The sequence below is a fragment of the Schistocerca serialis genome, chromosome 6, assembly GCF_023864345.2.
Source record: "Schistocerca serialis cubense isolate TAMUIC-IGC-003099 chromosome 6, iqSchSeri2.2, whole genome shotgun sequence".
NCBI lineage: Eukaryota > Metazoa > Arthropoda > Insecta > Orthoptera > Acrididae > Schistocerca > Schistocerca serialis.
The window spans coordinates 717,011,166-717,155,344 of record NC_064643.1 but is presented as its reverse complement, the minus strand read 5'-3'; the positions used below and the strand labels follow the sequence as shown (position 1 = coordinate 717,155,344).

General features: G+C 40.3%; 1 protein-coding gene across 1 annotated transcript; it reads right to left on the bottom strand.

Moving 5' to 3' along the window:
• Nucleotides 1-38,100: 38,100 nt before the first annotated feature.
• Nucleotides 38,101-133,658, bottom strand: LOC126484279 (RNA polymerase II subunit A C-terminal domain phosphatase). The gene is made up of 8 exons (XM_050107705.1): nt 133,420-133,658; nt 111,897-112,053; nt 95,093-95,218; nt 91,280-91,524; nt 86,066-86,256; nt 85,167-85,969; nt 57,943-58,495; nt 38,101-39,551 (listed from the first exon to the last, which is right to left on the bottom strand). Exons 1-8 carry the CDS (start codon nt 133,635-133,637, stop codon nt 39,271-39,273), a joined length of 2,574 nt encoding a protein of 857 aa, XP_049963662.1. The 5' UTR covers nt 133,638-133,658; the 3' UTR covers nt 38,101-39,270.
• Nucleotides 133,659-144,179: the final 10,521 nt, after the last annotated feature.

Sequence of the window (144,179 nt, the reverse complement as noted above, 5' to 3'; positions counted from 1 at the left end):
GTATACTGAAGGTCTCGAAAAGACCTTCACAGACAGACAGTAATCCTCAAATATAGTTCGCAAGTAGATTTCCCATTCCATATACTCACACCCCCCCCAATCCTCCCACCACTCCCAAGAACCAGGTACAAAGGAGCACCTCCCTCGTCACCCAGTATCGGTCTGAACTGGAACAGCTGATCCCTATCCTTTGTCAGCGCTTTGATTGTCTCTCATACTGCCCTGAAGTGAAGGACATCCTACCCAACGTCCTTCCCTCCTCTCCTAAAGTGGTGTTTCATCAACCATCCAATGTACACAAGATCCAAGTCCATTCCTACGCCACTCTGACTCCCAAACCCTTGACACAGTGATCATATCACTGTGGCAGACCAAGGTGCAAGACCTGCCCAATCCACTGACCCAGCACCTCCTATTCCAGTCTTGTTGAAGGCTTATCCTATCTCAAGAGAGCCCGGACCACGTGTGAAAGTACCCATATCATATACCAACTCCACTGCAAACACTGCACAGCCTTTATGTTGGTGTGACTACCAACCAGCTGTGCACCGGGATGAATGGCCAATGCCAAACTATTGTCAGGAACAAAACTGACTAACCAATGGCACAACATGCAACTGAGCACAGCATGGTCTATTTCAGTGGTTGCTTCAAAACCCAAACCTTCTGGAACTTTCCCTCCAACCACCAGTTTCATTGAATTATGCAGATAAGAGCTATCCTTACAACACATCCTCCACTCCTATAATCATCCTGGTCTCAATCTCAGGTAACCCACTGTCCTACACACTCCAACAAAGATTTTCCCCTTCCTCTGTCCTGTCACCCCCTCCCAATTAATGTTCCCACATCACCTTCAGCATGTGCAGCTTCCCACCGGCTGCTACAGCAGTAGCTGTCATCCCCCTCCTGCATTCCTACCTGACAAACCGGCCTCCCTCCAAGACACTAGCCACCCACCCCAGTCCCTCTTCCTGCCAATCCCCTTCCTCTCCCTCTACCCATCCCACCTGACTCAATACTATCTCCACCATAACCAGCCCACCTGCTGCAGAATAGCATTGGCTCAAGTCAGTAAGCCAGTCTAGCTGGTACCATGTAGTGTGTGTGCGAGCGCACGCTTGTGTTCAGCATCTAGCTCGTCAAAGGATAAGTCTAAAAGCTAGCAAGTTTTCCTTCTTCTGTGAGTGCATATTGACAACTCAACATTTCTGCATTTTGGTGGGTGGTCTCCTTCAATCCTAAAGTATTTACATTCCATAGGAACTTTCCTACTTCACTATTTTAATTATTCTTTATGACATAAAATCTTTCTGTAAGTAGCCCCCAGCCCTTCCCCCAGAGAGGGATGTCACATGCTGTTGTAGAGTGGGAAAGCCGATGATACACAGTTTTTACAGTTTTAGAATGACTGCCCAAGGATTCTGAACGTGTAACAGAGACTATCCAGGTTTTCTGACAGTTTCTCTTTGTTGTGGTTTCAGTGGAATGAAGTGTCAATCCACACTCCCAAAAATCTTGTCTCTGTCACTTGTTCAATTTATTACCATCAACTTGTAACAGTTCCATATAGGCAGGGTGGTTTCTAGGTGGATAAGAAAGAATATGAGCTGTCTTATTTAGTAACAATTTTTGTTATGGAGCCAGGAGAGGGGTCTCTCAGTTATGTCATAAATCTTTTGTTTCAATAGCAGTGCTGAGTCAGTTCAGAAGGACAAATTTTTGTCATCTGCAAATGACACAGGATAAGTATCTGTGAGCTTTAATGGAAGTTCTATCATTTGATTTTGCTGATCAAGGTAAGATTTAAACCACTAATTTGCTGATCCTCCAACGACATATGATTCTAGCTTCTGAAGCAACTGTGAATGTGTCAGTGATTAACAATACCAAAAACCTTAATTAGATCAATGAAAAGTCTAGATGAAAATTCCATTTTATTGAAGGATTTAACAATTTGGTCGATGAAGCTGAGCCTAAAAAATGCGTCATTAGCACCCCACCACCCTTCTTTAAATCAAATCTGCTGTTTGGTCTACGATTACATTTTATCAAAAAATGCCAGCAACACGTAAGTACCCATCATTTCCACATTACCATTACTTGTAGATGTAACCATCCTGCTCCTACGTCTACATCTGCACCTTACATACACCTACGATCTACAACTTGCAGTTTCACAAAAATCTAAGATGAATGCTGTAATTAACTTTCTCTTCAATAGAAGTTTGTTCCCCAGAACCTTAATACTGAGGCTGCTATATTTTTGGTTTCATGTTCACTAGAACTGCCCCCTGAATTTATTGTGAAATCTATGAAAAATGCTGCATGTTGCCTGTAGATGCTTTCTCTTTAGGCTGTTTATAGCCCATACAACTGGGTACCAGTCATTAAACTACTAGTCTCAACAAACAATCGTAGTGGTTGACAAGTCATACTGGGTGACACCACTCACTCCTGAAAATTCATGAAATTTGAAAACCCTACCATCTATTACTAACAATGTTACTTACCTACCAAGCTCCTGCTTTTGCAGTTAATTCCACTCAATCTTTGATTATTTCCACTTCTTTTCCCCCTTATAGTATTTTCTCATCTATATGCTCGAATTGCGATATGTTTTGTTGGTAATGTTTTGGTTTTGGACTGACACTTCGTTCCTAAATTGAGTAGTGTGTTCCTGCATTATTCTTCTGGCCTCTCCTTTCTTTGTCCTGCAATATGCTCTGATATTAATCTCACTCCTGCTTGGTCTCCTGTGACTGTTACCCTCGATTGTTCTTGCTGTTCTGTCATCTCTATGTAATTCATGAAAAGGACATATTGCTACTCACCACATAAGCAAGGTGTTGAGTCACAGACAGGCACAGTGAAAGAGAATGCGAGATATATTCAGTTACTGAACTAAGTACTTCATCAGATGTAGAAAATAGACACACATTCACTTCAGCACAACTCACATGCATATGGCCACTATCACCTCCCCTATCATCAGATCCAGGCACTGCAGACAAAGGCATCCAGGTCAATCCTGTGTTCCTTGACTTCTGGAAAGGCATTAGATGTAGTTCCACTATGCTGTTTAGTGAACAGTTAGTGATTGGATGTGGGGTGTCCTAGCAGACAGAACTTGGAGGTGCAAGCCCTTGACTGGGCTATCAATCTGACTGTTGCTAGAGTGCAGCCTTCTATCCGCTTGTCATGAACCCGCTCTACTGTGCAGGAAAAGTTATCTCCATAAGGACACCGTTACGGTGTGGCTAATGGCTGTATAGTACTTTAGTAGAGCTGGCCATGATGTCTCCTTTGTTAATGCTGCTGAGTCTGCGTTGTCCATGTGGCTTCTCATTGTCTAGGTGATGATTCCTTTGCTGCTCTGGGTCCAAGAAAAGGTGCGGGTTTTTAATTATTACTGGACTATCGAAAAATGACGCAGTATCCCACGGTTTCTTTGTATCAAAAACACATTTATTGCCAAAACTATATACACAACTACACTCAACCGCGGCCAACACTCAAGTAGCCGAAAACCTGTTGTAGACCAAAGATCACGGTCATAAGCTACAAAGAACATACAATTCCAATATCGATTATTAATCGCAACACCTAACTTAGTATTATCTTAAGCAAAAGCTTTTTTACCACGACTTTAGAGTATAATAAAATAAAATGATGTCTATTTGTCAGTTCCATTACAATAGCCCCCCCAAGAATTTTGTAAGTATGAAAATGCGAACAAAATCCTGACACCAGAATAATGGAACTGCCAAGAATATGTTTTTAAATAAATTAAAATTTTTAATAGGACTGTTTCCTTTGAATTATGCTAACACTGAAATTATTATACTCAGTAAAGGAAAACATACAATTTTTAACCTTACAATAAATGAAATACAAAAGAAGATTCACAATTTTCATTTAGAAGAGTCCATAATGTTGTAGCACTTCACATGAAACCATTGAAAGACTAACTTTTAACTGCAGGCTTGTTTTATTTTCTTTTGTTGCCCACTTTTCACACTACTCACAGTCTGTCCCACATTGTCCATCTGCACATAGGTGACTTCCGTTAAGAGGTCTGATTTCTGCTTGTCCTGCAGTGTGTCTGTTTCCAAAGCTTAGCTGTTTGTATCGCTTCATTGACTATAATGCCATGTTATCTAAAAATCACATACAGAGATCACCTTTTGGTTACATAATGTTTATATGTAAGTACATGGTTAGGATACATAGTTAACCTTCTGGTAATGTTTATCTAGTGGGAGAAGTTTACAGTATCTGTCTGAGTAATACTACACAGATATGAACTGGTCAAAAAAAAAAAAAATCTTTAAATACTAATAAATTCAATAAACATGTAATACAAATGCATTAACATATTGGGTGTAAAATATCTTATCACAGAGACATTACTCCAAGGATAAAAAATTCAATTGTTTTCAAAAGTAAAGTTACAGGCAGTTTGTTACGAGGGCTCATATTCACAGTAAAAGTGCAAAGGTGAAAGTTTTGGAATGGTATGTATTTATCAAAATTAAAAAATATTACTGCCTTTGCATTTGCAGTGGTTGAGAGAGAAATATACAGTAATTCACGTGGTTTACTGAAAATGATTGTCTCCTTGTAGAGTTGGACATTTCATTTCAAGCTCTTAAGTGTGTAGTAATTAGGACTCTGCCTTTAAGAGTAAAAAATTTAAAAAACTTAATTGTTGCAAGACAGATTTAGTGCTGATTAGTGGCTTGCATTTTAAATGATGTCTCAACAAGTGTGGTGTGAGAGTTACACAAACTAAAATTACACAAATTATCAAACATCAATCAAATTGCATAAACATACAGAAATATAAAAAACTAACATGGTTAGCATATTACACAGAAAATTCATTGCAAACGCTTCATACAGTGAATACATATTAAACAAATAATAAACATTTTCAAGGGCACAAAACTGTATCAAAATCAGACAATTTTTTTATATACAAAATTTCTAGTGAAAAACTTTTGTTTGAGTCACCTTTATTATCTACAGTCATTACATTAACACACACATCATTAGCACTGTCGCTTGCATTGATAATTTCATTGATCCAAATATTTTCACCCATATAACATTGTTTACCACTAAGGTATTTATCCTTCAGATGTTCAACAATAATATGTTTAGTGTTTTGCCACCAATCAGGATATAATATTTAAGACATATTAAGAATCATTTTTCTAAAATTGCTATCATTTTTAATTGCAACACTATTTAGCCACATATTACAAAGAAATAATTCACCTTTGTTCATTGCAAATGGTAGCCTACTTGCACAGTCAGTTTTACTGTTCAGGGAATCTTTATCAACTGCCCAGGTTCCTTCATACAATGTTGGATTACAGAGCCTATTGGTTGTGACACTGGCATTAACACCACTTAAACTGTTAATAACATCCTTGGGTACATCTACAACATGCATATCAGTTTCTCCCACAACACCTAATGCCTCCATTTCCTCTTTCAAGCAAACAAAATATTTTTCACCATCATCATGTATCATTAAATCTTCATTTTCCCAAATACTACAATCATCAACCCTTCTTTCCCAAAAACTTAAAACGTTGCTTTCACACCCAAGTGTACTTAATTCTTTGCTCGTTAAATCAGTGTCAACAATTTGCTCACCTGGTTCCTTCATCAGTGCATCAATTCCTAAATCATTTAAATCGTGACCCTGCTGGTCCTCTGACAAACTACAAGCTTCTGCCCATTCATAAAATTCAACTAAGTCAATTATTTTCTCTGGCTCTTTATTCAACCAATGTGTTCATTCTTAACAGGTACTGTGTTTAGAGGGTAGTACACATTCATAAGATAACTACTCATTACTTGAGACGTATCTCTTGGAGCAACGTAGTCACTGTTATTGGTCCATCTATTATCTATGCTTTTCGCCCCTACCTTGTGGACCGACAATGGAGCGCATGCTAGTTTTTTACTTCATGACTTCCCATAGCATTTTGACTCCTGGTACCACTATGTTCACGCCAATTCCTGTTTTCAGACTCCCTGTTATTACTTCTGTTCCAATTGTTCCCAGATTGTCCTCTTGAATGGAAATTATAGTTTTCCCTTGAATGGAAATTATTATTAATATTGTGACTATTTTGTTCCCTATGATGAAAACTATGGTTGTTGGGCCTACCATTTTCCCTCCTGTTAAAATTAGTGTTTCCCCAACTATGATCCCTACCTCTTTGTGCGTGATTGAAATAGTTTTTTGATTTCCCCACTTTGTCTATAATCCTGTCAAGTTTGTCCACATAGTTTAAAAATTGTTCAATGTTGTCATCTGGTCCACACACTAGGTCCCATTGCACATCTGTTGGCAACCTTCTCTTTAAAGCATATATCCGTGTGAGCTCATCAAAGGGTTTACTCAAATGTACAAGTTTCTTCAGTTGATTTTTACAAAACTGTTTCATAGTCCCCTGTGTTTCTCTATAATTTGGTCTATTCAGGAAATCGCCCTTTATCCTAGCTTGTTCAGTTTCTGACCAGAACCGTTTTAAGAACTCAATTTCAAATTCTGCGTAAGACATGTCCATAGAAAAATTTTGATTGGCCCATGACAAAGATTCCCCCTCAAAAATTTTTTAAAAAACTTAATTTTGAAATTTTCACTCATATTGGGCAAAAAAATTGTCTCTACAACTCTGCAGAAAGTCAACAGGATGCAAACTACACTCATTAGAAAAGTTTTTAACTGGAATATTGGATAATAAGGTACATGTGTTCATAGAAAAATTTTTGTTAGCTACATCATTGCTAAATATTTCAAACTTTTGGTTTAACTCTGATACTGTACTTTTCAATTCACTAACATCTGTCTTAGTTTCAATCTCGTGGAGTTTTACTGTGTTACTGACTGTTTCCACTTTATCATTTACAACATTTAGTTTCGAGTCTACTCTACTTTCAAGATCTACTGCCATAGCTTTTACATTTACACAAACTGTATCTATTTGACTATTAACATTAACAAAACACTTTGCATTTTTCTCTCTGTCTGTGACCAGTTCATTTTTTACATATTGAATTTTGTTACTCAGACTAGATTTTACTTCTCCCACTTTAGATTCTACTGCCAAAATCTTTGTTTCTGCCTTGCTAAGTTTCTTGTCTATCTTTGCTATATCGTTGCGAAGTTTATTACCCCAAAGTAAGACATTATCAAATTTTTTGTTCATAGCTCCCTCTAGACGCAACACTTTCTGATTTATAACACGAAAACTGTCTGCAACCGTCTGATTCATGCTTTGCAATTGTTCTTCATTAGCTTGTAAGCGGGCTGCAACAGTCTGTTTTAAAGCTAACGATTGTTCCATCATTTGTAACAGTGATTTAATGTTCGACATCTCACGTTCTGATGAATTAAGACTTTGATCTGCTTCTTTGACTGACTCATCTTCCGTTTTTATCGGCATGTTTACGTCCCCAAAGACTAACAAATTTTCACAATCCTACTCGGATTCAGCACCACTTTCCTCTTTCACAATGGTCATTTTCATGAAATTTCACACACAAAATAATAAAAGGAATAAACAGCACTACACAAATGTACTTATCTTTTCAGTCTGGGTCTTCACACGTGTGGTCAGTCCACTTTACTGCTTCGTTTCGTCTCCCTTGACTTCCATGTATAGCACTTCTTCGTACCACGTGGTCATTAGACTTCTGCACAACAGATTTCGTCAATCCAGTACATATAAATGTCTTAATCCCGGCAAAGAGCCCCCAGTTGTCGTCTATTTGTCAGTTCCATTACACGCTGAGCTACTAGGAGGGAGACGGGGTGGAACATCCTTCTACCCCCAGGAAGGATCTCCAGTACGCATTTTGACAGCAGGTTGAGTGGACCTGGAGCCATCCTGGAGGGACTGGAATGGCGAAGAATCCCCGCTCTAACCTGGGTTGCATCTTCATTCACATACGTACCCAACAAGCCACCACGTGGTAATGGCAGGGGGTACCTTGTACCACTCCTAGTCATTTTCTTTCCTGTCCCACTCACAAACTGAACATGGGAATAACAGTTGTCCACGTGCCTCTATATGAACACTAATTTCTCTTAAGCCCAGGTCCCCAGTGCCGGAGTCTACTGCTCTACCCACTATGCTATCAAGGTGCAAACACGTTGCTCTTAATAGTACAAAGTCAACAGACATAAAGGTAATTTTGGAAGTACCCCACCAAAAAGTCATGGAGCCATTACTGTTTACAATTTATATTAATGGTCTAGTGTGTAACTTCAGAAATTTTGAGAGGATATTTGCCAATGATGCTGTAGTCAATAGGAAGGTTACAACACCAGAAGACTGTAGCAAAATGCATAAGACCTGCACTGTAGCAGGGGTTGGTGCAGGGACTGGTAGGTGAGCCTGAACATAAATAAATAACACATGCTGTGCATAAACAGGTGAAAAGATCGACTACTGTTCAATTACACTACTGGAAAAAAATCACTGGAAACAGTAATGGCTGTAAAATATCAAAGTGTAACAATATGGAGCAACCTAATGTGGAATGACCACATAAAACAAACTGTAGGATAAGCAGATGTTGGGCTGAGATTCAATGGAAGAATCTTATGGAAATATAATCATCATCATCATCATCACCATCATCATCATTTAAGACTGATTGTGCCTTTCAGTGTTCAGTCTGGAGCATAGTCCCCCTTATAAAATTCCTCCATGATCCCCTATTCAGTGCTAACATTGGTGCCTCTTCTGATGTTAAGCCTATTACTTCAAAACCATTCTCAACCGAATCCAGGTACCTTCTCCTTGGTCTACCCTGACTCCTCCTATCCTCTACTGCTGAACCCATGAGTCTCTTGGGTAACCTTGCTTCTCCCATGCGTGTAACATGACCCCACCATCTAAGCCTGTTCGCCCTGACTGCTACATCTATAGAGTTCATTCCCAGTTTTTCTTTGATTTCCTCATTGTGGACACCCTCCTGCCATTGTTCCCATCTACTAGTACCTGCAATCGTCCTAGCTACTTTCATATCCATAACCTCCACCTTATTGATAAGGTAACCTGAATCCACCCAGCTTTTGCTCCCATACAAAAAAGTTGGTCGAAAGATTGAACGGTGCACAGATAAGTTAGTATTGGTACCGACTTCCTTCTTGCAGAAGAGAGTAGATCGTAGCTGAGCGCTCACTGCATCAGCTTTGCTACACCTCGCTTCCAGTTCTTTCACTATGTTGCCATCATGTGAGAATATGCATCCTAAGTACTTGAAACCGTCCACCTGTTCTAACTTTGTTCCTCCTATTCGGCACTCAATCCATTTATATCTCTTTCCCACTGACATTACTTTCGTTTTGGAGGTGCTTATCTTCATACTATAGTCCTTACATTTCTGATCTAGCTCTGAAATATTACTTTGCAAACTTTCAATCGAATCTGCCATCACAACTAAGTCATCTGCATATGCGAGACTGCTTATTTTGTGTTCACATATCTTAATCTCACCCAGCCAGTCTATTGTTTTCAACATATGATCCATAAATAATACGAACATCAGTGGAGACAGGTTGCAGCCTTGTCTTACCCCTGAAACTACTCTGAACCATGAACTCAATTTACCGTCAACTCTAACTGCTGCCTGGCTATCTATGTAAAGACCTTTAATTGCTTGCAAAAGTTTGCCTCCTATTCTATAATCTCGCAGAACAGACAATAACTTCCTCCTAGGAACCCGGTCATATGCCTTTTCTAGATCTATAAAGCATAGATACAATTCACTGTTCCACTCGTAACACTTCTCCATTATTTGCTGTAAGCTTAAGATCTGGCCCTGACAACCTCTAAGAGGCCTTAACCCACACTGATTTTCATCCAATTTGTCGTCAACTAATACTCGCACTTTCCTTTCAACAATACCTGAGAAGATTTTACCCACAACGCTGATCAAAGAGATACCTCTGTAGTTGTTACAATCTTTTCTGTTTCCATGTTTAAAGATTGGTGTGATTACTGCTTTCGTCCAGTCTGATGAAACCTGTCCCGTCTCCCACGCCATTTCAATTATCCTGTGTAGCCATTTAAGACCTGACATTCCACTGTATTTGATGAGTCACGACTTAATTTCATCCACCCCAGCCGCTTTATTGCACTGCAGTCTATTGACCATTTTCTCCACTTCCTCAAATGTGATCCTATTTTCATCATCATTCCTATCCCATTGTACATCGAAATCTGAAACATTACTGATCGTATTTTCGCCTACATTGAGCAGCTCTTCAAAATATTCCCTCCATCTGCCCAAGGCATCCACAGGATTCACCAGCAGTTTTCCTGACCTGTCCAAAATACTTGTCATTTCCTTCTTACCTCCCTTTCGAAGACGGCTAATTACACTCCAGAATGGTTTTCCAGCAACTTGACCCAAAGTCTCCAACCTGTTTCCAAATTCTTCCCAAGATTTCTTCTTGGATGCTGCAATTATCTGTTTGGCTTTGTTCCTTTCTTCAACATAACTTTCTCTGTCTACCTGAGTTCTAGTATGTAGCCATTTTTGATACGCCTTCTTTTTCCTTTTACAGGCTGCCTTGACTGTGTCATTCCACCAAGCTGTTTGCTTCATCCTACCTTTACACACTACTGTTTCAAGACATTCTTTAGCCACTTCTAGTACTGTGTCCCTATACCTTGTCCATTCCTTTTCCAATGACTGTAATTGACTACATTCAACTAACTGGTACCTTTCTGAGATCACTGTTATGTACTTGTACCTGATTTCCTTATCCTGAAGTTTCTCCACTCTTATCCTCCTAAATATGGACCTGACCTCCTGCACTTTCAGCCTCACAATACCAATTTCACTGCAGATTAAATAGTGATCAGTGTCATCAAAGAATCCCCTGAATACACGTGTGACAATCACAGCCTTCCTGAATTCCTGACCTGTTGTTATATAGTCAATGACAGATCTGGTTCCCCTGCTTTCCCAGGTATACCGGTGAATGTTCTTATGTTTAAAAAAGGAGTTTGTGATTACCAAGCCCATACTGGCACAGAAATCCGGGACACACTCCTAATTTTCTTGCTAGACTCTGTCAAATCTATCCACATCAGTCATTCATTTACATACCTTATTGCAACTACGCTGGGTTCCATTTCTTTCCTGATGTAAAGCCCTACACCCCATCGTGCTATTCCTGCTTTGACTCCAGACAGGTAGACCTTGTATTCTCCCACTTCCTCTTCTTTCTCACCACTTACCCGAATGTCACTAACAGCTAAAACGTCCAACCTCATCTTACTTGCAGCCTCTGCCAGCTCCACCTTCTTCCCAGAGTAGCCCCCATTGATATTAATAGCTCCCCACCTCATCACCATTCGTTTTCCGAGTCGTGTCTTAGGAGTCCCTGGTTTGTCAATTAGAGGTGTGGCTCCATCACCTCCAAAGGTCCAAGGCATTTTGCTCTTTGAAAATTAACACCCAAAAAACAAAAGATATGTGGGCAAATGATAACACCACTGATCTTAAGCCTGGGTGCCAGGTAATCGAAACGGTGGATAAGTTTTGCTATCTTGGAAGCATGATTACACCATCAGGTGGTGCAACAGAGGACATTAACAGTCGTATCAACAAAGCCAAAGGTGCTTTTACAACTCTCTGCTCTATCCGGAGATCAAAGGAAATAACATTGAGGACCAGACTGCAGATATTTGAAAGTAATGTAAAAGCTGTGCTTCTTTATAAATGTGAAACAAGGAGAATGAGAAAGCAGCTAATCCATAAGCAGCAGACATTCAACAGCAGATGCCTGAGGAACATCCTGGGGATACAGTGGCCAAATGTCATTTCTAATGAAACACTCTGAAAAAGAACCAGCTAGAAGCCAACTGAGCTGCAAATAAGAAGCAGGTAGTGGAGATGGTTAGGACATACACTTAGGAGACCAAATGAACACAATGCAAAGGAAGCAATTTATTAGATCCTGCAGGGACGATGGAGATGAGGCAGGCACAAAGTGACGTGGAGACCATAAGTTGAAGCAGAAGGTCAACAGCAAGGAATTAGATGGGAAGAAGTGAGAATACTATCAGAAGACAGAACAACATCGCAATCCTTTGTTGCAGCCCTATGCTCCACATAAGGAATTAATAAAACAATAATAAAATTGCTGCTGGACACTGTCCTATAGCAGTCAGTATTAATCTCATGTGAAGTTTTCTATGTGAAATATTCCTTTCTTTTCGTGTGGTCAATGATGAACACTAGCTTGTTTCATCAATTTCATTCAGATTACAAGTGATGTGTGGGAGTTTGCTACAAGAAGCAACTATGCTTAAAAAAAAGACACTTCTGAATGAATCTTCTTCATTACTGTATTTATCAAATTATTTTAGTGGTGGTCACCTACCTTATTTTAACATATAAGTGGGGATCAGTTGGGATCTCCTCCTGCACTATTGACTAGAAACCATGTTGTTATCTGTTTGTTCTTGGAAAACTCCTGATCCAACCACTAGAATGGAAGAGTTACATCATTTGTCATCTCCACTTAAACACCTTCTAGTCCCATTCAACATCCTTGAATCTCTGGAGAGTGAAGTTTTAGAAAATTAGTTATAAAGATGAGGGCATAAAGTCACCCAAAAGTAACCACACATGTATGGCTACATTATGGTGGCTGAATATCACAAATCTGTTATTTCAACCAAAATCTTCCACAAGGAGCAATTAGTTTTCAACCATGCAGCACTGTGTTTACAAAAAGATTTGGTTTTGCATCAGACACAAATATTCCTATTGGTGCTATACATCTTCCTATGACTGCGTTGCTCAATATTGTATTTTCTCCAAGCAGGAGAGGTTATTTGGACTATTTAGATCATAATGTCTGGAAAAGTTTTAACTGACATCAATGCAAAATGTTATCTCAGTAAAAAGGCTTCTGCAGTGACATCAAATGTGCAACAGACATTTTCATTAATGTGGAAAATGCAGTCTTAATGGGGTACCAGAAATAGAAGTCTGTGGAAACACACCAAATGAAATTCCATGTGCGAAATTTCTAGGCATTTGGAGGGTCACACCAGGCTGTGAGGTTAACCACAGTTTTACCTTGTTTGCATACAGATATATCTGTCATGCTGCTGCCATGTTTGTGGGGTTGCTAATGCGGTCCTATGGCACAGTCTCCTGGAACAAGAGAAATAAGTTAAAAAAAAGGATTTATTCTACAGAAGTATGCAGTAAGAATGTTATGTTTAAGTAGAGAAGTGGACATCTTGCAGAAGTTTCTTCACGGCGCTAGCAATTCTTACACTTGTTTGTCAATGCCATAGCTCCTTATTAATGTTTGTGGATAATAATAAGAGTGAATTTAGCAGCATACATGAAACAATACTAGAAATAAAAATACTAATTCGCTTACAGACTACGTATCATTGACTAGGACTCAGAAAGGAGCTTTATATCATTTAATAAACTGTTCGCAGGATATTACAGATCTATTAATACTGAAAACTAAAGCAACAAAAATGTAGGAAAAGACAGATTGCTACTTACTGTAAAGCAGCCACGTCAAGTTGCAGACAGGCACAATTAAAAGACACTTACATAAACTCTTCAGGCTTTCCCGGCGATCTAATGACATCTTGGGTTGTCGGGTGTTCTGCTGGATATCAGCGTCGTACTTGCACGATATTTCGGTAATGTAGCTCGTGGCCTTCATCAGGTGCGACCTGAGACTACTCCTCGAGTGGACCTGGCCCAGTACTTATGCCTATGGCCTTCCCCCTCCACCAACGGCTGCAGGCACTTCCTCTGTGGTCCACACCCATTCCCTGGGACCTGCTGGAGCGTTGCTGCTCCGTTTTCCATCCGCTGCGGTTCTAGGTGTCCCCTCTGTGGTCCGCACCCACCAAACCCGCTCCTGGGGGTCTCATTTATGGTCTGGGGTACCAAGCGTTCCCCCTGCGGTCTGCGCCCGCTCACCACGAGCTGTTGGAGCGTTGGCACTCTGTTTTTCGTCTGCTGCGGCTCTGGATGTTCCCTCTGCGGTCCGCGCCCACCAGTCCCACTTCTGGGTGTTCCATCTTCGGTGTGGTGTGCCTTTCATTCCGTCAGGGGCTCGTTTTCCATCTCCATGTCTCTGGTTCTTCTGTTTGTGTAGTGTTGCAGCTGGTCCTGTTGCTCCTTTAACAATTCCAGAGCCGGATCCCAGGTTCTGCTTAGCTGGTATCCTGTATCACGGTTCATAAGGTCGTCAGCCATTTTAATTTCTATCGATTCTCTTATAACACTGTCCCAAAATCTGGGTGTTTGTGCTAGAATCTTGGTATCCTCATACTTCATGGCTGACGATCTTATGAACCGTGACACAGGGTACCAGCTAAGCAGAGCCTGGGATCCGGTTATGGAATTGTTAAAGGAGCAACGGCGCCAGCTGCAACACTACACAAACAGAAGAACCAGAGACATGGAGATGGAAAACGAGCCCCTGACGGACTGCCAGGCACACCAGACCGAAGATGGAACACCCAGAAGTGGGACTGGTGGGCGCGGACCGCAGAGGGAACATCCAGAGCCGCAGCAGACGAAAAACGGAGCGGCAACGCTCCAACAGGTCGTGGTGAGCGGGCGCGGACCGCCGGGGGAACGCTTGGTACCCCAGACCATAAATGAAACCCCCAGGAGCGGGTTTGGTGGGTGCGGACCACAGAGGGAACACCTAGAACCGCAGCGGATGGAAAATGGAGCAGCAACGCTCCAGCAGGTCGCAGGGAATGGGCGCGGACCACAGAGGAAGTGCCTGCAGCCGTTGGTGGAGGGGGAAGGCCATAGGCATAAATACTGGGCCAGGTCCACTCGAGGAGTAGTCTCAGGTCGCACCTGATGAAGGCCATGAGCTATGTGACCGAAATATCGTGCAAGTACGACGCTGATATCCGGCAGAACACCCGACAACCCAAGATGTCATTAGATCGCCGGGAAAGCCTGAAGAGTTACATCAAAAGTCTCTACGGGGAGGAGATGTATCAGAATATCAAGAAGCTGGACAAGCTACGGCAGAAGAAAGGGAAGATGCTGAGTTCTCTCAGTTTTTTGCTGAGGTGTCGAGATGGAGAAGTGGTACCAGTATTTGCCAGAATTAAACATCACATCAGCTCCAGAGCGGCGAACAAGATAAAACGCAGAGCCAGCATGGCACTGGTGAGAGAGAGGATTCGAGATATGCGCCACAGGTTAGATGTTGTGGCCAGGGAGCTGTTACACATTCATCTGTACATGGCAGCCTCCTTAACAAGAGAAGATTGGGATTGGGTAGACCGTGCCTCCTGGTCTTTAGCTGAGTGTCCTAGAAGGGATGCCTCATCTTGCCAATCTGCAAAGTTTGACCGCATGAGTAAGAAAGCACAACAGATGGAAGAGACACGCACTGTGATGAATCTGAGTGGCATACAGTTTGATGATATAACCTTAAAGGTACTCAGGAAGGGTCTCAACTTTGCTACGACCCCTAGAAACGTACCCATTTCAGGTTTCGTCAGTGCAGTAGAGCAAGTTGCAGCCACACTTCCACCTAATGTGGCAGAGGAAGTCTGCCGAGAGACCTGCAGGGCCCTCACCAAGGCCAGGCCACCGAAACTGAACATCACAACCGAGGAGAGGCTTGCACTCAAGAAATTACGGGAAGACAACAGCATTGTGGTACCGCCAGCAGACAAAGGGAACTCCACTGTCATCTTGCAACGGGTGGATTATGATGAGAAAGTATGCCAACTTCTGGAGGACCCTGCATACAGAATTCTGGAGTGTGACCCCACGGACAAGGTGGCCAAGAAGACTAGTGCTCTCTTGAAGGAAACAGGGATGCCCCATAAGATCATCAGACAACTACGGGAAAAAGCGCCAGTGCCACCTAGACTGTATGGTCTACCTAAAATACACAAGGAGGGCGTGCCCCTACGTCCTATTGTCAGTAATATTGGGGCACCTACGTACACAACAGCCAAGTACCTGAAAGGTCTCCTGTCTCCATATGTGGGGAAATGTATTCACCACATCCGCAACTCAGAAGATTTCCTGCAACGCCTCAAGCAACTGCACATCACAGATTCGGACATCATGGTTAGTTTTGATGTGGTATCGCTGTTCACCAGGGTCCCACTGAAGGACTCACTAGAACTGATTGCAGAGAAATTTGACGGTGCTCTGTTGGACCTGTTCAGTCATACACTGACATCCACGTATTTCCTGTACAGAAACCAATATTACGAGCAAACTGAAGGTGTAGCTGTGGGCAGCCCACTGTCCCCTGTGGTTGCCAACATGTTTATGGAGAGTTTTGAGGAGAGGGCATTGGGGACAGCCACATTTAAACCCACATGCTTCTTTAGGTATGTGGATGACACCTTCGTGATCTGTCCACATGGGATGGACAGGCTCAATGAGTTTCTTGAGCATCTTAACTCATGCCACCCTAATATCAAGTTCACCATGGAACCGGAGAAGAATGGCCAGCTGCCATTTCTGGATGTACTAGTCCAGAGGAAAGCTGATGGATCAATTGGCCACAGTGTGTACCGAAAACCAACACACATTTATTTATATCTGCAGGCCAGCAGCTGTCACCATCCTGCACAGAAGAATGGGGTTCTGAAGACTTTGGTCCACAGAGCACGTGCCCCGTCAGGCCAACAGAATCCACCTATAGAGATAGAACGTCTCAAAACAGTTTTCTCCAAGAATGGATACACGGACAGACAAATTGAGAGGGCACTCCAACCAGCCACTATACCACAGGTTCCTGAAGAAGACCAAGATGAAGCAAAGAAGGTGGCATATCTGCCCTATTCTGGCTCTATTTCTGCCAGAATCAGTAGGATCCTCCGTAAACACAATATCAAGTGTGTTTTCTGTCCATCCAACAAGATCGGGGGACTGCTGGGAGTGTCAAAGACGACCTGGGGTTACGAAAACCAGGGATTTACAATATACCTTGTCAATGTGGCATGTCCTACATTGGCCAGACGACAAGAACTGTGGAGATCAGGTGCAAAGAACATCAGAGGCACACTAGATTAAGACAGGTGACTAAGTCAGCCATTGCTGAACACTGTTTAGAACTAGACCATGCCATGAAGTATGAGGATACCAAGATTCTAGCACAAACACTCAGATTTTGGGACAGTGTTATAAAAGAATCGATAGAAATTAAAATGGCTGACGATCTTATGAACCGTGACACAGGGTACCAGCTAAGCAGAGCCTGGGATCCGGCTCTGGAATTGTTAAAGGAGCAACGGGGCCAGCTGCAACACTACACAAACAGAAGAACCAGAGACATGGAGATGGAAAACGAACCCCTGACGGACTGCCAGGCACACCAGACCGAAGATGGAACACCCAGAAGTGGGACTGGTGGGCGCGGACCGCAGAGGGAACATCCAGAGCCGCAGCAGACGAAAAACGGAGCAGCAACGCTCCAACAGATCGTGGTGAGCAGGCGCGGACTGCAGGGGGAACACTTGGTACTCCAGACCGTAGATGAAACCCCCAGGAGTGGGATTGGTGGGCGCGGACCGCAGAGGGAACACCTAGAACCGCAGCGGACGGAAAACGGAACAGCAACGCTCCAGCAGGTCGCAGGGAATGGGCGCGGACCACAGAGGAAGCGCCTGCAGCCGTTGGTGGAGGGGGAAGGCCATAGGCATAAATACTGGACCAGGTGAACTTGAGGAGTAGTCTCAGGTCGCACCTGATGAAGGCCACAAGCTACGTGACCGAAATATCGTGCAAAAACGACACTGATATCCGGCAGAACACCCGACAACCCAAGATGTCCCTTACATAAAGTTTTCAGCCATATCCTTAATCAGTAAAAGAGAGACACACAGCATTCTCACACACAAGCAAGCACACCTCACGCACACATAAATGCCAACTCCATCATCTTGGGCAACCTGACATGTCTGCTTTATGATAGCACATCTGTCTTTTCCTACATTGTTGATATTCCTACCTGGAGTTTCCACTGTTTGAAAACTAAAGTAAAGAGGAGCTTATTGAAATTTTGTTAGTGCTTCACTTTTACAAATATATGAAGCTATTCTTAAAAGCATTACTTTTTCAGTAATTTTGGATAAAGCTGTCAGAAGTGAGACTCGGTGGTAGTTGTTAGCATCAGAGCTATAACCTTTATTATGTTGTGGTTTAACAATAGCATATTTCAGTCTGTCCAGAAAAATGCCCTGTTTCATTGAGTTACTGCATATGTGGCTGAGAATCTTGCATATATGTTGGTAATAAGCTTTTAGTACTCTGTTGGAAATGCCACCAATTCCATGTGAGCTTTTACTTTTGAGTGAATTTATTATTTTCCTAATTTCAGTAGGAGACATGGGTTGAATTTCAGTTTTATTAAATTGCATAGCAATTGCCTCTTCCATATTCAGGTTTGCATTTTCTAATGAACAACTGGTCCCATGCTCTCTACAACAATTAAAAATGATTCTTAAAAATATTTTCTATTTCTGACTTTTTGTTAAAAAACTTTTCATTGAGTTTAATATAATAGAGGGAAACATTCCACGTGGGAAAAATATATCTAAAAACACAGATGATGTGACTTACCAAACGAAAGCGCTGGCAGGTCGATAGACACACAAACAAACACAAACATACACACAAAATTCTAGCTTTCGCAACAAACTGTTGCCTCATCAGGAAAGAGGGAAGGAGAGGGAAAGACGAAAGGATGTGGGTTTTAAGGGAGAGGGTAAGGAGTCATTCCAATCCTGGGAGTGGAAAGACTTACCTTGCGGGAAAAAAGGACGGGTATACACTCGCGCACACACACACATATCCAACCACACATATACAGACACAAGCAGACATATTTAAAGACCATGTCTCTTGTGTCTGTATATGTGTGTGTGTGTGTGTGTGTGTGTGTGTGTGTGTGTGTGTGTGTGTGCGCGCGCGCGAGTGTATACCCGTCCTTTTTTCCCCCAAGGTAAGTCTTTCCGCTCCCGGGATTGGAATGACTCCTTACCCTCTCCCTTAAAACCCACATCCTTTCGTCTTTCCCTCTTTCCTGATGAGGCAACAGTTTGTTGCGAAAGCTAGAATTTTGTGTGTATGTTTGTGTGTCTATCGACCTGCCAGCGCTTTCGTTTGGTAAGTCACATCATCTGTGTTTTCAGATATATTTTCATTGAGTTTGATAGACATACAGTCTTCCTGTGCTCTTGATTACCTTGTTTCTCTTTTAACAATACCCAAAATTGTGTTACTTTTATTATCATCAGAAGTGCTAATCTCAGACATAATGCACATACTTTCAGAGTTTTTAATAACTTTCCTTAATACAGTGCAATAGTTTTTATAATGTTTGACTGTTTCTTGATCATTACTCCTCTTAGCTACAAAATACATTTCCCTTTTCTGTTTACAAAATATTTTTATCCCTTTACTAAGCCATGTTGTTAGATGGTTTCTTAAAATTATGTTTTACTTGTTTTCTTAGGGACACTATTTTCAAATATACTCACAAAAGTATAATAAAATATGTTCAGTTTTAAATTAGCATCAGGTTTCCTATTCACCTCATCCCAGTCTAACTGGCGCAAGCTTTCCCTAAAATTTGCAATTGTTAAGTCATTAACTGAATGCATTATTTTGGACTGTTTTGCATTACTGTAAGGAGCTCTGTCATATACTGTAGCTAGCTAAGTATCATGATCAGAAAGACCATCCTTAACAGGAAAAGTTTTTAATTTGGGCCGCGCGGTTAGAGGTGCCATGTCACGGATTGCGCGGCCCCTCCCGCCAAAGGTTCGAGTCCTCCCGCGGCCATTAGTGTGTGTGTTGTTCTTAGCATAAGTTAGTTTAAGTAGTGTGTAAGTCTAGGAATCGATGACCTCAGCAATTTGGTCCCAAAGGAATTCACACACACATTTTTTTTTATTTGAATAAATTTGTCTTGGTCTATAAAAACATATCTATCAGTGTACTGCCCTCCTGTACCATACAAGTAGGAAAATCAATAACTGATGTCAAATTGAAAGAACCAAGTAATACTTCAATGTCATACTTTCTATCAGACTCTTTCAGAAAATCTACATTGAAATCCCCACAAACAATAATTTGCTTTCCCGGTCTGACAGTTATCACTACAAAGAATACAAGTTTTTTTCAGAAGAAGCTGAAAATTTTCCAATGGGGGCCTATACACAGCCACAATTATAAAAGTACCATTACTTAGGTGAAGCTCACATGTGCATGCTTTTATGTGCAGGGTTGCCACAAGTTTCCCAAAGCAAAATTCCCTGTTTTCCAGACAAGTTTTAGCACTTTTACCTGACAAATTTTGAGATCTCAAGGGTGAGTAAAGACATTAGTTGGAAATATATATGTACAGAGTGGTCCACTGAAAGTGACCGGGCCAAATATCTCACGAAATAAGCATCAAATGAAAAACTACAAAGAACGAAACTCGTCTAGCTTGAAGGGTGAAACCAGATGGTGCTACGGTTGGCCCGCTAGATGGCACTGCCATAGGTCAAACGGATATCAACTGCTTTTTTTTAAAATTAGGAACCCCATTTTTTATTACATATTTGTGTAGTACGTAAAGAAATATGATTGTTTTAGTTGGACCACTTTTTTCGCTTTGTGATAGATAGCGCTGTAATAGTCACAAACATATAAGTACATGGTATCATGTAATGTCCCACCAGTGCGGATGGTATTTGCTTTGTGATACATTACCCATGTTAAAATGGACCATTTACCAATCGCGGAAAAGGTCGATATCGTATTGATGTATGGCTATTGTGATCAAAATGCCCAACGGGCGTGTGCTATGTATGCTGCTTGGTATCCTGGATGACATCATTCAAGTGTCTGGACCATTCGCCAGATAGTTACGTTATTTAAGGAAACAGGAAGTGTTCAGTCACATGTGAAACGTCAACCAAGACCTGCAACAAATGATGATGCCCAAGAAGGTGTTTTAGCTGCTGCCGCGGCTAATCCGCTCATCAGTAGCATACAAATTGAGCGAGAATCAGGAATCTTTGCATCAGGAATTGCATGGCGGTGACTTTGAACGTCGTGTACAGTTCTGCCACTGGGCACAGGAGAAATTACGGGACGATGACAGATTTTTTGAACGTGTTCTATTTAGCAACGAAGCGTCATTCACCAACAGCGGTAACGTAAACCGGCATAATATGCACTATTGGCCAACGGAAAATCCACGATGGCTGCGACAAGTGGAACATGAGTGACCTTGGCGGGTTAATGTATGGTGCGGCATTATGGGAGGAAGGATAATTGGCCCCCATTTTATCAATAACAGTGTATGCTGATTTCCTACGTAATGTTCTACCAATGTTACTACAAGATGTTTCACTGCATGACAGAATGGCGATGTACTTCCAACATGATGGATGTCCAGCACATAGCTCGCGTGCAGTTGAAGCGGTATTGAATAGGTGGATTTGTTGTCAAAGAACCATACCATGGCCCACACGTTCACTGGATCTGATGTCCCCGGATTTCTTTCTGTGGGGAAAGTTGAAGGATATTTAGGATATTTACTATCGTGATCCATCGACAACATGCGTCAGCGCAATGTCAATGCATGTGTGAACATTACGGAAGGTGAACTACTCGCTGTTGAGAGGAATGTCGTTACACGTATTGCCAAATGCATTGAAGCTGACGGACATCATTTTCAGCATTTATAGCATTAATGTGGTATTTACAGGTAATCACGCTGTAACAACATGCTTTCTCAGAAATGATAAGTTCACAAAAGTAGGCGACCGCCAGTAAAATGTTCGTTCTACTATGTTTGTTATTGTCAGTTATTACCCACTGTGTTATGTATATTATTTTAGTGGTACTGAGTGTCCGCCTGCTTAGCTGAGTGGTAATGTGTTTGCCTACCATGCAGCGGGCCCGGGTTCGATTACCAGCCAGGCTGAAGATTTTTCTCTGCTCATGGACTGGGTGGTGTTGTGTTCTCATCATTTCTAACATGCAGGTTGGCCAATGTGACATCATCTGAATGAAGAATTGCAACCCGGCAGCCAAACTTCCCTGGATGGGGCCTCCCGGCCATTGATGCCACACAATCATTTCATTTTACATGTATCATGTGATTTTTATTTCAAGAAATATATGAGTACATAGCGTTCAAATTTTTCCCGAGGACATGCAGCTTTACTGTATGATTAAATGATGATGGCGTCCTCTTGGGTAAAATATTCCGGATGTAAAATAGTCCCCCATTCGGATCTCCGGGCGGGGACTACTCAAGAGTACGTCATTATCAGAGGAAAGAAAACTGGCATTCTATGGATCGGAGCGTGGAATGTCAGATCCCTCAATCGGGCAGGTAGGTTAGAAAATTTAAAAAGGGAAATGGATAGGTTAAAGTTAGATATAGTGGGAATTAGTGAAGTTCGGTGGCAGGAGGAACAAGACTTTTGGTCAGACGAATACAGGGTAAAAAATACAAAATCAAATAGGGGTAATGCAGGAGTAGGTTTAATAATGAATAAAAAAATAGGAGTGCGGGTAAGCTACTACAAACAGAATAGTGAACGCATTATTGTGGCCAAGATAGACACAAAGCCCATGCCTACTACAGTAGTACAAGTTTATATGCCAACTAGCTCTGCAGATGATGAAGAAATAGATGAAATGTATGATGAGATAAAAGAAATTATTCAGGTAGTGAAGGGAGACGAAAATTTAATAGTCATGGGTGACTGGAATTCGTCAGTAGGAAAAGGGAGAGAAGGAAACATAGTAGGTGAATATGGATTGGGGGGAAGGAATGAGAGAGGAAGCCGCCTAGTAGAATTTTGCACAGAGCGTAACTTAATCATAGCTAACACTTGGTTCAAGAATCATAAAAGAAGATTGTACACCTGGAAGAATCCTGGAGATACTAAAAGGTATCAGATAGATTATATAATGGTAAGACAGAGATTTAGGAACCAGGTTTTAAATTGTAAGACATTTCCAGGGGCAGATGTGGATTCTGACCACAATCTATTGGTTATGAACTGCAGATTGAAACTGAAGAAACCGCAAAAAGGTGGGAATTTAAGGAGATGGGACCTGGATAAACTGAAAGAACCAGAGGTTGTACAGAGTTTCAGGGAGACCATAAGGGAACAATTGACAGGAATGGGGGAAAGAAATACAGTAGAAGAAGAATGGGTAGCTCTGAGGGATGAAGTAGTGAAGGCAGCAGAGGACCAAGTAGGTAAAAAGACGAGGGCTAGTAGAAATCCTTGGGTAACAGAAGAAATATTGAATTTAATTGATGAAAGGAGAAAATATAAAAATGCAGTAAATGAAGCAGGCAAAAAGGAATACAAACGTCTCAAAAATGAGATTGACAGGAAGTGCAAAATGGCCAAGCAGGGATGGCTAGAGGACAAATGTAAGGATGTAGAGGATTGTCTCACTAGGGGTAAGATAGATACTGCCTACAGGAAAATTAAAGAGACCTTTGGAGAGAAGAGAACGACTTGTATGAATATCAAGAGCTCAGATGTCAACCCAGTTCTAAGCAAAGAAGGGAAGGCAGAAAGGTGGAAGGAGTATCTAGAGGGTTTATACAAGGGCGATGTACTTGAGGACAATATTATGGAAATGGAAGAGGATGTAGATGAAGACGAAATGGGAGATAAGATACTGCGTGAAGAGTTTGACAGAGCACTGAAAGACCTGAGTCGAAACAAGGCCCCCAGAGTAGACAACATTCCATTAGAACTACTGATGGCATCGGGAGAGCCAGTCATGACAAAACTCTACCATCTGGTGAGCACGATATATGAGACAGGCGAAATACCCTCAGACTTCAAGAAGAATATAATAATTCCAATCCCAAAGAAAGCAGGTGTTGACAGATGTGAAAATTACCGAACTATTAGTTTAATAAGTCACAGCTGCAAAATACTAACGCGAATTCTTTACAGACGAATGGAAAAACTGGTAGAAGCCGACCTCGGGGAAGATCAGTTTGGATTCCGTAGAAATGTTGGAACACGTGAGGCAATACTGACCTTACGACTTATCTTAGAAGAAAGATTAAGAAAAGGCAAACCTACGTTTCTAGCATTTGTAGACTTAGAGAAAGCTTTTGACAATGTTAACTGGAATACTCTCTTTCAAATTCTGAAGGTGGCAGGGGTAAAATACAGGGAGCGAAAGGCTATTTACAATTTGTACAGAAACCAGATGGCAGTTATAAGAGTCGAGGGGCATGAAAGGCAAGCAGTGGTTGGGAAAGGAGTGAGACAGGGTTGTAGCCTTTCCCCGATGTTATTCAATCTGTATATTGAGCAAGCAGTAAAGGAAACAAAAGAAAAATTCGGAGTAGGTATTAAAATACATGGAGAAGAAATAAAAACTTTGAGGTTCGCCGATGACATTGCAATTCTGTCAGAGACAGCAAAGGACTTGGAAGAGCAGTTGAACGGAATGGACAGTGTCTTGAAAGGAGGATATAAGATGAACATCAACAAAAGCAAAACGAGGATAATGGAATGTAGTCAAATTAAGTCGGGTGATGCTGAGGGAATTAGATTAGGAAATGAGACACTTAAAGTAGTAAAGGAGTTTTGCTATTTAGGGAGTAAAATAACCGATGATGGTCGAAGTAGAGAGGATATAAAATGTAGACTGGCAATGGCAAGGAAAGCGTTTCTGAAGAAGAGAAATTTGTTAACATCGAGTATAGATTTAAGTGTCAGGTAGTCGTTTCTGAAAGTATTTGTATGGAGTGTAGCCATGTATGGAAGTGAAACATGGACGATAACTAGTTTGGACAAGAAGAGAATAGAAGCTTTCGAAATGTGGTGCTACAGAAGAATGCTGAAGATAAGGTGGGTAGATTATGTAACTAATGAGGAGGTATTGAATAGGATTGGTGAGAAGAGAAGTTTGTGGCACAACTTGACTAGAAGAAGGGATCGGTTGGTAGGACATGTTTTGAGGCATCGAGGGATCACAAATTTAGCATTGGAGGGCAGCGTGGAGGGTAAAAATCGTAGAGGGAGACCAAGAGATGAATACACTAAGCAGATTCAGAAGGATGTAGGTTGCAGTAGGTACTGGGAGATGAAGAAGCTTGCACAGGATAGAGTAGCATGGAGAGCTGCATCAAACCAGTCTCAGGACTGAAGACCACAACAACAGCGTTCAAACCGCCATCAACTACCACAATTTTCTTCTTCTTATCATCCATACTTTCTAATATATTAACTACTTTCAAAGTGCAAAAATGTACTAGAACAAATAAATGTCTATGAAACACAGCACTGTAAAATGTACTTGCAGTGAGACAATCACAATTCCTGAAATCCATTGCCTATGGCCTCTGGCCTGCCAAGATCCACTGCAGCCCTGGGTCCGCGACGAAAAGCTGCCTCATTACGCCACACACAAACAGACCCGGCCTGCTGGCGGATCGGTGAGACTAGATCCAACAAGCAAGGCCTGCACATTAGTGGGAAATGACGGGCTTCAGATTGGCAGATCCGATCCGTTTGAGATACCCAAAGAAATGGCCTGTGGTTTTGGCCCATCTCGGAAGTCCACTCGTGTGACCAGCTGTTCATTAGTCACAGACACCATGTTGATGAAATGAGACTTGTGGTGATCAATCCAAGAATCAGATAGCTTGCACGAATACTCTGAGAATCAATACTAATGAGGATAGGTACCAACTCACCGTGAAGATGATTGGTGCACTGCGGACAGGCATGTAGAAGAGACAATCACACTCTCACAACTAAATTTTCAGCTACAGCCTTTGTCAGAAAACGAGAGTGCGTGCGCACACACACACACACACACACACACACACACACACACACACACACACACACACATTCACACAATCACTCGGACATAACTCACGCACACATGACCACCATCTCTGGCCACTGCATCAATAGTCTCTGACAATCTGATCCAAACAAACCACACCTCACACCTCCCTGCCTCTCGTCAGCAGCTGCTAGGCTAGTGGCAAGAAGTGGTGACAGCACTGACTGCAAGCTAAGGGGAATGGTAGGAAGGGGAGACGCAGTAAGAATGAGGGAGTAGGGAAGCAGTGCATGTAGTCGGCTGCCCTCAGCCAGAAACGATGCACGACATCTCAGTAAACAATCCATTTCATCTACCGAGACAAAAACAAGATCTTTCCAGCATTTTTTTTTTTTTTTTTTTAATTTCTCTGATATTTCCATGACACATTTCAAATTCCCTTATTTCCAGAACTTGTGGCAACCCTGATATGTTGATCTCACAGAATTTTTTACTTTCTAAATTTTTCACACAATGATAAATTTTAACATATATGGAAACTCCTCCTCTCTCCATAGTGTCTCTGCTTACATGTACTGAAAGCTTATATCCACCTACATTTACCTTTTCCATGTCTGTCACTATATGATGTTCAGAAAGGCATAGTACACCTATTCCACTCGCAGTTTCTAAATCTTCTAAATAAACAAGAAGCTCATCTACTTTGTTTTTTAATCCCTGATATTCTGATGTAACATACTAACATTATTTTTCACTATACTTCTATAAGAATCTTGTGATATTTTAACATCTCTCGTACCTGCCTGTCTGAGCTTCTCATTAAGGTTAATTTCATGCAATATTGAATCACTGGACACCAATCTTAGCCTAAAAAAGAGGTACACCCATGAGTTTCAGTGCCCTCCCCCCTCCCCCCAGCCGTGCGATGCTTCCATAACATATTACCAAAACTATTTCAAACGAACATTGTCATCACAAACGTGCCAGTGTGACATGATTTGCCACTGTGGTCATGTGTAAACAAGGAGATTCGACACTACAATTCCGAGCTAAAGAAACTGTGTGATAAATTTAGCCATGTACATTTGATAGACTTAAGTAAGATGAGTCGTGATGAACATACAAAACATGGATTCCACTTAAATAGAGAAGGGAAGGCCAAGCTAGTTTCCCACATAAGCAAACTGTGCGAGAAAGACAGTGTGGAGAAAGCTCCAATTGCTCTGGGCTACAACCACGAGACTTTTTTAGAATAAAGGACCATAATAATAGTTTTCAGGGATATATTTCAGATCTTACTGATTCTCATTCGCGCAAAGAAAACCCAGGCTGTGAAATAAGTGACCAGTCATTGCAGGTCAGTTCTAAAAAACCAGTGTATGCAAAATGTTGTAATAAGTGTAACTCAAACAATTTTGATTCGTGCAAGATGGTAAATAAACAAGAAGGGATAACACCCTTAAAGTTAATGCACTTAAATGTGCAATATCTCAGAAACAAACTAGACATTCTACAAATATTCAGAGAGGAACACTTGCCACATGTACTAGTAATAACGGAACATGGGATAAAATGCAGTGAAATAATATATTATAGATTAGAAGGTTACACACTAGCAAATGGTTATTGTAGGCAAAACCATAAAGGTTGTGGCTTGGCAGTTTATGTTAATAAGGATATAGAAGCTAAAAAAAATTCCTTTCTTGAACACCACACTAAAGAAGGGTCAATTGAAATGACAGGTATTGTACTCCACAGTAATGATCTTAAGTTACCAAAGCATAAAGTGATTGGAGTATATAGGCCACCAAATGCTGATGTAATGCTGTTTATGGATAAACTTTGTAATGTTATTGGTCAGGTCGGTTCTAATGACCTTACTATATTAGGTGACTTTAATATAGATGCAAACTCAAATAGTATAGTAAACTTGAAACTCAGTGATGTACTGACCTCATACAATCTTGTAAATATAGTGAACTCTGACACCAGAGTGACGGACACATGTTCCACAAGAATAGATTATGCTATAATCAACAAAGATGTTATAGATAAGGTAAAATACAGTAACTTAGATTTTCTTTATTCTGACCACTTCTGTCAGGTAATAGAATACAACAATTCAGTTGTGCCTAAAATAACAAAAATTGTGCTACAGAAACGAATGCTGAATACCTCAAATATTAATGCTCTTAAAGACAAACTAGCGAATGAGAAATGGAATTCTGTGTACCAGGTAAAAGCGTCGGATGAGAAATGGAATGAATTCTTCTCAACCCTACTGCATCATTATGAATATAGTTGTCCAGTCAGAGAAATCCAGAAGGTAGTTAAACACAGTCAAAATGGAAGTAATCCTAGACTAAAACTCCCAACAAATCTAATTATGTTCAGGCAGCAAATACATGATCTAAACCAGCTTTATAAAGCTACTACTATGCAGGTTTTCAAGGAAAAATACAATAGGGCTAAGCAAACTTTTAAAACTGAAATTGTTAACCTAAGGAAGCAGATTAACAGCAAAGCAATAGAACAGTCTGACAACATAAGCAAAGCATCTTGGAAACTGATTGACAAATACCGAAAAGGTCCCAACAAGATGAACATGGAACCACTCAGCATAAGACATGATGGTAACATTATAAAATACCCAGATACTATATGTAATATTTTTAATAACTACTACATTTCTGGTGAATAATCAACCCATATTATAGATTCACAGGTAGAGACCCTATGCCATCTCAGCCAGTGTACCGAATTTGAATTTGTGGAAGTAAATGAGCAGGAGGTTCGCAGTGCAATATACATGCTAAAGAAAAAATTTTCATCTGGATGGGATGGTGTATCCAGTGCTATTACTAAAGCATGCTTAAAAGAAATCTCTAAACCTCTTACTCACCTAATTAATTGCAGCATTAGAGAAAACATGTATCTAATGGTTCTAAAAATGAGTGTAGTGAAACCAGTGTATAAAAAAGGAAGCAAAGAAGATTTCTCCAACTATAGACCGATATCATTAATTCCCATTTCTAGTAAGGTATTCGAAAGCATTATCCCTTCTCAGCTAAATGCTTTTTTCACAAAACATAAACTGCTTGTAGATTCGTAGCATGGCTTCAGGAAAGATCTAAGTACAACCACAGCAGTTACACAGTTCATTCATGAAGTTTACTGTCTGTTGGACCAGAAGATGCAGACTGCATGTATATTTTTGGACCTGACAAGAGCATTTGATACGGTAAACCATAGCGTACTTCTTAAAAAGCTAAAATCTTACAGTATTGGGGATCAAGCCATGAATCTTCTCACCACATACCTGCTGAATCGTAAGCAAAGCACTAAATTGTCATACAAACTAGATAATAAAATCATGAACTCCCAGTCCACCAGTGAGCCTGTATTACAAGGTGTACCACAGGGCTCAATCCTTTTTATTCCTTATTTATATTAATTACACTGCAGAACCCATTAACTCCCATATTGTAAGTTATGCAGATGACACATCAATCTTATTCTATGGGAGTGAATCTAATGAGCTAGAATCTCTTTCTACTAGTGGTGTAACAGAAGTAACAAAATACTTCAATGATCAGGGGCTCAAGGTGAATGTCACCAAATCTCAACTACTGACGTTTAAAACAGGCAGTTCTCACCACAACAATATGAATAGTGTGTGTAATATCTCTGCAACAGAAAATGGTAACTGTAAATTCCTGGGTGTGTATGTTGATGAAAATTTGCGATGGACATGCCACATTAATTTCGTATGCGGAAAAGTCAATAGTCCCATATATCTCCTCAGCCAGCTCGCAAAGATAGTTCCTAGCCAAGCACTGAAATTAGTATGTTATGGAACACTTTACCCCTTTCTCAATTACGGAATTGAACTGTGGGGTTGTGCAGCTGATGTACATTTTAAAAAAATACTACTACTACAGAAAAGAGCAATAAGACATATACATGGGATGGGACATAGAGATTCATGTCATGAAGTGTTTGTGCAGCAGAAATATCTGACAATATATTCTCTGTACATCTTCAAAATAGTTGTATTTTTTATAAGTCAACCAACAGAAGCTATCAAGGGCAGTGATGTACATGATCACAACACTAGAACAAAGTGTAACTATTTCCGTAACAGAACAACGTTAAACATGACTGATAGAAGTCCACATTTCAGTGCTTTGATTTGGTATAACAAGTTACCAAACTCTCTAAGAACGTACATGGGAAATGTTTTTAAAACAAAATTAAAATCTTTTCTAATAGAAAAATGTTTATATTCTTTCAACGAATTTTAAGATAGTGTTTGTAACATGAGGCATTAGCATATCAGATTTAATGTGACAAATAGACATAAGAAGCAACAGCTACAGAATATAGTGTATTTTATAAGTGTAAACATAACCATAGTATTAAGTCTGACATTTGCAAAGCCATCATTGCGATGGCTCCACGCAGTAGAAATTCAAGATATGACAGCAACTGGAAACTGACACTATTATTCCTTTCAAAAATACATTCAAGTCCAGAAATGCTGATAGGAACACAAAAATCAAAATATGTTAGACAAAACTGAGACCTATTGTAGTGTATATGGTGCGGAAGGCTGGACGATGGCTACAAAAGAAGGAAGTTGGTTATTGAGAGGGAAAAAGATTTTGTGAATGATATTTGGGGTAATGAGAGAGGAAGAAAGTTGGAGAATAAAGACAATGATAGCACTACATACACTTTTTGGACAGATGAATGCTGTAGTGAAAATCAAGTGCAAAAGAATAAGAAGGGCTAGTCATGTACAGAGAATGTCAGAAACTCTTGAGTATTAGCAAAGTGTTTACAGGAAAGCCAAAGGGAGAGAGAGAAGAGAAAGATCCAGGAAAAGGCGGCTTGAAGATATGGAAGAGAATCTCAAAGCAAAGGGAGTTAGGAATTGGAGGATGGCATTTTTGGATTTGAAGAAGTGGGGATAAAAGGGTCGATAAGATGATAATAGGGCACAGAAAAAAAATGTTCAGTATGCATGGTGTCCTATGCAATGTGAACATCCGACACCAAAACCAGATTTCTAATAAGCGCAAAACTTCAAAGGGGTAATTACTATGTTGTGTGGTTAATACACAGAGGTGACAGAAGTCATGTGACAATGATATGCATATACAAATGGGCAGCAGTATCATGTACACAAGGTATAAAAGGGGAGTAGGTTGTCAGAGCTGTCATCTGTACTCTGCTGATGTATGTGAAAAGGTTTCTGACATGAGTACAACCACACAATTAGAATTAACACACTTTTAATGTGGAATGGTAGTTGGAGCTACACGCATGGGACATTCCACTGCAGAAGTTGTTAAGGAATTCAATATTCTGAGACCCACAGTGCCAAGAACACCAAATTTCAGGCATTATCACTCACCATGGATAACACAGTAGCTGACTGCCTTGCACATCTATATCATGCACATCCACTCCTACATACATACTCTGCAAGCCACTGTATGGTGCGTGGCAGAGCGTACCCTGTATCATTACTAGTCACTTCCTTTTCTGTTTCAGTTGAAAATAAAGTGAGGAAGAAATGACAGTCTACACGCCTCTGCATGAGCCCTAAACTCTCTAATCTTATCTTCATGGTCCTTTCGCAAAATCAGCATGGCTACTCAAACTTTGAGAGAGAGAGAGAGAGAGAGAACACCACCGCCCTGAGAATTCCAGGTTTTCCACAAGAATTGCGATCTCTGAAATGTGCACTGGTGGCAGTAGTATTGCTTTGCAGTCAGCCTCAAATGCCAGTTCTCTAAATTTTCTCAACAGTGTTCCTCTAAAAGAACATCGCCTTCCCTCCAGTATCTCTGTAACACCTGAGTGCTACTCAAACCTACCTGTAACAAATCTAGCAGCCCGCCTCTGAATTGCTTCGATGTCTTCCTTGAAACCGACCTGGTGCGAATCCCTAACACTCAGAGTACTCAACAATGGGTTGCACTATTGCCCTATATGTGCTCCCCTTTACATATGAACCTGACTTCCCTAAAATTCTCCTAATAAACTAAAGGCGATTGTTAGCCTTCCCTACTCCATCCTTACACGTTTAGTCCATTTCATACTGCTTTGCAATGTTACGCCCAGATGTTTAATCAATGAGACTGCATCAAGTAGCACACTACTAACACTGTATTCAAATATTATGGGTTAGTTCTGTCTACTCAACTGTATTAACTTATTTTGTCATTTTCTATCCTCCTACAGTCACACAACAACACTTTCCCATATGCCACAGCAAACAGCTGCAGATTGCTGCTTACCCTGGCTACCAGATCACTTATGTATGCAGAAAACAACAGCACTTCCCTGGGGCACTCCTGATGACACCCTTGTCTCTGATGAACACTTGCTATCAAGGACAACAAAATGGAAATCTTTGGTCGAACCTTCAACAGGGGGGAGCCGCCCGGACTGTGAGACTGTGACAGGATGCCTCAGACAGCGTGGCTTCAAGGACAACATTGTGGGTTCTGTTACTTAGGAAGTCTTCAAGCCACTCGCATACCTGAGAACCTACTCTGTAAGCTTGTACCTTCATTAACTGTCAGCAGTGTGGCACCAAGTCAAATGCCTTACGGAAATCTAGATATACAGAATCTGCCTGTTGTCCTTCATCCTTGGTCCACAGGATCTCATGTGAGGAAAGGGCAAGCTGAGTTTCACATGAGCAGTGCTTTCTAAGCCCATGCTGATTTGTGGACATAAGTTTTTACGTTGCAAAGAAATTTATTATATTCGAACTGCACCAAACCGATGTTAAAAGTATTGGTCTGTAATTTTGCGGGTCCCTTCTTTTACCCTTTTTGTGTGAAGGAGTCACCTGCACTTTTTTCTAGTAATTTGGGACTTTGGATTGGGCAAGAGATTTGCAATAAATGCAAGCTAAGTAAGGGGCCAACGCTTTAGAGATCTCTTTGTCAAACTGAATTCGGATTCCCTCATAAGCTGGTAACTTATTTGCTTTCAATCCTTTCAGTTGTTTCTGTACATCAGTGGTGTTTATTGCTATATCTTAATGTCCTCCACATGGGAGTCTGTGAGATGATCAAATGATGGTATGTTTGTACGATTCTCCTGCGTGAATAATTTTTTAACTTCACTTAACAACTTACAGCAGTGGCGTTTGTGTAGAGTTGTAACTGCTAAAAGACAAGCAACACTGCACGAAATAACCACAGAAATCAATGTGGGATGTATGACGAACACATCCATTAGGACAGTGATGCAAAATTTGGCATTAACGGCCTGTGACAGCGGACGACCAATGCGGGTCTATTTGCTAACAGTATGTCATCGCCTGCAGCAACTCTCCTGGGACCTCTCCTGGACCCTATGATTGGAAAAATGGGACCTGGTCAGATGAGTCTCAGTTTCATTTGGAAAGAGCTGACAACAGGGTTCGAGTGTGGTGCAGACACCATGAAGCCATGGATCCAAGTTGTCAACAAAGCTCTGAGCAAGTTAGTGGTGGCTCCATAATGGTGTGGCGTGCATTGACATGGAATGGACCGAGTCCTCTGGTCCATCTGAACGAATCATTGACAGGAAATCATTATGTACGGCTACTTGGAGATCATTTGCAGCCATTTATGTACTTCATGTTCCCAAACAATGGATTTTTTTTTTTTTTTGGACAACAATGTGCCATGTCAGAACATTCCGGTTCATTTGAGCGAATGATATGGCCACTTAGATCGCCAATCATGAATCCTACAAACATTTATGGGGCATAATCAAGAGGTCAGTTCGTACACAAAATCCTTTCACAATTATGTACAGTTATAGAGGCTGCAGGTTGGGGATTTCAAATGACTTGTTGAGCCCAAGCCACATCGAGTTGCTGCACTATGCTGGAAAAAGAAGGTCTGACACAATATTAGGAGGTATCCCATGACTTTTGTCACCTCAGTGTACTTGTAATTCTTTTTTATCTGCAGGAAAATGAAAGAAACTATTTTTTCAAATAACAAAGTATTTCTTAGTGAAAATCAGAAACTGTTAAAAATAGGTGTAGAACTGTACATCGCTTGTTAATGTTTACAGAAATCTTTTTGGAAAAAATAGTTGAAACATAACAAATATGAAGGCTACTGCTTCCCATGCAGCACACTTTCATCTCCACCGCCACATATGCATAGCATAACATGGCCAGAAGCAATCCTGGAAAAAGTGCACTGTCTTCCTGATTTTTATCATGCAAATGGGATGAAATTCAATAACTGACATTCAATGCTTGGTCACAGTATTTAATGGAAAGAGTTTGCTGATACCTCATCACAAAGTAACAACATAACTTGTTATATGCAAAGTGGTTTGTGAGAAATGAGTGAATAATAATGCCATATGACTTAATGCATTATCTTACACATCTGTATTATTTTTACTTTGCAAATGTACTCGCTAATCAGATAAAATTACACAAAATAATTACGTGTGGCACACCCTTCAAAATCATTAAACTGTTTCTTTATCTAGGCTGGTTCACATCCTTTATGATGCTTCTGCCTTTACTAATATTTTTCTTTGCACTCACAGAACATAACGATACACTGATGAGCCAAACATTACGACCACTGCCCACTGCAAGGTTGGATGTCATTTGGTGTTTTGTGGGCACAAAGCTAGCAACATCTAAGTACAAAGGGCAACTAAAACACGTAAGACTTGTACAGTATATTCAGCAGAGTAGACAAAGAAGCAGTAGTGTCATGTTTCAATGAGGAAGAAGCATGTAGAGGAGCTACGGCTCAAGTTAAAAAGAATTGATCACCATGCACTGGAGAGAGATGTACCCAGTAGAACAGTTCATAATGGGAGGCACCCTCCATGGTATATAGTCATAGTAAGGAAATTTATACAGATAGGTAGATGCTGAATGAAACATGTTTAGCAGTCAAGAGAACAGTGTGTGAAGGCTTCAGTGACTTCTGTAGCAGAATACTGTCAAAAAGTCTTTAACAAAAAACAAGAAATTCTGGTTGTATGTAAAGGCTGTTAGTGGCACCAAAGTTAGTTTCGAGTCGCTCATGGGCAAGACAGGAACTGAAATTGAGGTTAGCAAAGCAAAAGCATAAAAGCTTAAAACTGTTTTCAAATGTTCCTTCACAAAGGAAAACCCAGGAGTTTTGCTCCAATTTAATCCTCGAACCACTGAATTGATGAGTGGAATATATATTAGTGTCGGTGGCATTCAGAAACAGCTGAAATCACTGAAATTGAACAAAAACACAGGGCCCGATGGAATCCCCACCATAACTAATTTGCGGTTAGTTAGCCCATGTGATAACTATAATCTATCATAAATCCCTTGAACAAAAAACTGTACCCGGTAGATGGGAGAAAGCACGTCACACCAGTCTACAAAAAGGATAGCGGAAGTAATCCTCAAAACTGCCATTCAATATCATTGACAGCCATTTGTTGTAGAATCTTAGAACATATTCTTGGCTCACACACAATGAGGTATCCTGAACAGAATGAAGTCCTACATGGCAACCAGCACAGATTTTGAAAACATAGATCATGTGAAAGCCAACTTGCACTTTTCTCACATGACATTCTGAAAGCCACAGATCAAGGCAATCAGATAGATGTGCATTTGACTCAGTATCGCACCTGCACTTATTATCAAAAGTATGACTGTGTGGTGTATCGGTCGAAATTTGTGGCTGGATTGAAGATTTCTTGGCAGGGGACGCAGCGTGTTCTCTTGGGTGCAGAGTCATTGACAGATGTCGAAGTAACTTCGGGTGTACCCCAGGGAAGTGTGTTGGAACTCTTGCTGTTCATGTTATATATTAATACATGGGACATGTTCCACATCCCCAAGAATCATCTCATATTTGGGTCTATGGATGAAAACTGAATCTAATCTAATCTAATGACTTTGTGATCAACAGAAATAGTAACTACAGTTTGAGTCTAGCTCCAGTTGCCAGAGACTGTGGTCATGTGCGTGTAAGTTGCATCTGTGTGTGTGTTTTTTGTCTAATTTTGACAAATGTTGGCTGAAAGCTAACTTTCCAACAGTCTTTTTTGTTGTGCCTTTCTGCGACTCAGCATCTCCGCTATACAGTGAGTATCCTTTTCATTATATTGTTGAACTACAGACTTTTTGGAGATGATGTAGTTATTTACAATGGAGTACAGTATGAACAAATATATACAAATGATCAGTCAGACTTGATAAGATTTCAAGGTGGTATAAAGATTGGCAACTTGCTTTAAAAGTTCAGAAATGTAAAACTGCGCACTTTACAAAACGAAAAAACATAGAAGCCTATGAATATGATATGAGTCAGTAACAGCTTGAATCAGTAAACTCATACAAATACCTAGGTGTAACACTTAGTAGGGACATGAAATGGAACAACAACATAGGCTCATTTGGGGTAAAGCAGGTAACAGTCTCTGGTTTACTGGTAGAATACTAGCAAACTGCAATCAGTCTACAAAGGAGATTGCTTACAAATTACCTATGCAACCCATCTTAGAATAGTGCTTAAGTGTGTGGGACTTATGCCAAATAGGACTAACAGGGGACATTGAACATATGAAGAGAAGGCAGCACAAATTGTTACAGGTTTGTCTGACCCATGGTAAAGTGTCATAGAGATGTTGAAAGAATTGCACTGGCGAACTGTAAAAACAGATGGAAACTATCTCAAGAAAGTCTACTAACAAAGTTTCAAGAACCAATTTTGACTCTCGGATTATATTACAAATCCCTACATATTTCTCCCATAGAGAGAGATTAATTACAGCATGCACAGAGGCATTTAAACAATCATTCTTCCTGCACTCTATATGCGAATGGAACAGGAAAAGCCTAATAACTGGAAGGATGGGACGTACACTCTGGCACGCGCTTCACAGAGTAGAGATGTAAATGTAGATTCACTTCCATACAATGCTGTGCTCTAGGCTTACACTTTCGGGAACTACTACTTCTGTTCCATACCAATATCTGATACCAGTATTGCCCCTTTATTAACAAAGAGTTTTCTTCATCTTTGCCAATCTACTTGTTTGAAAAACCTTGTATAATCTTTCACTTCTTCCACTACTTTGTCATTCCCAATGTTGATTTTAAGTATGTCATTATCCTCCTTTCAGCTACTCTTCATCACCTTCATTTTTCCTCTGATTATCCTTCTGCTATATTCTTCAGTAAGTACGTATGCTGTCTATTCCTTTCACCATGTCTTCAAAGCCTTCCCTAAATTATTTTTTCCTGATGGTTTCAGAATTCAATGTTAACATCTGCAATTGTTATGTTACTGTCTGCCACTTGTAAAGGGCTCTGGACTGTCACTGAATGTCCTCTCTCTTACAAAAAAGTCAAATTTTCTACAGATGTCATACATTTACGTACTCACCATGTTGTTGTTGTTGTGGTCTTCAGTCCTGAGACTGGTTTGATGCAGCTCTCCATGCTACTCTATCCTGTGCAAGCTTTTTCATCTCCCAGTACCTACTGCAACCTACATCCTTCTGAATCTGCTTAGTGTATTCATCTCTTGGTCTCCCTCTACGATTTTTACCCTCCACGCTGCCCTCCAATACTAAATTGGTGATCCCTTGATGCCTCAGAACATGTCCTACCAACCGATCCCTTCTTCTGATCAAGTTGTGCCACAAACTTCTCTTCTCCCCAATCCTATTCAATACTTCCTCATTAGTTATGTGATCTACCCATCTAATCTTCAGCATTCTTCTGTAGCACCACATTTCGAAAGCTTCTATTCTCTTCTTGTCCAAACTATTTATCGTCCATGTTTCACTTCCATAGTACTCACCATACTGTGAATTAATCACATGTTGAAAAGCTCATTTTGGTACCTGACTTATTAATGAAATATTTGAAGTGTCTATGTACTGTATAAACCCATAGAATTTCTTTATATATTAGGTTAAGTGTAGTTCATTAAAACATAAAAAAGCAAATAAATTTATTCACCAAATTAGTAACTATTTTACTGCAAATAATAATGTGTGGACAATAAAATTAAAACTTTCATTTACCATAAGAAACTTAGGTGAAAATTCTGAAGTTCCATTTTCAATTTAATTTTGAAGGTATAGCAACACACAGACAACTTTGTGAAATATTTATGGATGAAATTCCTTAACTGAAATCCCAAGTTTCTCCTTTACAGTGTAGAAATAGTGTAGCTGTGATGTTGAAAAACAATTATTGCTATGGTAATGATGGCATATTGAAACTAATATTGTTAGATGCTCAAATATTTAGAGACTCTATTTAATTTAATGCATTTTCGCACTCTTCTGAGGAAGTCAGCAACTGAACACAAGTAGGAAACAATCAGTTCAGCACGCAAAATATTTCACATTTTTACACTTGTCACTACACAAGTATGGTTAGTAACTTTTCTTACTTTATTGCTACTGAGAAGGAAGGAAAACAATATTGTTGTTTTGCAGCATTCATTTACTAATAAATGCAGTTCACATTAAAAAAACAAATTACTGATGAACACTTCAGCACGGAAAGACTCCTTGGGCAGTTTTGCATATATTTAAGTCAGACTGAAGTCTGTAAGGTTTTCCACAATATCAAAATGTGCTGTGAATCCAAATATTAATGTTATACAGCGTTTTAAAACGTTAAGATATTTTGCACCTCTCTCTTGTCCTCATACTGAGCCACACATTAAAAATGAGTGTTGTAATAATCCTAAAATTACCTTAGAAAAATATGTATGTTTAATGTACATGTACTTTCACAAACTTTCATGACTAGCACAATAAATTATTTGTACAATCTTTACAAATGATTACAGAAAAAGTGCTCATTGAAATGAATGTGTGTCCATGCAAGCAGCTCTGCAGTGCGGTCATATCCCTGTTGCTAATCATTAAGCAAATTCTAAAGACACCTGCCACAACAGGGAAACCTCATGGTTTCGTACCTTTAGAGAGTGACCCCCCTCTCTCCCACATGCACACACCCAGAAAAAGAGAAAAAGGAATGAGGAAGAGAGAGAGAGAGAGAGAGAGAGAGAGAGAGAGAGAGAGAGAGAGAATGCCCACACTGTTCTTGATACATGAGCACAAGCTAAAATTCATTGAAACTTGCTGTAATGTCTTTACAAATTATTAGTTCTTTTCCTAACATGAGAAATCTTTCACTGGGGTAACTTTCAAACTTCAGCCTTTAACTATTCATCAATGCATAGCAAAGATGAATTTTTGGGTCTATAGTCACAGTTCTAGAACAGGGTACTACTGTATGCTAGTTTGACACCCAAATAAAGAATGTAACTATATGTGGCAGTATGTACCAACAGCAGGAACTTCCACCAAGGCACACCGTAACATAAGTTAGTCACTGCCCGAGAGGAATTCCCTTTCAAGAGCAGCACCCATCATATTCCATTCCCCATCATCTACTTCATCGGGAGGCTCATCACTTCCATCATTACTTGCACTCTCTTCATCTTCTGGACTATCGACATCCAGATCACTTGGCACCTTTTCCCCACGTCTGAATTTGGCACATGGTGAATCCTCTAGGAGATCTTCATCATCTTCAAATGCCTCCTTCGCTCGTCTTTTCTCTCTCTTAAATTCTTCATGGTGTTTCCAGCCATGTGGACTTTCCGCTGCAAATAAAAAAATTACTACTGTTAAGAATCTGATGATATACTACTGCCACATTAGTAATATTATATAATTACCAGCAATAATTTTACAATCACAAGGTGAAAAGTTTTAGACTCTGCACAGCGATGCCACAAAGATTGCTTTCTTTTTGATGGATGGGTAACATAAGCTTTATTGTATTCTGTAATATTTTCTCAGGTGTCAAGTATGTTTTCAATTACATATATTTTTGTAGAATCATGATAACAACATTATAGTCAGTGAATAATTTACATATATCCTTTGACAAATTCCCGTTGTTGAACTGTATGAGGCAGACTCTGAATCTGAAACTTGCTGCTGCTTTGCTCTGAAAGTGCTGTGGTTTGCATGTATCAGTTAATGAGTGTGAATTTCGAACATAATATTTATCAATAAATTTTATACAAATATGTGCAGATGCTTCTTGGAAATAATGAGTCTTCAAGGTATCAAAAATTTAACTTGCCGAGAAGTAGGCAATAAAGAACTACTGACAGCTGAACTAAATGGCTTAGCAACCAATCAATATACAAACCACCTGACATATCTGTGCCATCACTTCTGACTTATTTCATCTAGCTAGGGGATTAATAGCCAGCATTCATCTTGTGGAGATAGAATGACAACATGGAGTGAATGATAAAATCTATGTCGCAATTTTGATACAGAAACCAAAACATTTCCGTCTGCCTAATGGCAAATTGTTATAAATTTTTAACTGGTTTTCTTTTCCACAAACATCCTTGTTGTCCCTCTGGACCATTCAAGAAAGGTTTTAATTTCCCAAACAGTCAGCATCATCCAACATGGCATCAACCGAAAATCATTCCAACATTAAGAAACATGCTATAATAAATCTACCCAAGTGATAAATGAAGAGTATCAAACATCTGGTGATCTACTAACAGCTAAAAGAACCCTAATAGAATTAAACATAGACAAAAATGAGAAACAGAAAGAACTAGTTTCTCACCTAAGGAAAAAGGCATGGATGGCATTACCAAAAATTGGTACTACATTAAACAGTTGTCAAAAAGAACAGAACTTCATGTGAGAACACAATCTGAGAAATTTCACATACATCCAGCCATCAAAACAAGAAGAAAGAAAGAGACAGATGCCCCCCCCCCACACACACACACACAAACTCTCACTCTGAAGTTAGTCAGAGGTGAAAGAACACAATGAAAACTTAAAACCCTTACTTGTGTGTTCCTCTGTTGACCCAATGACATTGTCAGTTATGATTGCGGTGGGCACAGTGTCACTGGGTTTCACTGTGAATCAATAGAAACGTGTCATCTGTCGAACGAAACGCATTTCTTGTTGCACCAGGTCGATGGTTGGACACTTACACAGCGTCACCCAGGCGAATGGCTGCTTGGATATAAACTGTGCCCCAGATGCAGGCCAGTGAGGGCAGAATTATGCTATGGGACTCAGTGAGTTGGGCTTCCATGAGATCTGTGGCAGTAATCGAATGAATCATGACAGCAGTCAACTATGTGAACATTACTGCAGATCATCTGCATTGCTTCATGCTTGAAATCTCCCCATATGGTGGCAACATCTTCCAGCAGGATAACTGTCCGTGCCGCAAGGTCAGTATCATGCTACTGTAGTTTGAGGGGCATTACAGTCAACTCCCATTGACGTCTTGGCCAACAAATGTGCCTGATCTGTAGCCTTCTTCTTCTTCCATTGGCACTACATCCCAGGATGGGACTTGGCCACCTCAATAATTTTCTGTCATTCCTCTCTGGACTTCGCCATGCACCTCCAGTTATGGCAACCAACTCTGGCAGCGTCCTCTTCAAGCTCGTCACTCCATCTCAACCTAGGTCATCCTCTTGCTCTTCTTCCTCCAGGTTCACTGCAGCAGGCTTTCCCTGTGGGATCTGTCTCATCGAGTCGCATTACATGTCCAGCCCATCTCAGTCTACACAGCTTTATGAACTTTACCACATCCTCCTCCTTACAACAGTCAAAGTTCATAATTTCTTCACCTTCTCCAGGTCCCATTTTCATATACAGGTCCAAAAATCCTCCTCAATATACTTCTTTCATGTGATCTCAGCTTGTTTTCAACCTGCTTCGTAATTGTCCATGTTTCTGAGCCATAAGTAAGTATTGGGCGTATCAGCATTTTGTAAAGTTGGAACTTAGTCCCTCGTGACATAAGCTTGGATTTAAAATGTCACAACATTCCAAAGTAGCATCGGTTAGAAGCACTTATGCGAGGCATAATTTCAATAAAGTTGGTGCCATTTGCTTCTATCTTTGAGTCCAGATAGGTGAAACATTCCACTCGCTCAAATGCCATTCCATCAAGGGTTATTGTGGGCTGTATGGGTTGGTTAGTCCCATTATGCATAAACTTCGCCTTTCCTTCACTAATTCTCAGGCCCATCTTCTCTACACTCAGTTTTAGAGCTGAAAATGCACTCTGTAGATTTCTAAGTGTAATGACATCCAAGTCATCTGCATATCCCAGCAATTGTACAGACTTATAGTAGATAGTTCCTCTTGTCTGAATACCTGATTCGCATACCACTTTTTCAAGCACCAGGTTGAAAAGTAGGCAGGAAAGCCCATCTCCTTGCCTTAAATCAGTTCGAGTGGGAAACTGAGGCGATAGCCTCGACTGCACTCGCACAGTACACTGGGGATACTTTAGGGTGACCTCTCTTAAATGCACCAATTTTCCAGGCACTCAAAATTCCTGCATTGCCTCAAAGTTTGGCTCAGTTTATTGTGTCATATGCAGATTCGAAGTCAATGAAAAGACGGTACACACCAACAATGAATGCATTGGTCTTTTCTACTATTTGTCGGAGAGTAAATACCTGGTTTACAGTTGATTTTCCTGGTCTGAACCTGCACTGATAGCTTCCAATAATATCTTCTGCTATAGGTGAAAGTCTACTAAACAGGACATTTAATAATACTTTATATATAATATTTAAAAGTGTTATGCCTCTGTAGTGGCTGCATTCAAATATATCTCCTTTCTTATGCACCAGACACACTATCCCTACATTCCGTTCTTCTGGTGACTCTTCCTTTTCCCAGATGAGGCGCACAATCTTTTAGATCCTACAATTTAGCTCACCTCCTCCAGCTTTCAATAGTTCAGATGTTATACTGTCAGTCCCTGGTGCTTTATTGTTCTTCAATCGGGCAATTGCTTTGTTCACTTCTCTTTCGGAAGGGGGAGGTACTATGGCACCATCTACATCTACATCTACATCTATACTCCGCGAGCCACCTTACGGTGTGTGGCGGAGGGTACTTATTGTACCACTATCTGATCCCCCCTTCCCTGTTCCATTCACGAATTGTGCGTGGGAAGAACGACTGCTTGTAAGTCTCCGTATTTGCTCTAATTTCTCGGATCTTTTCGTTGTGATCATTACGCGAGATATATGTGGGCGGTAGTAATATGTTGCCCATCTCTTCCCGGAATGTGCTCTCTCGTAATTTCGATAATAAACCTCTCCGTATTGCGTAACGCCTTTCTTGAAGTGTCCGCCACTGGAGCTTGTTCAGCATCTCCGTAACGCTCTCGCGCTGACTAAATGTCCCCATGACGAATCGCGCTGCTTTTCGCTGGATCATGTCTATCTCTTCTATTAATCCAACCTGGTAAGGGTCCCATACTGATGAGCAATACTCAAGAATCGGACGAACAAGCGTTTTGTAAGCTACTTCTTTCGTCGATGAGTCACATTTTCTTAGAATTCTTCCTATGAATCTCAACCTGGCGCCTGCTTTTCCCACTATTTGTTTTATGTGATCATTCCACTTCAGATCGCTCCGGATAGTAACTCCTAAGTATTTTACGGTCGTTACCGCTTCCAATGATTTACCACCTATGGCATAATCGTACTGGAATGGATTTCTGCCCCTATGTATGCGCATTATATTACATTTATCTACGTTTAGGGAAAGCTGCCAGCTGTCGCACCATGCATTAATCCTCTGCAGGTCCTCCTGGAGTACGTACGAGTCTTCTGATGTTGCTACTTTCTTGTAGACAATCGTGTCATCTGCAAATAGCCTCACGGAGCTACCGATGTTGTCAACTAAGTCATTTATGTATATTGTAAACAATAAAGGTCCTATCACGCTTCCCTGCGGTACTCCCGAAATTACCTCTACATCTGCAGATTTTGAACCGTTAAGAATGACATGTTGTGTTCTTTCTTCTAGGAAATCCTGAATCCAATCACAAACCTGGTCCGATATTCCGTAAGCTCGTATTTTTTTCACTAAACGTAAGTGCGGAACCGTATCAAATGCCTTCCTGAAGTCCAGGAATACGGCATCAATCTGCTCGCCAGTGTCTACGGCACTGTGAATTTCTTGGGCAAATAGGGCGAGCTGAGTTTCACATGATCTCTGTTTGCGGAATCCATGTTGGTTATGATGAAGGAGATTTGTATTATCTAAGAACGTCATAATACGAGAACACAAAACATGTTCCATTATTCTACAACAGATTGACGTAAGCGAAATAGGCCTATAATTATTCGCATCTGATTTATGACCCTTCTTGAAAATGGGAACGACCTGCGCTTTCTTCCAGTCGCTAGGTACTTTACGTTCTTCCAGCGATCTACGATAAATTGCTGATAGAAAGGGGGCAAGTTCTTTAGCATAATCACTGTAGAATCTTAAGGGTATCTCGTCTGGTCCGGATGCTTTTCCGCTACTAAGTGATAGCAGTTGTTTTTCAATTCCGATATCGTTTATTTCAATATTTTCCATTTTGGCGTCCGTGCGACGGCTGAAGTCAGGGACCGTGTTACGATTTTCCGCAGTGAAACAGTTTCGGAACACTGAATTCAGTATTTCTGCCTTTCTTCGGTCGTCCTCTGTTTCGGTGCCATCGTGGTCAACGAGTGACTGAATAGGGGATTTAGATCCGCTTACAGATTTTACATATGACCAAAACTTTTTAGGGTTCTTGTTTAGATTGTTTGCCAATGTTTTATGTTCGAATTCGTTGAATGCTTCTCTCATTGCTCTCTTTACGCTCTTTTTCGCTTCGTTCAGCTTTTCCTTATCAGCTATGATTCGACTACTCTTAAACCTATGATGAAGCTTTCTTTGTTTCCGTAGTACCTTTCGTACATGATTGTTATACCACGGTGGATCTTTCTCCTCGCTTTGGACCTTAGTCGGTACGAACTTATCTAAGGCGTACTGGACTATGTTTCTGAATTTTTTCCATTTTTGTTCCACATCCTCTTCCTCAGAAATGAACGTTTGATGGTGGTCACTTAGATATTCTGCGATTTGTGCCCTATCACTCTTGTTAAGCAAATATATTTTCCTTCCTTTCTTGGCATTTCTTATTACACTTGTAGTCATTGAAGCAACCACTGACTTATGATCACTGATACCCTCTTCTACATTCATGGAGTCGAAAAGTTCCGGTCTATTTGTTGCTATGAGGTCTAAAACGTTAGCTTCACGAGTTGGTTCTCTAACTATCTGCTCGAAGTAATTCTCGGACAAGGCAGTCAGGATAATGTCACAAGAGTCTCTGTCCCTGGCTCCAGTTCTGATTGTTGACTATCCCATTCTATACCTGGTAGATTGAAGTCTCCCCCTATTACAATAGTATGATCACGAAACTTCTTCACGACGTTCTGCAGGTTCTCTCTGAGGCGCTCAACTACTACGGTTGCTGATGCAGGTGGTCTATAGAAGCATCCGACTATCAGATCTGACCCACCTTTGATACTTAACTTAACCCAGATTATTTCACATTCGCATTCGCTAATAACTTCACTGGATATTATTGAATTCTTTACTGCTATAAATACTCCTCCACCATTGGCGTTTATCCTATCCTTGCGGTATATATTCCATTCTGTGTCTAGGATTTCTTCTCGAGTGACTGGGATATCTTCAATAGGGGACTCTGAAGCATCCAACAGTTCACTGAAATACTCTACCCATGCTCCAATGCCTCCTGATTATCGGTAGGTAGTGTCCCGTTTTTACTTTTACACAGGCTGATGTGCGGCTTAAATGTTCTTCTTTCACTGTTGATTTTCTGATAAAATTTTCTAACATAATTTGTTTTTCCAATTGTCTCCAGTTCTTCAATCTGCTTTCTTTCCCATTCCCTTTTCTTTCTCCAATGCAGTTTCTTCTCTTCTTTCCTTTTATCTTGATAATTTCTTACCGCTAAATAAGTATATGATTTCTCAAGCATTTTCCTGTACACCAGATTTTTCTCCTCACTCATTCTGCTGCCTTAATGACTGCATCCCTGCAAGCATTCCATTCCTGATAGAGGTTACCACTTACACTAGGGGTGTATAATGCAAGATTCTCAGCAACCTTCTCAGAGTACGTTATACGGATGTCTTCATTTTTTAACTTCGATACCGTATAATTTTTGGTGTTCCTTTGACTTTTCTTGCATTGGATATTCGAGCTCTTAGTTTCACAATTACAAGGTAGTGGTCTGAATCTACATTAACTCCTCTGTAAGTTCGTACATCTACTAAGTTTGAGGAATGCCTGCCATCAATAATTACACGATCAATTTGGTTGAAGGTACACTGATCAGGACTATGCCATGTTGTTTTATGAACCCTTTCGTGTGGGAACATAGTGCTACCTACAGCCATGTTATGTGACAGTGCAAACTGAATGACTCTGGGGCCACTGTCATTTGTGTATTCATGGAGGCTGTGATTTCCTGTTGCTGGGAGGTAATGTTGTTCTTTACCAATCTGTACATTGAGGTCTCTAATAATTATTTTAGTGCCATACACAGGGCATCAGTCATAAGTTCTCAAAGAAGGTGTCTTTATCCTGGTCATCTGATACTTCTGTGGGTGCACGTAGATTTGATCAATGAGTAGTTTGAGAATCGGGTCTTCAATCTCATATGTGAGATCCTATATGTTATTCCAGTGAATCCCCTCACTAGGTGCTTAAATTTTTGTCTTACCGCGAACCCTGTATCACATTCATGGTGGCTCTCTGAACCATGGTAGAAAATTATCCAGCTTCCCATATCAAGCACTCCATGTCCAGTCCATCATATTTCCTGGGACAATTGTGCCTGCCTTCGTTTTATCAAGTTGATCTAGCAGTGACCTCAGGGGCCCCTGCCATGCACAGCAATTGTACTTTCCAGGTTCCAATAAACATTTCATTTTTTTCATTGTTGTTTGCCTTCAACAGTGCCATGTTGTCGTCCATAAATCTGTCCAGCTTCTTTACTCTGAGGTTTCTAAACAAGAATTTCATTACAGGAAGGGGTTATTAGTCACTTGCCCAACTCTCAACTTGGAGGACCAGGATTTGTACGAGGTTTACTACTTTAGGGAAGCTGGCTTCACTATGCCTACAGAGCCCTCCCTGCCCTATGTTGTGGGTCACACTTTGTCTGGCATATTTGTCAAGACCACCCCTGCTTGGGTGACCCTGCCAGTAGCTACGCTACTGCTGACACAGCTCTCGACTTCATTGGAGCACGCAAACCCTCCTGCCTGGCACTGAATTTACCTTCCATAAGGCAATGTCCCCTGGGAAGGCTGATTTGTAGCCACTGGAACACATATTGGGTGCCAACAGCATGCCCGTAAACCACCATCACGTAGTTTGTGGGAATTGCTTGACCTGTGCATAGACATCTGGTGCCGCATACTTCTGGAATCCTGTCAAGTACCTATAGAATCCTTGCCAGTTTCACAAGAGCATCATCAGGAACTGGAATTAACAATTTAAAGTACAGTGGTTGGCTAATTACATAGCCGGCCCAAGAGACTGAATTCCAGAGGTTTTAATAACGCTTTTGTAAAATTAAAGAGCAACACTGGTCAATAAAACATACCGAGTGCTGTCCTGAAAACTTATGAAATAAATCGCTGCCCATTTTCAGAATACTTAAAAACACCATAAACACTTTCATATCAACCAAGAACAAGATGAGAAAATCATTAGGACAAGAAACCATGACAAAGGTCTTATACCAATGTAGGAACACTTATCATATCCAGAAAGCATAGCAGGGAACAAATGTGATAATTGACCAAACACACATCAACTCAAAGACTCTGCTACACTAAAAAAAAAGACAACAACAACAACACCACACACACTTTCATACATACAACCACATTAAAATACACACAATATTATGAAGAGGATAGATTGCTACTCACAGGCAGAGTGAAATAATTGCTACACATTGAGTTTTCAGTCAAGCCTGCTTCAGAAAAGAAAACACGCACACATTCATAAAAGAAAGCACAGCTCATGCAAACTACTTCCACTGGTCGTTTGTGTGTGTGTGTGTGTGTGTGTGTGTGTGTGTGTGTGTGTGTGTGTGTGTGTGTGCGTGTGTGTGTGCGTGTGTGTTTGGGCAGATCCATAAACATACATTCCACAGTCGGTAACAGCATTCACCAGCTGACACCTGTATCCAAAACATAACATCAAGTAAACAAATGTACATTTCCTTGTGCTATGAAAATGAAATTTCAAAATGCAGTACACAGAATAAGAATAGCTGCAAAGCAGGAAAAACACACATGTAAATCAACATCTATGAAATTTGTAATTAGAAATTGCTACTATTATCACAGATAAGCAGGACTGCTAGAAATGTGCCAGAACTGTTTGTAACCGCTATACATAATGTCTAAAATGTAAAACAAAATACAGTGTGTATAAGTGGACAAGGGAAAAAAATTCCTGGATTTCCCGGTTAAAAATACACTTTCTCTCAGGTGAAAATCCACTTTTTCCGTGTGAAGTAACACTATACTTTTCCTCAAACCTGTAAAACTTATCAATCCTGTGAATGGTTTTATACACTGGCGTAGAATTTCCCAGCACTTTAGAAGATGAAAATCATGAGAAAAAAACATGTTGTGGAAAGATCTTTGATGTACAGCAACATGTACGCTGCATACTTTTGTATTTCAAAGGTATAAATTTGAATTCCACCAAACGCGGCCTATTACTTTCTGAAACATTGAAATAGAGATTGTGATTGCAATTAATACTGGATGGGATTATGGATAATTTGTAACCAAGAGAAGAAGAAGTTTTCAGAAAATTTGCAGTCTTTATTTCCTACTAGCAATAACGTCCTGCTTTGTGTGACATAAAATTAAATATACGATACATACAACCAGTAAAGACAAGACACAAGCACAACAGTACACGTTTCTTCAATCCTTAAGTCAAGCTATTTTTCTCTCTCTAATCTTGTTACAGCATTACATGAAGTGCTTTCCTCTCTGTGAAAGAACTACTACCTCATCAAAGTTCGTCAAATGTTTTGCTACATGAAAAAATGAAATGCCGTTGTTTAATACAGGGTGTATACGGGGACAAGGAAAAAAAATTCCCGGATTATTCCCGGATATCCCATTTAAAAAATATGCTTTTTCCTGGGCGAAAATACACCTTTTCCGTGCTAAGTGACTGTAGGTTTTCCATAGATTTTACCTCGGAACTGTAAAACTTATCAATCCTCTGAATGGTTAACATTTTATACACTCACGTAGAACTTCCCAGAAAAAAAAGTAAAGACGGGGTAGAGAAGTTCTGGAAAGACTTTTAATGAAAAAAAAAAAGGAGAGAAGTTTTGGAAAGACCTTCGATTTGCAGCAACATATATGCTGCATATTTTCGTATTACGAAAGTATAAATTCGAATTGCACCAAACACAGTTTTCGGAGCGTGGAAACCGAGCTTGCGATGTCCTTTTGTAAGCCAACCATATCTCATGCCATAGAAGATATTCAGAGCATAGGACAAGTGTTATCGTCAGCCAATAGCAAGATCACTGGTTATGTGGCGCGAACACACAAAGAGGAAAAGTTAACGGTTTACATTAATATACATAGTATAGATACAAGAAAAGCTAAGCTTTCACATATAACATTAGTTTCTAAGATTAACAAGCTACAACATAAGCTAAGCTTTCACATGTAATATTGATCTTTTTTTGTGTGTGTTATACTTTAAGATACATGGCACATATGTGCCAGTAAATTTAAAATTATGACATAAATGCCTGGGCTCGAAATTCTTGCAAGTGGCTGGTCCTCAAAGTGTTCAGTTTTAAACGCTCTGTGATTTAAGAAACTCATCACATTTTCTCACACGTAAAAAGAAATTTATTTTTAAAGTAAAGCTTTTCGAACTTTCGCAATACTATCCGGAGACTGTTAGAAATAGGTTCGATTTACCAGTTGCCAGAGAGCGCTAGAAAACAGGCATTATTGCGCATACGTAGCTGTAGTGGTGTAGAAAGCCTGCATGTTTGTATGTGTAAAGCACTAAGAGAGCTTACATTACACCATAAAAGAAACAGGGCGTCAGAGGATACTCCCAAGCGCATCGGAATTTTGTAAACCATACTAAAATACATAATTTGGCTTGAAGTGCACATTGGTTTTTACCCGATTCGCAATGAAATAGGTCCCATCTGATATTAAGCTATTCAGTGTGGTTTTTGGGATGTAAATTTTCTTAGAGTACCAGTACTCTACGACCTCATTTTTGGTTCTTTATTATGGCATAATGTCATACATGGCAGAAGATGATAACATGCACTTGAAATTCAGTAACAGCTGGAACTAGCCAATATTGTGGAATTTCTTTCAAATAAAATGATTGCCTCAGTGGAAAGATTAATTAAGCCAAATTTCTTTAGCAAACTTGCAAAAATAACTTCATTGTTCTACAAGGCGATTAATGCTTGACTGCTAATAACTTGGAAATAAAATAAAATCAGAAAACTGGTACTAATAATATATTTTTGCCCTCAGTAATTATGTGAATGTATTTTAATTCACTTGATAGCTCCCGGAAACAGAAATCCGTTTTGTTTTCATTTAACGTGGGAGCTGTAAACGAAGAGAAGCAGCGAAATCACAATGCAAACACGGGTCACGTGGAGACTATCGCCCTGCCTACTACAACTCTGTGCATGTGCAAATCTGGCAGCTAGGGTGCACGAGAATTTTTTTTTTTTTTTTTCGTTAGCATCTGGCTGCTTACTGTTACTGCCGATACAGCTAACAGTCACACTTCAAGTAGCGGGAAGCGGGAGAAGGTACTGCTCATATGCGAGTCAACTGCGCATGGGCACGAGCCCGCTGGCAACTGGCCAAACGAACCTAATGCAAACAGTTGTGACCTAACGCTCATAGAAAGTAGTTTATTGTTACGAAGAATTACATAGTCTTCGCCCTGCGACCTTTGACATATTTTTGCTATTTGAACACGCTTGTGCGTGCTCAGTGTTTTGTTGTTGTAAACTGCACATTTCCTTTGTCACTAAAGTTTTATTTTTTTCCCTCTCGTTTATATTTTATTCTGCAGTATCATTCACCAGTAGCAGGATACAGTAACATTCTTTGCTAGAGAATCAGTTCTTACCAGTCAAAATTACAAAAATTTATCTGAAAGCTAAAACAATGAAAAATTCCCAGAATTCCAAAAAATTCCCGGGGTTTTTCCGGTTTTCTCCCGGATGAAAAAATTACTGGGTTTTTCCCGGTTGTCCCGGATCGTATACACCCTGTAATACTAAAAAAGTACCTAAGACTGGTGTGTTTTCTCGATCTGATTATGTGTATTTTGTCACTGTCTGCTAGATAAAACGAAATAGGCCTGTCTAATATTGCAGCAACTGTAACCCACATGAAATAAACGAGACTGTTTTGGCACAAATGGTCATTTTTATAACATGACAGAATATAGTTCATGAAGTACCAATATCAAATGCCTATTAGACCCACTACAAGCAAAATACTTTATGTTAGGAAATAGTTTCACATTCCACTCATACATTCCAGCTTCTCAAGCATGAGATCGAAAATTAGTAGTACAAAATATTTATATAAATTTGGAATCATCTTATTCTTCCATAATTTGTGTGAAGTCCCCATTTATTCTCTTTCCTCGTCCTGACAAGCAGTCTTGTGATCACTAATTCTGTAACTACTCCAGCCAATGTCAAAACTTATTTACCGGATAACTTCACTAACTCTGCCATAATCACTGGTTTAGTTATCCCGTGTGTATTCTCCTGTTAGACGTTATTACGTGTCTGTAGAACACGTTTTTCACACTACTCCCAGAACAGAACTTTAGCAGCTGCTAGCCAAGGACTGTACAACTGGCCTTATTAGAGTAGTGGTCTGGCCAAAAACTTTCTGTCAAAATTCCATTTTCTTGGATACTCCGAGAAGATGTTGTTGTTGTTGTGGTCTTCAGTCCTGAGACTGGTTTGATGCAGCTCTCCATGCTACTCTATACTGTACAAGCTTCTTCATCTCCCAGTACCTACTGCAACCTACATCCTTCTGAATCTGCTTAGTGTATTCATCTCTTGGTCTCCCTCTACGATTTTTACCCTCCACGCTGCCCTCCAATGCAAAATTTGTGATCCCTTGATGCCTCAAAACATGTCCTACCAACCGATCCCTTCTTCTAGTCAAGTTGTGCCACAAACTTCTCTTCTCCCCAATCCTATTCAATACCTCCTCATTAGTTACGTGATCTACCCACCTTATCTTCAGCATTCTTCTGTAGCACCACATTTCGAAAGCTTCTATTCTCTTCTTGTCCAAACTAGTTATCGTCCATGTTTCACTTCCATACATGGCTACACTCCATACAAATACTTTCAGAAACGACTTCCTGACACTTAAATCTATACTCGATGTTAACAAATTTCTCTTCTTCAGAAACGCTTTCCTTGCCATTGCCAGTCTACATTTTATTTCCTCTCTACTTCGACCATCATCGGTTATTTTACTCCCTAAATAGCAAAACTCCTTTACTACTTTAAGTGTCTCATTTCCAAATCTAATTCCCTCAGCATCACCCGATTTAATTTGACTACATTCCATTATCCTTGTTTTGCTTTTGTTGATGTTCATCTTATATCCTCCTTTCAAGACACTGTTCATTCCATTCAACTGCTCTTCCAAGTCCTTTGCTGTCTCTGACAGAATTACAATGTCATCGGCGAACCTAAAAGTTTTTACTTCTTCTCCATGAATTTTAATACCTACTCCGAATATTTCTTTTGTTTCCTTTACTGCTTGCTCAACACACAGATTGAATAACATCGGGGACAGGCTACAACCCTGTCTCACTCCTTTCCCAACCACTGCCTCCCTTTCATGCCCCTCGACTGGTTTCTGTACAAATTGTAAATAGCCTTTCGCTCCCTGTATTTTACCCCTGCCACCTTCAGAATTTGAAAGAGAGTATTCCAGTTAAAATTGTCAAAAGCTTTCTCTAAGTCTACAAATGCTAGAAACGTAGGTTTGCCTTTTCTTAATCTTTCTTCTAAGATAAGTCGTAAGGTTAGTATTGCCTCACGTGTTCCAACATTTCTACGGAATCCAAACTGATCTTCCCCGAGGTCTGCGTCTACCAGTTTTTCCATTCGTCTGTAAAGAATTCGCGTTAGTATTTTGCAGCTGTGACTTATTAAACTGATAGTTTGGTAATTTTCACATCTGTCAACACCTGCTTTCTTTGGGATTGGAATTATTATATTCTTCTTGAAGTCTGTGGGTATTTCGCCTGTCTCATACATCTTGCTCACCAGATGGTAGAGTTTTGTCATGACTGGCTCTCCCGAGGCCATCAGTAGTTCTAATGGAATGTTGTCTATTCCCGGGGCCTTGTTTCGACTCAGGTCTTTCAGTGCCCTGTCAAACTCTTCACGCAGTATCTTATCTCCCATTTCGTCTTCATCTACATCCTCTTCCATTTCCATAATATTGTCCTCAAGTACATCGCCCTTGTATAAACCCTCTAGATACTCCTTCCACCTTTCTGCCTTCCCTTCTTTGCTTAGAACTGGGTTGCCATCTGAGCTCTTGATATTCATACAAGTCGTTCTCTTCTCTCCAAAGGTCTCTTTAATTTTCCTGTAGGCAGTATCTATCTTACCCCTAGTGAGACAAGCCTCTATATCCTTACATTTGTCCTCTAGCCACCCCTGCTTAGCCAATTTGCACTTCCTGTCAATCTCATTTTTGAGACGTTTGTATTCCTTTTTGCCTGCTTCATTTACTGCATTTATATATTTTCTCCTTTCATCAATTAAATTCAATATTTCTTCTGTTACCCAAGGATTTCTATTAGCCCTCGTCTTTTTACCTACTTGGTCCTCTGCTGCCTTCACTACTTCATCCCTCAGAGCTACCCATTCTTCTTCTACTGTATTTCTTTCCCCCATTCCTGTCAATTGTTCCCTTATGCTCTCCCTGAAACTCTGTACAACCTCTGGTTCTTTCAGTTTATCCAGGTCCCATCTCCTTAAAAATTCCCACCTTTTTGCAGTTTCTTCAGTTTCAATCTGCAGTTCATAACCAATAGATTGTGGTCAGAATCCACATCTGCCCCTGGAAATGTCTTACAATTTAAAACCTGGTTCCTAAATCTCTGTCTTACCATTATATAATCTATCTGATACCTTTTAGTATCTCCAGGATTCTTCCAGGTATACAACCTTTTTTATGATTCTTGAACCAAGTGTTAGCTATGATTAAGTTACGCTCTGTGCAAAATTCTACAAGGCAGCTTCCTCTTTCATTTCTTCCCCCCAATCCATATTCACCTACTATGTTTCCTTCTCTCCCTTTTCCTACTGACGAATTCCAGTCACCCATGACTATTAAATTTTCATCTCCCTTCACTACCTGAATAATTTCTTTTATCTCGTCATACATTTCATCAATTTCTTCATCATCTGCAGAGCTAGTTGGCATATAAACTTGTACTACTGTAGTAGGCATGGGCTTTGTGTCTATCTTGGCCACAATAATGCGTTCACTATTCTGTTTGTAGTAGCTTACCCGCACTCCTATTTTTTTATTCATTATTAAACCTACTCCCGCATTACCCCTATTTGATTTTGTATTTTTTACCCTGTAATCACCTGACCAAAAGTCTTGTTCCTCCTGCCACCGAACTTCACTAATTCCCACTATATCTAACTTTAACCTATCCATTTCCCTTTTTAAATTTTCTAACCTGCCTGCTCGATTAAGGGATCTGACATTCCACACTCCGATCCGTAGAACGCCAGTTTTCTTTCTCCTGATAACGACGTCCTCTTGAGTAGTCCCCGCCCGGAGATCCGAATGGGGGACTATTTTACCTCCGGAATATTTTACCCAAGAGGACGCCATCATCATTTAATCATACAGTAAAGCTGCATGTCCTCGGGAAAAATTACGGCTGTAGTTTCCCCTTGCTTTCAGCCGTTCGCATTACCAGCACAGCAAGGCCGTTTTGGTTAATGTTAAAAGGCCAGATCAGTCAATCATCCAGACTGTTGCCCCTGCAACTACTGAAAAGGCTGCTGCCCCTCTTCAGGAACCACATGTTTGTCTGGCCTCTCAACAGATACCCCTCCGTTGTGGTTGCACCTACGGTACGGCCATCTGTATCGCTGAGGCACGCAAGCCTCCCCACGAATGGCAAGGTCCATGGTTCATGGGTGGGGGGGGGGGGGGGGGGGGGGGGACTGTACAACTGGCCTTATTAGAGTAGTGGTCTGGCCAAAAACTTTCTGTCAAAATTTCATTTTCTTGAATACTCCGAGAAGATAATACGCAATATTTCTTACCTGCTATTTCTGTTAGTCATTTATCTCTCCCCTGGTAGTCTGAACCTATGGATTTCGCTAGTAATTATAACAATGCTGATCATTCGCAAACCCAGTCAACCACATACACAGCAATTGGCATTCACCTGTTCGGCTTTATTCCTCTCAGCTCATATAGCTCCGTCCCCTTTTGTCTGCAGGAAAGTTTCTTTCTAGATGGGACGGGGATTCCCCTGGGAGAGGCATCTAGTACACTGTGCACGCATTCAAAAATCAACTTATGATTCATTCAGAAATCAACTTAGAATGTGTTCACAACCAACAGGAATGCATTTAAAAATCATATGAATAATCGATAGCCCAATGTGCGCTGGATGCTAGACACTTTGTGAAACAAGGTTTCTTCATCAAGAATATGAATTTGGCGCCCTCCCTGAAATTGCTGCCTGGGGTAGATACTCTGGTCCCCCCCCCCCCCCCCCCCCCAAAATCTGGGTAGCATCTGGCTGCTTGCAACTGCTGCTTATACAGCTAACAGCCACATTCTGTAGCCAGAAGCAGGAGAAGGTACTACTCATACGTGACTCTACTGGGCATGACCATGACCCTGCTCGCAACTGCTCAAAAGAATCTAAAGTAAACAGTTGTGACGTCACGCTCATCGGAGGCAATTTGTTGTTTTGAAGCTTGGCATAGTCTTCCTAAAGCTGTTGGCAGATGCTCATATGAGCACTGTGTTTTGTTGTTGTATATGAGCCATTTCCTTTGAAACTTAAGTTTTACTTTCATTTTTTTCTGTTGATCATGTTTTATTACTGCAGATTTATTCTGCAGTAGCGGGATAAAGTAATAGTCTTTGTTAGAGTATTGGTTCTTACCAGCCAAAATTACAAAAATTTAACTGAAAACAATGAAAAATTCCCAGAATTTTAAAAAATTCCTGGGTTTTTCCTAGTTTTCTCCCGGATGAAAAATTCGCGGGTTTTTCCTGGATCTCTCGGGTCGTATATACGCTGAAATAGTTTAAACACAATACGGATATATTCCAGCCCACTGAAGATGCCTCACAAGGAATAAAGGCAAGAAAAACTTGTTTTATTAAGTTGTGAGTTGATAGGCTAAAATAATAACTGTAAGTGTAAGTGTGGGTACTGTTTACGAGCAACTTGTGAGCTCCTTGGGGCGTGCCATCGGCTGTGGATTTTTCCAGGGACACAAGAGTGGCTAGCGTGTTGCTTGAAAGGGTACAGGCACCTAAACTTGATCACATCATGCACAGTAAACTACATGTTATTTCGGGGTTGTGTATAGGCTCCACAATTCTCTGGTTTTGAATACCAGTAACTTGTCTAACATCAGCAGCATCAAATGGTGATGACTTAGTGTTAACTTGCTATAAATATCAAAGCCAGCAGAAGGAGAAAAAACTTCTCCAACAAATTAGAAACCTTGAAATTATCTGACAACAACTGGAGACTGCAAAAATCCATCTGACAAGGGGACCTTTCTGACTGCTCTGCCTCCTCTTGAATTTGCTTGATACTTTACTTACAAGATTTGAAGTGCAGCACTCGGGTATAAATTTCCTAAAGCAGTATAACACAATATTTCTTTTTGTTTCAAGGGCACTTTTTTGAGAAATTTGTGATACTTGTTTACAATCTTCTATAAATGTGATCAAAACTGAAGAGAGTAAGTCCGTAAAGTCCCCTTGTTAGACAACATTCCTCCAAGTACAGCAACATACAATACCAATATAAAATATGATTGGAACTTGGCCATAATTAATCATAAAGGTATCACAGATCCTTCAGTTAAAACTATGGAGGCTCAATCTGATACGAGAGATGTGGGCCAGACTCAATCGACTAAGTATGATTTGTACGCAATATCCTAATGGACAAATAACAACGCCGCAACTTTCCTAACTGTCTTTGTGTCTGTTGAGCTCATGAAAAGAATACAGAACACCTGGTCAAAGAATATCCTCCACAGAAACATCCGGAAAAACTTCAAAAGAAAAAAAAACATCTTCAACACTCAACCAGCTAAATGTCCATGACCAAAACCTCCATATTGTTCTTTTGAATTTCTTTAATAGCTGTTTTATCCTATGAATAAACAAACAAACAAGCAACTAGGATGGGAGTTTGCTTTGTATCAGTATGAAATGACTCTTCAACATAGTTGAATTTCCTACGTTTCCCAAGTTTTTGGAGATATGTTTAAAATAACACACCAACCGTTATTGTCAGTTTTCAAGTGTTGGAGACAGAACTAAAGGATTAGAATCTTTCTGGTGTCCAATGCGACAGGACTGTCAAACTATTCTTACAGTCTAGGTTTCTGAAATACATTTGTCTTGTTTACTGCATTAGAGATGGTATGCTTCAATTGTAGTATAACCACTTACTCAGTGATGTTGCTATTGATTTTTATCCATGTAAATTATTTTGCTGTTTGTATGGTTCCCTTCTACACAGAAGGGGTCTCTTTCCCATTCCTATCATTTGTATTAGTATCGGAAAATCAAGTAACAGAAGATATCAAATTAGGTATGTGTTAGTGTCATTACTATTCTGATAACATTAATTTCTCATTTAATGCTACAAAGAATGGTATTGCTGGGAAGGTTGCATGCTTAAAGCAATTAGATTACAAATCATTTTACACTAAAAAATCGTATGAACTAAGTTACACAGGCCACAGACATGGCCCTGGTCTTCAATCAAAAATATTACCTGTAAGTGACCCCGAACTACTGCTGCTGCTGTCATCCTCATGCCTGATCTTGGGAGGACTACCACCCAGAATACTGTCATCATTTTTATCATCTTCATCAGTGTCTGCCTTACTTTCACCTTCAGAGTCAATTTCACTCTCCGATTCATTGAAGATATCTTCCACTTCGCGGTCCATACTCGCAATATCCTCAGATGAAAAAGACATCAAGGGATTGATAATTTCCAAGACACTGTCACCAGACGTGCTCTTCTGTTGTCCTGAGGAATCATCTGGAGTTAACACATAACTCGGAGGAACACGAGTAGGTGAAGCACAGTGAGCCGGTGGATGACGACGAGCAGAGGTGCCGCGGCCCAGCGGGAAGAGACGCTCCTCGACATGTTCCCAGCGTTCTGCACACGCCCAGAGCCAGTCGGGAGTGACGAGGAGAATATTATCGTGCCTCCTCTGCACTGCATTCACCTTTGCAGTGCCTGGGCGAACAGCAACCAAGTGCGTAGTGTAATCTGTCAGGTCGGGTGTTACCACAGCGCCCAATTGTACTGCCACCTACAAAATAATGGGAGAATTACACTTCTTGGAGAGACTCTTAGTAGACACATAAGCCTGTAATATGTGTACATAATGACAACTGCAGGAATCCCTCTATAATTACTGTAACAGATACACTGATGTCAAGCACTCATGTTTTAACAAAAGCCCTGTTACACTGAATTACACAACTGTTTCAGTGTATTAGTGTTGCAGCACACCAGGGTATGAAAATTAGCATTTCTACAAAGTATTCAAAAAGAGTGAATGGTTAATCCACATTGAGGCTTTTTATGATAAGTAACAAACGTCATACACAGATGTTTGTACTGTTCTCGGATTTCCATCCAGATGCAGCCTTCCTTGTAACATGATATTTTGACAGCTTACCTTGCCATCATCTTCAGGTAATATCTGAAGAATGAGTTTCTTCGCTACATCCTGCCTCCATTATATTATGATTACTCAGCACTCCTTCACCCACTATAGACCGCATGACGCATTGGGTGGAGGGGTGGGGTGGTGTGTTTCTGTATGGCATTGCCGAAGGTTGAGTGGGAACCGCAGTATAGTGTGCGCAGAATATCGTGTGCGCGGATGGTAGGGCATGCTTGCGGAGAGTGGTTGTGGTGGAGACTGCGGACAGGCCGAGTGCCGGAGGGTTTGGTTTTGTTTTACTTTAGGCTGCAAAAACAACTGGGGTCATACACACCCAAGTCAAAAATATAGAACACAATGACAGAGAGGAGTTGAAAAATGACAATATATCAGCCCCAATTGATATAAGAGAAGACAGCTAAAAACAGGGACGTGGAGAAGGTGCAAGAAAAGACACCATACAGAAATGGAGGCCCAAAACTAAATATTAAATGGCCTTTGCCATATTGCTTTGTCGGTTAAAAAGTAAAACGTGGTTGACAGCCCGCGCTTCATTTGCTAAGATGGCCGATAACTCAGAAGGCAAACTCAAGCGGGAACGTAGACGGTTAAAAAATGGGCATTCCATCAGGAAGTGGCAGATAGTTAAAACTTGGGCACAATGTGTACAAAGTTGTGGGGGAGCACCACTTATCAAATGACGATGGCTAAAAACGCAGTGCCCAATACGCAACCTAGTTAAAATGATCTCCTGGCAGGAGGGCCAAGAGGATGTCATCCAAGCTGCTGGGAGAGGCCTAATTAGCCGGAGCATATTCCTGTGAAGGGAGGACCATTGGTGATGCCAAAGGGACACCACCTCCAGACAGACGGCAACATAGAGATAGTCAGAGAGAATATAGTAACTAGTGTGCTGAGGTTCAAGGACTCCAGCCTTGGCAGCAGCATCAGCAGCCTCGTTTCCTGGCAGACCGACATGACCAGGAACCCACACAAACAGCACAGTGCCTCCACCAAGAATGAGCAAGTGACTGTTTTCCTGGACCCATTGTACTAAGGAATAGGCAGTGTACAGCACAGATATCAAAAGACATGGGTGTCAATCACGAAGGCATGCCTAACACCAAGATCAGTCCGAGAGCCATCAGCGTATACAAAGGTACTAGCATGAAGATCCATGCAAAGGTTGTGAAACTGGAGGTGACAGACTGAAATTGAAGGTGATAGAGCGAGGCAAGAGTAGTGTCCTTAGGAAGCGAAGGTCAAGGTTAACACGGGCCACTTCACAAAGCCAAGGTGGTGAAGGGTTCACACCCATCGGAAAAGTTGCAGGTAGTGTGAAGTTAAGCAGCCGGAGCAAGTACTGAAAGCGGACTCCAGAAGGTAACACAGAAGTGGGACGAACCCCATACTGGCGATCAAAGGAATCACTGAAGAAGGAGGCATAGGATGGGTGGCCACGCATGGCAGACAAACGGCATGCATACCTGCTGAGGAGAAAGTCACGGCGATAGGACAGTGGTAGGTCAGCAGCTTCAGCATACAAACTCTCAACCAGGATAGTGTAAAAGGTGCCAGTGGCCAAACGGATGCCACGATGGTGGATAGTGTTGAGATGGCCTAGGAGGGATGGGAGGCGCAGGCGCATAAACAGGCGCCCATAGTCGGGTTTTGAATGGACAAGAGACCAGTACAAAGTGAGGAGGGTGGTTTGATTGGCACCCCAGAAAATACGATTGAGGTCACGTAGGGACTGCGTACAGCGGGCTGCAAGGTAGAACACATGGGAGGACCAAGAGAGTTTCCTATCGAGCATGAGCCCCAGGAATTTTACAGCTTCAACTAACGGAAGGGCAACAGGCCCAAGACATAAAGATGGAGGGAGAAACCATTTGTGCCACCAGAAATTCATATAGACAGTTTTGTCAATGTAAAAACGAAAGCCACTGTCGATGCTGCAGGAGTAAAGATGATCAAGACAGCGCTGAAGATGCCGCTCAGTGAGACAGGTCCGTGGAGAACTGCAATAGATGGCAAAATCGTCTACAAAAAGAGAGCTGGAGATGCCAGGAGGGAGATAAGCCATTATAGGGTTAATGGCGATAGCAAAGAGGACAATGCTCAGGATGGAACTCTGAGGCACACCGTTCTCCTGGCTAAAGGTGTCTGACAAGACAGACCCCACACGCACCTTGAAAATTTCGTCTTTTAAAAATTCCTGAAGGAAACAGGGTAGGCAGTCATGGAAGCTCCACATGTAAAGAGTACAGAGGATACCAGTTCTCCAGCAGGTGTTGTAGGCCTTCTCCAAATCGAAAAACACAGCCACAGTCTGGGATTTCCCCAGAAAATCATTCATGACATGGGTGGACAAAGTAAGAAGATGGTCAACTGCAGAACGCCATGCTTGAAGTCCACATGGTGCAGTCGTTAGTAAATTGCAAGACTCGAGCCACCATACCACCCAGGCATGAATCATACATTTCATCACCTTGCAAACGCAGCTGGTGAGAGAGATGGTGTGGTAGCTAGTAGGAAGATTTCTGTCCTTACCGGCTTTAGGTATAGGTATGACGGTGGCTTCACGCCAATGTGCAGGAAATGTGCCCTCTCCCAAGGTGCAGTTGTACGTGTTAAGCAGAAAATGCTTGCCCACAAGAGAAAGATGCCACAACATCTGAATATGGACAGTGTCCAGCCCCGGGGTGGAGGCTCGGGATGAACTAAGAGCCTGATCTAGCTCCCTCATAGTAAAGGTGGCATTGTAGCACTCACGATTGGGAGAAGGGAATGATACCACTGAGCCTCCTCCGCTCCTTTCCGATGGAGGAAGGCAGGGTGATAGAGGGAATAGCTCAAAATTTCCGCAGAATGGTGGCCCACAGTGTTGGAGACAGCAATAGGGTCCATGATAACATTGTTTGCTACTTTCAGGATGGAAATTGGCGAATGGATCTTAGTCGCAGAGAGCTGTCGGAAGTTGGCTCACACTACAGAGGAAGGGGTGGAACTGTTAAAAGAACTAGTGAATGAAATACAGCTAGGTTTTTTGCTATCCTGAAGAACGCGACGACACGTTGCACGTATCTGTTTATAACGAATGCAGTTAGGCAGGGTACGATGACGGTTAAAAATGCGGAGAGCACGTCTCCATGCGCAAATTGCGTTGCAGCATGCCTCAGTCCACCAAGGGACTGGGACATGCCGCAGGAAAGAGGAAGTGCGAGGAATGGAATGTTCTGCAGCAGTAAGTATAACGTTTGTGAGATAGTCCACCTGGTCATTACAACTGGGAAAATCCTGTTCTTCGAAGGTCGCCAGTGAGGAGTAAAGCTTCCAGTCAACTTTAGTAAGCTGCCATTTGGGTGTGCACGCAGGTGGGGGTAGGAGTCAGAAACGGATAGCACATGGGAAATGGTCGCTCGAAGAGGTGTCGCAAAGAACGGACCACTAGGGACAATGGGCAAGCTGGGCAGTGCAGAAGGATCGGTCCAAATGAGAATAGGTGTGCGGGGAGTCGGAAAGGAATGTGGGTGCTCCAGTGTTAAGGCAGAAGAGGTTAAGTTCACTAAGAAGATCACCCAAGAGGGCACCTCTCTGACAGGTTCTGGGAGAACCCCAAAGGGGATGAGTCACTAAGTAGTGGAAATGGGGAGGGGTGGGGGGGGGGGGGGGGTAACTGCCCAAGAAGCTGATGTAAGTCTGCCCTGGTGACATCGAATGACGGGGTGACATAAATGGTACAGAGGGACAAGTCATGTGAGAAGGGAAAAGGCAAATGGCAACAGCTTGAAGATGGGTAGTCAGGTAGATGGGTTGGCAATATCATCCCATATGAGCAGCATGACGCCCCCATGAGATAGAATGAGCTGAGAAGAAATTTGAAAGCTCAAAGAGGTTGTGAGGCGGCAATTTTGTTTCCTGAAGGAATGCCATGAACGTTCCATTGGAGGAGAGTCATGATGAGGAAGAGATGAAAGGCTGTCATCTCAGCAGCTGCCGAGTGATAGCCTGTGAAGAATCGCTGCTACAGGACACAGAAGCAAGAGGATCCTGCTCCATGGCGTCCACAGACGCACCAGCTAGCTTGTGCTGTCAGTCTGTGGAGACCAATACAGAAAAACAACTGGTGGTGCGCACCGGCAACACGGAGGCCAGCCGGGCTATCACGTGGCAACACCAACGAAGAGGATCTTCGCATCGGCGAAGGAGAAGACCGTTTGCCTTTGTTGGACTTCTGCGATCCTTTCCTGTTAGTAGAGGAAGACTCAGGTGTTGTTTGGCTCGAGGGGCATAGGAAGTCTTCACGGCAGTATTCTTTCCATCCTTTCCGGCCTACTGGTTGTGTAGCTGGTGGTTCGCTCCTTGAGGCAAGAGTTTGATGGTTTTTTTGCACAGCTGGAAGCAAGTGAGAGACCTACACGCGAGCAGTTACTTTTTTCGCCTTCAAATGCATCTTCATGTGCCTTGATCACTGTCAGTGCTCCCTAGGCAACTAAGTGGTCCTTTCCAATTGGGCTAACTTTCGAAGACGGCGATTTAAAATAATTCCAACAGCGATACAAAATTAACAACAATATGACACCCTATACAAATGGCACTGTTCAGAGCCGACCTGGAAACATGCTCAGAATATGTCAACTGAATGTTGAGGGACTGTCCAGAAATAAGGGCAAAATACTATCTAAAATTTTGAGAGAGAATAGGGCGGACGTCTTAGTGCTGCAAGAGACTCATACTGAAGATGACAACGCTCTGTGGAAGCGAGGGCGCATCCCAGGCTATAAATTAGTGTCCCAAATTAACCATCCTCAATATGGAGTTGCCAGCTTTGTCAGCAAAAACTTAAAGGATGTCTCAGTTATTCTCAAGGAGAAATCAGACAAAGAAAACGTGATGGTAGCGGTGATCCGGATCGGAAATATAAAAATAGCAAATATCTACAAACCACCGAATAGCACTTGGCGCAAACAATTCCCAGTGCTAGAACATCCTGCAATATATGTAGGTGATTTTAACAGCCATAGTTATGAGTGGGGCTATGCCGAAGAGGATGAAAATGGTAGAAGTCTGGCAGAATGGATGGAAGCAAACAACTTAAAGCTCCATTATGATGCAAAGGGAAAAGGCACATTCAGGTCTCGAAGGTGGGGTACAGAGAGCACACCTGACCTCTGCCTATCAACTATGGACCCTTCGGAGAGTAGTAGCGGAAGCCAACATCGCCACATTCTCATCTCCTATGGGCTACACATTCCCCCAGTGCGATCTGCCTCTGTATCCCGCAGGAACTTTCAAAAAGCAGATTGGTATAAATTTTCTAAATTGCTGGATGAGTCAATAAAACAGGTCCCTGCACTTCCAAAATCATACTCAAAGTTTTTAAATATCGTAATATCTACTGCCAAAAAGAGCATACCCAGAAGATGCCGGAAAGAATACATTCCTGGCTGGAATGAAGGGATCAACCAGCTGTTTAACCAATTCAAAGAAAGTGGAGACTAAGAAACAGCTACGAACCTTATGAATTCCTTGAACGAACAAAGGAGAGAAAAATGGCATGAAGAAACAAGGGACCTCGATTTCACACACTTCCGTAGAAAAGCACAGATGCTGATTCACAAACTTGGAGAAGACCCTTCCCACAACAGAGAGAGCTCAACGGTCTCATGCGACTCAATCACCAGTCACTTAGTGAGAGTTTCCAAGGTTCCTACAGATAAAGTAAATCTTCGGCAAGTAAAGAGAGGGCTTACGGAAGTCAAGAAATCTCTGCAACATAACCCGGAATTCCCTTTTCCATTTACAGTCACTGAACTAGAGACAGACCTTAAAGATACGAAAAGTAGAAAAGCTCCAGGTGCAGATGGGTTTTACCCTGAATTTTTGGTGCACAGTGGACCAGTAACACGCCAGGGAAAGAGGGAACAGCTGCAGAACACTTCCACCCAATATCTCTACTTAGCTGTGCTCACAAGCTATTGGAAAGAATGATTCTAAACCGAATCCATGATCAAATTAATGCTACGATACCACTTGAACAAGCTGGATTCAGACCTTATAGAAGCTGCTGTGAATAAGTGCTCTCCTTGACTACTCACATAGAATCAGGATACCAAAAGAAACTTAAAACTGGAGTAAGGTTCACTGACCTGTCAGCAGCTTATGACACGGTCTGGCACGAGGGCCTATTATTGAAATTTTTGAGAGCAATACCTAGCAAAACTCTAGGCAACCTCTTAAGTAACACGTCAAGCAATAGGCGGTTTAAAGTACATCAAGGAGAAGAGAAAAGCAGATGGCATGTACTCAATGACTGATTACCTCAGGGCTCTGTTCTTGCTCCAGTGTTATTCAACCTCTACACAGCTGACCTGCCGAATTTGACCTGCTGCAAATTTCAATATGCAGATGACCTGGCAATTTCATATCAGAGTGAAGACTTTTCTGAATGTGAAGAACACCTAATGAACAGCCTTACTAAATTTTATGAGCATTTTGAGACATGGCGACTGAGACCAAATGTTTCTAAAACCGAGGTAAGCCTGTTCCACCTCTCTAAACGCCTTTCATCAGCAAAGATCAGTCCACAGTTCGGCCCTCTTGGCACAGTCACATACAACAAAAACCCTAAATACCTGGGAGTCACTTTGAACAGAACTTTAACATACAAAAAACACATCTTCAACTTTTGTAGTCCTGTCTTCCTCAGTTGTGTGTAATATTACGGTATATTGATGATTTTTACTTTTAGACCGTCTGACAGCAACTGAATAAAACACAATTTTAGTGCCATAAGCGTTTCGCCTTTATTATCTGCTAGGTATCATCAGTGGCCTGGAATATGTACATATGTTTGCTATTTAATTTACATTTTTGTCACTGTACCTATAGGTTATAAACAGTTCTGGTGGTTGATATTTCCTATTAAGCAGTAATATTTTGAACTGTACTTACAGGTTGCGTGGACAATTTCTAACATATTATGCTCCTGCTGCATTTTTGTTGTTGTTGTTCTTTTTATGAATGTCAATTTGCAGTTTTTTTTCCCACGTTCCACAGCACTATGAACTGAATGCTTGTTTCAATGCAATGTTTTGGTTTCTATTGCTGACTGTCAAATGTTTTTGCCAAACTTTGTGTAATTACTGAAGTATCTGTGATCTATTCGTGTGTGTGTGTGTGTGTGTGTGTGTGTGTGTGTGTGTGTGTGTGTGTCCGTCCAGAAGGTGAAAGGAGAGAGTTTTTTTGTTTTATCTTATCATTTCCTTTATTAAGTGTAGTAGGGAGCCTGTGCTGATGTGTGTTTGTTCATTTATCACATGTTTGTTTTCTGCTACGGCTTTCTGGATGTGGAAGTTTTCTTGTGTTTATATAAGACGTTTGTAATGGTTGCTTATTCTCATTATTTTCATTTCTTGTTCCATGTTTTTAGGATGAGGGTTACGGTGTTTTAAATGTTCTGCAAATGTGGAATGGTTTGTTTCATACATCCAACATCTGATATGTTTCCAGAATGAGATTTTCACTCTGCAGCGGAGTGTGCGCTGATATGAAACTTCTGGCAGATTAAAACTGTGTGCCCGACCGAGACTCGAACTCGGGACCTTTGCCTTTCGCGGACAAGTGCTCTACCACCTGAGCTACCGAAGCACGACTCACGCCCGGTACTCACAGCTTTACTTCTGCCAGTACTCAAATTTATTTGATTTTCTTTTTCTTTTTCAAGTGTGAATTTTATGTTCTGATGAGCTATGTTTTTTCCGAATGGAGTTCATCTATTTTTTCACTTGGCTCAGCTACCAGACAAATAATGTCATCCACGTATCTGTACCAATATATGATTTTGAAACTTTCATTAGTGGTTATCTTTTCAAATATCCGATTTTCTAGATGACTGATGAAAATGTTTGCTAGTGTTCCTGATATTGGGGATCCCATGGGCAGTCCACCACTTTGTAGATAATATTCTTTCTCAAACTGAAAGTAGTTTTGTTCAGTTGTCAGTCTGAGCGTATCTGTTATTTCTTTTATTGCGTCTGTGGTGAAAATATGTAAGAAATTGTCCACGCAACCTGTAAGTACAGTTCAAAACATTACTACTTAATAGGAAATACCAACCACCAGAACTGTTTATAACCTATAGGTACAGTGACAATAATGTAAATTAAATAGCAAACATATGTACATATTCCAGGTCACTGATAATGCCTTGCAGAAAATAAAGGCGAAACGCGTATGGCACTAAAATTGCATTTTATTCGGTTGCTGTCAGACAGTACATAAGTAAAAATTATCAATGTACCGTAATACAAAAAACACCTTTCCAACTTGGCCAAGAAGAAACAAACAGAGTGAACCTTGTGAGGAAGCTGGCAGGCAGTACATGGGGAGCAACCACATCAGTCCTCCGAGGAGCATCCCTTGCACTGGTATACTCTGCAGCAGAATACTATGCACCAGTTTGGCTCTGAAGCACCCACGTAGTGAAGGTAGATGTCCAAATGAACTCAGTTATGAGAGTAATTAGTGGTACAGTCTGGTCTACACCCACTTGCTGGCTACCAGTGCTTTCAAACATCTGTCCACCAGACCTCCGTCGAAAGGCTGCTCTTTACAAACTCTGTCAGCAAGTTTCTGAAAACAACTTGATCCCTCTTCATGACGATGTGCTATCACTGCCCAGGAAATGCCTCAAATCTAGAAGACCAGCACATGAAATGGAAGCCCAAATGCTATCCACAGGATTCGACCAGGACGCAGAGTGGAAACGTGAGCGGCAAGCTACAAGTACCCGAAACCACAAACTTGTAGACACTCCAACAGTTCCAGTTCCAGGCATCCACCAACCAAGGAAGGTGTGGGTGCAGTTAAACAGATATTGGACTGAAGAGGGTAGGAGCAAATGCAACATGCACAAATGGGGCTTTTCAAGTGACCGTGTGTGTGACTGTGGTGACACCAAAACAATGAGCCACATTGTGAATGAATGTCTAATCAGAAGCTTTCCTGGTGGCATTGAGAAGCTCCATCAAGCATCCCACGAGGCACTCCACTGCATCAAGTCCATCAACACCCTCGTGTAGTCTGAGCCGTTTTAAAACTTGTGTACTGTATATAATTTCACATGTTCAATTTTATATAAATTTCTTTGTTTTGCTAAATGTGTGTTACTGTAATTGATGCATACGACAATAATAATAATAAAAACAGCTGGAAGTGGGGATGGCGATGCTACCTCGATACTGGGCAATTTCACAACCTTATAGCTGAAGCTGAGGTTGCACGTCTGCGTGGCCATATCCTTCACGGAGCGAGGGGTAACGAGAATCAAATTATAGGTGCCAGACAGGAGAACGCAGAATTTGCAACTAGCTAATAACTTGCGAGCGACTGGGTAAGGCACTTTTTCCTTTACCTGGATCTCTGGCTTAAGCCAGAGATAAATTCTGCCGAAATTTTTACAAAGGTACAGACGGTGTTTAGAAAGGATAGATTGCATGCAACCGGTGGTGGAGTGTTCATCGCTGTTAGTAGTAGTTTATCCTGTAGTGAAGTAGAAGTGGATAGTTCCTGTGAATTATTATGGGTGGAGGTTACACTAAACAACCGAACTAGGTTAATAATTGGCTCCTTTTACCGACCTCCCGACTCAGCAGCATTAGTGGCAGAACAACTGAGAGAAAATTTGGAATACATTTCACATAAATTTTCTCAGCATGTTATAGTCTTAGGTGGAGATTTCAATTTACCAGATATAGACTGGGACACTCAGATGTTTAGGACGGGTGGTAGGGACAGAGCATCGAGTGACATTATACTGAGTGCACTATCCGAAAATTACCTCGAGCAATTAAACAGAGAACCGACTCGTGGAGATAACATATTGGACCTACTGATAACAAACAGGCCCGAACTTTTCGAATCTGTATGTACAGAACAGGGAATCAGTGATCATAAGGCCGTTGCAGCATCCCTGAATATGGAAGTTAATAGGAATATAAAAAAAGGGAGGAAGGTTTATCTGTTTAGCAAGAGTAATAGAAGGCAGATTTCAGACTACCTAACAGATCAAAACGAAAATTTCTGTTCCGACACTGACAATGTTGAGTGTTTATGGAAAAAGCTCAAGGCAATCGTAAAATGCGTTTTAGACAGGTACGTGCCGAGTAAAACTGTGAGGGACGGGAAAAACCCACCGTGGTACAACAACAAAGTTAGGAAACTACTGCGAAAGCAAAGAGAGCTCCACTCCAAGTTTAAACGCAGCCAAAACCTCTCAGACAAACAGAAGCTAAACGATGTCAAAGTTAGCGTAAGGAGGGCTATGCGTGAAGCGTTCATTGAATTCGAAAGTAAAATTCTATGTACCGACTTGACAGAAAATCCTAGGAAGTTCTGGTCTTACGTTAAATCAGTAAGTGGCTCGAAACAGCATATCCAGACACTACGGGATGATGATGGCATTGAAACAGAGGATGACACGCGTAAAGCTGAAATACTAAACACCTTTTTCCAAAGCTGTTTCACAGAGGAAGACCGCACTGCAGTTCCTTCTCTAAATCCTCGCACAAACGAAAAAATGGCTGACATCGAAATAAGTGTCCAAGGGATAGAAAAGCAACTGGAATCACTCAATAGAGGAAAGTCCACTGGACCTGATGGGATACCAATTCGATTCTACACAGAGTACGCGAAAGAACTTGCCCCCCTTCTAACAGCCGTGTACCGCAAGTCTCTAGAGGAACGGAGGGTTCCAAATGATTGGAAAAGAGCACAGATAGTCCCAGTCTTCAAGAAGGGTCGTCGAGCAGATGCGCAAAACTATAGACCTATATCTCTTACGTCGATCTCTTGTAGAATTTTAGAACATGTTTTTTGCTCGCGTATCATGTCATTTCTGGAAACCCAGAATCTACTATGTAGGAATCAACATGGATTCCGGAAACAGCGATCGTGTGAGACCCAACTCGCCTTATTTGTTCATGAGACCCAGAAAATATTAGATACAGGCTCCCAGGTAGATGCTATTTTCCTTGACTTCCGGAAGGCGTTCGATGCAGTTCCGCACTGTCGCCTGATAAACAAAGTAAGAGCCTACGGAATATCAGACCAGCTGTGTGGCTGGATTGAAGAGTTTTTAGCAAACAGAACACAGCATGTTGTTATCAATGGAGAGACGTCTACAGACGTTAAAGTAACCTCTGGCGTGCCACAGGGGAGTGTTGTGGGACCATTGCTTTTCACAATATATATAAATGACTTAGTAGATAGTGTCGGAAGTTCCATGCGGCTTTTCGCGGATGATGCTGTAGTATACAGAGAAGTTGCTGCATTAGAAAATTGTAGCGAAATACAGGAAGATCTGCAGCGGATAGGCACTTGGTGCAGGGAGTGGCAACTGACCCTTAACATAGACAAATGTAATGTATTGCGAATACATAGAACGAAGGATCCTTTATTGTATGATTATATGATAGCGGAACAAACACTGGTAGCAGTTACTTCTGTAAAATATCTGGGAGTATGCGTACGGAACGATTTGAAGTGGAATGATCATATAAAACTAATTGTTGGTAAGGCGGGTACCAGGTTGAGATTCATTGGGAGAGTGCTTAGAAAATGTAGTCAATCAACAAAGGAGGTGGCTTACAAAACACTCGTTCGACCTATACTTGAGTATTGCTCATCAGTGTGGGATCCGTACCAGGTCGGGTTGACGGAGGAGATAGAGAAGATCCAAAGAAGAGCGGCGCGTTTCGTCACTGGGTTATTTGGTAACCGTGATAGCGTTACGGAGATGTTTAATAAACTCAAGTGGCAGACTCTGCAAGAGAGGCGCTCTGCATCGCGGTGTAGCTTGCTCGCCAGGTTTCGAGAGGGTGCGTTTCTGGATGAGGTATCGAATATATTGCTTCCCCCTACTTATACTTCCCGAGGAGATCACGAATGTAAAATTAGAGAAATTAGAGCGCGCACGGAGGCTTTCAGACAGTCGTTCTTCCCGCGAACCATACGCGACTGGAACAGGAAAGGGAGGTAATGACAGTGGCACGTAAAGTGCCCTCCGCCACACACCGTTGGGTGGCTTGCGGAGTATCAATGTAGATGTAGATGTAGATCTCTTGGACAGCCTGCTCATCAATATGCATGAGACAATCCCGAGAGGAGGCGGCATGGCCACTGTTGCAGTTGACAGCGGGGAGAAGGAGGGTTGGGTTGTTTTTAGGGAAGGAGACCAGACAGCAAGGTCATCGGTCTCATCAGATTAGGGAAGGACGGAGAAGGACGTCGGCCGTGCCCTTTCAAAGGAACCATCACGGCATTTGCTTGGAGCGATTTAGAGAAATCGTGGAAAACCCAAATCAGGATGGCCGGACGCGGGATTGAACCGTCATCCTCCCGAATGCGAGTCCAGTGTGCTAGCCACTGCGGGGAGAAGGAGGCGGACAGTCGCCCTCGTGCGCATCCCTACCACAGGTTACACATTTGGCTGGATGTCGACAAGACGTTCTAGTGTGGTTGAAATGATGATACCGGGAGCAGCGCATTAGGTTTGGAATGTACAGTCGGACTGTGATAATTTTGTAGCCTACTTTGGTCTTGGACAGAAGCACCACTCTATCAAAGGTGAGAAAAAGAGCGCGCGTGGGCACTAAGGAGGACTCTACCTTTTTCATTACATAATGGACGGCAATGACACCCTCATCAGACAGATAAGATTGGATTTTGGCCTTGGTCAGATCGTCAAGCAGCCTAGGGTAAATAACACCACGGGGAGAATTCAAGTCCTACGGGCCTCGACACGAACAGGGTAGCCATGGAGAAGCGACGCAGTAAGCAGTTGTGCTTGAGAATCAGAAGTAGTCTCCAAAAGCAAAGTGCCATTCCACAAACGAGAGCAGGATTTCACCGTGCCAGCAACTGCATCAACACCTTTCTGAATAATAACTGGATTTACCGTGGCGAAGGACTGACCTCCTTCAGTATGTGAGACCATGAGGAATGGTGGTGCAGCTGGAAGGGTCTTTGAATTGTTAGCCTCATTTTGTTTATGTTTTCTAGACATTGATTGTGAAGATGATTGGCTCACTGCGTGAAAGTCCCCATCATTGCCAGTGTCTCCGATGGTGCGCTCCTTCGAACTGCGTGCTCCCTTCACATGGGGGCGCACCTGCCTTGGTCACCTGCCAGGTCACAACCTGCCAGAGGAACCAACTGGCAATTTGGGAAGCTTGCAGCTCAGGCAATCACCCCTCCCTGGCCCTGGCCTGTAACAGGGGCAAACCGTACCTGTCGACCAGGGGGCTGGGAATTACGCGTTATTCAGTCACCCATAACGTGTCAGTTGTGTGGGTTGGCCTTCAGGAGCTTACAGGGAGGAGGAAGAAAAGGAAGAACCTCAAAAGCCAACGTGGAGGAATGAGAGGAGAAGGGAAACAGGGAAAGGAAAAGGGAGGGGAAAACAGTGGTGAGACTGTTCTTATGTCAGCGACAGACAATGCGAAACATTCGCAATAACACCCGGGACACGTTCCCCAAGGAAGAAGAAAAAGAATAGCAAGAGGATAGACATGCAGCACAGAAGGGAAAAGATGCTGTAAAGGCTGGGGCCCCGTGGTAGCCAAGCACGAACCCGCCAAAGAGTGGCGAGCCCCCTGGGTGGAGTGCTGGGGGAAAATGCCATTCTAAACTGAAGGCTACACTCAATTATTTTTGTAAATATTAAGCGGGGCCCCTTCACGCCCACACTTGCATTGTGACCATTCAAAAAGATCTATCACCTCAGCTCTTATCAGTATCTAAGAAGGAATTCCGCCGAAAATGCAGTGATTTATTTTCGCCTGGCTTGTTAACATTTGTAACTTTCAGCGAAGCGTCATGAGCTGCTGAGTAAAACCTACACATTTCTGTTGTTGCCATGTTAAAATTTGCTTATTTTGCCACAACTCGGTGGAGTTTACACAGTCTCACCTCACTAACATGTTGCGCAGACGCAATTGCAAGAGAATTCTGAAACAGTGGTTTATTAACTTTATTAAGCAAGGAACTGAGGAAAAGGAAGGTCAGCTTCTTATGAAAAAAACACATCCTTAGTACAAAATAAACGTGTAATGACTTGGCTTATGTTGTTCCAAAATACATATCATTTCTCGTTTCACCAACTATTGATGACCCTTAAAAATTATATTCCTTCATCAAGAAAGTCTGCAGTTAGTGGAATAACACATTGGATAATTAAGTTTTGCATAATAACTGTACAGGAAAATACTGTCCTCTTTGTGTGCTATATTTTGCCAAAATCTCATTGCAATATCTCACACCGTTTATGAAATATGAAGAATGTTGTGGATATTTCACTCTGGTTTTATCTCTGGTGTGGAACAATCGCAGATGAGTGTGATAAGTCAAATTAATTTTCTTGAGATCCGCACAAATATCACAATAACAAATATTAGTTAAATGATGTGCACATCATAATGAACCTGATATACAAAGCAACAAGTAAAGCAAAAATGATTTTTTTTTTTACCAAACAGTTTCTGCAAAATCTGTTTGAGAAAGGCTGCAGAGTGTGCACGTTGATTCTGCCATCGCCAACCGACTGAAAGCTGGCAAAGACTTATTGGCCTCCCCTTCTGAACAAACAAATGAATTTGCGCAGCACTTTGGATGAAAACTGGTCACTGCGCATTGGCCTTCATATCCTGCGTGAACTGTAACTCACTGCTTCTGTAGCCCCAGTCAGCTGAGCCCTGGATCCCTAGCCTTGCTTAGGGTGTAGCCACTGTCTGTTGATCTGCCCACTGGCCACTCAAATTTCAATATAACTGCCTTCAGAACACTGTCCTAAGCTGATGAGGCCTGTCTTAACACTTTCGTTTCTTCATACTTCACTGAGTCCCCTGTAGCCCTGCAGTGTTTTTTATAAGCAGATAACAGTACAAATTGACAACCTGTCAGGAAAGCTTAAAATTATGCATCACACTCACATGTCTAAAACTGTATTTGAAAACAAGAAATGGTACTGAGAATCCAAGGAAAAAGTACCAGTTTAAATAGCACACTAAGCTCAGGCTCTCACAAGCACAATACTTTACGATTACTAGAACTGATGGAGCATAAGAAATGCATCTCATAGAATTGTGGGACAAAGTTTAATAATGAGAAAAACAATCGTCTAACAGTAGTAAATCCATATGCTGACCTTTATGATGAACAGGATATGAAAGATATGAAGACATATTAACTGACATATATTTTTGGCAAGATTTCAAGTTCATGTCATTCAGTGCCAACACTTAATCAGACAAGAAAGTAATTGGCGATAAAAACATTGTGTCCTTGTTTAATTATTCATCATAGTAATGGCTTTGAAGAATTTATGGATGAATGAAAAGCCGCCATGGGGTGGGTGGCAAGATGGGTGCTCTGGTACTCACAACACAGTTCCTCTTTAATGAGAAATAGCACTGCAAAAAGATGGTGAAGTATTCACATCTGTTACTTTCCTTTTCAGGGAAAAAAAAAACCTTCACCTAATTCTCTTCCCTCCAAGCCTCGAATCACTGAAATGCCCATTATCTCATCCACATCTACATGAAAACTTTGCAAACAGTGAATCGTATTGGTGAAGAGTCCCTTATACCACTACTAACCATTTGCTTTCCTTGTCCACTCACAAATTAAGCGAGGGAAAAACGTCTGTCTATACGCCTCCACATAAGCCCTAATTCCTCTGTCTTATTTTTGTGGTCCAATGCAAAACTTATGCTGACAGCAGTAGAATCGTTCTGCAGTCAGCTCCAAATGCTTAATCTCTAAATTTTTTCAATAGTGTTCCACAGAAAGGACATTGACTTCCCTCCAGGGATACCCATTTGAATTCACGAAGCATCTCTGTAAATGTGTATGCTGACTGAACCAAGCAATAACAAATCTAGCAGCCTGCCTCTGAAATGCTTCGATGTCTTCCTTTAATGAGACTTGGTGGGAATTCCAAACACTCGAGCAGTACTACTCCTGCTGCAGGTTTCTGATGGTAGTCTATTCCAGTGTACTAACAGCTCTACACTTACCATTACTAACCTACTAATACTACAGCCAGGGCTGCATTTACGTGCAAGGCTATCTAGACCACAGCTTAAGGGGCCACACCACAAACATTTAAAAAAAACTATTTTAGTAGGGCTTGCATGAGCTGTTCAGTGGAATGGATAGAATCTTTAAAAGAACTTTAGGACTTGAATGAACAGTTGAGTGGATGGGTAGATCCCAATGAAGGTTATACAATGAACAGCAATAAAATTAGAACAAGGGTAATGTAAAGTAACTGGACTGAATCAGGCTATGCTGCTGGACGTGGATTAAGAAATGACACACTAAAAGTAGTCAATGAGGTTTGATACACGGGGAGCAAAATGAGTGATGATAGCTGAAATAGAGAAAATATAAAATGTAGATTGAAAACAGCAAGAAATGTTCTTTTGAGAAAATGTAATTTGTTAACACCGAGTATAATTTTAATTGTTAGGAAATTGTTTCTGGAGATCTTTATGTGGCAAGTTGCATGGTTTGGAATGGAAGAGAAATATGTATGATAAACAGTTCACATGAGAAGAGAAAAGAAGTATCTGAAACATGGCATTGCAGAACAATGCTAAAGATTAGATGGGTAGATGGGATAACTAATGAAGAGGTACTGAACTGAATTGCAGAGAATCTACGTTTATGGAACATCTTGACTACATGGAAGAATTGGTTGACATAACATATCCTGAGGGACCAAGGAATCGTCAGTTTGGTAACAGAAGTAAGTGGGGACAGTAAAAATTGTTGTGGAGGAACAAGACTTGAATACATTCAGGAAGTTCAAACGGATGTAGGTCGGAGTCGTTACACACAGATGGTATGTCGTTCATTTCTTTAACATTTTGATATAATCCAATACTTTATTTTGAACAATAGAAAGTCCAGGATGTAATAATGACAGTACTATGGAAATGATAGATTGTTACTCACCATATAGAAGAGATGTTGAGTCACAGACTGTCCCCATCATGTGCTACACACTCCCACAAGCAGGAATCCCCCCCCCCCCCACACACACACACCTACCCTGCTACCCCACCCCCTCCCTGCCCCAGCCTCCTCCTTATCCTCAACCACCCAGACTGCTTCTCCCATCAGGCACAGTTACTCACAGTCCAGCATCATCAGCCAGAGACAGTACTCATGCGTGTGTGAGTTGTGCTCGCATGAATGTATGTGTCTTGTTTACTTTAGAAGAAGGCCTATAGCCAAAAGCTCATATGTTTAGCAGTCTTTTTGTTGTGCATGTCTATGACTCAACATCTCCTCTACATGGTAAGTAGCAATCCATCATTTTCATTAAATTGTCAATATTTTATTGTAAACAAATTATACACAACTGCAACCAGTCACTTTTTTCATTAATAATGCTTTATTACATTAACCGGTTTTCGAACCCTTTCGGGTTCATCTTCAGATGATTTCGCGAGAATCCGGGAAGTTACATCATTACTGGTAGTAGCATAATGCTGGGTGCTGGTTCTATGGCAGAAAGATGGGTCACACTTTAATGTATCGCCATGACTATAGATTATCTGTCGATATGGATGTGAATTTAGTTTTTACTTACCGCGACAGTATAGGCGGCTTTTTTCGTATCTGTCTGCCTCCATTTTGATGTCCAGAACACTTTCACACGAACTATATTAGTTCACACTTTAACAGAGACACTTTACCAGCATCCAGCATGCGCTTTACAACTGTTGCTTATAACAAAGATCTTGACAGAGAGATATGGCATAAGCCTACTTTGTACAGAGATGTAATTTGTTGTTCTTTACATGTGTTAAAGTCGATATAAGGGCAAGTTTTTTCATCAGAATGGTGATAACATGAGAGCACTAGAGAAAATAATAATAAATTACTACAAGAATAAATTTCAGGTGATCTGTTATGTTATTTCTATTTGTATGTTACAGGTTGTTTTTTTTTTTTTTTTGCAATTATCATGTTTGGCACTAACATGAATCCCAAGTAATCAATAATACAGAGTTATTGTATCTGCAGTGAGGTGCAGCTGTCTGTATGATTAGGACCTGTATATTTAAATTAATAACAAATCTTCAGATGAACTGTTGGCTTATTTCTCTTGTTACGTTAACGTGATCTGGAGTATTATCAAGAGCAGATTCTGTTTATTTTAGATAAAGGTATATGTATAAGAGTTAAAGTGATTGTAATGGATTAAAGCTGTTTGAATGGCTGCACATTTAATATTTTAAAAAATCATGAACAAAAATTCTTTAACTGTTGACTTATTTTTATTCTAACATTAGAGTGATCTGGGATATTGGTAAAGGCAGCTTATGTTTGTTCCAGCTAGAATTAATATGTATAAAGTACTGATTTATGTTAGCAATGGAGGGCTTTAACATTTAGAGATATGGTACATGTCTTATTCTGTGGTAGTATATTACATAGACACCAGTGTGGTTAGGATGTAAGGAGAGGGAGGGTGGGTCATTTGGAGGGGGGGGGGGGGGGGGGGGTTGGGGAGCTGGTGTAGGTTTTATTGGGTGGTTACTTGTTTTGAACTACTAGATCTTCAAAGTTCTGAAGGAAAAATTTGTTTCTCAGTTCAGTTTGATCATTGAGTACGTACAATAACTCTGTATTATTGATTCCTTGGGATTCATGTTAGTGCCAAACATGATAATTACAAAAAAAAACAGCCTGTAACATACAAATAGAAATAACATAACAGATCACCTGAAATTTATTCTTGTAGTAATTTATTATTATTTTCTCTAGTGCTCTCATGTTATCACCATTCTGATGAAAAAACTTGCCCTTATATCGACTTTAACACATGTAAAGAACAACAAATTACATCTCTGTACAAAGTAGGCTTATGCCATATCTCTCTGTCAAGATCTTTGTTATAAGCAACAGTTGTAAAGCGCATGCTGGATGCTGGTAAAGTGTCACTGTTAAAGTGTGAACTAATATAGTTCATGTGAAAGTGTTCTGGACATCAAAATGGAGGCAGACAGATAGGAAAAAAGCCGCCTATACTGTTGCAGTAAGTAAAAACTAAATTCACATCCATATCGACAGATAATCTATAGTCATGGCGATACATTAAAGTGTGACCCATTTTTTTGCCATAGAACCAGCACCCAGCATTATGCTACTACCAGTAATGATGTAACTTCCCGGATTCTCCCGAAATCATCTGAAGATGAACCCGAAAGGGTTCGAAAACCGGTTAATGTAATAAAGCATTATTAATGAAAAAAGTGACTGGTTGCAGTTGTGTATAATTTACTTACATTAATATACAGTCACGGTTCTAAAATATCCGTAATGGATAAGCATAATCAATACTTTATTTTAGTGCCATAACACAAATTTTGATTATCTGACATTTTCACACATTTGAGATAGTGTTTTGCTATTTGTGTGATTTTGTTTCTCCAATAACAACATAAAAACAAATTTTGAGTTGTCTCTGTAACTTTCACATGCATACTAAAACTTACATAGAAGAAATGTGTCATCAATGTTTATTGCCTTCCAGATGACATGTAATGTTCTATAGTTTAGAAATCACACTACCTAATTTCTCATTTATAAAATTTCAAGTGCAACTACATCTCCAAACATCACCAATAAAACTCTAATGGTTGAATTCTGGTATGCCACAAATAACAGTAGAAAAATTACGTGATACATCTCATCTGAATTACCTTGTGTAAGCTAGGCAATAGGGGAATCATATGTTCTCCTGCAAGTGCCATGTACATTCCATGTTGTGGATAGAGTAGAATGTCTACCATTTTTTAAACAATGGAACATTTGAAGTGATATAACAACAATATGAAGCAGGACAGATTTCTACTCTGCCACAGAGAGAAGGCACACTGAAAGTAGACTGTGACAAACAGAAACAGATTTCTGCAGTGAAGTTGTAGAAAGAATTCAGTCACACAAGAATTTTGCACATTAAAATCTACAGTACAGTAGTCAGACAGGCAAAAATTGTAGACTGATGAGTTGATAACACACTCAAATAATGTAAGAACACCACAGAGAATTATAAAGAAAAAACTTGTAGCTCAGTATCAAAAAGAATGAATGTATTATGGATGCTAGAGGGCTCAAAAGTCACACATCCAAAATCAGTTGAGAAAGAATTCAATGGAAACTTCACTTTCCTAGCTGAAGATCTCAGTAATTTGCACAGGACTAGTCTCAAGTTTCTCCAACAAGTCGGCTATCTCGGATGCCTCTAAGTATGTTTATAAAACAAACTATTATGAAATTACAAGTAAAATTGAATCATTATGCAATAAAATGTCAAGTGGCTTTGATGAAGTACCTGACTTCACAGTAAAAGTTTGTGCTCACTACACAGTAAATTAATTCTAAAAAATTCTACTAAAACTCTTTTATAACAGGCTAAAAAGTTTCATAAATAAATATTCACATTTTACCATCCAACAACATGGCTTTAGGAAGTCTAATTCTACATAAACAGCAATTTTTGAATTTGCAGACGGCACTTTAAAATCCCTCAATCAACAAAAATCAGCTGCAAGTATTTTCATAGACCTTTCAAAAATATTTGATATCCTGGACCATAAAATTCCACTCAAAAAATTAGGAAGACGAGGTCTAGCACATAGCTGGTTGTGTTCCTACAAAAAAAAAAAAAAAAAAACCCTGCAGGCAGAACGTATCACTTCAGTGTGAGTTCAATACTATGAATGAACCAAGAAACAACTCTTTCTTTTCCAGCAAATTACCAATAAAATATGGTGTATCTCAGGGCTCAATCCTAGGAACGCTACTCTTCTTGAATATATGAGTCCTCAAATAGACAGTCCTATTTGCTGATTACAACAATATTATTCTCACTGGATCCTGTCCAAAAACCTTGCAGTCAACAGCAGAAAGTTCTACGAAAACACTTTCAGAGTGATTCATCAAAAGCAAACTCAGTGTAAATAACGAAAAAATTGTATGCGTCAACCTCTGTTAACCTCTACCATCTAGCCAAATGTCCATTCGAGCAAGATTAAAAAATGATTTAGCAAATGTGACAAAATTTTTGGGTCTGTGGGTTCAGTAAGACTTAAAATGGGATACACATGTAAATAACTTGTAAAAGATACTCTCATCTGTGTGCTACCACCTAATAATATTGAAGTCCACAACATGCAAAACAACAGTACTTTGTGTTCTGAATGTTCCATGTTTATTCATTTATGAAACTATCTTGTTCATTAGGAACTATCTTTTGAAAACAGGCAAACTACTGCAGAACAAGAATGTACACAATTGCTGCAGCAGAGGGAAAATCAAATTCCAAAACAATGTCTTATCAGAGGATCATAATTAACTGTCAGTCTACACAATAAGATACCAGGGGAAATAAAAATTTCTTTGTAACAAATATTTAAAATGTATTTAAAAGCATTTCCAATAGAACACTGTTCCTATTCCACAAATTAACTTCCAAATATGTAAAATAAATATTACTTTCCACAAACTTGTTACGCTGTTTTAACAGGCAGAGAGGTGCTACTCCAACATGGCGTGTCCCCAGGTGGTGGATGTAGGGAGGAGGGGGGTCCTCATTGGCTTGCCAGTGGACTTGAGTGTGAAATCAAACAGCTCTCGCAGACAAACACAAACCCTCTGGATTAACATTCCACTTGTATCTCGAGCAATCTTCAGAAAGCTCCACCACTCCAACCTTACAAATTTTATGGATTATGAGTGGAAAAGAAAACAAATTACCCCAGGAAGTACCTCAGGTCTCAAGCAGGCATTTCGGATTCCAGGGAGCCTGCACTTTCTGCTCTTGTTTTATCGAAAGAACCTGAAAAACTTAAATTCAAGAAGAAATATAATATAGGAACATTGAATATTAACTCACTGATTAAAACAGGAAAACATCAAGAACTGCTGACTCAAGCACTTTAACACCATAATATCCAAATTCTGGCACTGTAAGAAACTCGCTATACTGATAAAAATTCTTTTGAAATGGGCAATTACAGAATTTATAAAGGAAAATCAGCAGAGTATATCTTTGGAAAATGCCCCCTATTAGGTACAGCCTTTATTGTTAGAAGAAATATAAAGGAGTAACAAACTATGTCCAACAGGCTCTCAACATTGACGATCAAATGTAGAAACAAAATGTATACGCAGGTGGATGCTCATGCTCCAATCAAATATTGACAACAACAAAAATCAGAACAAAGTACAGACTTTCTGGGAAGAACTAGAAGATATGATTCAGAAGATTCCAAAGGAAAATGTCATCATCCTGCTCAGGGATTTTAATGCACAGCTCGGCAAGGAGAAGAAATACAAAAACATCATTGGAGAATAACCAGCACGTAAGAGGGCAAGCAACAATGGAATAAGACTTGTGGAACTCTGCCAAATCTTCAACCTCAAAATTATGACTACAAACTTCAAGAAACATCCCAAGAAGATAAAGACTTGCAAAGCACCAAATCAACTCCTTGAAGAGTTCCAAATTGACCACATCGCCATTTCTAGAAGAGAATTTATGACAATTCAAAATATTAAGGTACAGAAAGGAGCCAAAATAGATACGGATCACTTGTTAAGTCTAACATTAAATTCATCCCAAATTCAGGAAGAAATAGTAATAAACCTATGAGAAAGGATTTTGAAACCAGTAATATCCAGGCAGATACTCAAAATTATTTCAAATCAAAATTGCAAGGTGAGACATGGGACGAAATGTAGTCTCAAATAATGAAAGCTGCAGAAGACTCTCTTCCCACCAAAACTAAACAGAAGAATATCTGGTGGAATGAAAAGAGAAATGAAGCTTTGGAAAACATACAAAAGCTTTGGCAAAAATGTAAATGGAATCTGACAGAAAACAACATGGGAAGGTTCTGAGAAGGTAGGAGAATAGCCTCCTACACAATCAGAAACGAAAAGAGACTGTATGAAAGAATATCCCTTCAACAAATACGGGTGTACTTCACTCAAAACAAATCCAGATGCAACATTTTAGCACACTATTTCAAAGACCTTCTCAACTGTAAAGCACCTCCAGAGAAACCGGAATTCAAAACTCCCAAAGAAATCCCTGCACAACCACATCCACCAACTCTAAATGAAGTCCCGCATGCTATAAAATCCCTCAAGAACAAAAAATCTTCTGGCGAAGATGGAATCATAGCTGAACCTTTGAAACTCGGTGAGGATAAAGTAGCACTACACCTCGGTACAATTATTAAGGAAATTTGAAGAACCATGAAGATCCCAGAAGATTGGAGGACGGCACTTATACATCCACTTCACAAACAGGGTGACAGATCAGGTGTGAACAATTACAGGGGGATTTCCCTTCTATCTGTTCCATACAAGATCCTTTCCAAGATATAAATAGGAGTGAACCAGTTCTCGATCCACAGATAGGAGAATACCAAGATGGATTTAGAAAAGAGAGGAGCTGTTCAGAGCACATTATTAACCTTAAAAACATAATTAGAGCACGTGCTGATCAACCACATGTTATGACGTTTACTGATTTGAGAAAAGCATATGACTCCACAGACAGATAAAGCCTCATTAGAACTCTGGAGGAATTTGGAATTGACAGAAAAACTAGAGAGATAGTAAAGCAAAACTGACAGATACCGAGTCCAAAGTAATATTTCGAGCCAAGATTTTTGAACCTTTTAAAATCCAAACGGGTTTGAGACAAGGGGATGGACTCTCCCCAATTCTATTCAACATCACTTTGGAAAAGATTATGAGGGAGACACTGGAGGAATACACACAACAAAAAGTAAAGAGAATTTCTTTTGGAGTATCAGTTAAAGGCCTTATGATACATGCACTAGCTTTTGCAGATGATATTGCTCTCCTATCCACAAATATTGCAGATGCAATTAAACACACAGAAATCTTACCAAAGCATGCAGCTAAATTTGGTTTACAGATATCACACAAATAAACTACATTCATATCTAACAAATATAAGGAAATCAAAGAATTGCACACAATTATTGGATGTATCGAAAGGGTCAAACACTTTCAATATTTGCAAGAAACAATAACGGATAGTGGCATAGAAAAAAAAGCTATCCAACTTCAAGAAGCTAAACTTAGGAGAGCACACATTTTAACACAGAAGCTTAACAACAAAAAATGCCTATCTTGAAATGCAAAGTTATAACACTACAACACAGTGACGAGAACAGAAGTTCAATATGCAGCAGAAACACTCTCCCTCAAGAACAAAGGACTAATATATGAGCTCAAGAAGAAGGAAAGGGTAATTTTGAGGAAGATTCTTAGTGGACACAAAAGGAATTGATGAAAAATGGGTACAGATGAGCAATGAGAAGATCTACCAATTTATGAAACCAGTCACAACGGAAATAAGAAAGAGAAGGCTCGTGTTCTTTGGTCATCTGGTGAGAATGGACGTTGGCGGATTAACGAAGAAAATCTTCAATATAATTCAGCAGAGGAAACACTCAACTCTTGGTTGCAAGGAATAAAGAAAGACCTCAATGAAATTGGACTTGCAGAAATGGACGCGATGAATAGGGACAAGTACAGAAGGCAATAAATTAAATCGAGGTTTTTCAGGAGGCTCCAAAACTGAAGACCAACAGGAAACTAACAGCTGAACATCTGGAAAAAATGGCAGCAGGCAGAAGAGAAAGAAAAGAGTGAACATGAAATAGAATTTGTAATGTGGTTCTTAGTTGGCCAATTTGTGTAAATAAATAATAATGAATATTACTTTCAAAGTGAATTGTAAGAATGGGTACCTAATTTTATTCTGACTCTTATTTTGCTCATAGTATACATTATTATATCTTTATTTTGCCCTGTCCTTTAACAATTACTTAAAAGCTTATGTTACAAGATTATATGTCAGTCACTCAGTCAATCAATCTCTCTCTCTCTCTCTCTCTCTCTCTCTCTCTCTCTCTCTCTCTCTCTCTCTCACACACACACACACACACACACACACACACACACACACACACACACACACACACACACAGAGAGAGAGAGAGAGAGAGAGAGAGAGAGTCCTCACTTTCGTCTCTGCTTAACAAGATCACAGTGCCAAATCGATTTTCCATTTATGATACCTTCCTACCACTGCATCCTAAATCCTTTTGAACTGAATCACAACTAATCATAAGACATCAGCACAGGGATGTATTTACAATCTTTCACGAGAAAACTAAATGAAGGAAGTAACTGCTGCAGATGTTGCAAAGGCATATGCACAAGTTAAAAATATTTGAAAAGAACATTTGTGCTGTGGTGTTGAATCTAGCAGGAACCTGCAACAGTTATAAACAGGTTTGATGCGAAGGTATGGCTACTTTAGTGTAGTATCCGCATCCTCGAACTGTGAACGGTGCAAATAAATCATTGTCGCTTACTACTGGGTGATGGTCAAAGTGCAACCATTAAAAAATTAGTTAATTCAGTCTGTATTTGCAAAAGGAACTGATTTCTTACTTTTTTTGTAAAAGTACATATTTTCTCACTTTCATTCATTTTCTGAGGAAACCTGAAGATGATGTACCAAAATTCAATCATATGTTATAGTGTCTTGGCAGCAGCCCTGTGCACTGTGGCATTCTCACATGGACTAGTGTCATCAACAAAGTCAGCGTTATTCCAAACAATGTATGTTGAATTAAATACAGTCAGTGCAGCAATTTGAGTGATGGAAGTTAGTTGGTCACTGCATTGAGATTTACTACGAAATTTCAAGAATGTCCAGGACACCTAACATTGTCTCAAGAAACTGACATAAAATAAGTTATATGGCATCAGAATCTGGTACAGTTAACAAAATCACAAATTAAAGACTTAAGAATTACCACTGAACTAACAATGGTGTATAGTACTCAAGGGAAGCTTATGAGTTACAAAAATGTGACTTGTATGTTTACATTTCTCCAGTGGCAATATTGTTTTTGAAGGGATTATACCTGCAGTCCTCACACCCCATCCCCACCCTCAGGGTTGCACACATTAAGCTATGTCAAACAATTAATAATAGTTAAAAAGAGGATAAAATTGCTAGTAATAATGGCTGCAAATATGTCAGTACTTGAGATGCCTGTTGTTCTAGTAATATACTGTAACTACACTATTTAACATACTCCTCATATGAAGAGTTTCTTGGAGATTGTGACCAAAACATTAAAAACCAAGCAAATATTTTTCTTGAAATTACCTGGTAGGCACGACTACGTTCCAGAGGTACGTGTGTGGGAACAAGGCCACTAAAGACGAGATAAGTGCCTGCCAAGACTTTTCGGCGTACATAAGGAATCACATTTTTCAAGTCTGGCATTTCACCTGGTGATTCATCATACAGTTCATAAAAGGAGCGATGTATGGTCTTGAGTATCTCTTCAAGATATATCAAATAATCATCATCATCCTCCACTTCTGTTAGTTCATCATCTCCATTGGCACCTGCCGTACTATCAGGTTTCTCCTCTTCTTTGTCTGAAACACCTGATTTTTCAGCAGCTTCCTCTTCTTTCTTTAATGGCTCTGCATTTGGCTGTTTATTTTCTCCCTCTGCAGCAGACCTGATATTTTTTTCTTCTTTCTTCAACTGTTTATCCACCCTTGACAAGTTCTTATTTTTCTTTTGATCATTTTCTTTCTTCTGGTCTGGCTTTTTCTCTGCTTTCTCCTGCAAATCTGATTTAGAACTCAATCTGTTAGCCAATTCACATTCAGTTTCATTCCCTAAGCTGGACTTTCCTGTAGTAATTTCACTTGCAGCTGCTTCTGTACATTCCATTTGAGAATTATTTACTGCAGGACTACTTTTTTTATTAATGTGATTCTGTATACTTTCCTTCCCAGGCAGGGTATTTTGAAAACCATCTTTCTCTTCCTTGCTATCAGCTACTACACACGGTTTGTTCAAATTATTTTCTTCACCTTCTACAAGCTTATTTGACTCTGAGGCAGAACCATTTCCTTTGCTGTCACTCTCCATTTCAGTTGCAGGTTTAGCACCTGCACAGAGGAAAAAAAAAAAAAAAAAAATCAGCTGACTGGAAATACAAATCCACAAAACAGTCTGTCATATGCTAAGAAACTATTGTTACCTACCTGATTTTTTAAAATCGTGGCCACTTTTATCATCATTTTCACATTTTGCTAGACCTGGAGGGGCATTTATATCCCCCGTGTGTTGGAAAAAGTGGTATGGTTTGACATGGATTAAATTAGGAGCAAAATTCCAAACATCTTCTCGGTCATCAATGATACACACCAAATTGTCCCCACAGGGAAAAAGTGCCCTAAAACATTGCGTCTTGCATCAATAAACTAGAAGGAGAGCTCAAAACACCAGTAACAGATTATAGCTAATTTGGTTTAGCCTAATGAGCGAACACTGGACACAGACAAAAAGAACAGTGTCCATTATTATAATAACCTAATCAGAACATAATGCGACCCTCCGTCACCCAGTAATTACAGCAGTGAAGATATTTGCAGCAATATTCAGAGCTCAACAAAATTTTTGCAGATACAGACAATGATTTTGTTTTCTATGTTTTGATGGAGTTTTGCCATTAATGTATTTTTAATTCTGAAAATACGAAATATATAGAGCATGTACAGCAAAGAGAGATTTTCATTATTAACTCTATGCTGAAATATATTTATACCTTACATTTTTTCACATATCTTCTCTTTATGTTTTTAACAACCTGCAAAATGTTTAGGGTGGCATGCCACTGTACAAATTTCTTCTCAGTACTCCCTCTTTTTTTAATTTTTTAAAACTTTTTTGAGGGGTTTACAACTGTACATTAATTTTTGGAATGACATATAATCACAAGTAGGTATGTCAGATTAAAAGGTCAAAAGGGAAATTGAGAACCTGTATTTCTCAAAGGAAGTCACTGAGAATGAAAGAGATGTGTGCAGCTGCATGATGAGGGTGCCAGCCTTTCTTGTTATTGTGTCAACAAATTTGTCCATAACATTTTCCTAAATACTGCTCAAAAAGACTCACTAAATAACTTCCACTGTATGTTTTTTTTATGATATTAAAACTTGAAATAAAAATAAATTGTCAGCATATTAGCACTGACTTTGTTTTGTTGCAAACTGGACATGTTGCTTTCATTTAAACAGGGAGTGACACATGTCACTGCAAAGACCCAAGATATTAGCAATTATAAGTGCACGAGAAGTTTGGAACATCTTTACTGTAGCTAGCAGCTTAGTGCACTGCTGATCATGACAGTTCCTTTGATTGCTATCTAAGCGAGGGAACAAACATCTTTCAATTCCAAAGTACAACATTCACTCTGCAGTAGGGGCCACATAATTATGAAATTTCCTACCACATTGAAATTGTAAGACAGAGTGAGACCCGGACCCTTTCTTCAAAGTTAAGTCTAGCATTGCATGCAGAACAACTTATTTGACATTTGGAGAACAGGAGAGGGAGAGGGAGGGAGGGAGGGAGGGAGAGAGAGAGAGGGAGGGAGAGAGAGAGAGAGAGAGAGAGAGAGAGAGAGAGAGAGAGAGAGAGAGATGGACAGCTCCGTATTAATCTGTGAGCAAACTTCAAAACAGCGAACATTCCACAGCAGAGTGAAATATTCATTCTGGAAACTCCCTCTATGCTGTGGCGACACCATTTCTATACAGTATCCTTTCTTCTGGGAGTGCTGGCCCAAAAATGAATGTAGGAGAGCTTCTGTGAAGCAGGAGACATCTACTTACAGTACCGAAGCTGTGAGGGTAGGTTTTGAATTGTGCCTGAGTAGCTCACAGTCACTAATCATCGAAGATAAGGCACCCAATTTGAGTCCCAGTCCAGCACACAATTTTAATCTCTCAGAATGTTGTATCACTCAGTTTGTCTTCTGTTCATTTCATTTGTTAGAATGAACTGGCAGGACCCATATGACAGTCAATGCTGCAAACATCATAATTATAGCTATCTTCCAAGCACTTTAACTTTAAAGAGTTCTTACTTGGTTTAAAGCCTATTCACTAAAAGCCTCCTTTAATTGAAATTTTTTTCTCCATTTGCAAAAAAAAAAACTTAACCAAGTCCTTTACTCATCCAAGCTGTAACAGCCACTTTAGTTCACTACCACATTCTGCAGTTATCACAATATATATCACGCCAAAATTTCTATATATTATTTCAACCACTCGCTATAACACTGAAATCAAACTAGTTCCTTTTGTTCCACTTGGATCATGCGCCCTGCTGTCTGCTATACAAAATGTGTACTTGGCATTATATGTTTTTTCCAGTAAGAATAACTCCTGGCAGACTCTCTTTTACACTTGTATAATGGGTGGCTACCTTACCGAGTACCCGCTTTTTTTTGCTTTGTCAGTTTTCCCCTTTGTCCAGTTTGCTTCTTTCGTCTCCACTGGGTGTTATTCTCACCCTCTCTCTCTCTCTCTCTCTCTTCTGCTCTCATTCTCATGGTACAAGAAGAATCAAATATATATCTTAAGCTGGAACTGCACTAATTAATGTTACTCAAATATGAGTTACTTCCTTTGAAGTTACTGGATAAATATTTGATACAGCTGCTGTTCTAAATGAGTTACTACCCAGACTACTTCCCTACAGACCCAGCCAATGAACTACCAACACTCCCACACTCTCGACAATTGTGCCAACAGTCTGAACATACCGTATTTACCCAAGTGTAATACGACCCTGGTTGCAAGACAACCCCATTTTTCTCAACAGGCTTCTTGAGATAAATTTATTTTTAACAAGTTCTGACTAATCAAAATTAGGAACTGTTTTACTGACAAAGTATCTTCCTAAAAAGTTAACATTATACCTATTCTAAATTTATCAAACAATGGAAAATCCAGGATGGAATGTAACAATATTACGACAAGTAAAGTTGCTACTCACCATGTAGCAGAGGCAACTGAGACTGCAGTCGTGTGTGTGAGTTGCAGTTGCATTTGTGTGTGTGTGTGTTGTTGACAAAGGCTATAGGCCGAAAGCTTTAAGTGTGAAAGTCTTTCTGTTGTGCGTATCAGCGACTTAGCATCTCCACTATACATTGGGTAGCAACTTTCCTTCTCATAATATTATTGTAAATTTATGATGTTTATTGATTGCTACATTTTGGTAATAAAAGGAGAAACAAAATAAATGAAAAGAAATGGTTTTCATCAATCTGCAGACCGTTTTCTTTTCAACATTTTTCACTCACTAATCCTGTCATCTGAGGAACTACTACTTTTTAATCATCATCATTCTATTAGCATACCTGTAATACTTATATCTTCATGGTCATAAATATCTGGCTGTATCTTCCGAATATGTTGCAAGTTTTGAAGTTGTGGTTACTGTGGGACCAGAGAACATAGCTGTTTTTATCTGAATACATTTCAGATTTCGCTTCTTGCTGACATGAGGGTGGTGCAATGACTCTTACTTCCAAACTTATCATCTACCCGTTGCTCTCTCACTGCCTATGTAGAACTAGCTGCTGACACCCATCATACGTTACAGTGAGTGTCAACAATATCGCAGCACTTGAGTAAGCTACTGGCCCCTATCTAGACTTTTACTGTCTCATGCAGGAATGAATACTACTGCTGAGTATCTGTCAACTTTCAAGGCAATTCAATACTGAGTACAAATGGATTCAGACGACCTTCAGTTCAAATGTGGTAGGTGTTCTTAAACCACCAAAGTATGCGGTATATGTTCCCAAGGTTGGCAACATACCTAATTTGCTGCCTGCTCACTATTACCCTACCCTCACCCTCCAACCCATCCGCAGTGCTGTGCTTGAGTGAGTACAAAACATGAACTGCAATATCTTTTAGCATGCAAATCATATGTAACAATATAAACTAATACATAAATAAAAGATCACAATTACATTTCAGTCCAATGTTTGAACTTTCGCTCATCCCATGATCTACTAACTTCTGTTGATACTACCTGTATGAGGGAGCTTGCCACAGTAATTCATTCTTGTGACAAAGTCAGTTTAATACACTTTATTTCATTTGTAAGACATTTCACTCTGGATTAATTTTTTTTCTTGTTTCATCTTAATGTCACCATCTAATGCCAATTAAAAGCTGGTAATGTTTTTACCCAGTATTTTAATATGTGAATAGCTACCAAATTTCTCATTTGCAACTCACTTAGTAAATCAATGCGGTCTCTCATAATCAAATAAAGTAATGATCAGGGTTCAGAATCAAGTAATGTTTTTTCAAAGACAACATTTCCATTTTTGGATGTCACCTTTACTTAAAATGCAGCATTAATGTTTGCACATGGTATCCATACACATACGAGAACTTTTATTGCAAACCTGTTCAAACACAAAAAGTGTTTGTAAGATAATAGAATTTAATGCCACTTCCTCTGTTGTTTCACAAAATTGTTAAATTTTAAGCAGAGTAATAGAATGTTGTTGTGGCTGTTCATCGTTTCTCAGATACCCCTTGCATATGATACCTTGCATTAGTGCTGCGTGAGTCAAATGTCGCACGACTGTTCGAGCAATGTTGATACTGTACTGCATTAAGCAGTTCTGTCCTCACGAATTCTTCAAAATAAATCTGCCTGTGACCTCAATAGCCAAAACTACATCTGTAAATATATGATGACTCATACATACTCTATTAAACAACATAAAATTGTTAACCTTGGCAGCAATAATTTAATCTGAGAATATAAGACTATACTGTATTTTTTAATGATATATTTGGGAAAAAACCTCATCTTATAATTGTGTAAATACAGTAAGTATGAACTGTAGATCTCTCATAAATACGTCTACTAACCACATGCATATTGTGACTGGAAATTACCAAGTCCTATAGACCGCTGCTCCACGTGCGAATGGGAAAAAACCTGAGTATTCGGCATGTATCAAATGAATTTTCCATGACATGAGCAACAAGAAAATTAGTGTATTTCAGAAATTATTGATAAATAATTCAATAATTTGTAGTCAGATCTGTTGCTTGAGGTACACAGAAGATTAGACAAACTAGCCGAGAACAATTTCTTAGACACTGTTCATAATAATCATACATTTATAGCATGAATTATGAAATATATCACATAATATATTAAGTTAATATTCCATCACTGTTTGGCATGCCATCCTCATGTTTGTAAACATTAAGTTAACTTTGACATCATTCTTCAGAGAAGTGGAATTAATGATACTCTTGTTCAATTCTGGTTTCAAAGTATTCCACACTACTGTTTGAACAAAGGGCAGAAAAGCTTATAGTGGCAAAAGCTTATAATATAAAACAAAAATAGTAATGTTTGTCACAAATTACTTAAGATTTGCTGTCTTCGTATTAGAACTGAAGCATTCATCACGGGAAAGAATGCGATGTGAAAAGTATTTTCCATCTGGATCGAGAAATGTGGCAATCGTATGTGCGTAATTGCGAGCACCAAATGTACAAATATGTAATTCGTAATACTGTGTTATTTCACTTAAGAACTTCTGGGTGCCAGGTCTTATACGAGTGTGGTACCAAGGAGACACTGACCCATACAGCTGAAAGTGATAAATATCCTGCAACAAAAGAAATAATTTTACGTTAGCCTTGACCCCATGCCAAAATTACAATAATAATAATAATAATAATAATAATAATAAACCAAATAAATTTTGTCATGTCAGAGTATTAGGGAAAACAAAATACTGAATGACTGGCGTCAAAATGGAAACACACACAGAGAGAGATGTATAATGAGACAGTGGTCTTTACAGATGATATTGAAGATTTCTGTTAATAATAACTTGTAAAATCTTCTGTAAGATTATAACAATTCACAAATGATAGAACAGTAAGTTAAACCACGCCAATAATTTTAGGCAGAAAATCTATAAACTTTATCACTCGCTGCATAGTAGCATACCATTTCTTTCTTTCTCAAACATGTACTGTTGACTGTAGGGTACAAACAGTGGGAATCACAATCTAAGTGAATTAATTGAAGACAGAATAAAGCTGCCATTTTTTACATACTTCTGAAACTGGAAAAACGCCAATATGTGTATGGAATAGCAAGCATTTAAGTCACGAATATGTTTCTAAGCTGGCTGAGCAACAGTAATTACATTTTTTTTTATGTGCCTGTCCACTACTCAGGATTCCCACACTTTGTGATGTGTGGTAATCAGCTATCAAACCATTTTTTTCTTCTTCTTCTTCCAATCAGGCTTTTCCATACTCTCTGCATGTGATCTAACAGAGTAATTAATGGAGAGTAAAGTCTGTTACATGCAGAATACAAATGAATGAAAAAGTATATAAGTTTGGTTACTCCCTTTACTTGTTAGTGGAGAAAATTTCAATAACATCTAAACCATCAAAGTTATCATCTTTTGTTAACCAAATGGTGAAAAGAGCTTAATTTCAGAATGTGAAGTCAAGTGAAATGTAAATCTTGTAAATATAAATAAAACAATGGGAACTCCAGGTTGGAATGTCAACAACGTATGGAAAAGATAGATTGCTACTTATCATAAAGGTGAGCGCAGACAGGCACAATTAAAAAATATTTACACATTAGCTTTAAGCCGCTGCCTTCATCAGAAAAAGAAAGACAATCACACACCATTCATTCACACAAACAAACACACATCACACAAACACAACACATGACTGCCAACTCCAGCAGCTCAGACCAGAATGTTATCTTTTCCTTAGATTCTAAATATGAATAAAACATATGAACATGAACTATCAAACTGCTGTGCCACTACACTATTTCAGAGTATAGCCTCGTGACTGTAACTGGTCAGTACATCTACTATGGAGGAGCCTTGGGTTCATACTGAATGACATTTGGCTAGCCTCTGGTTGATTACATGTTCTTATGTATATCTTTGAATGTGCTCTAAGACACGAGTCTATTACTCTCTCATTTGTTGGACACTCTCCTTCAAATACAAGGAAAAACCTACAAATGTTTGACATTAAGCTGCAAGCCAACTTTCTTTAATACCAAACTCGTTTAATTTTATTCACACAGCTGATCTTTTCACTTAAGTGACAATGTGAACAGAAAAATGTTGTTGCTCGAGTATTATCAAAAGGAATGAACAGTTTGTCTTGATTTATTACCTAAATAATTTCTAGCTGTTCAATATTCTCATAATTTTCAAGGTTTTGTAAATGCTAAATTACTAGTTAAACAGGAAAACAGCAACACTTAAATTCATCCCATTATATGGAAATGTTTGAGGTCTACAGTTGTATTGTAAATTTGTGAAATAATTTCTACTGCTTCAATCACTTTTTACTATAGTCCAATCAAAAGTACTTGATAGTTGATGTCTGACACTTGAAACTATGGTGTTGCCAAATCAGCTCGCAGACACAGTAACACGGAAAGTCGCTTCACATATGCTGTTAGTGTGTAACGTGAAGAAACATTGAAAATGGCCGCTGTGAGGTATGTTGGAAATGCAAGATGCCCTGTCGACAGCTGATTTTGAATGACCAATGACTGAACTGCAGCAGATGACACATTTTGTAGCCCTGAATTCAAACTCATGTTCTAAGCTAACAACATCCTTCTTAGGTGCAATTCAAGAAAATGGCTGTCAACCATATAAGATGGAACTAAAATCCTGTCACTTTGTTCACAGCAATCATCAGTTTCAGTGCTAAAAGCAAACTGTAATTTCTTGCTGTCATTGGTTACATGAAACTAATCTCACAATGGCTTCATGACATGCTGCATTACCAACTGACGAACACTCCTGGTTGGCACTCAGTCACAGATTATAGGCAACACAGGCAAAGTACAAACGAAAAAAGAATGACAGGAAGAAAAATAAGCACAAAGTCAATGCAATGATAAAAAATGATGCAACAAAGAATTAGAAATAAAGGAAATTATGTTTGAGTCAGTTAATTTAATAATAGTAATAATAATAATAATAATAATAATAATACAACTCTTTTGGGTAGATTTACAAATTAAAAAATTATGATGTATTTTCCGAGATTCGAACACATGATCCTTTGCACTTTATCTTAATATGCTATCCATTGCACTACATCACATCACTACGTAAAGCACATATATTTATGAATCTACTGGCCCAGTCACAATGATAAATTGCAGCATTTAAAAAATTCGGCTTCAAAATTGTCAAGTTTATCTAATGTACACCAATCTCTGTGATTATAATTAACTGTATAAATGACGTTTAATCATGCCTTTGTGGAAGTATCCAGTAGTGTTTGATTAGTGCTGTGTATGAAACTTGTGTATTTAATTAGCATTGTTTGTTTAGTGTGTGTGTGTTTGTGTGTGTGTTTGATTAGTGCTGTGTATGAAACTTGTGTATTTAATTAGCATTGTTTAGTGTGTGTGTGTGTGTGTGTGTGTGTGTGTGTGTGTGTGTGTGTGTGTGTGTGATGAAATAATAAATAAAATTGCGAGACTCGTGATCTGGGATCCAAACACATAAGGAAAGAATGCCAGAAAAGGAATTAGATGTGAATGACCAGTTGTTGTGGCAGTTTGGTAATGGCGAATGGTTCGGGAGTGATGTTTAGCACTAAGGTTGGAGGAAACCAGCTCCAACGCATGAAGTGTCAACTATCCAATAATTTTAATCAGACCTTAATACTTAATTAGCATGACATGTTTCAGTAGCTGTGTCATGGTTGTTAAATATTAGAAAAAAGGAACTTAAGCACCAGAAATTATTTCATAAAAACAGCATCAGCTATACTATTATGAGCAAAGTACAGTTTCATCACTGTGTTTGCCCCTCACACATTCCCAGACGTAGCACCTGCATACCAGTTTGCTGTGGTACTTACTACAAAAGACTATGAATTACTTAAGCAGTTATTGGTTACATACATTTCTTTGCATCCAAAACATAATAGCAAAAAAGCTGACAGTCATAAAATAAATAAATAAATAAAAATAGTGCATCAAGATTATTGGAGGAATCTATTCTTGAATGAAGTTTTAATAAACTTTGACGAAACTGTTTCAAACTTCATGGTTACTGCTTTAGTGCACTTTGGCCACACATTTTTCCAATAACAAAAGCAAATCAAAATTTTTTTTAAATCTCCCTTAACATATATAAGTGATAAAATACTTGCCTTTATGTTTGGTGGAATATTATCATTTGTAGTATGGATCAGAGTCTGATCCAAGTCAACCAACAACACCAACCTCCGTTCCTTAAGAAGCCTCTCTTCATCAGCTTTTCCAAGAATTTCTGCTTGCTGCACAGAAAGACAAAAAAGGATAAAATTGACTGATATGACACATTTCACTGAAAAAGTGTACATTTTAGCAAGTTGATTGTAACATAGCCCTTATATATACAAGAGGTTTGAATCAAACAGAGAATTTAATTCCTTCACAGAATTAGTTTCCCAGTCCCAATACGGTAACTTCTAAATGCTATTGCACTGCTTAAGTGAGTACAAAACAGTTATCAAATAATATATGGAAAATCATTTGGTACGTGACTTACAGTGCAGGAATTCTGGGGAAGTGTACAAATTGTGTGCAAGTGTAAGTATCTGACTGAAGCAAAGGATCCGAAATTTAGCATGTTCTGACATTTCAAAAAGTTTTGCATAGGAAATCACTGCAACAATTAGCAGAACTTGATTGAGAAATTAAAAAAGGATACGATATCTAGCATCCAATTCAAGTTCTTTACAACAGGAAATCCAAATACTGTGCTGTGTCAGCTGCTTGGTGTGATGTCTACGACTGGAAATGCTGCATATGAAGCAAATTTTTAAGTGTGCATAGGGTGTCTGCAATAAATTACAATAGCTTCACTGCCACAAATTGCTCACATCACTTCAATAATTCTTTTCTTCTTGGGAATGATACAATCACTTTTTGGAACTGGAATTTTTGACTAAACATACAAATCTTTTAAACAGCTAGTTGTTATGATACTTTTAAGACATTATATTTATTTAATATTCAAATATTCAACTGCAGTTACAAACCTGGACCTTCACTGCCAATGTGTTTACTCATAAGAGAGACTATCCAAACCACGTGCAACTATAGACACCAACCTAGTCATATGTTATATAAGTTTTTACTCTGTGTATCAAGCAGCAGCAAGAGCCCCCTTCACCAGATTTTAATTCTTCAGGTGCTTACAAAATTCACTTCCTTCAGCCCTTTAGCAGCAATTTGCAATTTTCTACCACTGCTTCGTCTACAGGAAATTAGCATAATATAGCAGCTTTGGGGTTTGTAGAAGAGTAGATGATACACAATGTTTAGGGTATTGCTTGACACTGAATTTTTTTATTGTGTTATATTACTTTTAGGTTTATTCCTTTCACAATTATTACTCATTATCTAGCAGTGTTTGGAATAACTGAATGTCTTGTAAATAAAAAGTTACTTACACTAATTCAAATGGCTCTGAGCACTATGGGACTCAACTGCTGAGGTCATAAGTCCCCTAGAACTTAGAACTACTTAAAACTAACTAACCTAAGGACAACACACACATCCATGCCCGAGGCAGGATTCGAACCTGCGACCGTAGTGGTCGCGCGGTTCTAGACTGTAATGCCAGAACCGCTCGGCCATCAGTGGCCGGCACACTAATTCATTTACAAAATTATGACAGCTTGGAATTTTGCATATACACACTGCCGTTCTGTTAAAACAACAAGGTGACAATTCAGTTATGTACTATGGTTTTGCAAAAATAACAAATAAAAGGTCAAAGAAAAACAATGTGCAATGTTATGACTAATTACTGAAACTGTTAACGTCCAGTAGCTAATAATCTTTAACACAGTTCATAAGGCAGTTGGCTGTACCAGCTAATGTAATTTTAACATTGAAGCCTCTGTAATTGGCAATTAAAATAAGTAGCACTTTAGCATCAATCTGCATATTTGAAAAGTAATTTTTCAAAATTAATACTTCACGTAATTTTTCATTCAAGCTTTACAAAAATTACATTTTTATAAGGGGGTAAATGCAAGGGCAAGTTGTTGTTATTAGTAAGTTATGGGTTAGATATTTGTTGTAGATCATGCTGCACTGAAACATGGCAGAGTGGATTTAAACTAATAGGTAAACTGGAATCGATGAGTGTGTAAAATTGTGAATTTATCTGCTGCATCTGGGAGAGGAGGGAGGGGGTAATTGGAAAATGTATACAAATACTGACGGGTTATTATTTTATGATCAAGGAGCCTGGGCCTGTTTATACTACACGGAAGATAGGCATTATTGTTATTTTTGCACCACTGACATCATTTTCCAAAAATTTTAAGGTGGTGTTGTATTCTAGAATAGTATCTCACCTTAGCGACAATAATATCCTGAAGCAAATCACAGTTTGGGTTTCAGGAGGGTTGCTCTACTAAGAATGCCATTTATATGTTCACTCACCAGATTTTACAAGCATTAAATAATAAAATAATGTCAGTTGGTATTTTCTGCAACTTATCTAAGGCATTTGACTGTGTGAATCACAGTATTTTCCTAGACAAATTGAAGTTTCGTGGGATTGATGGCATAGCCAATGAATGAATAATGTCAACTCTACCAAAAGAAAGTTGTACTTAGTAATACACCCAATATAGTCTGAGGACATAATTCTGGCTGGGAAGAAATAACATACGGTATTTTCCATGACTCTGTCTTAGGTGCACTATTGTTCATCATATATGTAAACGACCGTCCATATTCATTATTTATTTACATATTTTACGCCCACATTGGAGCACTTTATTCAATCCATACATTTAAGTTTTAATACTAGTTGTAGATTTGGCTTTCTTCTCTGCTCCCTAAATTTCTTCATCCTTTCCGACCTGGTTGCCCTTTCCGTCAGTTATGGTGTATTTTTTGTGTGTAAATGTCTTTAGTTTAAATCTCGTGTCACTGTGTTTAAGGATCTTCTTCTCTTCTCTGCCTTCAATATGTTGCATTGTCAAGCCTAACTCGTCTAAATCATCTTGAACTTCTTTGAACCAGATGTTCTTGGTCTTTTCCAAAAGTAGGTGAACAGTTGTTTCAGTAGCCTGGTTTCTGGTAGTCTGGAAATGTGGCAGAAAAAAGCAACCCTCATTTTCCAAATGCTGTCAATTATTGACTCAGTATCTTGGCATACAACTTCATTAGGTAATAGTCACAACTGTCCCTCTACTTGGTATTTTTTGTTTATAATTGTTCTAAGGATTCTTCTGTCTGCCTTCTGTAGTTTGTCTGTGGTTGATCTGATGTTCATCTTGAACAGTGTTTCACTAGCATAGGTTACATCAGGTTTGACAGCAGAGTGGCAGTGTCCGAGTTTTGCATTTATCAAGAGATATTTCTTCTAGTATGTTGGACAGGTGAAGCGTTGGGCTTGTTTCAGCTTAGTTGATCTGCTTTCTACTGACATTTTCTTGTTTGAATTCCAACTTATAACCTCCCCAAGATATTTGAATTTATTAACAATTTTAATTTGTTTGTTATCATTCAGTGTAAAGGCTGGTGTTCCAACTGTGAAAGATGGCATCATTTCTGTCTTTTCAAATGAGATCCGTAGTCCGACTTTTGCTGCTATTTTTTCGAGTTTTTCAATTTGACGTTTAGCCTCTTCCACACTATTTGCAAGCAGCGCTAGATCATCTGCAAAGGCCAGGCATTTGAGCTTGATATTTCTGCCAATCTTGATGTTTGGTCAGGATTTCTTAGGCTGCGTTCACACTGCCGGCCGGGCCGGGCCGGGCTGACGCGTACTGGCTCGGCTCGTGCCTAGCCAGCTCAGGCCGACGAGTAGTGCATTCACATTGCGCGCCGCGCCGAGCCGGGACGGCGAAATGGGGGAAAATCCACTTCTCCGATTTTCATGTTTTAAAAATTCTTAGCGGTATATAAGACTTCGCCACATCGTTTTATGAACTTATTTTTTCCTTAAAAGCGTTACTTACGTCGTGAAAAAAGAAAAAGTCTACTTTTCGTTTCGCGTGATTTCTTAGTTTCGTAACGCTTCCCAACCGATTTTGAAGAAAGTATGCGGCTAAAGAATCTGATTTTTGCACACGTGGTAGTGCAACATCTTAGCTTCGTATCGAATCATTTATCTTTCCATATTTCTTAACAGTCATTGTGAAATGAAGCTATTTGTCAACGTTGTGCACTTGATTTACAAATCTTGTAGTGAAAAAGTTATGTAGCGGGTAGCTTACTGTTAGATCAGTTTTAGACCATACATTGTTGGGAATGAAATGTAGCTAAAAGTACCAAAAAGTTTTTGAAATGATAATGACACTGATATCTGTCTCTGGTCTCAAGTAATGCGACCTATTCAGTGGCGTCAGTGCCGCGTCCGCAAGCCACGGAGTTCGCGCGGTTACAGCTTGGTTTAGTGTAGTCATATAATGCAGGACAGAAAAAAACTAATCACTAGTGATCAGCGCAGACCTAGTGCCGGTCCCTCTTATTTTTTTAATGGTATCATTCTCTAGATAAATCCAAATGTATAAGAATTTTTCCCTTGGCTACTGGACAATCATCTGCTATGCTTTTATAATTGGCCACACGTTGCATCACAAAAGACAAACAATTATTTGTCATCAACATCCTACAATTAGCATGATGTACATTTCGTATTTCGAACTAAAAGATAACTGAAGCGCAATTCTGTAGTCTCGTTGTCTACTTTGACAGAAAAAATAATGGAGAGTTAATGAAACTACTGTAGATTGGCACAGATGTGCGTTTCATTGTTCTTCATTGTTTTTTTTTTTTTTTCTTCCTTGGCGGGCTGCGCTGCACTGTCTAAGTAATCCCCACTCTTTGGCTAAATGGCTGGCGGGAGGCCAAATAAATAAATTTAAAAAGATTTCCACCCTTCGACAGCTGACAAGCAAGTCAGTAGAAAACGCAGCTGCAGTCAACAGTTGCTCGCCTTTAGCTGGTCTGTGCTGTCGTGTAGAACAATGTCTTCACTCTTTTATTGGTATTGTTTTGACTCTGCAGTAACTCGTCGAGTTTTGAAGTACAGAAGAACCAGGGGGTTATGGATTCATCCCATGAATAGCGACAGACATTTAGGAGAGTTTTTTTCCTTATATGAAGAACTTAAAAACTATCCTTAAAAAAATTTATTCAAATTACAGAACGAATCATAATACATTTCAGTATGTGCTGCAGAACATTCAAGACAAAATTTCTAAACAAAACACAAATTTTCGCAGAAGTATAACAGCAGAAGAAAAATTGTGTATAACGATAAGGTAAGATTCGTTAGTACACACTTTTTGGCTCGCAGTAGAACTTTGTACAGCATTCACTACCTTCAGTTAATTGTAGTCATGCTTTTGTATTTTAAATTTCACAAACGCTTACCCTTACCTCTGAGGGGAAGAGAGTTTATGGGACTCCTGAGAATCATTAGGAAGTAATTAGCTTCGTCATTTTGGGTAATGTCTTGCTGTGCCTTCAAAGAAGAATCGCAGAAATACTCCTTCAGAATTTTGTAACTTTTTTCTTCTTTTTTCTTCATGATGCAGCGCTTGGCAGTGGTGATGGTTCATCATGTGGAGCCACTGATGACCTCACAGAATTCTTTTCATTACCTTGTAAGATAGACAGATTGATAGGCGAAGAGTTTTGAGATAATGCCCTTTGACTCAGTGGCTCTATTTCCACTGATAAGGAACTGCCACAGCATGACTTTACAATGCATTATCATCTGGCAGGGACACATTTCCGTCCCTCAGTGACACTCATATCTGTCTCCGTTTACAAGTAAATGCGAACTATTCAGTGGCGGCAATGCCGCGATCGCTGGCAAGCTATTGTTGTAAATGCATGTAAATACGGTAGATTAAATAAATGAAATAAAAGTAATTTCGCATGTATCATTATAATAAACGTAATTTTTCCTGACTGATTGTGAAATGTGAGGCAACATCTTAAAATAAAAGACGTGTGCAGTCACACTTGTGAAGAAAGCAGAAGGGAGACGTGTGATGTGTGTACTGCAGAAGCTGTAGTGCTGCGCCACAGGCTCGCGCCTGCGGTCGGCTCGCGCCGGCAATATTAAACACTCGGGATGTCGCCGGCTCGGCTCCGGGAGGCTAACGCCGTGTCGGCGCGGCCCGGCCGCCAGTGTGAACACCGCAATTCAAAACCATGTGTTTGATATCGAAGCGGGCGGCGGCCCGGCCAGGCTCGGCTCGGCCCGGCCGGCAGTGTGAACGCAGCCTTATTCCACTCTCGCATGACTTTCTCCAGTGCACAGTTAAATAGTAGTGGTGAGAGACCATCCCCAGTCGAAGTCCATCTGGATTTAAAATGATTCAGATAGTTCCCCTCTGAATGTAACTTTTGATTTAGTATTCTCAAGGGTGAGTCCAACAAGACTAACGAGTTTCAGGTGCGATCCAAATTCCGTGAGGATTTTAAGTAATGACTCACGATGGATACTGTCATATACTTTCTTGAAGTCAACAAAAGTGGTGACCAACTTTTTGTTCCTCATTCTTTGAGTTTCATGGTACACTTATGGCTGATAATCTGGTCTGGATAACTTCTTCCAGGATGAAATCCTCCTTGATATTCTCCAAGTTCTTTGTTGAGTTGTTCCTGAATTCTTGTAAAGATAATTCTAGATAAGATCTTATATGTGACATCAAGCAGCAAAATCCCCCCCCCCCCCCCCCCCCGATAGTTGTTTGGATCCGATCTATCACCCTTTTTGTGTACTGGGTGGATTATAGCTGCATTCCACTCTTCTGGCATTTTTTTCAGAATTCCAGATGTCTACTATGTGCTTACGGAGGTTCTGAAGTGTTTATTTATTTGCATTCTTCTACAGCTCTGCGGCCAGTTGATTCTCCCATGCTGCTTTGTAGTTCTTGAGCCGACTAGTTGCTTCGTTCACTTCACTGACATCTGGTAGTGTAATCTTCTCTGGATGTGTTTTGTTTTTTGGATGAGGTTCAAAATCTAGGTATTGTTTTGGTTCCTCGGCATTTAGTAATTCTCTGAAGTGATCAGCTAGAATGTTGGCATTGTCTTGAATACTGTGCACTAGTTTCCCCATTTTTATTTTTTCATCATGCTTGTAGATAGAGTACACTTTGATATTTTCTGAATTTACTATAGTAGTCCCTTGTTTTATGTTGTTTGAATGATTCCTCTATGAAGTTTAGGCTTCCTTTTTGTTGGCCTCTTTTGATTCTACAGATTTCCTTTGCTGTTTGTCTTCTGGCAAAGGTTAGCTCTTCTCAAGATTTTTCAGTTTTCTTTTGCTGGTCATTCAGCCATGCTACGAGGGCAGTTCAATAAGTAATGCAACACATTTTTTTTCTTGGCCAATTTTGGTTGAAAAAACCGGAAATTTCTTGTGGAATATTTTCAAACATTCCCGCTTCGTCTCGTATAGTTTCATTGACTTCCGACAGGTGGCAGCGCTGTACGGAGCTGTTAAAATGGCGTCTGTAACGGATGTGCGTTGCAAACAACGGGCAGTGATCGAGTTTCTTTTGGCGGAAAACCAGGGCATCTCAGATATTCATAGGCGCTTGCAGAATGTCTACGGTGATCTGGCAGTGGACACAAGCACGGTGAGTCGTTGGGCAAAGCGTGTGTCATCATCGCCACAAGGTCAAGCAAGACTGTCTGATCTCCCGCATGCGGGCCAGCCGTGCACAGCTGTGACTCCTGCAATGGAGGAGCGTGCGAACACACTCGTTCGAGATGATCGACGGATCACCATCAAACAACTCAGTGCTCAACTTGACATCTCTGTTGGTAGTGCTGTCACAATTGTTCACCAGTTGGGATATTCAAAGGTTTGTTCCCGCTGAGTCCCTCGTTGTCTAACCGAACACCATAAAGAGCAAAGGAGAACCATCTGTGCGGAATTGCTTGCTCGTCATGTGGCTGAGGGTGACAATTTCTTGTCAAAGATTGTTACAGGCAATGAAACATGGGTTCATCACTTCGAACCTGAAACAAAACGGCAATCAATGGAGTGGCGCCACACCCACTCCCCTACCAAGAAAAAGTTTAAAGCCATACCCTCAGCCGGTAAAGTCATGGTTACAGTCTTTTGGGACGCTGAAGGGGTTATACTGTTCGATGTCCTTCCCCATCGTCAAACGATCAACTCTAAAGTGTATTGTGCTACTCTTCAGAAATTGAAGAAACGACTTCAGCGTGTTCGTAGGCACAAAAATCTGAACGAACTTCTCCTTCTTCATGACAACGCAAGACCTCACACAAGTCTTCGCACCCAAGAGGAGCTCACAAAACTTCAGTGGACTGTTCTTCCTCATGCACCCTACAGCCCCGATCTCGCACCTTCGGATTTCCACATGTTTGGCCCAATGAAGGACGCAATCCGTGGGAGGCACTACGCGGATGATGAAGAAGTTATTGATGCAGTACGACGTTGGCTCCAACATCGACCAGTGGAATGGTACCGTACAGGCATACAGGCCCTCATTTCAAGGTGGCCTAAGGCCGTAGCATTGAATGGAGATTACGTTGAAAAATAGTGTTGTGTAGCTAAAAGATTGGGGAATAACCTGGTGTATTTCAATGCTGAATAAAACAACCCCTGTTTCAGAAAAAAAAATGTGTTGCATTACTTACTGAACTGCCCTCGTATATCTTCCATGTAATATACAACAAACATAATTAGTTCCTTTTGCAGGTGACACCAGTATTGTAATCAATCCAAGTATAAATGCAGAAACAGACGAAATGGTAATAATTTTCTTCAAAGTATCATTGGCTGGTTTTCTGCAAATGGTCTCATCCTCAACTTTTAAAAAAAATAAAAAAAAGAGAAAAAAAAAACAAACACAAAAAAACACACACACAACATATCCAGTTCTGCACATCTAGGGGTACTACACCAATGATAAGTGCAACACATGGGGAGAAAATAAAAAATAGGATGGAAACTTCAAAATTCTTAGGTGTCCATATTGACGAGAATTTACACTGGGAAAAGCATATTTTGGAACTCCTAAAACAACTTAGTTGCCAAATTTGCACTTAGAATCATAGCAACCTTGGAGAGAGATAAATCAGTAAGTTGACACATTTTGCATATTGTCATTCAATTATGTCATATGGAATAGTGTTCTTGGGTAATTCATCCTTAAGAAAGAAAGTCTTTATTGCGTAAAAATGTGCTGTAAGAAAATATGTGGTGCTCACGCACAGTCATCTTGTAGACATATGCTTAAGGAGTTGGGGATTCTGACTGCAGCATCACAGTATATTTATTCCCTCATGATCTTTGTTGTAAATAATCCACTATGGTTCCCAAAAATACAAAATCAAATAAGGGTAATGCAGGAGTAGGTTTAATAATGAATAAAAAAATAGAAGTGCCGGTTAGCTACTACAAACAGCATAGTGAACGCATTATTATGGCCAAGATAGACACAAAGCCCATGCCTACTACAGTAGTACAAGTTTATATGCCAACTAGCTCTGCAGATGATGAAGAAATTGATGAAATGTATGACGAGATAAAAGAAATTATTCAGGTAGTGAAGGGAGACGAAAATTTAAGTCATGGGTGACTGGAATTCGTCAGTAGGAAAAGGGAGAGAAGGAAACATAGTAGGCGAATATGGATTGGGGGGAAGAAATGAAAGAGGAAGCCGCCTTGTAGAATTTTGCACAGAGCATAACTTAATCATAGCTAACACTTGGTTCAAGAATCATGAAAGAAGGTTGTATACCTGGAAGTATCCTGGAGATACTAAAAGGTATCAGATAGATTACATAATGGTAAGACAGAGATTTAGGAACCAGGTTTTAAATTGTAAGACATTTCCAGGGGCAGATGTGGATTCTGACCACAATCTATTGGTTATGAACTGCAGATTGAAACTAGAGAAACTGCAAAAAGGCGGGAATTTAAGGAGATGGGACTTGGATAAACTGAAAGAACTAGAGGTTGTAGAGAGTTTCAGGGAGAGCATAAGGGAACAATTGACAGGAATGGGGGAAAGAAATACAGTAGAAGAAGAATGGGTAGCTCTGAGGGATGAACTAGTGAAGGCAGCAGACGATCAAGTAGGTAAAAAGACCGGGGCTAATAGAAATCCTTGGGTAACAGAAGAAATATTGAATTTAATTGATGAAAGGAGAAAATATATAAATGCAGTAAATGAAGCAGGCAAAAAGGAATACAAACGTCTCAAAAATGAGATTGACAGGAAGTGCAAAATGGCTAAGCAGGGATGGCTAGAGGACAAATGTAAGGATATAGAGGCTTGTCTCACTAGGGGTAAGATAGATACTGCCTACAGGAAAATTAAAGAGGCCTTTGGAGAGAAGAGAACCACTTGTATGAATATCAAGAGCTCAGATGGCAACCCAGTTCTAAGCAAAGAAAGGAAGGCAGAAAGGTGGAAGGAGTATATAGAGGGTTTATACAAGGGCGATGTACTTGAGGACAATATTATGGAAATGGAAGAGGATGTAGATGAAGATGAAATGGGAGATAAGATACTGCGTGAAGAGTTTGACAGAGCACTGAAAGACCTGAGTCGAAACAAGGCCCCGGGAGTAGACGACATTCCATTAGAACTACTGATGGCCTTGGGAGAGCCAGTCATGACAAAACTCTACCATCTGGTGAGCAAGATGTATGAGACAGGCGAAATACCCACAGACTTCAAGAAGAATATAATAATTCCAATCCCAAAGAAAGCAGGTGTTGACAGATGTGAAAATTACAGAACTATCAGTTTAATAAGTCACAGCTGCAAAATACTAACGCGAATTCTTTACAGACGAATGGAAAAACTGGCAGAAGCGGACCTCGGGGAGGATCAGTTTGGATTCCGTAGAAATGTTGGAACACGTGAGGCAATACTAACGACTTATCTTAGAAGAAAGATTAAGAAAAGGCAAACCTACGTTTCTAGCATTTGTAGACTTAGAGAAAGCTTTTGACAACGTTAACTGGAATACTCTCTTTCAAATTCTGAAGGTGGCAGGGGTAAAATACAGGGAGCGAAAGGCTATTTACAATTTGTACAGAAACCAGATGGCAGTTATAAGAGTCGAGGGGCATGAAAGGGAAGCAGTGGTTGGGAAAGGAGTGAGACAGGGTTGTAGCCTGTCCCCGATGTTATTCAATCTGTATATTGAGCAAGCAGTAAAGGAAACAAAAGAAAAATTCGGAGTAGGTATTAAAATTCATGGAGAAGAAATAAAAACTTTGAGGTTCGCCGATGACCTTGTAATTCTGTCAGAGACAGCAAAGGACTTGGAAGAGCAGTTGAACGGAATGGACAGTGTCTTGAAAGGAGGATATAAGATGAACATCAACATAAGCAAAACGAGGATAATGGAATGTAGTCAAATTAAATCGGGTGATGCTGAGGGAATTAGATTAGGAAATGGGACACTTAAAGTAGTAAAGGAGTTTTGCTATTTAGGGAGTAAAATAACTGATGATGGTCGAAGTAGAGAGGATATAAAATGTAGATTGGCAATGGCAAGGAAATCGTTTCTGAAGAAGAGAAATTTGTTAACATCGAGTATAGATTTAAGTGTCAGGAAGTCATTTCTGAAAGTATTTGTATGGAGTGTAGCCATGTATGGAAGTGAAACATGGACAATAACCAGTTTGGACAAGAAGAGAATAGAAGCTTTCGAAATGTGGTGCTACAGAAGAATGCTGAAGATAAGGTGGGTAGATCACGTAACTAATGAGGAGGTATTGAATAGGATTGGGGAGAAGAGAAGTTTGTGGCACAACTTGACTAGAAGAAGGGATCAGTTGGTAGGACATGTTTTGAGGCATCAAGGGATCACAAATTTAGCATTGGAGGGCAGCGTGGAGGGTAAAAATCGTAGAGGGAGACCAAGAGATGAATACACTAAGCAGATTTAGAAGGATGTAGGTTGCATTAGGTACTGGGAGATGAAGAAGCTTGCACAGGATATAGTAGCATGGAGAGCTGCATCAAACCAGTCTCAGCACTGAAGACCACAACAACAACAACAACAACATGGTTCCAAAGGAACAATGGTGTACATAATTACAACACCAGAAGGGAAAATGACATTCATTACTCCACATTACAGTAGTCTTTAGTACAAAAAGGGGTGCACAACACTGCAGTTAAAATTTTTGATCACTTATCCAGTCATATAAAATGTCTGACAGATAGAAAACTAAAATTTGAAAACAAACTGAGATAGTTTCTCCTTGACAATTCCTGCTATTCCATAGAAGAATTTCTATTACTGTACTGTATAAAAGGTTGTGGCTAGGACTTACTAACTCATAACAACTGTAAACAGTTTTTCTTTTTCAGTGGAAAAAAAGAAAAACTTAGAAATGTTCAGAATGTAACTACACGTACAATTTAATTTGCAATGGAAATGTTAAATGACTCAATCCACATCATTATGATCTAGTGTGTAAAACGATATACTTAAAATGAAACTAACTAATAACATCCAGTGAACTGACGGTATGTATGTAATGTTATGACTTGGGTTGATGTACCAATTACATCAACTGACACAGATAATTTTCTGTTAAACAACTGGGTAGTTTTGTTACACTAGTAATCACAAATGAGCACTCTTACTAATAAGTTAATATGAATTGAAACTGGCTAACGGGCCTTAGAAGAGAGCAAACAATTATGTAAGCAGTGATGGCAATCTTCTAGAGAACTCATATACAAACTATTTATTGCATTAGAATTTCGGATCCTGTCAAAGGCAGAACATACAGTGATCGCTGATGCACTCAACAGTTCATTGCTTCTTCTTCTACACTTTAAACATTACGCATTTCCCTGATGTAGCATTCATTTTATGCAGACTACTTCTCCCTTCAGATTTACACCAGCTGATTTTTGGAGACGTTCTGTAACTACTCTTTATGTTAATGCATTCACTACATTTTGCTCTGTTTTCATTAACTTTACTTATGAATTAATTCATTCCTCATGTTGAGAGAGAGAGAGAGAGTGAGAGAGAGAGAGAGAGAGAGAGAGAGGGGGGGGGGGGGGGGGGTCAAACTATTCCTTGGAAGTTAACTTGGTTGGAGGAACTGATGGCAAAGAAGTGTTTCCACTGTAGGTATAGAGAGAAGGAGAGAAGGTTTTAGATGAGTCCAGTGAGCTGAGCTTGGGTGTGGGGGTGAAGCTGAGGTCTTTGAATAGGGCTGAAACTTCTGTAAGATTAAAGTTTTTGATGGACAGGTTAACAACAGTGTTCTGAGTTTGTTAAGGTTCTGGGTTTCATGGAATATTGGGAGGGAGTTCTGGAGGATGTGGAAAATGGAAAAGGTCAGTAAGGGGTCCACTGGGGATTTCCTTATGCATCTTACCCATTACATTATCACACACAAATGCTTCTCGTTTGAAGGGAAGAAATATAAACAAATCTGTGGCACAGTCATGGACATCTTATAGCAGCCTCTCATGCCAAACTGTTTACGGAACATCAGAGGAAACCTTCCTATTCTCTCAAAACTACAAACCCTTGTCTGGTTTCAGTTCATGATATGCACCAGAGCCAAGGTATTCTATCCTCATTCCTCTGCAACCTCATTCTCTCTCCCATCCAATTCACCTGGGACCACCTCAGCCAATATGACACCCTCCTGGATGTTGAGCTCCATCTCTCAAATGGAACCACCCATACCTCTATTCATATCAAGCCCATTAACCATCACCAGTACCTGAACTTCAATAACTGTCACCCCTTCGACACCAAAAAATCACTACAATTTGGCCTGGCTACATGTGAATGAGGTACTCGCAGTGACAGAATTCCCTTGTCCAATACACTTAATGTCTCACAACAACTTCCACAGACAAACCTAGTCCGCAAACAGATATCCTGTGCCATAACTCCCATCCCCCCAAACCATCCCACTATCCCCAAGAACTAGGTGCAGAGGAGCACCCCCTCATCTCTCAATGTCACACCACACTGGAGCAACTGAACCATGGCCTTCGCCATGGCTTCCACTCTAGCTATCATCGTGCCCAGAAATGAGGGACATCCTACCCACAAATCTTTCCACCCCTCAAAGTGGTATTCTGCCACCCATTCAACCTACACAACATCCTGGTCCATTCTCTATGCCACTCGCACTCCCAATCCCTTGCCACAAGGGACATATCCCTGTGGACGACCCAAGTGCAAGATTCATCCAACCAGCACATCTTACTCTAGTTGTGCCACAAGTTTATCCTACCCCGTCAGAGGCAGGGCCCCCTGTGAAAGCAAACATTTCATACACCAGCTCTGCTGTAATTTCTGCATGACACTGTATGTGAACATAACCACCAACCAGCCAAACTGTAGCCAAGAACAGAAATGACCACCCAGTGGTGGAAAACACTCTTGAGTACAAAATGCTTTAGTTTAATGGGTGCTTCACAAGCTGTGCAAACTGGATCCTTCCCCATAAAATTCTGCTTTAAAAATAGTATTGTTTCTAACTGGAAACAAACTGATGCTTTCCGCAGACCCTGGATGCTGCATGAATGACATGATGAGCATTATGATGAGCCATCTCCAGCTACACATTGTAAAAATGTAATTCCAAATATCTGCAGTGTGATACAGCATTATCAGCACCTGACAGAGTTTGAAAGTGTCTTCATTGTGTGTCTCTGGCGAACTGGTAGAGTCGTGCAATATCCAGATTTGTGGGGCATTCGGATGTGATAGTGGTCTGATGTTAGACTACATAGGCACATGAGGGTAGGCACACTCGTTGTCAAGGTTTTGGTTGATCACGTCAGACCTCCACAAGAGAGGATCGCTGTATCGTGTACTACGAGTACTGTAACCCGTTCACATCTGTGCCTGCCATCTGAGACCAACTAATGGACTCCCTGCAACATTCTGTGTCACCCCCTACTATCGGTCGGATACTAGCAGCAACCTGACTAGCGAATTACCACCCCATGCACCACAACACAAATGGCTGCATCCGGAGTGGTACCATTATTGAGAAGTACAGACTGGTAATGAATAACATTGACTGTATTCAGCAACGATTCACAGATGTCCACTAGCCTCCATCACTGATGACTATGGTGGCTACCCAGGGAAAAGTCCCAATCATCCCATGTTTTATAGATGCATAGCAGTGTTGCTTCTGGCTACACGTTCAGGAGGCCATTGGGTATGACTTCAGGTAATGGCTGGTAGTGATTAGGTGAGCTCTGATGACACAATGATATGTCATGGACACCCACCCTGTGTCATTTATTTATGGTGGTGCCGTTTTCATCAGGACAGTCGTCGTCCACAAGATATGTCTCTGTACGAACTGTCAGTGCGAAGCTGACATACTATCATGACCAGTAAGATCCCCAGAACTGTCACCAATAGAGAATGTTTGGGACCAGCTTGGACATCAATTCTGCCTCACTGCCAGTATATCATGGAGCAGCTACAACAGTTGTGGGCTAGCTTGGATTTATGACACTGTTCACAACTGAATCGAGACATGCTTCCAGGATGTATGGGGTGCAACATCATACTGATAAGTGGCCTCAAACTGCCAGGCTAATTTTCTGAATTTGACTCAGTTTTGCATTCACTGAAATAACAGCACAAATCCTCTACATGTGTGAAGTTTCATTTCATTTTCTTATCCCCTTCTGGGTAACTCACCTTTCTCTCTCTCTCTCTCTCTCTCTCTCTCTCTTTTTTTTTTTTTTTTTTCAGGCGATGAGGTGTTGTTCTATGGTAATAAACTCTTAAAGATTTGCTGTAACAATCACAGAATGTCTACATCACAGAAACCAAATAACTGACAGGAATCATCTGCAAAATATAATTCACCCCACACTATTCTCCCCCCTCCCACCCCAAACACACATGAAAACACACCCACACTGTCTCATGTTATGGCACAAATCACCAGCACTGTTGTATCATACTTTCAGTTTTTCTCAATTTCTGCAACTACATCAAAATGAAGTTGTGTTAAGTACTGTTATTTAGACAAAGTAATTTTTCTGGCACTCCTTGCACTAAGCATAATCATTGGATAGTATGTAAACGTGGTAGCACTATTACACTGTGAAAGGTTCCATCTTTGGAAACATCTTAAGACAATTTAAAGAGTATTTTTCTTCAACTTATGACTTCTACTTTGCTCAGGCATGTATGATACGGAACTGCTTACTTATAGACAAAGATAGTCCAATGTTCTAAAATGCTTATGAAATGAAATGATCATATGGCATTGTTGGCTGGGAGACCCCATGCGGGGTTGTTCAGCAGCCATATTGCAAGTCCTTTTTAGCTGACGCCACTTCGGTGACTTGCAAGTCAATGATGATGAAATGGCGATGAAAGACACACAACACTCAGTCATCTCGAGGCAGAGAAAATCCCTGACCCCGCCAGGAATCGAACCCGGGATCCCGTGCGCGGGAAGCGATAACGCTACCGCAAGACCACAAGCTGCGGACCTAAAATGCTTATTAATGTGTGCCATAGAATTTTTTCCTGGGTATCCAACAGCCACTGCATATGTTGCAGCGATTTTTGTGTTATACTTGTTTAAGCTTATAAGCAATGCAGAAATCAAGACAAGGAGTCCAGTCCTAAACTACATTTCTCAAGAATCAAATGTGAATTATGGTTTCAAGAACATTTCTTTCACCCTCTTTTCCTTTGAACAGCAACATTATTAAAATTTACAAAAAGATTCTATCCAGATGGCATTTAATTTTGAAACAAGATTAAATGTTTTCCTTCAATACATATAATTATGAGAAAGCAACAAAAAGTGCCTAAAAATACAGCTGGTATTTATGATACACACACATTCAATAGTTGGAGACAAGACGTTTTGAATAATGCCGAACCCTCCCGCATGATAGTGCCCCCCCAGTCAATGTGAAGAGGATAGTAAGCTGACTCATGACTCACCTCTCTGCTGACTTTGAGATCAGGAATGCTGTGTATAACAGGCACAGATGCATTACTTTCAACCTGGTCATCTTCCTTCAAGTCTACTCCACATTCTGCACACATGGAATTCATAACAGTTGGATGTGTGCAGCCATCTAATTCCAATATCTCCTTCCTGCAAGCAGAAAATAAAAATGGAGCTTCAAATTAAAAGAGTATAATACAACTAGCTGAAATGTTTGTGAAAGGAGAGGGCAAAAATAATATCACGTGATGAGGATGTGCAGAGAAGCCCCCCTACCACTTTTAACAATGTTCTATACTTTAAAATTTATAAGAATAAAACTGTCAGGATAAATCTGAAACAGAATTGACTTTCAATAAACATATTCAATATTCTGTGACAACCTTACTGCTGCTGTTTCATATTTACTACATTAATCAACTTGCAACCTTACTCACCTGCAGAATAGATCAGTTTACACACTTCACCAAATTTTACAAATGAAATAAGACTAACGTTGTCATTTAAACATCTCTCACACATTTTCAACCAAGGAAAAACAAACTGATAAATTAAGCATCTCTTCTAGCCTTCTTTTCCCTACTTTGAGCCAGCTCTCCCTTCTCTATTTCGTCCCTTTGCTTGTACACTACACATTTTTTTTCTGATGACATTCGCAACTGAGCTGCTCAATATTATCTGTGAACATTCTAGTGACCTTGTCCTTTTTTGGTTGTGAACCACTGCCTTCACTATGCACTTTGTATTTCTGGTTAACAAATGCGTGCCTTGAGTCATTCCTCCTTGAACAGCTGGCCCATTCTCTTCTTATAGCTGGTAAACAATACTCACCAGCAAACACATGCTCTTCATGCTCAGTGCCAGTGCCGAAATCACAACACTCATACAGGAAAGGTGTATCATTGCACTGCTGCTAATGGCACTTTTATAATTTACAGCTTTTATCAAATACATTATCAGTCTTTATCCCAGATTATACTATCAGTATTTGTCATCCACCTAGCTGAAACCTGTTTTATGCACTGTTCTGCTGTATTCCTTGCCTTCACTTTTGTGCACATGCTTTGAAGGAGAACTCAACTTTATAAGCCAAACTAAAATTCTCAGATTCTTCTGTACCTATTTTTCCACCATTTAATGTCTCTATTACAGGTTTAATGGTCTGTATTTACTGAATAAACAGTATCTGATGTAAGATTTTCCGATACAATATTAAAGCTGTATTCTCCTCGAGAGCTATGAATAGTGAATTAAAACACACACACTTATGAATGATAGTATAACTAATTTCAATGCTGTACTACACAGAAAACTTTTCCGGGGGCAGATGTGGACTCTGACCACAATTTGTTGGTTATGACCTGTAGAGTAAAACTGAAGAACTTACCAAAAAGGTAGGAAATTGAGGAGATGAGACCTGGATAAGTTAACAGAACAAGAGAGTGTTGAGAGTATAAGAGGAAGCATTAGTCAAGGACTGAATAGAACAGGGGAAAGGAACACAGTAGAAGAAGAATGGGTAGCTGTGAGATGTGAAATAGTGAATGTAGCAGAGGATCAAATATGTAAAAAGAAAAGGCTTAGTGGACATCCTTGGATATCGCAGGAGACACTGAATTTAATTGATGAAAGGAGAAAACACAAAAATGCAGGAAATGAAGCACGCAATAGTGAATACAAACGTCTAAAAAATGAGACTGACAGGAAATGTAAAATGGCTAAAAGGTGGAATGGCTAGAGGACAAATGCAAGGATTTAGAAGTATTTTTCATGGCAGGAAAAACAAAATCTGCCTACAGGAAAATTAACGAGGCCTTTTGAGAAAAGTAAAGCAGCTGCATGAATATCAAGAGTGCAGAAGGAAAACCTGCCTTAAGCAAAGAAAGAAAATCTGGAAACTGGAAGGAGGGTTTAGACAAGAGAGATGAACTTTAATACTATCAAGTACCATGGGAGATGAGACTGGAAGAATAATCTGAAAGAGCACTGAAAGACCTCAGCTTAAACAAGGCCTGTCAGAGCTACTGATTGCCTTGGGAGAGCCAGCCATGACAAAATTATTCTACTCGAAGTGCAAGCTGTAAGAGGCAGGTGAAATACCCTTAGACTTCAAGAAGAATGTATTACTCCTATTCCGAAGAAAGCAGGTGCTGGCCGGTGTGAACATTATCAAAATAACAGTTTAATAAGTCATGGTTGTAAAATACTAACACGAATTCTTTACAAAGAATGAAATTCTGAAGGTAGTAGGGGTAAAATACAGGGAGTGATAGGCTATTTACAGCTTATATAGAAATCAGACAGCAGTTATAAGAGTCGAGGGGCATGAAATGAAAGCAGTAGTTGAGAAGGGAGGCAGACAGGGTTGTAGCATATCCCACACGTTATTCTATCTTTACACTGTGCAAGCAGTAAAGGTAACGAAAGAAAAATTGGGAGTAGGAATTAAAGTTCATGGAGAAGAAATAAAAATTATAAGGTTTGTCAACGACGTTGCAAAACTTCCTGGCAGATTAAAACTGTGTGACGGACTGATGTTCGAACTCAGGACCTTTGCCTTTCGTGTGCAAGTGCTCCACCATCTGAGCTACCAAGCACAATTCATGCCTCATCCTGACAACTTTACTGCCACCAGTACCTTGTCTCCTACCTTCCAAACTTACAGAAGCTCTGCTGTGAAAATTGCAGTACTAGCACTCCTGGAAGAAAGGATATTGTGGAGACACAGCTTTGCCACAGCCTGGAGGATGTTTCCAGAATGAAATTTTCAATCTGCAGCAGAGTGTGCACTGACATTAAACTTCCTGGCACATTAAAACTATTTGCCAGACTGAGACTCAAACTCGAGACCTTTGCCTTTCGCATGCAAGTGCTCTACCATCTGGGCAACCCAAGCATCTGCCAGGAAGTTTCATCTGCCAGGAAGTTTCATATCTGCGCACGCTCCGCTGCAGAGTGAAAATTTCATTCTGATGTTCTGTCAGAGACTCCAAGGCCTTGGAAGAGCAGTTGAATGGAATAGATAATGTCTTGAAAAGAGATTACAAGATGAATATGAACAAAACTGAAACTGGGGAAGGGAATGTATTCAAATTAAACCAGCTGATGCTGGGGGAATAAGACTAGGAAATGAAACACTTAAAGCAGTAGATGAGTTTGGCTACTTGGGCGGTAAAATGACTGTTAATGGCTGAAGTAGAGAGGATATAAAATGCAGACTAGCAATGGTATAAAAAGTGTTTTTGAAGAAGAGAAATTTGTTAGCACTGAATATCGATGTCAGCATTAGGAAGTCATTTCTGAAGGTATTTGTCTGGAGTGTAACCATAGATACGGCGTGATTTTTTCCACCATGTACAAATCTAGGGATTGTTTGATGAGAGGATACAGAACAAAACAGGTTTCCATGCTACAGACCATTTATTCAATCACTGATTGTTACAGAGACTGTGGTCTAATACATGTTGTACCATGCAGCCACAGTTACAGTGTGTGTTGAAAATGGTTTCCATGAGCCTCGATGAATGCATGTACATGCCGCAGCATGATCTGCGTCATGTTCTCATCGGCTACGCTGCATCTGAACAGTGTCAAAGGCAGCATGAATATGCAGCTTCAGTGTCTCCACATCTGGCATGAGCTCTGCATACACAATACTTTTGAGATGGCCTCATAAACAGAAATTGCACACGTTGACAACCAATGAATGAGCAGGCCATGCAAACAGACCCCCTCTACCAATCCATCAACCAGGGAAGATGCCTGGTGAAGAAACCAGCAACAAAACTGCTCCCGATGTGGAAAGTCTGTTTCTAATAAGCTATGCACACGCTAAGTGATAAGGGTAGAAAAAATTGATGTGGAGAATGTTCCACACGGTCATCTGGCTTAACATGTACTGGCAGGCCAACTGCCTGGTACAACACGGCAGTCACCTTCCACGGTGTTAATCACATTTTCCTCCAAGTCTAGTGTCTGAACATTTCAGGTCTGTCCTTCATGATTTCCTGCTTCCTGGAACAACCCTGTCTCAGACAAATGGTGAAACTCCTGTTGCAAACATTAAATGCTGTGGTGGTTGTGGGTGGGGATAGGTCTCCTGATACAACCTTGCTGCCCACTGCCTGTTGCCATTTGCCTTTCCATAAGTCAACACCACGTCAGCAAGCTCTCAGTTTGAATACGGAACCACTGTGTACAACACAGCATCACATCCACTACAAGGTGAGCCTGCAAGAGAAGTGAATCGGATGCAACATTACCACTTACAATTGCAAGAGAGGGCGGTAGGGCATGACATATGAGGAACAGTACCACCCTCTAGGAGGAAACCTGCATTCCGTCACTGTGGTAGCATGGTACAACGCATATTAGACTGCAGTCTCTGTAACAAAGTATGATTGAATACATTGTCTGTAGCATGGAAACCGAGCATTTCCGGACATAGGTTCGTTACACCTTTTTTGTTCTGTATCCCCTCATTGATCAATCCATACAGTTTGTACACAGTAGAGAGGGGGCAAAAGAAAAAAATCACCCTGCAGAAGTGAAACACGGACAATATACAGTTTACGCAAGAAGAGAGTAGAGGCTTTTGAAATGTGATGCTACAGAAGAATGCTGAAGATAAGGTGGATAGATCGTATAACTGATGAGGAGGTACTGAATAAAATTGTAGAGACAAGAAATTTGGCACAAGTTGACTAAAAGAAGGGATTGGTTGATATGACATATTCTGAGACATCAAAGGATCACCACTTGGTAATGGAGGGAGGTGTGGGAAGTAAAAATCAAAGAGGGAGACCAAGAGATGAACACAGTAAGCAGGTTTAGAAGGACATAAGTTGTAGTAGTTACTCAGGGGCAAAGAGGCTTGCACAGGATAAAGTAGCATGGAGAGCAGCATCAAACCAGTCTTCACACTGTGGCACACATACATGCTCAAATATGGTCAGTCAGATGATACAATGTTATCACATGTAACCCACCAATATCTCTTAACTGACCAGGCAAAATATACAAAACACATTCAGTTGTAAATAATGTCCTGGAGAGATCTCAAAGCATGTCTGAAAGTTCCTGAAGGCCAACCGCAGCCAAAGTCATTAATAAGCACACTGAACAAAAACATTTGTCACATCCAGAAACACATCCCACTAGTGCCATGTAACTCCACCTGTAGCTTTAATAATGGGCTCAATTCAGCAAGGATGAGAGTCCGGAAGTTTCTTCAGTTATGCAACATCCAGATGAAGCCACTCATCTTTGATCAGGTTCCACAGGGCTGCGTACTGATTGCAACACTTCACCCCCTGCTCCAAACAATCTCAGACATTTTCTATGGGATGAAAATTAAGCAGTTTAGTAGAGCAGTCAAGATGCAATAGGATGCCCAGGAATTCATCAAACTGGGAGCATATGCGTGCAGCACAATGGTCATGGCTGTTGACATTGTGGAAGATGGAGGTGTGAATAGCATTATCACACCAATTTTGAAGAAAGGGCTACACACGGTCTTTGAGAACTTTGAAATGATCACACTGATTCATGTTCACAATATACTGAATGAAGGCCCACACTTCAGTCTATGAAGAATGTCCCCAAACCATTACAGAACTACCTCCAGCCCAAACAACACTCTCCACATACTGTGAATTAGTCATGATGGGTCACTGATGCATTCATTACCTCATATAACTCGAAAGGAAGCATAACTGTGGCTCTACTGATGACATTTCACATCTCCAGACAACTACTGTCCAGTGTCCGTGTTTCTTGGTCCATTGAAGACATGCAGCTTTATGTGCTGTTGTGAGCAATGGTCTCTGCGAGACATTTGACTCCAAATCTCCATTGCATGCAGTTTCCTTCACAAGCTCTATTGTTGACAAGGCGCGACAATCATTCCGCCCCCTGTCAGTCTGGATCTTCCTACAACCACCGTTCTTATGCAATGTTACACAGCTGCAAATGGTACACCATTCCTCACAACATCTTCCTTCATGGTGTGGTTATGGTGACATCCATACACAACAGCTTCTTTCTGATATTCTGGCACATCTCCACATCGAGTAATCTTACAGCACTGGTTCCGCGCAACCAACATGTACATACACACCACTTCATGACTTACCTCAGTCAATAGTGGATTGGTTGTTTGTTTGTTTGTTGGAGTTAAAGGGACCAGAGAGGTCATCAGTTTCATCATCCTACATGTATGAAACCAGGAATAATTCTCAGAAGAGTGTTACAAAAGGCAAATCCTGGGAAGCCTGACTGTAAGCAATATACAATGAGACAGGCATTAAAGCAAGGATTAGTAGGAAGGGAGTGAGAGGGGGTAAGGCAGGTGAGTCGCTCTGCCAAGAATGCAGTTGGAGGTCCCCTAAGCATTATATGCAGTGGGAGACGCACCCTGTGCATCACACCAGCATCACCTTCCCGTTCATTACCGCGACAAAATGAGCAGCATAGACAAGACAATAAAACTTTAAAAAGGACGAATATAAGAGAACAAAAAGGTGGAAAGGATAGGGGTCAGGTCAGACTGCTGAGCAAGGGCCACTGCGGGTAAGCAAGCGAGGGGTGCCCCTTCAACCTCTTAAGCAGTCAATGAGGCCAAAGTTCTCCATCTCAAAGAGATAATTAGAAACCATTTTTGCAAGTGAAACATAAAACAAGGTCAGCCACTTTGGCGTTGTCCTCCAGCACTATAGGTAGCGTGTCAGGAAGGTTAAGATATTGTGCAAAGTGCCAAATTTGGGCAGTCTAGTAGGATGTGAGCCATCTTCATGCAGGCATCACATCAGCAATAAGGTGGACCCTTACAGCGGAGAATATGACAGTGTGTCAGCCAAGTGCAGCCATTGCTTAGCCGAAAAAGGATTCCCTGCAACAAGTGCAAAGAGAAGACTGCCACGAGATCGTGGTCTCCTTTATTGCCCTCAGGTTGTTTGGGGAGTCCACGGCAGGCCATTCTGAGTTCCAGAAATCCAACAATTGATGCACGGAGCTGACAGAAGGTCCAGTTCCGGGACCCCCATTTCCAAAATTGGCATCCTGGTAGCCAACTTTGGCAAATGGTTGGCATGTTCATTCCCTCAGATCCCAACATGTCCAGGGGTCCAAAGACAACTGGCTATCCAACTTGATGGAGGTCAGAAAGAAGATCCTGGATAGTTGTGACTAATGGGTGACAAGTGTAGCACTGGTCTATAGCCCGAAGGCTGCTCAGCGTGTTGCTGCAGAGTGAAGCATCTTGCTTGTGCAAGACGAGCATGGTTAAGGGCTTGTTTCACGGCCATCAAAGTAGCACTGAAGACACTGCATCCATTTGGTAGGGAGCACAGTTCAATACACTTTGCATGTGTGTATACAAAACTGGTTTGTCCATTGACCACTGAGCCATCAGTGTACACCACTTCCAAACCCGGAAATGCATCAAGGACAGCCAGTAACAGGCAGCAAAACAACAAGGGGCCAAATATATCTTTCAGTCCATAAGATAAATTGAGACACCCCATGAAAGCATAAGCAACTGCTCCCTGACAAGAAGCGAGAGTGGGGAAGTTTGAGTTCAGAGCAGAGACACTGTAATCAAACTGCAATTGTGACCCCAGTGCTTGGTCTCTGTGTGGGTGGTGACCCCCCCCCCCTACCCCCCAAATTAGGAAAAATGGATACGGTAGTTTGGATGCTTATGGAAGCTGCTAATGTGTACAGCATAACTGAATAACTGTTGTTGACACCTGATCCATAGTGGAGGGACCTCAGCCTCCATGAGTAGGCTGTACACAGAGCTAGTTCAAAATGGTCCTGTTGCAAATCGGATGCCACAGTGGTGTATTGAGTCCAGTGACTGCACTGCTGAGGCGATGTCGAACCCAATGACTGGACAGGATCAGGGCTTTGTAAAGAAACAGGAGGGTAGAGTAGTCCTCACCCCAGCTGGTATTACTGAGGCATCGAAGTGTATTACGGTGTAGCCAGCACCATTGTTTAACTTGGCAAAAATGTGGAATTCACATCAGATGGGTGGGCATCGAAGAGCAATTCCAAAAAGCAATAAGTCTCCACGAGATCGAGTAATTGGTCATCGAGGTATAGTTCTGGTTGTGGATGAACATTACAATGGTGACAGAAGTGCATGGTGCAAATCTTGGTGGCTGAAAACTGAAAGCTGTGAGTGATGGTACATGACTGCACCTTTCCAATGGCGCCCTGCAGTCAATGTTCAGCAATACATGTAATTAGTACAAAAACGTATCTTAAACAATCGAAACTTCAGGTAGGACCATCAACAATGTAGGAAAAGATAAGATTGGTACTTACCATAAAGGTAACACACTAAGTTGCAGACAGGCACAATTATAAGACACTTACACACATAAGCTTTCGGCCACAGCCTTCGTCAGAAAGAGAAACATAAACCATTCATTCACACAAGCAAGCACACTTCACGCACACATTACCACCTTTACGGTAAGTAGCAATCTATCTTTTCCTACACTGTTAAAAATGTACATTGACAGTTTCCAAACTAATTCAGATTTCCATTCTTACAACACAAAAACATGCAATGACAACAACACTTTAGCATAAAAACAAATGTTCGGGGTACTAGTTTGTACAACAAAATCACAGGACAGATAAAAGAAATAAAATAAAATTAATCATTTCAGGAAGCAGTATTCAAATTTTTAATGATCAGCTACCAATACAGTGTAAATGAATACCTGCAATAAACTTTTAGCAAATAACTCTTACATGTACTACAAGCCAATAGTATTTTTAACCAAGCGCTTTCTTTAATGTAAATGAATATTGTGAACAGATGTGTTAGAAATCAAATTTTATTCATAAGTAAATGTCAACTGTATACCTTTATCATACAGTTTTGCGATTCATCAGAATTTTATACACAATTTGGAATGCGATATTGTGTAGTCTCCTGTACACTCTTGTATACATATGGTATGTATTTACCGATGAAATCCATTCAATGTACATTGTCTCTGCATGTGTACTTCTAAGTTACAATATCGGTTGTTAAAAGTGTTCAATTTGTCTATGAATCACCATAGCAGTCAGTTTGAATGTGGTATTCCTGAATATGTATCCACTATAACACGCAATTCATTGCAAAATATTCAGGCTCAGCTGTGGGTCACAATTTATCAATCCCAACATGATATTATCAAATGTATCTGCTAATAATGTACACAATAACTTGTGAAAAGTAATACTACCTCATTTTAAAGTACTGGTATCAGGGCTGAGAAAAACCCAAGCATTTTCTTCTTTTGAAAAAAATACTCAATGGGTTAGACTGGGTTTTTATGGATTTTATTTAGTTTTCTTTTTTCTTTTCTTTTTTTTTCATATGACAAATAGTTCAGTCTTAGTGCTTACGATTAATTTATTCAAAACACTAACCCATTCTTACAATTACTTCACCTGCAGAAAAAAAAGGTAAATTAAACCGGCAAAAATTGGTAAATTACATTTTCTTATGTTGGCAGCCAGAACCTATCACATTCGCTTGTTTATACATACGGCTGTAAGAAACCACCTTTGTCAATAATTCTTCTAAACATTTAGAAATTGTAATGATGCACTATGAAGAAGTCCCTACTAACATCAGCATAATCTAGGATATGTTATAATTGATAAAAAAGTCATTCATCTCTCCAAAAATTGTTAGAGGTCTGTAGAGACCTGGATCTTCTTCAAGAAGACATCACAAATATTGCACAAGCTGTTCAATTGTGAATCAGTCTTTTAGAAAGTCCTGGTATAGAACCCTTAAACAATAAAATAAAGCCACCCATACACAAACGGAACACGTTTTAGAATCCTTTCACTGTCTTACTAATATAGTAAATCCAAGATTCAGTGGAAGAAGATTAAATGCTGAACATGAAGTAAGTCCAAAAAACTGGCTCACAGAGATGCATCCAGAGTGGACTGCAAGTGTTATGTCTTTTAGGAATGTTGATTCTCATCATTTTCCTGCTACTGTGTCTTCTGATGCAATTGTAACACAGTTTCAACCACACCAATGGTGGAAGATAATGAGCTGAAATCAGCAAAAAAGGAAGTTTACCAACAGGGCACATTAATTTTGTGAAAATCCTCATTTATTTCCCTGCTAGCATTGCATCCACTGGAGAAACTTCTCCAGTTCGGTCAAAATTAGGGGATAAGGTAGGAGAGAAAAAGAGCTGAGAAATCAGTGAAGATCTATAAATTTCTACTGCTTCCAAAAAGGGCTAAATTGTACTTTACCGACATTAGGATTTTACATCACGTTTGAGGGTCTTTTTTCCCCTGGAAGTGTAAATGTTATTTAAGTATGTTTCTTACACTGAGAGAAAAGTTAAAACACAACATTAATAAAACATATTCTTAAAACAGTAAACAGTTGCCTTCAATAAACATAGTGACTCTTTTCAGTTTCTGTAAAATAACTATGTACCACTTTGTACATTAATTAAATTTTCATAATTAAATACTGTTGGGTTTTTTAAATTTTTTAAACTCAGATGGTTGTTTTTTTTTTTTTTTTTGTCACGTTAAATTACAATCACGACTGGTATCCACCACCTTGAGCTACACACAATGTGTTCCCTGGAAAATCACATTATGCACCTAAAAGTTACGCACTTTTACTTGGCCCCTCTGCGATTGCTGCTAGCAGCTGACTTCTTGCCTTTCAGGAATGTTTATGCTTGAAACTTCCTGGCAGATTAAAACTGTGTGCCAGACCGAGACTTGAACTCGGGACCTTTGCCTTTCGCGGGCAAATGCTCTGCCAAGTGAGCTACCCAAGCACGACTCACGTGCCGTCCTCGGGGCACACAGTTTTAATCTGCCAGGAAGTTTCATATCAGCGCACACTCCGCTGCAGAGTGAAAATCACATTCTGGAAACATCCCCCAGCCTGTGGCTAAGCCAAGTCTCCGCAATATCCTTTCTTTCAGGAGTGCTGGTTCTGCAATGTTCGCAGAAGAGCTTCTGTTAAGTTTGGAAGGTAGGAGACGAGGTACTGGCAGAAGTAAAGTTGTGAGGACGGGGTGTGAGTCGTGCTTGGGTAGCTCAGTTGGCAGAGCACTTGCTCGCGAAAGGCAAAGGTCCCGAGTTCGAGTCTTGGTCCGGCACACAGTTTTAATCTACCAGGAAGTTTCATATCAGCACACACTCCACTGCAGAGTGAACATCTCATTCTGTTTATGCTTGTTGACAACCTTAACTATATAATAGTATTGTTTGCCGCAGATTACATAGCTGTAAATACAGCGTTGACCCATGCGCATTGATGTGCAGAGTGATTATTATTACGTTAAAAAATGAGCAACTTGCCATAAACTGTCACGACACTTGTGTGTGGTGCATTAATCCATTACAGTTCATTTCTTTTACACACCATAAGCCAGTTGCTCTGGGAAAAGGAGGTGGGGCTTGTCTCAGTCAATGTGCTACAAGCGAATCACAAGCTTCTATTTCCCGCATCTTCCACTCAGTGGTCAAGTAAAAGTGTGTGACCCATTTGCAGGGAAGGGACAAATAAATCAACTGAGCCTACCGATACTGGAAGCGGGCGTCAACCTGTGACATAATGGTGTTGTGGTGTGTGACGATAAAAGTGCACAGACAGGGAAAGTATAGAACACTGACAATATTTTGTTTTGTGTTTATTTTATTTTCTTGAAACATATGTTGTGTTAACAGACTGATCAGTGATATAGTCCAACGTGTAAATTACCCTGAAAGGTGACAATTTAGTTCCAAGTTGGTGAACCCAAATAGCACTCTTGATTATTCATGAAATATTTGTTGTATTTCCTTTGTCACCCATAACAAAGAGTATAATGGCTAACTAGTAGTCACAACAACTATAACAATAAAATCAACATAAAATATTTACAATTTATGCCATGATGCTTGCAAAAGCCAGAATTACTGGCGCACCACATCTTACACTTCATTTTCCCACTGCACTGCACTGATCTTCCCCATCTGCCTCCTTAGCTGCGTAACATCCCAGCATGGAAGTAAAAGAAACTGGGTAATTCATGAGGATTTGGATAATGCATCAGACAAAAAACAGTCAGTATCACAGCATAATGGTATTTTATGTATAGTTTCTTCACAATGACCTGAATGAGGACACCCTAGATCTGGATCGGCTGAAGTCAGTAAAGTCAGTTGACTTTGGGCCATGAGTGTCTTGTGATCTAATAATATTGAACATGTGTGTACAGTAGTCATTACAAAGTATTTGACATGTAGTGATTAAATAGTAAGCACATGTATAATGTCATCGTTGCATGAAGAAGCTGCAGTTTGCACCCTCTGAATACTCACTCTCCCCTCAGATGTCAATGTGTTGGGCTTTGGTAGGCAGAGCTTGCTTCCTTGCTCCCAGCACTCCAATGAAAACTCAGACAAGACATTGTGAACAAATAGTAATCTTTACGCATCCAAATGGGTTTGAGTCTGATACTAACTCCCTCGAAATCTTGGTAATCGTGACAGACTGATCTGTAATGCAGCCTGGCATCTAAATTAGTTGGAAGATGACACTCTGGTTGGGAACTGGTATAGCAAATAAATATGAACATGAAATAAAGGTTGTAGCAACAGACTGATCCACAGAGTGGACCAAGGCCTATGATCACTCTATATTTAGTGTGTTTACATTTTGTGGTGTGCAGTTGCATCTGCGGTGGTTGGTTCTTCAGTTAAGTTCTGACAAAGTTGTTTGTGCACTGTTATACAGTTTTTAAACTTAGTAGTTTCCAACGATGTCTCATGCTGTTTCTGGCGAAATAATGGTTTAATAAACTTCTGGAAACATTCGCTCACTGTGGTTTTTTTTTTAGTTGTCTGTGCATTGAAGTCATTTAGTAAATTTCGTGTGGTAGTTTTCAGCTGATGTTTCTTATTGTTTCTAGTGAAATATTTCAGTAAAATTTTCATTCACTGTTTTAACTTCATTGAGTGCTCCAGTGGCTGCTTGAATTTTTTGGTTTTAGCTAAGAAATTGTGTGAATTTTTGGTGGTATTGGTATTAATTGTGGTTAGTAGTATTAATAAAAGTTGTTGCTTTCTTAGTAGAGAGTGAATTTCGAGACAACTAGTGTTAGTTCTATAAATAGTTCTACTGGTGTAACTGAACTTCAGTAACGCAGATGTTCAATTTTTTCAGTAACAGTAAAATTTTACCATGAATGAGAAGTGTGGGCTTTGTCGTAGGCTTGTGAGTAGTGGGTTATGGTGTGGGATTTGTTCAAAGAATTTTCACTGAGGGGAATGTAGTGGGGAAGCCAGTAGGCATTCTAGTGAGATCTTCTCCTGGGAATGCAGAATCTGCAGCAGAAATACGTCTACAGAGGAGCAGGAGCGTAAGATTTGTGCCCTTCAGGTGCAGTTACAATACGCAAAGGAGGAACTAGATAGGTTGAGGAGGGTGAAAGATGCTAGGGAATGGGAACTGGCAGTTGGCAAGAAGGCAGCTAGGAGGAGCTATTCAGACAGTTGCACTTTGCATATTTCCAATAGATTTGACCAACTGTCACAGTTTAGTGGAGAGGAGCCTCTTGTAGCTGTAGGTGCACGAAACATGTAGTAGCGGCCCGCGCCCCACACGCGGTTCAGGTACAGCATCCATTCTCCTGCCGTCTAGGCGCGGCGTCCTAGGTTTTCTCGTTCAGGAGGGTCTGCCGGCACCGCTCTCGTTATTCTTCCCTTCTGCCCCGACGTCAGTACACTCTGGGAAATATCCTTTTTCTTCTTAATCTGGGTGACCGCAGGTTCTCACACCTTGCTAAGGATGTAACCGCTGTCACTATTTAGTTGTGGCTCCCTTACCCTAATCTCTATGGCTTCTTTGACGACACAGTCCCAGTATTTGGAAGTCTGTGTCAGGACTTTGGTTTGGTCATAATCCATGCTGTGGAGTTCCGGCGGGCAATCCTCAGCGATTTTCGGCTTACTGGGCTGTTGCAGTCTAGTGTGCCGTTGATGTTCTCAGCATCGGTCCTCAATGGTACGAATGGTCTGACCTATGTATACACTCCCGCATTGGCAAGGTATCTGATAAACCCCTAATTTACGTAGACCAAGGTTGTCCTTGACACTACTGAGAAGGCTCTTGCTTTTGCTTGGAGGACGGAAAATGGTTTTCACTTGGTGTTTATGTAAAATGCGTCCAATTTTTCCAGATAAGGCCCCACAAAACAGAATAGTAGCCAAGGCCGCCTCCTCCTGAGGTTCATCCTCAGTTTCCGCCGGTGCTGCAGGTGTGGGATGTAGAGTCTTCCGAATTTGTCCTTCCTTGTAACCGTTCCTCCGAAACACGGTCTTCAGATGGTCCAATTCTTGTTGGGGACTGTCCCTGTTGGAGATGGTGTGAGCTAAGAGTTTTGAGCACACCATTCTTTCGTGCCGGGTGGTGGCAGCTATCCACATGTAGGTACGAATCAGTGTGCAACCTCTTCCCATACACGCTGTGGCCCAAAGTGCCGCCAGCTCGTCTTCTAATCACAACATCTAGGAAAGGGAGCATCCTATCCATTTCGATCTCCATGGTGAACTTAATATTCTCGTGTCTGGAGTTGAGATGTATGAGGAAGTCTGCCAGTTTCTCTCTTCCATGTGGCCAGATAACGAATGTATCATCCACATATCTAAAGAAACAGATGGGTTTTAGATGTGCTGATTCAAGAGCTTCCTCCTCGAAATGTTCCATGTACATATTTGCAACAACGGGTGAGAGTGGGCTCCCCATAGCTACTCCTTCTGTCTGCTCGTAGTATTCACCATCAAATAAGAAGTAAGTTGATGTCAGAAATTGTCTGAAAAGGTTGGTGGTCTCTTCGTCAAATTTCTGGCTGATGAGTTCCAAGGATTCTTGTAACAGAACTTTAGTGAATAGAGATACCACATCGAAGCTCAACAGTATGTCAGATTCCTTAAGTGTAAGGTTGTTGATGCGTCCCAAGAAATCCACGGAGTTACAGATATGGTGTGTACATCTCCCAACATAAGGGCTAAGCATTTGTTTGAGGTGCTGGGTGAGAAGGTACGTTGGGGCACCAATATTGCTGACAATGGGACGTAACGGAATCGATTCCTTGTGCACCTTCGGCAGTCCGTTAAGTCTAGGAGGAACAGCAGCCCTCGGGCGTAGCTTCTTGGTAATCTCGTCAGGGAAGCCAGAATCCTTGAGAAGTGCCAGAGTCTTCCTCTCGACCCTCTTGGTAGGATCGGTGTCAATCTTGCGGTATGCGCTGTCACCAAGTAGGCCCCGCGGGGAAGAATAATGAGAGTGGTGCCGGCAGACCCTCCTGAACGAGAACACCTAGGACGCCGCGCCCAGACAGCAGGAGAACGGATGCTGTACCTAGACTGCGTGTGGAGTGCGGACTGCACTGACTCATAGGAAGCGCCTGAGAGAGGAGGGGGATTGTCCTAGATATACCTGGCGCCGGCCCACTGCCATTCAGTACATCAGCGCACCCGATGATGGCAATGTGGTCGATTGCCGAAGTATTGTGTCCTATGCACACTCATATCAGGCTGTTCACCCGAGATTTATTTAGTCACTTTTATTCATTCTTCATAACTACGCGGGCACTCTGATACTACAAGGGTTAATGGCCTTTCAGACCATGATGCACAAAATTTAACACTATGAGGCTTTTGTACTCAAACAAATGTCAAATATAATTACAAACTGTATAGAAAAGCTAATCCATTGGCAAGAGCGAGTTTTTTAAACCTTGTTTAGGAACAAGAGTGGCAGGATGTATATAGTGCCCACGACATAGATGACAAATACAATGATTTTCTTAACACATTTCTCATGGTCTTTGAGAGTTGCTTTCCATTAGAATGTTCTAAATGGGGTAATAGCAGTAAAAGCCAGCCTGGGTGGCTGACTAGTGGGATAAGGACATCATGTAGTAGAAAGCAGGAATTATATCAAAACGTTAGAAGTAGTTACAATCACGCTACAGTAGCCCACTGCAAACAGTATTGTAAAATGCTTAAAAATGTTATTAGTAAGGCAAAGAGTATGTGGTACACAAATAGAATAGCTAAATCACAGGATAAAATTAAAACTATATGGTCAGTTGTGAAGGAAGTGTCTGGTCAGCAGCACAAGATCGACAATATAAAGTCAGTTCGTAGTAAAAATATTTCTGTTAGTGATAAGTATTTAACAATTATTTTCTGAGCATTGCTGGTAAATTAAATAAAAACTTAGTTTCTACAGGGAAACTTACAACTCTCTTGGAAAATGCGTTTCCGAGACTGATGTCTGAAATACTCCTCTGTGATACTGACAATGGGGAGACTGAGTCAATAATTAACTGAAGACTAAGAACTATCATGGATACGGTGGAGAGCCTAACACAATATTTTTATTTCCAGAGATAATTCTTAGTTACAGTTTTACGAAGTATAAATTTAAGAAAGAATATCCATGACTCTATACAATGATTACATTACTGTGCTGCACATGTTAGCCCTGTACTTACCCATATTTGTAATTTTTCCTTTAATAATCGTCATTCTGCTGAACGATTAAAGTACTTAGTAGTACAGCAGCTTTATAAAAAGGGAGAAAGCGATAATGTAGACAATTTTAACCTGTTTCTATGCCATCAGTGTTTGCTAAAGTTGTTGAAAAGGCAGTGTATGTAAGGATAATTGATCATTTTATATCACATAATTTGCTATCAAAGGTGTTGTTCGGCTTCAGTAGTCATTTAACAACTGTAAAGGCTATGTTGTCTTCTCTCTGTGAAGTACTGGATGGAATAAACAAAAGATTTTGAACGCTAGGCATATTTTTTTATTTAACTAAGGAGTTTGATTGTGCTTATCACAGAATATTGGGGTCGACAGAAGCGTCCGATCCCACGCATCGGCTTTGAACCGTGACGTAAGGGTGTTGTCGTGTGTGACGTCATGACGGCACGGAGTTTGGTTTGAGTGTGGCTGTCTCCAGTTCTGTTTTATCTTATTTTATTTACTTTTCTGATCTGTTCGTTCTATCTCGTGAGATTTTTTTTTTTTTTATTTAAAAACACTTATTACTTATTTTAATTATCTGTTTCCTCCAATTTCTGTTTTAGTTTATTATATTTATCTTTCTGATCTGTTCGTTCTATCCCGTGAGATTTTTTTTTTTTTAAAGACAAAAAACACTAATCAGCTACTGAAGCATTTTTATCTTCTATGGGTTGCAGGGGTTACGACCCCTGGGGAGGTGGGTGGGTATTCATGCATGGCTGTCTTCACTTACACGTTGTAGCTACGCAAGGCGTCTAAATTTGTTTATATTTAGTTTGCCCCCCCCCCCCCCCCCACCCAAAACACCCCATTTCCCGCGCTTGTCCCGTTAGTGTCATTAGGCTTCTTGTGGAAAGTGTGTGTGTGTGTGTGTGTGTGTTTTTGTTTCTGCCATATTTGTGACGTCATGGGTCAAAGCAGACGGGTGGGATCGGACGCTTCCGTATTTCCGAATATTGCTCCAGAAGTTGGACCATTATGGAATACAGGGAGTAGCTCACAATTGGTTCACCTCTTACTTTGACAACAGACAGTAAAATGTCATTATTCACAGTGTTGAGAATGGCTGTGACATGGGGTCTGAGGGGATTCCTGGGAGGAGCAGAAGAGTTTTGGCAAGCAAGTTGGCAACCCTGGTGTTAACCTTGAACCGTTAGCTTCCTCCTCGCAGTCGTTCGGCAGTTGAACGTTGCTTCTGGTTGGAGTAGGTCACGTTAAAAATGGCTGCACCGATTCAGAATCCCACCAAATGCGAAGTGCGCTCCGTCATATGTTTTCTTCATGCAAAAGGTCAGTGACCAGCAGATATTCACAAAGAAATTGTTTCTGTTTACGGGAACATTACGAATCGACAAAATGTAACGAAACTGTGTCGTCATTTCTCTGAAGGTAGGACCAATGTTCATGACGAACAAAGAATAGGTCGGCCATCTGTGATCTTTGATACCCTTCTTCGGAGAACGGAGGAAGCAATTCATGTGAATAGACGCCTCACATTGAAAGGATTGCATCAGATCATACCAGGCGTGTCAATGACAACTCTTTATGATGGTGTGACTGTCAAGTTAGAGTACAGGAAATTGTGTGCACGCTGGGTTCCAAAACTGTTAACAGAAGAACACAAAAAGAAAAGGATGGGCTTTGCACTCGGCTTCCTCACACGCTATGCTGAAGCAGGTGATGAGTTCCTTGATCACATTGTGACAGGTGACGAGACGTGGGTTTATCACCATACACCTGAATCCAAGCAACAATCAATGCAATGGTGCCATTTGAATTCACCAAAAGCCAAGAAATGCAAAACATCAATTTCAGTGAAGAAAATCATGGCTTCTGTTTTTTGCGACAGACAAGGCATTCTTCTGTTGGAATTTACGCCTCCTGGAACGACAATTAATGCTGCTGCATATTGCCAGACTTTGAAACGTCTTCGAAGGGCAATTTAAAACAAACGCAGGGGGATGCTGACAAGTGAAGTCCGCTTGCTTCATGACAACGCTCGGCCTCACACAGTGCTCGTAACCAAAGCACTACTCTAACAATTCAAATGGGACGTATTGGACCGTTCGCCATACAGCCCAGACCTTGCGCCCACCGACTTCCATGTTTTCCGTTACCTGAAGTCACATCTTGGTGGAAAATCATTCCACGATGATGAAGAGATCAAAGATGAAGTTGAAATGTGCTTCCGACAACAGGCGGCAACCTTTTATGACTGTGGGATACAAAAGCTTGCGCACCCACTTAACAAATGTTTGGATAACGGGGTTGATTATGTCGAAAAATAACAAATAATCCAGTTAATAAGATGTAACTGTCTTTTTCTAAATAAATGTTCTATTTAAGGACTGCGAGCCATTGTATCTTTACTTTTCGAAATGCCCTTGTATTTTGGGATAACTCTTCCCATTCTCAGCAGTTTGTGCGATAAATGGTGTCAGTTCACGAACCTCATGTCAACTCCTGTTCACTAGTCTGGGTATTCTGACATTGGCCTCTCAATATATATAATCTTTTCTGTCATTTCTAGTTAACAGTATCAGCTTATTCCCAAGAGTTAGCAGCTTTCACTCAGTTAATACTAGGCAGAAATCCAATCTGCATTTTGACTGCAGCACTTCCTTAACTCTTGTGCAGAAAGGTGTGCAGTATACTGTTGCATCCATTTTCAATAAGTTACCACAAGAATTCAAAAATCTTAGCAGTAATCAACACGCTTTCAAATCGAAATTGAAGAGTTTCCTCATGGGTCACTCCTCCTGTTCCGTCGAGGATTTCCTTGAAAAATTTAACTGATGCCTACGTAATATTGTTTATTGCGTTTACTTAAACTTATGGATGACTTTTTTTTGGGTTCATAAACATTTTATTTTATCTGTTATTACTCTTATGTTGTAATTTCATGTACTGACATGGTCAATGACCTTGGAGATTTGGTTGTCAAGGTCCTACGGAACTAGAGATGTAAATAGATACCAGTCTTATACAGGATGTCCAGACAGAAATGGTCAATATTCAGGAGTCTAGATCTACACATAAAAGGAATGATCATTCGAAGCAAAGTAGTATAGTAGCACAGTAGTTCAGTAGAAGAGATGAGTTTCACAGCAGCAAAGACAAGCAAGTGCTCATAGCTCTTAATGTATGCACTTTAAGAGCCCACATTTACTGGATATTTTTTCTTGTTTTGGTCCATACTACCACCTCTCAAAATATGGAAAGCAAAGATCCTGAAGTAAAAGAGATTTAGTTCACACCTGAAAGATGAAGTGCTCATAACTCTTAAGCTGTGCATTTTAGAGCAAATGGTCACTAGACTGTTTTGCTTCGAATGGTTGTTCATGTCATATCCCTGAATATCGACAACACCTCCTGGGACATCCTGTATATACATAAAACTGCAAGGTAATTCTTACTGAAGGGTATACACTAGATGCAAAATACTTTCATCGCTGTACTTTGCTCCCCCTATTAACAATCTGGTTTTAAGTTTAACGTTCCCTGTTTACTGTCTTTATGAAGTACTAGGACAACACAATGCCACTTGGTCAAGCAATATCTTACCTGTCATTTCTGTCATACCTGTAAAACTAATTACTTGGTTTATGGTGTTAACATGATGGACATATAGCCTATATGTTTGGACATGTGCGTGTGTCCATCATTTTAATACCATGCAAAAAAATGATTGCCTATACTTGAGTAGTGGACTACACCTCTGCATCCTACAAATAAGCACATGTTTAATAATGCTGATGCCAGTATTCTCGAAGCCAGAAAATACTGACGAGAGCAAAGACTAAGCCTACTTGAGAATCAGTGATAATGATACAGATGACACTGATGTGTCTTTAGTTTTAATTTGAGTATGAATGAATCCTTCAACTTTATTTAAAGGTCTTACTGACGAATTCATTCAATCTTAAATAAAAATGTAGGAACGGTTTGCATACTATGGTTTACTACATGAAGATATGATATCTCTACTCTAACTATGAGACCATAGTTCAGGGCCAAAATTGCCAGAAAGCTATATTCACACTCATCTGTGAAATAAAAATGGAACACTTAGTAAAAACCAAATCCAGAAACCAAGTTGTTGTTGAATCAGACAAATCTATCCAAGCCTGCAGTCCACAACAAACGAAGAGAATGTTCATGTGGGAGGTAATTCCTTGAAGAATGATGTATAGCCCACGACAAGAAAACAGAGCAGAATGTATACTAATAATTGTATCGCCATTTAGTATTACACAAATATTGGAATAATGAGAAGGCATATTTATAGGTCAATGACAGCCACTGTGATGGTTTACCAAACAATTTCTTTAATTATTCTCGATGTCGAGATTTATTTCAAATGTACCTTAAAAAAGAATTCACGCTAAGGCCTACAATACAATGTACGAGTTACCACTGTTATGAAATGCTGTTCACAACTGTTCCACTAATAGTTCGATGCAAATTAATTATTAGTGATTAATGTCTTCATGTTTTTTGTCAGCATGACTATAGGCATTTAAGTACACTTCTAAATTTTTTTTAGAGTCAACTGGTGGAGAAACGCCTGGTATCGGGGAATAATTTTACTCGTTGTGTCAATAAATATTTCGGTCACTAGTCAAATTAATTTCCGAATGCAACCAGTTAAAATGGTAAACTTTAACGTACGCTGATCACGTCAGTCATGCCAGTTCTGATTAACATCAACATTAACGCTGACACAATGATGCTTTTGTTGTTGTTATTGTTTACATCGTGCCACTTCGCTACTCATTCACGACACTGATTTCCTTGCTCCCACGACAATTAATTTCCAATAATACTGCTAGTGTAACAAGTATTACGGCATATAAAATAATGAAAATATGAATTTCAACCACAGATTACGAAAGGCACCACGCTACAACATTAATTAAGTAAGTTACATACCCTGGTTCGATTATTTCGCCTTCCTTCACCAACAGCTTTCGAATTACACCCACGGTCTTTGCCTTCAATTTTTGTTCTGTCGGTTTCTCTGCATCCACATTTAGGTTGTAAAATAGTAGCACACGACCTATAGAAACGAAAGATCCTTCCTCCACGGCCCATTTTAAAAGTTTTGCTGGTTTTCCAAGCGGGAACACAATTACGCCTTTTGCGCCCATGTTGACTGAATGTCTGCTTTGTTTTTCTAATACTACCTCACACACTATTGGATGGCTCCGGCGGATCTGACGTACTGGTGACCAATCCGACGTGTTTCGTCACGACGTCGCAAACTTTCGAGCGTAATTTGAATTTAACAACACAGCGCAGCGTGTTCGTATGACGCTCGGCGGACTGCATGTGATACCCAACATACCAGTTAACGACACGATTTACAGCATGGCATTATGAGTTCTAATTAAAGTCGTAACTTTGAACAGGGTACAGCGTCACCAACATTCACGGTGTCAGGAACAGACCTTCTTTTTTAAAATCTAAATATCTAGAAACGGGGACAGCTGGAAGAAAGTAAATGTATTGCTAATATATCTTGAGGTGATTTTCTGCAGGAAACTCACTATTTGCGCTCGTGTTTCTTTCAACGATGCACGTAACCGAGAGACGGTTCTTTGTGGGGAGGGGGAGTGGGTCACAATTTGTTACTCTGTCTTCCCCCAGTGTTATTTTATGTAACTCAGCCACTTTTTACAGATACAATAAACACAGTATTTCATACGGCCATCTAAATATTCTTGATATATTTCTACATATACATCTATAATCTGCGAACGATCGTAAAGTGCGTGGCAGAGGGTATGTCCCATTGTATCAGTTATTAATGTTTCTTCATATACCCAAGTGCAGGAATAATGACTGTTTAAATGACTCTTTCATGCTGTAATTAATCATATCTTGACAACGTCACAATTACTATATGAGCAATATATGGAAGGTTGTAGTATACTCCTAGTGTCATCAGTTAAACCCACTTCTTGAAACTTCATAAGTAGGCTGTAACACTACTGCACTGCCATCAGAAGAAAAAGCATGCAAAGAACCATCCATAGCTAAGACAATTGTGGGCCTGCAAAATCCTTATGTACCAGATAATCCAGAAGACATGGAAGCTGTCACTGCATGTCCAACTGCACCCACAGGAACAACAACAATAGTAGTAGAAATAGAAACACCAACAACAGAAGAAGAGGAAACACCTGCATCCCCAGCCGTACTCACAACAGCAGCAGCAGCAGCAGTAGAAGACACACAAACCCCACCAACAGAAGAAGAGGAAACAGCTGCAGGTGAAATGTGTAGTGTAACAAGCAGGCAAAAAATAGTGCCTCCATCCCACATGAAAGATTTTATAATGTCAAGCACAAAGAGGAGGAAACCATTACAATAAGTAGAACTAAATTTTTCACTGTATTTCACCAAAATATACAGTCCATAAAGAATAAAATTCAACAACTAGAATTAGAATTGCAAAAACTAGACAGTACCATTGTGTTTATTACTGAACATTGGTGTAAGGAAAATGACATTATATATTTTGCATTAACATCTTATGACCTGACCTATTCCTATAATAGAATTAATATGAAAGGTAAGGGTTCATGCATTTATGTGAAAAAAGGCATAACATTTAAAATTAGTAAAGATCTTATACCATTAAGTGAAGACAAACATTTTGAACTATCAGCAGTTGAAATAACAGAAAACAGCTTGTCAAAAAAAATTAATTGTATTTTGTGAATATAGATCCCTCAGTGGTAATATGGACATTTTTGTCTCAAAACTCAATCAGAGCTTGGAAAAGGTAACTTGTCCCAAAATGAACATTCTCATATGTGGGGATTTAAACATCAACACAGTGCAATCAGATGATCTTAGTAGTACCTACTTGAACATTCTCTGCAGCTATGGCATAACATCACTCGTTAACTATCCAACTAGAGTGACCAAACAATCTTCCTCAATAACAGACCATGTAGCAACAGACATAGAAAGAAAGCACTGTCACTTACTCGTTCAAAATCTAGGCCTATCAGATCATCTCCGTCAGATATTAAAAGCAAATATTAGTGTAGAAGTCTGCTAAATTGAATGCATGCAAGAGGGCCTTCTCAGAATCAAACCTATGCCATTTCTCGTCTCAGTTACAGCATGAAGGGTGGGAGGAAGTGTATGCAGAAACAAATGTAAACAAAATGTTTAATAAGTTCATGACAATATTTAAACTAAAATTTGAGGACGCATTCCCCAAAACACTGCATTCAATTGGAGCAACAAACAAAAATAAATTGGTGACCAGAGGTATCAAAAAATCCTCTGAAACCCTAAGGTATCTTGCATCCATCAAAAATTGCCAGACTGACCCAGTGAGTACTACAAAAATTACAGGAGAACTTATTGAAAAGTATTGCTAGCTGCAAAAAAAAAAAAAAAAAAAAAAAAAAAAAGGAAACTTACAAATGGCAAAACATTACTGAAGGCAGGTAACAAAAGTAAAGCAATCTGGAACATAATTAAACAGGAGACAGCAAATGATGGACAAAAAAATCTGGAAAAACAGATTAAAAGCAAAGATGTTGAAATCAGCAACCCAAAGGAACTAGCAAACTTTGTGAATGAATACTTTGGTGGGATTGCTAAGGAATTGCAACAGAAATTTCCAAACACATATGTTCAACACCAACAGGACCAGCCATCACACACAATAATGCCCTTTCCAACAACAGAGCAAGAAGTGGCATGGGTGAAACACCATCTAAAGAATAAAAAATCCACAGGGTTAGATGAGATCCTAGTCAGTGTGCTAAACAAATGTACACACAACATAAAAACCCCATTAACAATAATAATTAATCTAGCTTTCAGATGGAGCTGCTTTCCTGAATAGCTGAAACAAGCAAAACTAATACCAGTACTAAAAAATGGCAATGCAAAAAATGTAGAAAACCACAGACCAATTTCCTTGTTATCTTGCATTTCCAAAATAATAGAAACCATAATGAAAAATAGACTAACTAGAAAAATTTAACCTTCTCCGCAGTGAACAATTTGATTTCAGGCCCACAAAAAGTACACAGACAGCTACAGCACAGTTTACCAAAGTCGTATTAGAAGCATTAGACAAGAGTGAGAATGCAACAGGCTTTTGACACAGTTGAGCTCAGAATTTTATTACACAAAGTAGAAATATTAGGAATAAGGGGTACAGCAAAGCAATGGTTTAAATCATACTTGGAAAACAGGATGCAAAGAGTTGAAATCTCACATATTTGCCAAAGATTGGTAGTAAAACACTTATCTCATCCAATATATATTAATATAGGTGTCCCCCAGGGAAATGTACTGGGCCCAGTCCTATGACAGGCACTGTAGTGATTACAGACAACAAATCTAATAAAGCTCTCAGAGACATCCACAACTGGCCACTAAAGAATAAAGTAACCCTAAATGTCAAAAAGAGAAACTGTATAAACTTCCGAGTAAATAAAAAACCCATTGACATTACACTGAAAGTAAACAATGAGGTACTTGATTGTGTAACAGTAAATTCTTGGGGATGAATGTAGACTGTCAGCTAAAATGGACAGGGCATGTGAGAATTCTTGTACCAGTGTGCAATATTTCCTCCCTCAAAGTAATCTACTTTGGGTATGGGTATATGAATTCCGTCCTCAGATATGGGATAATGTTTGTTTTTTTATGGGGGGGGGGGGGGGGGAATGCTGGAAACATACAAGCTATTTTCAAGATACAGAAAAGAGCTGTTCGAATAGTAACAAATAGCACTAACAGGGCACACTGCAAAGAGTTGCTCAAAAAGGTAGAAATTCTGACAGTTCCATGTGAATATATTTATCAAAACATAATGTACATAAGGAAAAACATTAATCCGTATACCACAAACAGCACAATTCACGGCCATAGAACCAAATCGAGACACTGTTTACATCTAAACAGAAGACACAAGTCAAAAACTTAAAATAGTGTATTATATCATGGTATTAAATTGTACCGCTAAAAATAAAAGGTGTAAATGATCCCCACACCCTAAGTCAAAGGCTAAAAAAATATTTACTAGATAATAGCTGCTACACTGCAGACGAATATTTAAAATAACTATAGACTAATGTTCATGAACGTTGTACTGCATAACAAATTTAACTTGACATGATTAGAAAAGTAGAACTAAGTATAGGAGCTGTATATACTGTAAAGAGACACGTTTATTTTATAAGAAATATTGTACAAACATTTGATGACATCTATGCGATGTATATTGTTCTACGGATGAATAAATCAATCAATCAATTTTGGGATAGTTTGTCTATCTTCAGGAGTCTGCCAGTTCAGTTTGTTTAGCATATCTGTACCACACCCCCACAGGTCAAACAAACCTGTGACCATTCATGTTGCTCTTCTATCTATGTATTCAATATCTGCTGTTAATCCGATTTGGTATCAGTCCCACACCCTTGAGCAATGTACTAGAACCAGTAACACGAGTGATTTGTAAGCAATCTTTGTAGACTGATTGCACTTCCACAGTATTCTACCAGCAAACCAAAATGTATCACTTGCTTTACCCGTGAATGAACCTATGTGATCATTCCATTTCATATCCCTACAAAGTGTTACACCCGGGTATTTGTATGAGTTTGCTGATTTCAAAAGTGACTCGTTGATAGTCTATTCATAGGATACTATGTTTTTTTGTTTGGTGAAATTCACAATTTTACATTTCTAAAAATTTAAAGCAAGTTGTCAATCTTTCCACCAGTTTGAAATGTTTTCAAGGTGTGGCTGAATATTTATGTAGCTTCTTTCAGATAGTATTTCATTATAGATAAACTGTGTCATCTGCAAAAAGTCTGAGGTTACTATTAATATTGTCTGCAAAGTCATTAATATACTACGTGAACAGCAAGGGTCCCAACACACTTCCCTGGTGTGCCCTAAGGTTACTTCTACATCTGATTATGACTCTCCATCTGAGATAACATGATGCATTCTCCCTACCAAAAAGTCCTCAGTACAGTCACAAATTTCACTTGACACCCCCTATGATGGTATTTTTGACAATAAGCTTAGGTGTGGTACTGAGTCAAATGGTTTTGGGAAGTCAAGAAATACTGCATCTACCTGCCTGCCTTGATACATATGTTTCAGTATGTCATGTGAGAAAAGTACAAGTTGTGTTCATAAGATCGATGTTTTCAGAATTCATGATGGTTGGCAAGGAGGAGGTCACTCTGTTCGAGATACTTAATTATGTTTGAAGTCAGTATATGTTCTAACATTCTAAACAAATCAATGTCAGGGATATTGCACAGCGGTTTTGCGGACCACTTCTACTACCCTTCTTGTACACAGGTGTACTGCGATTTTTTCCAAGAATTGGGCACAGGTTTTTGTTTGAAGGATTTATGTTTATAGTTAGAAGAGAGACTCAATCAGCCACAAATTCAGCCTTAACATATGACCAGATTTCTTTGGGTTTTGTGAAGGATTATTGGACAATATTCTGCTATGATTGTTACTGAAGGCTTCATGCATTGCTCTCTGGATAGCTAAATGTGTTTCATTCAACATTATTCTATCTATAGCACTATGCTTTGTTTTACACCTATTATGCCGGAGAAGATACACATTTGGTGAGCTCTGTTTTTAGTAACAAAAATCGCGAGTTTAAGTGTTCCCTGTGCGAGAAATACAATGCAGGGTGTGATAATTGGTGCGTGCCGTGCCAAATCTTAATTAAAAACACTGGGAAAAAAGAACATGTAAACTCTCGTGTATAGTGATCAGCCCGGTAAACACAGATCTTTGCAACAAAATTTGGACAATATTCTGTGTGAATTAGCAACAAAAGAAAAACAATCATTGACATCCTGTGTGACGACATAGTAAAGCTAAAACAGGACTTGATATATCTTCAGTCACTGAGCAGTGTTAATACATCACCAAATAAAAGTTGTGCTGAGTTTAATAGTCCTAAAAAGTTCACTCATCGAAAACCAAACGAATCTGTCATCCAAGTGCCATTAAATAATTGCTTCAGTGTTCTTGAAGAGATTAGAAATAGTGAATACTCATTTGCTACTGCATTGTCAAATAAAAGTGCATCAGGGAAGAAATCCTTTAAGGTAAATATCCACTCGGATAGTCGCAGTCGTGGATTAGCAAAAATCTTACGTGAAGATCACGATGTTAAAGTTTGCAGTTATGTAAAACCAGGAGCACCCTTGTATGAAATCAGAAAAACATAAAAGACAGGTCTCCAAGAAATATAAATAAATATGCAGTAATAGGGGGGGAGCCAATGACGTTTATAAAAATGAATTGCCGAGTGCTGTCCAAAACTTGAATAGGATACTTGATTCTAATAATACTAAAGCAACTATTGTCATGGGAATTCCACATAGACATGATCATACATCTGAATCATGCGTAAACAAAGAAATAATCAAGGCTAATGAACAGTTCGAAAATATATGTAAACTGTATCTAAATACTCAGTTTCTACCTGTCGACTTCCTACTTAGAGACAGCTTCACGAGACATGGGTTGCACCTTAACAGAAAGGGCAAGAAACTTCTCTGCAGAAAAATTATGGCAATGCTGCCTGTAAGTGCCAAAAAAATAAATTACTCATCTACAACAGTTCAACCTTCAGTACCTCAGCAAACACCACCATATGCAGCAGCTCAACTTTCCAAAATTACTGCAACAACTCAACTCCCAACAGTGGTGTGGTGTCACAACCAGACAACACACTTGCTAGGTGGTAGCCTTTAAATCGGCCGTGGTCCATTAGTATACGTCGGACCCGCGCGTCGCCACTATCAGTAATTGCAGACCGAGCACCACCACACGGCAGGTCTAGAGAGACTTCCTAGCACTCACCCCAGTTGTACAGCCGACTTTGCTAGTGATGGCTCACTGACAAAATACGCTCTCATTTGCCGAGATGATAGTTAGCATAGCCTTCAGCTACGTCATTTGCTACGACCTAGCAAGGCGCCATGTTCAGTTACTATTGATATTGTAAATAATGTACAGACAAGAGCTACGTTCAACATTAATGGATTAAAGTTAAGTATTCCACCATCTGCGTCCGTTTTTCTAAGTTCTAATTTCCTTGTCCTGTTCCAGACCTCACGCCAGCCTGCGTGAGCTAAAACACGTGCCTTTCGGCTTCCTCTAAATTTGGTGGGTTGGTCTCCTGCCAATCCACAACATTTGGCGACGAGGCCCCCGCGTTCTGATCGATATTCCCCTGATTTACTTGTGTAATGGCTTTGCCACAATCTCCAAATGTACTGTCCGAATTTTATCGCTTACAGAATCAGCAGACACAGGCCTTACTGGATGCCCTTGGACAGCTCGTCCAGGGTCAACGATCAATGCAAAACGATGCGGCAGCCGCCGCTCCACCGCTACCGCAGCCACAACACGCTTTTGCACCAACTTTTCGACCTTTTGATGCTGCACTGGAAAGCTGGACGGAGTGGTCACGCCAATTTGGATTCCATCTCGCCGCCTACAGAATTCAAGGTAATGAGCAGCAGCCTTTTATCCTTTCCTCCATCGGGGTACAAACGTACCGTGTGATAGTCAAATTATTTCCCCGACGCGAAATAGCAACTCTGTCCTATGACAAAATTTTGTCTGCATTAGATGCATATTTCAAAGAATCAGTCAATGTAGTTGCAAAAAGGTATACCTTCTATCGTACAAAACATACAGCAGGTCAGACTAATTGGGAGTGGGTTGCAACCTTGCAAGGCCTTACTAGGGATTGTGCTTTTGAGTGTCAGTGTGGACTCCCTTATTCAGATACTATGGTACGTGATGCAATTGCACAGAACGTTTCTGATGTTCGTATAAGGGAACAGATTTTGAAACTAGTCAATCCCTCCCTTCAACAAGTAATGGACATATTGGATTGGCAGGACACACTTGACTTTGCTCAGGAATCATTTGAAACTTCACCAGCCATGTGTCACATTAACTGGCCCACCGGGCGAGCTGCACGGAGCAGTAAACAGCCCTCGCGCCCGGCCCCGCAACGGCCGCCAGGCTCTCAGCCACGTGTGCCACGCAGGCAAGCAAATGCAGTGCTAAAAACATGCCCGCGGTGTGCTACTAGACATTCGCGTGAGAATTGCCCGTCACGCCAGGCTATTTGCTTTTTCTGTAATAAAAAAGGCCATGTTCAGAGTGTTTGCCAGAAAAAGCTCAGATCGGACACTCACAACCATTCCAGGCCCTTTGCTTTGCGCCGGAATCGGAATCGAACCAAGGATCCTCCGGCTCGTGAAACTTCACCCATGGAAATTCATGTAGTTCATTCCACTCCGCCCAGTGCCACTCTCTCTAACAGTGACTGTGTTCATCCCACAAATAGTGTGCGTCGACTTCGCCGGAAATCCCGTCAAATCGCAAGTGATTTTGTACCAGTGTCAGTTCATGTTGCACGAGACAGTCGCTCTTGTCGTCAACAGGACAATAAACTTTTTGTGGACTTGGACATTAACAGCAAAGTGATACCATTCCAGCTCGATACCGGAGCTGCAGTTTCCCTGATCAATCAAGACACGTACAAACAACTGGGCACACCTCCGTTGCGTGCCGCAAATGTTACGCTAACTACATATTCAGGTCACGGGCTCCCTGTGTTAGGACAGTGCAGCCTTCTTGCAACATAAAGGGACAAACAAAACTTGTGTCATTGTACGTCCTTCGTTCTTCTTCTGCAGTGAACTTGTTTGGTTTCGACTTATTTCAGTTGTTTAACTTGTGTATAGTAAATCAGGTCCTATCAGTGAACCAGTCTGTGCCTTCAGACAGTGTTTCTCGTCTATGTGAGGAATTTGCAGACATTTTTGCACCGGGCCTTGGTTACGCTAAGAACTATAAAGCACATTTGGAACTGCAAGTAAACGTTCAACCGAAATTTTTCAGAGCGCGCAATGTTCCCCACGCATTGCGTGATGAGGTTGCAAAAACATTACACGATTTGGAATCACAAGGTGTGATTGAACGTGTGCAGGCTTCTCTCTGGGCATCACCCTTAGTCATTTTGCCAAAACCTTCCGGAAAATTGAGACTTTGTGTGGACTTCAAGGCAACAGTGAATCCACAACTAGTGATTGCAACTTTTCCTTTACCCCGCCCGGAAGATCATTTTGACAAACTGTGCCCGGGTAAATATTTTTCGAAGTTGGACCTAGCAGATGTGTACTTGCAAATACCGGTGGACGATGAATCCCAGCGTGTTTTGGCGGTTAACACGCATCTTGGTTTGTGTCGATTCAAACGACTGCCATTCGGGTGTGCATCCGCCCCTGCATTGCTTCAGCAATATCTACAAACTGTTTGTGCGTCAGTCCCTACTGCAGCAAAGTATCTGGACGATGTTGTGATCTCCAGAAAGACGGAAGAAGAACATTTAGCCAATCTCAGAACATTATTTCAGGTCTTGCGACAAAATGGTCTTTGCTTGTGGAAGGACAAATGTGTGTTTTTTGCTCGTGACTTACCCTACCTGGGACATGTACTCAATGCCCAAGGCATACATCCCAGTGCCGAGCACCTCCGTGCCATACAAGACTTGCCTTCGCCGCAGAATTTGAAGCGGCTACAGAGTGTGCTGGGAAAAATTAACTATTATCATCGCTATGTTCCCCATGCCTCTTCCATTTCAGCTCCGCTTCATCGCTTACGCCGTAAAGGCGTTCCGTTCGTCTGGACGATGGAATTCGAACGCGCCTTTCGCCAGTTGAAATCGGCGTTGCTTTCCAATACTTGCCTTACGCCATCCGATCCCCAGAAACCCCTTTTGTTGATGGTGGATGCATCAGATTTCGGGATCGGTGCTGTGCTTGTGCACAAAGATGGATCGCACGATCGCCCTATTGCCTTTGCGTCCAAATTGCTCTCGTCGGCACAAAGAAATTATTCACAGATCGAGAAAGAAGCATTGGCTCTCGTATTTGGTGTTACAAAGTTTCATGATTTCTTGTATGGTCGTCACTTTACCATCATCACAGACCACAAACCTTTGACATCGCTTTTTCATCCGAACAAGCCTGTACCCCCACGTACAGTGCAGAAATTCCTTCGCTGGTCTATTTTCCTCTCGCAGTACTGCTACGATATCTTGTATCGGTCCACTGTTAAGCATGGAAATGGCAATGCGTTGTCCCGTTTGCCTGTTGCTGAGGGTAGAGCATTCGATTCCTCTGAACTTGCTTGCATGTTCATTGATGCGGAAACCGATGACGTGGTCGAATCGTTTCCGATTGATTTTCGTCGTGTAGCTACAGCCACAGCTGCCGACCCTGTCCTTGCTACCATTCTGCGTTTTGTTGCTACGCAATAGCCCTTGTCCAAGTCACGGATCAGGGATCCGCTGGTTCGCCGATTATTTGATCACAAGGAGAGACTTTTTTTCGACATGGTGTTTTGCTGTTGCGTTCTGATAATGATCAGTCCAGGGTCGTGGTCCCACGTTCATTACAGTCCTCTGTCTTACAGCTTCTCCACCAAGGACATGGGAGTACAGTGAGAACGAAACAACTTGCTCGTCAGCACTGTACTTGGTTCGGAATCGATGCTGCGATTACGAATATGTGCTCTTCTTGCATGGCGTGTGCCGAACAACAATCCGCACCACCGTGGAAATTCTTTGCGTGGCCAAAAGC

Bases quoted from the DNA above. Each gene is read 5' to 3' on its own strand.
- LOC126484279 (XM_050107705.1), bottom strand. From the start codon at position 133,637: ATGGGCGCAAAAGGCGTAATTGTGTTCCCGCTTGGAAAACCAGCAAAA. The intron at 85,970-86,065 runs GTAGGTAACAAT...TCCTCTGTGCAG, and splicing joins CCACGATTTTAAAAAATCAG to GTGCTAAACCTGCAACTGAA. The intron at 39,552-57,942 runs GTAATATTTTTG...TTTTATTTGCAG, and splicing joins TAGTTCGGGGTCACTTACAG to CGGAAAGTCCACATGGCTGG.